This window comes from Odontesthes bonariensis, chromosome 14 (genome assembly GCF_027942865.1).
Source record: "Odontesthes bonariensis isolate fOdoBon6 chromosome 14, fOdoBon6.hap1, whole genome shotgun sequence".
Classification (NCBI taxonomy): domain Eukaryota; kingdom Metazoa; phylum Chordata; class Actinopteri; order Atheriniformes; family Atherinopsidae; genus Odontesthes; species Odontesthes bonariensis.
In genome coordinates this window covers 5176936-5312266 of record NC_134519.1, presented here as the reverse complement: position 1 = coordinate 5312266, position 135331 = coordinate 5176936, and the positions used below count along the sequence as shown (strand labels likewise).

Genomic DNA, 135331 nt, shown 5'->3' with positions numbered 1-135331 from the left:
GTTTAGTTAAATTTAATTGTTTTTATCAAGTGTTTGCGATTTGTTTCTTAGAAAACTTTGATGGAAATGCATTTTGAGGGCAAAAGAATGAGCTGAAACATACAATAAAGTACTTTTAAACTGCAGGGCCAGCAAGACGATGACGACGTCTATGCACGACACCGAAGCTTGTAGAGTGTTAATCCAACATGGCAGCGGACACAACGTTACCATTCGATGCAGCCTTAGAAAGTGTTTTAAGTAGCTAAGAACGCAAGTTTACTTTTAAAAAAGAGCAACGTTTGGCGTTGAAAGATTTTATTGCCAAGAAGGATGTATTTGCTCGTCGCATTTCTGTCGCTCTACATACGTCATCTGGTATAAGTGATACAATTGGCTATGAATCGCGCGCAAAGCAGCATGGGAAGAACCAGACGCCATTTGATAGACATTCGTAGCACCCAATAAACGGCTCTAGGCATTCGTAAACCACGCCTCAAATATGAGAAAATGCACACCTAGTTCCCAGACCACCATCTCATCGAGATGTGGACGCGTCAGCCAGGCTAGCTGTATGCCTAAACCTAACCCCAACCATAAAGCTAACCATAGCCTAATCCTAACCTTAAAACCGAGTCTTAACCCTCAGAAATGGGACAAAAGTGCCGTCCCCGTATTTTCAGGAACTACCCACAAGTTGGTGTCCAGTCAGATTATTGTCAGCATCAAATTGGAAAAACAACCACACACACACACACACACACACACACACACACACAGGTTTTTGTGTTCCTGCAAACAAAATATACATAGTTGTGCATGTCTGCTCTTACATCCAGTCACACATAAAAACATGCAAACACACCCTCAGATGTGTTGTCTTGCACATGCACACTCATGCACCTTTAACAGAGCACTGTAGATTGTCTTTGTGTGTGTGTGTGTGTGTGTGTGTGTGTGTGTGTGTGTGTGTGTGTGTGTGTGTGTGTGTGTGTGTGTGTGTGTGTGTGTGTGTGTGTGTGCATCAGCCACTAATTGGACTGAATTTCACTGAGCAACAAAAGATGTGACTCGAAAATTCCAGCTCTGGTTTGTACAGGCTCTGCTTTGTTGTCCTTCTGCCACTGTTTGCTGTGTTAACAGTTATCTCTTCGTCTCTCCCCCTCTCTGTCTTTCTCTCAGAGTCTCTCTCGCTTTCCCTCTCAATTTTTCGTGCGGCCCATGAAAGGTTTTTTTCTTTTGCCCCCAAACGAAGTCAGTCACCCCAACTGCTCGGAGGCGAGCTAACCACAGAGGCCAGAACCTGAGCTGGAGCTGAACCTCTCTTTCTCACACACAGAGTGCAGGAGCCTCATGGTCAGATACAATGAACTGTACGCCGTCGGTTAAGTGGACCTTTGTTGCCGTCCCTGTCTGTGAGCGGCTTGCTGTGCCTCCCTGCGCCGACTCCGGATCTTAGATCTCGGTTGGAAGTACCCGCTGATCTCCACAGAGGATAAACCTCGATGACAGGATGATGCTTGAGCTGCAAAGCACTGAGGATGGCAGTGGCGGCTGCGGCTACCTGGATATCCTGAGTACCGAAGAGCTGGAGTGTAAGATCTGCTACTCTGCTTACAACCTGGGGACTCGCAGGCCAAAGGTGCTCGAGTGCTGCCACCGCCTGTGCTCCAAGTGCCTGACCAAGATCCTTGACCTGGGTGAGTCCCCTCCAAACGCCTTGGTGTGTCCATTCTGTCGCTATGTAACCAGACTATCGGGGGAGGCTGTCAGCAGCCTGCCGGATGACTGTAACGTTGTCGCGACGCTGGCCCTCCAGAGCAGGAATCAGAGGAACCTCCACCTCTACCAGGACACAACCACAGAGCTACTCCTCAGCCCGAGGCGACTGAGCTCCTTGATGGGCAGCAGCCCATCGCTGATGCCCCCTTCTTCCATATCCACCAACCCCTCCTCTACCACCTACTCCACCATCAGAAGCTCCCCCAACTTTGTAGTCATCACCATCATGGAGCCTCCGCCAGCATCCGCGTCCACCCAAGACCTCCATCACCCTCCGCCCGGGTCTCACACGTCGAACCAGGTCTACCGCTCGTCCAGTCCAGACTCTATGGTTTCCATAACGCAGAGGTGGACTGTGTGGAACTGTGCGGCCCTCCTGTGCCAGACCTCGGCCCGGGCGCTGGTGTGGGTGCTGGGGCTCCTGTACTTTAGCTCGCTGCCGATGGGGGTCTACCTGCTCATCATGCAGAAGACAACAGTCGGGGTGCTGTTGGTGAGTTTGGTTCCCGCCAGCCTCGTCGTGATCATGGTCTACGGGTTCTGCCAGTGTATCTGCCATGAGTTGTGGGACTGCATACCACCATAATGGGACCAAACGATTGGGCAACGGTTTGCTTTGGACATGCTTGACAATAGATCTCCAGAATTCACTGAGGCCCAGCCAGCATGTCCATGTGTGACCCATTAGGTTTAAATTCAGGCTGCAGATAAGGGTCCCATGTGGGTTTGTCCGCAGTTTCCATGGTGGCCCCACCTGTGTTTGCCCATATGGGTTTCAAGCTGCTGTGTGGCTTTAGTTGGACTTTGCATTTAGCCAATTTGAATGTGAACATTCTTTTACTTTGTGTGATGTGTTTATCTGTATTGCCTTTGGAATAATTTAAGGCTTAGGGTAACCCTAACCCTTCAAGTTGCACTTTGAAACCCATAAGGGCAAACACAGGTGAGGCCACCGTGGAAATTGCAGACAAACCCACTTGGGACCCTTATCTGCAGCCCACATTTAAACCTTATGTAACCAACCATGTGGAGGATTACTTGAACAGCGGACAAAAATCTCCTTTTCTTTATTTGTAAAGAGAAGAAAGAGCATTTCAAACGAAGCTCACAGTTTGGAGCTTTTCCTTATTATCCACGTTGATCTGTACATTTTATTTTAGGTTTATAACCAACATATTACCCCGTTGTGTTCTAAATGTTCGATCACTCACGCGATGACGTCGTGAGAAACCCGGATGAAATCAAGGAGTAAATGATGACTATTTTGACAGCAGTGGTTTTGTTATCTGACAGTTGTGGAATCAACTGTGGAAGATCGTGTCACGAATGCATCAGCTGTAACGTTTGCACCGTTTGTAAGATGTTGAATCCTGTAACAGAAGGATGCTGCTAAATCAGAGAGAAAACATGTTTTCTATGATTAAAAGAATCAAAGGGAAGCATCGCATTATGAACAGGACATCGATCGTCTGAACAAGAAATAAAATGGTAAGCTGTTCCAGTGAGTGCCTTATGGGTGATTTTTGTTTGGTTTATGATGATAATAGAATTCACAGATATGTGCACGTGCACATCTGGAAGTCTGAGGGCGGGAAGCCAGTGAGGTATCTCCCATTATTGCTTTGGCAGTGCTCCTTCTGAATGTTCCTGTTGCCTGTGGAAAAAACTAAATTAGATTATTTAAAAAAAACAACTCCAGTAATGTAATGTGATTTATTTCTATCCAGTTCAGTTCAGTTTATTTGTTCAGTGTCAGGGCACAAGACAGCAGTAATGGCAAAGACAAACACTGAAAGTATCGAGGGTAAAAAAAAATTTTAAAAATCCTTTAAAGGGATAGTTCGCCTCTTTTGAAATGAAGCTGTGTGACATCCCATATTAGCAATATCGTTTATGAAATTTGACTTACATTACGGTCATTTTATTTTTTTCCAGATGCTTTTAACCAAAGCGACTTACAGTAACTGTGTTCCACATCGGTAGGCAAAAAAACTTCAGGTCACAAGAAATCATAAGTGCATTTCCTTCCAAAACCAAACAGGTAAGAGCATAACTAGTGCCAGAGTAAGTGCGGTAAGTTAGGTATCGAGACAAATTGTCTTCCCATTTGCATGCTTGTGGTCTTACGGCCCTGCTGCGTCCTGTGAGCAGAGTTCCAGCCTCGTTTTGGTGTTGATGAAGGTAGTCCGGCTAGTTGGCTGGGGTTTAAAAAATAAAGCGTTTTGCTTCTCAAAACAATATGCGTTCAAAAGAGTAATACATTTGCATCACAAAATCGTTCTGCAGGAAAAAGTCAGACCTCACAATCGCTTGGCCCTATTTTCTCTCCCTTCGTATCACTGCCTGCTGTGCAGACCGTGCAGACCGAGCAGCAAACACCGTAACAGGCGCGGCTGTCGGCAACCAAGATTTAAATTACTGGCAACAAGTCAGCCACATGCCCATTTTTCTCATAAAGAAAAGTAAAAGAAGAAGAATTAAAAGAGAAAAGTTCAAAGAAAAATGTTCTGTTTGCATTTCCCCACTGTGCAAGCCACTTGTGGACTTTTTTTTCTTGAAAAGTATGCCCTTACCTCCTTATTTTAAGAACAAAGAAGAGAAAATGTTAAGTCAATGCTCTGTTTGCACTTTTTAGTTGTTTTCTGAGTTGACTTTTTTACTTGAATTGTAGGCCTTTGATTCCTCAGGTTGGGAGAAAAATGAGTTATTCCACTCGGTTTGCACTTTTTTATTTCTTTTTATTTCTTTTTTCTTTAATCTGAAATAAAGGCCTTGAATTTATATGATTGGGACCACTTTCATTTATGGTAAAAGATAGTTGTGCACTCGGTTCATTTCCTGCATTGGAATTAACCATAGATATTGTTGAAACCATATGAAAATGTGGACATAGGGGAAGGCTATAAGACACAAGCTGGACTTTGGTTCGGACCTTCTACTTGGACAAAATTTAATAACTGGACCTCAGTGACTTTTAATTGAAAACCCCTGCTTTAATGCATGCTTGTGGTCTATTCAACTGATTAGTTTCATCAGGATTCATGGATAAGTGTAGCTGAGTGACGCCACACTTTCTAAAAAATATGACATAAAGCATATTTAGTTCAGTTCAGTGCTGTTCTGTTCATATTCTGTTCTGTGTGATCACTTCTGCCACTCAGTGTTGAGTAGTACAATCCTAAGCCACTAGATGGGGCTGTGACCTTCTCCCCAACTTTCCCGTGACTGTTTATACACCTGTTTATATATCCACTGTAACCCCTCCTGTTTGGTAAAAGAAGGCAGGATATTTTCAGATGAGCCTGGTGATTGGTGTCTGTTCACTCTCAGGCTTTCCAGCTGATGGATTTTACTATTTGGACAATCCCTTCTGCTTCATTCTGCTGCATCAGCTCAGATTGTGGGGTTAGATGATGATAAAAAGCCTGCAGGACTGTTTACACAGTGAATTTGAGCTGTCAGACTTACTATGTGGAGTCTTCGTCTGGACTGAATACCCCACTGTGAGCCCTGAGTCCAGAATGAATTGTGAACCCCCTTAAATTAGCCCCCTTATATGAGCATCATGAGCTGATTTAATGCATCATCTGCAGCACAAAGTACGACCGTATAAGATTTAACTGAAACTACATGCTGTTCCTTTAAAAAAAAACTTAGAAAGCTGGTGTCTATTGAAGGTGAAACAGGTTTCAACAGAGAAAACTAACTTGTTTGATTCTATCTCTTTACACACTGATTTATGTGTTATTTAAGCTAACCTACCAGATGGTTTTCCTGTGACATCCTCTGTGGAAACTGTTTAACTTTAAAGAAATAGGTTGTAAGTAGGGCTGGGCGAGTTAACTCGTTATTATTGCGTTAACTCGTTAGTTATTTAACGCCGATAAATATTTTATCGCGCTTTTTTTAATTTATTTTTTTTCTAAAAATGTTTTTTGGAGGGGCTTATGTGCCTTTGATTGATAGGAAAGTTCAGAGAGACAGGAAGCAGGGGGCAGAGAGAGGGGGAACAACATGCAGCACAGGGCCGTTCGATGCGGGACTCGAAACGGGGCCAGCTGCAGCGAGGACTATAGCCTCTGTACATGGGGCGCCTGCTCACCACGGACCATCCCTGTTTTATCATTTATTTTATTATTGTAAAAGTCTGTTGCCCACAGGCTTTTATTTTGTAAAAGTCTGCTGCTGTCTGCTGTGGAACAGGAAAAGAAAGTAATCGGCGGATCCACCAAACATGGAGAAGGGTACGGAACTTTTACTCGGCTATTTTCATTTTAAAGTTCTTCCAGACGGCGGAGTCGACAGAACCAAAGTCATCTGTAAACACTGCCAAGTTGAATTGTCTTCTCAGCGTAGTAGTTCCAGTCTAAAATATCACTTAAAGGCAAAACACACAACTGATAGCAGCAAGTCATTCAAGGAAACAGACAGTGGAGCGAGGCTTCTACATAAAAACTACAGAAAGATGCTGATGTTAAAAGTGTGTTTGCACAACTAATGTTATGGCACTTTCATTCATATGGCAGCACATTTAAAATAAAACTAAATGCTAAAGGCTATACACTACTTTTGGATTCATTTTGGGAGTCTGCGTACAAAATGAATTGTGATTAATCAGGGAAATCATGTGATTAATTAGATTAAACATTTTAATCGTTGCCCAGCCCTAGTCTTAAAGTAACCGAGTAAAAATGCCAGAAGAAGACGTTAGTTCTTTGTTCTCCTTTAACTGAAGTTATACTCTCCAGTTCACATGGAGCAGTTGCCACGACCATCTTAAAGAGCCGAGAACCGAGATGTAATGATCCAAGCTATGAGTGAGGCAGGATTCACGGTTCCAACAGTTTTTCTCCTCCTTCACTTCGAATGGGGCAACTTCGTGCATGAGAACATCAAATTCTGGGCCCATTGTTTCACTTTGCAGTGGAAAGTAAAGAAAAAGTTAAATATTTTCAACAGACTGCATCTGAGTAAATTTCTGCGACTATGTGTGAACACAGACATCAAACTAGACATGATGGGCCAATAGGTGTTCCATAAACGGCCATTTTTGTTCCCACAGCTATAAGGCTTTTTAACAGTGACTGCTGAGTTCTTCTCAAATTGATTGATTGATTTAAAAAAAAAATGTATTTAGTCATTTATTATTATTATTATTATTATTATTATTATTATTATTATTATTATTATTATTATTATTATTATTAGTTAGTAGTAGTATTTTTATTAGAATTGGTATTATTATTGTTTATTATTTATACAGCCCTTTACAGACAATCATTACGGTGTACCAAAGTGCTTTACAGCAGGTAATAAATAAAGAGAATTATAAGTAAAAACAAATAAAAACAATAGAAAAACAGTGAAAACAATAAAATAAGATAAAATAAGATAAAAGTGCCATCGTACTACTTTGACATCAGTGTTTTCCAAAGCAGAGCGAAGTTAAAGAAACAACAAACATAGCTTGACTATGTGCAGCTCAGATTGTTCCATTTAGTTATGAGACAAATGGCAGCAAATATGGCAAAACAGTTAAAGATGACAAAGCAGAGCGAAGCTAAAGGCACAACTCAACTCAACTTTATTTATAAAGCCCTTTAAAACAAAGTGCTGTACATGGATAACAACACGAAATATAAGGCATGAAACATAAGAACAATGTAAAAACTATAATAAACAATAACAGAAACAGAGTCTCATGCTGGGTTAAAAGCCAGAGAATAAAAATAGGTTTTGGGTAGTGACGGGGCTTGTCTGAAGTGAAATGGGAGGTCGTTCCACAGTTTAGGACGACAGCAGCATCAACACACCTGAGAAACTGCCTCCAACGTGCAGCAAAATGCACGTGCATGAGGGGGAGCTGTGACAGACACCTCCCTGAAGGTATAACTGGGACCTGATCCCGCATAACTGCCTCCCAGAAAGTTGTAACTGGTTAAGCTGCACCTTTACACCAACAGAAGCTCAGTATTTAGATTTTTTTCCTTTTAACCGAGCCGAATCAACATATGTCAGAAATCATTTAGACTGTCTTTCAAACAGGGCTGATAAGAAGGAGGAAATCTAGCCAACAGCAGCGTCACGGCTTGTGGGAAAAATGACGTTAACATCTTTTTTAATGGATTTTTCTACTGTCTTATACCAAAAAATGGGGCTCGATTATTTATTTACATGTTTATCTATTAATTTTGCATGATCTTCCAGCATTAGAACCGACCAATGCATCACGGACTAAAATAACTTTTTGAATCTTGTTTTCTTTTGTTTTTTATTGCTCTATATTTCGTAAATAAATCAAAAACAACTTTTACATGAAAGAGACAAGTTTTGTCGAGTTTCTGCACCCTGACAATGTGCCACATAGCGAGTTTTCTTTAGAAATAAACACTTTTTTCTACATTTTGATTACAAAACCTGGAAGAATAGATGAAATACGAGTAAAAGTCATACCAAAATGTCTGAAATGATCAGTTTACCAACACATTTTGCAGCTGCTATAAGTTCACTGTTTTATTTGTTCACAGTTAAGTTGTTTTGCACCATGGTTTGGCCTATATTATGATCATTTTTTCTTTTTTTTATAAAGGAGATTAAAAAAGAAAATCCTTCCAGAAGATAAAACAAAGTAGATTATAACATAATAACTGAGCAAACTTTCCAGCGCTGGTTTGAATCTCCTGAAGTACGATTGTGTGATTTTTCCAGATAAATATTTGTTTCCTCACAGATGCTGCTGAACGCTGTCGAACTCTTCCTCCACCAGTTGTCCAAGTGGAACACAAACACTGAGGAGTTGTTCCCAGAACAGGCCGTCCCGTTCTGCTTGGACAGCACACGTCTCGCTGATGATAAACAGTCCAGGCCTTTTCTACCGTTTGCATTTTCCAAGGGTCTCAGTCTGAATCTGAGCCAGTGCTTCCCTACAGGGAGTGTAGCATCGTCACAGATTCCTTTTCAGTGATGCAATGAGCATTCCCACATGCTGGTGTGAGGGACGCTCACAGGCCGCACGAGCTAAAGTGAGAAAAACAAACCATAAAACTCTCCTCGGGCCTGAACTTTACTTTGTAAATCCTGATCGGAGCTTTTGGAAACAAACACAAAGAAGACAGAAAAACGGTTTGAAGGACGACCGCTTCGGCGAATTCACCTTAAACTGGAATAATAAAAGAGATAAGTTTTTAACCTTTGCTTTGGCTGGACTTCTGGTGTCCATCAATATCACTGAAATGTTATCAACTAACAAGATCATCTCAGACTTCTGCCGCAGGGACTCGGACCCGCGAGTCCCCAGAAGATCTTCAGTTTTCACACATTTTCCTCTCGTTACGTTTCAGATTCTTAAATCTGATTCAAGTCATTCTAAAGATCTCATCCGTCCGCACAGCCTTCCATGACAACATTGAACGGTTTTGAAGTGCTTTGTGGAATAAGACAAATCAAAAACTGAAGTTAAATCACAGGTTAAAGCACCTTTGGTCCTTTGGGCCTTGAGTCTGGAAGAATTCTCCCATTCTTTACGGGAGACACATTCAAGATCAGCCAAACTGAATGTAAATGTACTTTATTTATACAGACAATCCTTACGGTTGTTGTTTCTGGACCAAATTTAGTTAATTTTATATATTGTTGAGCTGTGGGGGAAAGAAAGCTTAAGGACAGACAAGAGTTAGATATATTAAACCAAAACTATTCACATCACAACAAGATATCTGCTGGAAATAAATGAGAAATTGATTTTATTTGGTTTCTCTAAAAGTCAAGATGAGGCTATATATATAAATGTACTTTATTTATACAGCCCTCGGTGTACCAAAGTGCTTTACAGCAGGTAATAAATAAAGAGAAGAATAAGTAAAAACAATAAAAGAACAGTGAAAGCAATAAAATACAACAAAATCGATTAAGATAAAATAAGATAAAAGTGCCATCATACTGCTGGGTATTAAAGCCATCCTAAATAAGCAGGTTTTTAGCCCAGATGTGAAGAGGCCCAGGTCAGAAATAAGACGCAGCTGGACGGGGGGCTTATTCCAGAGCCTGGGGGCAGCTTTGGGAAAAGGCTCGCTCACCCCAGGGTTTGTATTCTGACCTGGGCACTTCCAGCAGAAACTGATCTGTTGACCTCAGAGCTCTACCAGGACTGTTAAAAGCTCAGATAAATACGACGGGGCGAGGCCGTTAAGAGCTTTAAAACAAACATTAAAAGTTTAAAATCAGTTCTACACTGAAAAAAACAGCTCATAAGATTTACGTAATATTTAATGCTTCAATATCAAGTAAATTTGACTTACCATAAAACACAACAGTTTAGAAGATATTAAGTAACATTTACTTAATTACATCATTTTACTCATATACTCAACATAATTTTAAGTAAATGTGTTTCAAACTTAATCACATTTTAACTACTGATTTGACCTGTTGTTCTTATTTCTTTCTTTTTTGTTTCAAATTTAAATCATACTTTTTATTTCTACTGTTTTAATGTCTCTGTAAAGCACTTTGAATCTCCCTGTAGTTGAATTGTGCCGTACAGATAAACTTGCCTTGCCTAAATTTTATATATCTGTAGTATTTGCTGTTATGAAGTAATTTAGTAGATTTTAACGAGACACTTTCAGAGTAAAGTTTATGTAGTATTTCTAGGTTTATGTACATACAACTATTAAACATTTAAATTGTATGAGGAAACCTAAGTAAAACTTACTCTTCCCCCATAATTCATGTATTACGTTAATAAAATGTTTAATTTTACTTAAAGGTAGGGTAGGGGATCTTTTTCTGGAGCATTTTTTTACATATTGCTTGAAATACTCTTCACACCCCCATTGCAACCAATTAATTAAAAGTTTTGACACAAATATGAAAAGTTTTAGTGGCCTCTAGAACGTACAATCTAGGAAAAACAGTATCCAATCATACTGAACGGACCGTTAACGATGATTGGATTCTGATGCGTCTATCAAACTGCAACCTGCTCCTCCCTCCCCCTCCTTCCCCCTGTGCACGTACCCTGCTCCGTGAACGAATTACTCGTCCAGAAGCTTGGCAGGAAGCTAAACTAGAGCCAGCTTGGCTAGCACCTAGCATTATTAAACGTATAGTTAGCATATACTAAATACTAAATACGGCAACGATCGATGCTTGCTGTCAGAACAGCGCTCGTGCACCTTCGTGCACCTTCGTGCACCTTCGTGCTCGTTCATGTACTCTAGAGGCGTGGCTTCAGGGGGAAAGTGGAGAAAAGGGTTGGGACTTTTTACCTGTGTATTTTCAGAATGCAGCTTCGCTGGACTCAAAATCCAGGATCTCCTACCCTACCTTTAAGAAGCATTAAAACAGTCTGACCTTGAACTTATTAGGGCGTGGATGGCTTTCTGAAGGTCATAACGACTTAAAAACATTTTAACTTTGGCCAGGAGACGTAACTGGAAAAAACTAGTTCTGACGACGTTGTTCATTTGCAGAGATGGGGACTCAAGTCGACTTGAGTCACTGTTTTGATGACTTGAGACTAGACTCGGACTTGGAAGTTAAAGACTCGGCACTTGACTTGAGACACGATGACTTGAATAACATGAGTGTTAAGCATCTAGCATAACTTCCAACTTTGTTCGTCATCTGAAGATCCATTCTGACCAGTAAGTGCTGTCAAATTAGCTAATATTATCCTGTTAGCCTAGTCGGTGGTTAGCTAACGTTAGCTTGATGTGATACGGGGTGGACAGGTTGGACACATTGGCCAATGATGTTTACTGACAGTTACTTATATCTTTGTGTTTTCACTTTATTAAGATCAGATTCTGCAGGTAAAATTGCAATAATAAGGTGACTTTACTTTGACTTGACCAAGAAAAAATTACTTGGGACATGAAAGCTAAGACTTGAGACTTACTTGAGACTTGCACATGTGTGACTTGGTCCCATCTCTGTTAATTTGTTTGAATGGGAAGCATCAATGCACAGCCATTTGCTCTGTGTTCAGGTCCTGAGTCTGGCTGAGTCACTCAAGGACTTTCCCAAACTCTCCTGATTCAGGTTGCTGTCTTTGTTTTTTTGTTTTTTATTAATGAAAACTTTTTGCCCTTATCTCAGATTCTGAGAGAGGTTTTTCAATGTTCGCTTTTCCCTTTATTCTGACAAGTTTCCAAGTCCCTGTTGCAGACTAACCTCCCCACAGATGGACACTTTTCCTTATTGTGCTTGGCTATAAGGGTGGTATTATAAAGAGGGGATGTTCGGTGTCAAACTGTTACCAAATACTACTAAATGTATTGTATAAGATCAGATCTTATTGGGAATTATTCAGGTGCCTTCTGGAAAACTCCCTGTGGGATCTCATGTGTCCTTTAATGAGGAACTGCTTCTCATACGGGCCTGATTGACAGAATGTCACTTCTTCTGTGAGGTTCTCCACATGGGGAATTCAATCTCATTCCAAATGAACATTGGCCCGTTGGTTATGTGTCTGATTGGAGCCCAGCATTCTCAACCAATCAGATCGTCAGGGCTGTCAGATCCAGGAAGTCGTTTTTTTTTTAATGAAAGCAGATTTGCAGATTGTTTTCGTTGAATTCTTCTGTACCATAACTCATCATTTCTAGCAGCTTTTACAGACGTTTGTCTCGACCTGATTGCCTAGTTTCCCCTCTGACGTACAACCCTGAGACCTTAAAAAGAAAAGATAATTAAATTCAGTGTGTTTGGTTTCGCAAAAGTGAATTTAGTTTAGGTTGTAGGAGCTTCTGATAGAATTAGGAAAGGTTTACTTATGACTGACATAACAAATTGTTATAGAATTATGTAAATTGGTGTCAGGTTGGGTTTATGATCTTATTTGATAAGGAGAGGGTCTGACGGCACTTGAGTCACAACGAATTACATAAATCCCCACTACGGTTTTTACTTAACTTTAAAGGGACAGTTCGCCTCTTTTGACTTGAAGCTGTATGACATCCCATATCAGCAACATCATTTCTGAACATCTTCTTACCCCCTGCTGCGTCCTGTGAGCAGAGTTCCAGCCTCGTTTTGGTGTTGATGAAGGTAGTCCGGCTAGTTGGCTGGGGTTTAAAAAATAAAGCGTTTTGCTTCTCAAAACAATATACGTTCAAACAGAGTAATAAATTTGCAACACAAAATCGTTCTCCAGGAAAAAGTCAGAGCTCACAATCTCTTGGCCCTATTTTCTCTCCCTTCGTATCACTGCCTGCTGTGCAGACCGAGCAGCAAACACCGTAACAGGCAAGCGGCAGGCAGTGATACGAAGGGAGAGAAAATTGTTTTAAATTGTTTTTTAAATTCTTAGATTGTTTTTAAAGTGTTTATAATTGTATAAACATTTTTACTGCTTTATTACGTCTTGCTACTGGATGCTTGAATTTCCTTCGGGATCAATAAAGTATCTATCTAAAATAGGGCCAAGCGATTGTGAGGTCTGACCTTTTCCTGGAGAACGATTTTGTGATGCAAATGTATTACTCTGTTGAACGTATATTGTTTTGAGAAGCAAAACGCTTTATTTTTTAAACCCCAGCCAACTAGCCGGACTACCTTCATCAACACCAAAACGAGGCATGAACTCTGCTCACAGGACGCAGCAGGGGGTAAGAAGATGTTCAGAAATGATGTTGCTGATATGGGATGTCATACAGCTTCATGTCAAAAGAGGCGAACTGTCCCTTTAAGTAAATGCTGCAGTGTTATGCCCACCATCCACATCGGTAATCTGCATGGTTAGCCTGCAGTGGACTGCAGTGGACAGGAAAACACAGTGTAGTAATAACACTCTTATTACTCTCTTATTAATCTGTTATGAGCACTGTGCAAATATCTAGCTGACTTTCTTGTAAGGCCGCACAAAATGTATAACAATTATATTCCATCAGTTTGCTTTGACAGTTTCAACTCAGGCAGGTTTTGCATTTTGTGGGAAACGTTCTTTTTTTCGTGCAATATGCTTGTACCTGTACCAGACACCAGGATTCACATAAGCAGCAAGCAGCTCCTTGCTTAATATCCAACAGTGTCTTTGTTTTTTTACAATTTTCACCCTTTTTTCAGTGATATTGAGAACTTTATTTGTAATGGCGACAGTGTTTTTTTCCTTGTCTTTTTTAAAACTTTATTTAACAGGGGTTGTAGAGCAGTTTCAGGCCTGGGAATGTGGATAAAAAAGGTTGATGTGGTTCAAAAGGAGTCAGAAGCACACAGCTTTAAGATGAACAGATTAAAACATGGCCCATTGTTGAGACTTTTGGCATAAGCTAAGAAAGCTGCAGTATATAGTCTGCTGCGAGTGCATTTAACAACAGTTTTACTCAGTTAACGACATCAGGATTTGCACACAATGCAGGTAAACTTGAGGGAAGCAGAGAGGCCTCACAACTCAACGTTGCCCCGATCTTCTTTTATCGTTGTCAGCTCTGCATCATTGTTCTCCTAATTGTATCTAACTGAGAACAGTTTTCAGGGGAACACCTTCCAGTCCATTTAAAGCTGCGGAAAACACATTTTGTTCTTTAGCCATAACTATCCGTCTGTTTCTGGACCAAATTTAGTTTATTTCTATATTGTTGAGCTGTGGGGGAAAGAAAACTCAAGGACAGACAAGAGCTAGATATATATATATATATATATATATATATATATATATATGTAAATATAAATGTAAATGTACTTTATTTCTACAGCCCTTTACAGACAATCCTTACGATGTACCAAAGTGTTTTACAGCAGGTAATAAATAAAGAGAAGAAGAAGTAAAAACACATAAAAACATTCAAAGAACAGTGAAAACAATAAAATACAACAAAATCGAATAAGATAAAAATAAAATAAAAGTGCCATCATACTACTGGCTATTAAAAGCCATCCTAAGTAAGTAGAATTTTAGCCTAGATTTGAAAAAAAATAATAATTTAATATATATATAACGAGTTTACTTGCCCAGCCCTAATATATATATGTGTGTGTGTGTGTGTGTGTGTGAGGACCTGTTACAAACCAGATGAAATATTTATTTAAAAAAAGAGTAAGAAGTGCTTTACAATTCAGATAGATAGATAGATAGATAGATAGATAGATAGATAGATAGATAGATAGATAGATAGATAGATAGATAGATAGATAGATAGATAGATAGGTAGATAAAAAGATAGATAGATAGATAGATAGATAGATAGATAGATAGATAGATAGATAGATAGATAGATAGATAGATAGATAGATAGATAGATAGATAGATAGGTAGGTAGGTAGGTAGGTAGATAGATAGATAGATAGATAGATAGATAGATAGATAGATAGATAGATAGATAGATAGATAGATAGATAGGTAGGTAGGTAGGTAGGTAGATAGATAGATAGATAGATAGATAGAAAGATAGATAGATAGATAGATAGATAGATAGATAGATAGATAGATAGATAGATAGATAGATAGATAGATAGATAGATAGATAGATAGGTAGATAGATAGATAGATAGATAGATAGATAGATAGATAGATAGATAGATAGATAGATAGATAGATAGATAGATAGATAGATAGATAGATAGATAGATAGATAGATAGATAGATAGATAGGTAGATAGATAAAAAGATAGATAGATAGATAGATAGATAGATAGATAGATAGATAGATAGATAGATAGATAGATAGATAGATAGATAGATAGATAGATAGATAGGTAGATAGATAAAAAGATAGATAGATAGATAGATAGATAGATAGATAGATAGATAGATAGATAGATAGATAGATAGATAGATAGATAGATAGATAGATAGATAGATAGATAGATACTTTATTGATCCCGAAGGAAATTCAAGTATCCAGTAGCAGACATAATAAAGCAATAAAAATGTTTATACAATTATAAACACTTTAAAAACAATCTAAGAATTGAAAAAACAATAAAAAAAACAGTTTAAAAATATAAAGTGACCAGTGAAGTTAGACAAAAGTGAAATATAAAGTGATCAATGAAATACAGAAGTGCCATCACTGAGAGCTGTTGTACAGTCTGATGGCCAGAGGAACAAAAGACTTCAAGTCAAGCTGTATTGATGTTAACAAAGATACAATTAATTATCATAAAAGGCTATACGTAACTGTAGAAAAACATCAAACTAACTCCCAATGAAAGCCTCAGTGATGCAATTTATAATCAAGCACTTATACATTGAGTTATATCTCCAAGTCACATACTGCTGGTTCTGATTGTAAATGCTGAAAAAAATCTTTTTATTGGAAATTAAAACTGAATTAAGCACACATTAATAAAATGGACACAGTGGGTAAACTATGTTGGGAAGTGAGGAGGTTGCGAACGGATAAAGAAAAGTGTTTAAAGACAAGTGGAGAACACAGAACGACAATGATTACTCACTGTCTCTAACTTGTTAAACTACAGATATAAACACCTCATCATACATTCACAGCTCAGTCCATTGACTTCACGTTCCCATAGGAAGTGAGTGGAGCGGCTCTCAGCCAATCAGATTCACGGATAACGCTCCGACAACAAACAAAAGATCGAGGCTAGCCGAGCTTATTATACTTTGTCGATCCGTCTAGCCCAACGCTAGCAGTTACTTTGCTCCTAGCGCGGAGCGTATCCTCTGTGTTTGAACTACTTTCGGGTTGTCCGTGGCAGATCGTATCCTTTTTAGGTTCTCTATTTGTGGCTTTTTTGTCAGCTAATGTCAGCTTGAGCCGTCGCAGCGATTGCTTTGCCTTTGCTGGCCAAGCTAAAAGCCAGGTTAGCTACTGTGCTAACCAGCTCTGGCTGCTTCTCTGAGACCAGCGAAGCCAGTTAGCTTAGCCTGCTAGCTAGCTAGCTTTGCTAAACCCCCTTCAAAACTTGACACTGACGGACACCAGTAGGTTCTGGCTTGTTACTGACAAGCCATTTTTTACTAAGACCCGTGTCGTAGCAATGTCTGGACAGTCGACTGTCGGCTGTGGGTTTCTGATGTCGGTAGTTGTCCACGGAGACTCGACTCTGAACGAGCAGGAAAAGGAGCTCAACCAGCGGCTCCGGCGGCTCTATCCGGCCGTCAATGAAAACGAGACCCCTCTTCCCCGGTCATGGAGCCCGAAGGACAAGTTTAGCTACATCGGACTCTCTCAGAACAATCTCCGTGTACACTACAAAGGTATGACACAAAACACATATTCAAGTTTAAAAGCACTTTTATTGACGAATGCTAGCACCAAAGTTTGCTAGCTTAGCTTAGCTTAGCTAACGCGGTTAGCGGATCAAAGCCAGCTGCCGTTGTGGCTAAAAACAAAGTAGGCTAGGCTAGCCTAGGCTAGGCTAGTAGCCTCATCAACAACAAGACAGAGGACATCTTGCAACCCGACCAGCTGGCGAGGTGTAGTCACAGCCAAAAAATTGATCTACTAGCTCGTTTAGCCTTTGCTGCTAACCTCGTTAACCAGTTGGTCAGCTCCACGAAGCTTTCACAACCGACTATGACGAGCTATTTTTTAAAAATTTGACACATAACAACCAATATCTGCACCACCCTTTTAACCCTCTATGGCAGGGGTCTTCAACGTTTTTCAGGTCAGGGACCCCCAAACTGATGGAGAGTTGGAGCAGGGACCCCCCCTACTATTTATATGGCATACAATTGTGTTTTATATTTAACGGGGCCTAGTGCCGTGTATAAACGTAGCTACTCTGTTATTGTACATTCAATACTAAGCTATTCAAATAATACACAGGTTAATATATTCATGTTTTTATTTTAAACATGTGCAAGGTACAGGGTGGCTGCCACTGCCATTTATAAACAAACATCTTGCATACAACACTGAGCTATTCAAATAATCCACAGATTTGAACTTTAAACATGCATGTAGATGGGACAATGAATCCTTAAACCATCTGTGGATGGCACACGTTTGCACACAATTTGTGAGAAAAAAAGAAATGTTAAAAATCGTCTAATCAACCAAAGATTTTGCGACACCCCCCCCCCCCCCCCTCCCTGCAGTACCTCTGCGGACCCCCTGTTGAAGACCTCTGCTCTATGGCATGAACATGCTTGCATCCATCTCCTGTATCATCAATAGATGATTGTGTTAAAAACATGATTCTGATCATTATTTTGCAACTAAGGACATATCCACACCGTATAATGATATTGCCTGAACAAAAGTGGCCTAACTGCACAGTGTTGCCCTGAGGCAACTAACAAAAAACCCAGAGTTTTAGAACACAAATAAAGCTAAAATAAGTGTTAAAATGATCAAAAATACTCCTTTACATCTTCATACATATGAATATATATTTTTATTGTAAGATACTGGTAATTTAAACCTGTTAAAAAGTGATTTTCAATTTGCCAATTTGTGGCAAAGTGCAAGTCGTGGCTCTGCTTACTTAAATGACTGCCCCCCCCCCCCCTCCTCAGAGACAAGGTCACATGCACTTCTTCACATGCACTCATTAATGGACACAGACATATCTGGTGGTATTTACAAAATATTGTCCCTACATAACAATTAAAGGGACACTGAGGTCCAGTTAAGTGGTTCCATAGAGGGTTAACAAAGTATATTTGGGGTGATTTATTTATTTATTTTTTGCTTTAGTTGAGTTTCAGAATGAAATCGCTTGGAGTTGGCCAAAAATGTGCCTGATTTGGACCACCAACTGGTAGGGTAATGGTAGCATTATTAGGGAATTAAAATGTCAGGCTATACAGTGTCACATGTCGTCATAAGACGAAGTTTCTCTGAAGCATTGTTTGTCTTCCAGTGCAAATAAGCTGTTGATGACACGAGTAGTTCTCTGTTGCTGAGAGTTTAACATCAAGTGTCTTGTCTGACATTCAGGTTGAACTAGTTGCTTAGCAAAGCTATCATGGGGGGGGGGGGGGGTTTGGTGCAGGCCTACAAAAAAATAAAGGCTAGTGTTTAAAAGGGGAAAAAAAGGTGTAACTGCGCTTCCTGGGTGTGTTCTCCTGTTCTGGGTCTGACTGGCCTGCTGCACACACTCTTCATTGTTGCAGCTAGAATGTTCTGTCTCTGTACGACTTACTGAAATATCTTTCAGCATGTATGTAAGACGTGGAGTAACTTTTACATAAACCTTCAAAGAAAATTGCCACCGTAAAGAAAAGCTACACATTTCCACAGCATTGTTAAGCTTGGAAAACTAAGACTATTTATGATTAACCATATTTTAAAGTGTCCATTGTTTCAGTGGTTTTTATATAAGCTGAATCATGCTGACACACACATAAACGTCTGGCTTGAATTGGACCGTCTTTGAAAGGCCTTGAGGTGACATTTGTTGTGATTTGGCACTCTATAAATAAGACGGATTTAAATTAAATGGCTATAATAGGCTATTTTTCCTTTTAAACCCAATTTACAGTCTACACGTCACTGAATCATTTTAATTAAAGCAAGCATCAATTTTTCTCTCATATGGAAAGAGTTGAAATATGAAGATATGAAATCTCACTAACGGGGATCAGAGCTGAACATATTGATTGATTGGTGCCAGGAAGTAGTTCCACGTACTTAAATACAGTGTTTAAGAATATTGGCTGGACTAAAAAAGGCATTTGAATATACCAAGCAGTGCTTGGGATATTTCAGTCAATACGCAGCAACTGTAAATGTAGTTAAAACCCCACAAACTGAATCTATGCTGCATTTAAGTTGTTTTTTTTTTGTGGAAAATAACAGCTGCTTGTAGTGATGTCACACATCTGCTCGTTTAACTTGGTGAAATAATGAATTTATCAACATAACATCCGAAAACTCAAGCTTAACATCTCATTAATCACTTAATTTACCCAGAGTCCAACACTGTCTTCAGTGTAATTATTTGTAAACTAAATTAAGATTAGTTGACTCTGAAAATAACTATTTTCCCATCTTAGTTTTGGATAAAGCTTCTTTTTATTATCTTTTCTTCACTGTAATGGTGACCGTCTGAAAACCAGGTCCACAAGATCACGTGTAAAATGGAGGTTTTGTTGCTTTGCATGTTGTTCTAAGGATTCTAAAGGAATATGATCCAGGTAACTAATTAAATCTGCTCCTGAGACGGTGCGTCCTGTTCGTTACGTGTAACCAGATGTTATCTGAGCATGGACTTTATTGATTGACCTGTTCGGTAATTGAAATTAGCCGTTGGGTGATTTGTTGTAGATTAACTAGCTTGGTAAACCTTAAGATTCAAGCAGATATTCTGTTGTCATGACTCGGTATTTCCAAGTGTAATGAGATTTAGAACCTTTTATTAATAACAGCAGCCGACTTGTCCAGCTGTCACAAAGACTACAGACTGCTGCTAAATAATTTCCAAAGGTGTAAACACGTCTGATATGATGCCGCTGACGGCTCTGCACTGTAGCCGCTCGAGCTAATGCCAGTTTCTGATGCTAACGAGACGAGCAGCTTAGGAGCTCCACATTCAGGACCACCGACTCCTTACGCTCAAGTTTATCATTAAAATTAATCCTGTAGCTCCAGTGTTCCTGACATGCAAAGCTGCAGCTCTTTTTTCATTTCAGATGAAGTCTTAGAACACGTAGAACACCAATTATTCTGTTGTTTTTAAATTTTACCTGCTCAAATTTTGGGGAAAAACAATATTTGCCAACGACTTTAACATTATTTGCTCAATGAAGCAGCCTTTCAGTGTTGGATAATCACTGGCAGATACGACCAGAGTTCCCTTTTACAGCTGTGTACTTAGTTTGATCTGCATTTATCTTTGTCAATATGAGGGGTTTAGTTCTGCCAACTCTACATACGACCTGTAACTGTGCTTTAAATCAGGTTCAAGATGACGGTTTACTAGCTTAAGTAGCTAAGGATAGCTCTATATGTACTCCATGTATCTCTATGTACTCTATACCCCTATATGGAGTCCAAAAGGATCTACTCTATTCTGAAATGAGCATTCTTTTTGTGTTTTACATCAAGGTCACGGAAAAACCCCCAAGGATGCAGCGTCTGTACGAGCCACCCACCCCATCCCAGCTGCCTGTGGGGTCTACTACTTCGAGGTGAAGATTATCAGTAAAGGCCGAGATGGGTAAGAAGACGGAACAAAAGCATTTGGTTCCATTTCTAAACTGTATTACTGCCACCTGCATGTCAAATTTTCTTTAGTCCCAACACGAACGCTTTGCTTCTTAACAGTTTTAATCCTGAAATCCTGCCTTCATTAGTCAGCACTTTGCATCTGAACAGGCTTAATATTTCTGTATTAAATATTTTGTAACCCTTTGCATGACAGTTATAAGACTACATATCCTTTATTTGTCTTGAGAAATTTAAGATTTTGTGAACAAAATTAACTTATTTACATGAGAAACGTGGTCACGGGTGCATATCGGCTTGTTTAAGCCTGACTATAAGGTTGGATTTAACTCGGTTGTACCATCTGCGGTTCTACAGCCTTCAGAGGGTTCGGCACACCTTTGATGGGGTTTTTTGTCTGTTTTTATTGGTGCGTGATAAGATTTTATCCTCAAGGGGCCACTTTCAGGGTTACTGACTTTAAATCTTGATAATAGGGCCGGGCAACGATTAAAATATTTAATCTAATTAATCACATGATTTCCCTGATTAATCACGATTAATCGCATTTGTACGCAGAATCCAAAAATGAATCCAAAAGTAGCGTATAGCTTTTAGCATTTAGCTTTATTTTAAATGTGCTGCCATATGAATGAAAGTGCCATAACATTTGTTGTGCAAACACACTTTTAACATCAGCATCTTTGTGTAGTTTTTATGTAGAAGCCTCGCTCCACTGTCTGTTTCCTTGAATGACTTGCTGCTATCAGTTGTGTGTTTTGCCTTTAAGTGATATTTTAGACTGGAACTACTACGCTGAGAAGACAATTCAACTTGGCAGTGTTTACAGATGACTTTGGTTCTGTCGACTCCGCCGTCTGGAAGAACTTTAAAATGAAAATGGCCGAGTAAAAGTTCCGTACCCTTCTCCATGTTTGGTGGATCCGCCGATTACTTTCTTTTCCTGTTCCACAGCAGACAGCAACAGACTTTTACAAAATAAAAGCCTGTGAGCAGCAGACTTTTACAAAATAAAAGCCTGTGAGCAACAGACTTTTACAAAATAAAAGCATGTGAGCAACAGACTTTTACAATAATAAAACAGGGGTGGTCCGTGGCGTAGTGGGTTGAGCAGGCGCCCCATGTACAGAGGCTATAGTTCTCGCTGCAGCTGGCCCCGGTTCGAGTCCCGCATCGGACGGCCCTGTGCTGCGTGTCGTTCCCCCTCTCTCTGCCCCCTGCTTCCTGTCTCTCTGAACTTTCCTATCCATTAAAGGCACAAAAGCCCAAATTTTTTTCAAATTATTATTTTTTTTTTAGAATAAATAAATGAATCAAATCTGCGTTGATGCGTCCATTAAAGGCACAAAAGCCCCCCAATTTTTTAATTTATTTTAATTTATTTTAATTATAAATAAAACATGCATTAATGCGCGATAAAATATCTATCGGCGTTAAATAATTAACGAGTTAACGCCATAATAACGAGTTAACTCGCCCAGCCCTACTTGATAATTACATAAATAGTCTCCAAACTCAAGTTTGACAGCAAATGAGCAGCTCATCTGGAAGGATGCGCCTCAACCCAAAAGTGTGGAGCTGCGGAAAGCATGAAGTCCAAACGATTAACTGGTTTAATTTGGATTTGGATCCGGTGTAAGCCAGCAGCGTTCTGACTCTCCTTGTAGCTGCTTATTGGAGACAGAAACTCGCATCGGGGACTGACTTGATCGGTTTCGTGGAAAAGCTAAATCAGTTTAGCTTTTCTTGGCATTCACGGACTTATCTATTTATTTTTGTTAGGGTAGGTCAAAAATAATCTAAATCTACACGAGATTTCTGTGTTATTCTCCCTCTCATGCTGCAGATAAAACATGTGAATGAGCATCCTGTCCAGTAGCAGTGGCTCCACCTTTTAAGAATACAGGTGTAGCTGAAGCTAAACCATTATTAAATGCTGTTTTTGCTTTTTGTTAGGCTTATTTAACACGTTTATTGTTCACCAAATAAGGTTTGTTTGGATTAAAAATCAGGCAACTGGCTAACACGCCACTCTAAACTCGGAACACTAATGAACTGGAAGCATGAATAAAATCCCCAGTGGGCTCGACAGCAGTTTGTAACTCTAAACTGAGTCATTTACTGGTTCTGTGTTTTCAACACGAGTCACATGGCTGCAACTAATTCACAGTCCTCGCACCAACAGATCAATGTGTGTGGTTGGAAAGCCCACGCTTTGAAATGCTTTTAACACATCAGAGACTTTCAGGAGGCCGTGCACACGGTTTGGTCGGATCAGTGTGATCAGGGAGCATCAGAGTAGAGATGCTAAATGTCGGTGGCCGTTGCAAATTAGCACAGGCTATAAATGCTACGATGTGGGGCATTTGTCAATGCTAAACATGTGACCTCTTTAAAATCTCAGGACTCTGTGGGTTCGAACGACTTGCTTAGAAACTATCGTCTTTTAAATGTTTAAAAATGTTGTTTATTTTCAGTTTTATCAGCTCTGATAAAGGTTACGGAAGGCCAACACCTCCATGTTTCTCCGAGTAGAAATGCAATAAATTCTTATTTATATTTATGGTGAAGACGTCAAATTAAATGCATTTTATTTAAACAGCCCTTTACAGACAATCCTTACGGTGTACCAAAGTGCTTTACAGCAGGTAATAAATAAAGAGAAGAATAAGTAAAAACAAATAAAAGAACAGTGAAAGCAATAAAATACAACAAAATCAGATAAGATGAGTGTCATCATAGTACTGGGTATTTAAAAGCAATCCTAAATAAGTAGGTTTTTAGCCTAGATTTGAAGAAAAATTAAGTCAAGTAAACCTAAAAAAATAAAGGAGATGTTATCTCATGTATTGGAGAATGTGGCTAACGGTAATAAGGTGACTGAAAATGGTTTAAATGTTCCCAAATGTGGGAAAAATATCCAATTTCATAATAAAAAGGGAGATTTTTATTACTTTGGCTCATCACCTGACCTTAATTCTAGTCATTCAACATGAGTTTATTGTAAATAATTGAAATACCAGCTTACTGATATGATTAATTTTTTATGTATTTGGAGGTTAAAATGTTATTTATGCTAACAGAAGGAAACATGGTGCTTTCCCCAGTTTGTTCCCCTCATATGTCAACAAATCAATCACTTTTCTTCCGGGATCTTAACCATCTGCGCTAAAGAAACGTTCTGTCTGCACAGCTGTAGAAACGTTCTGACTTTTATTTTAATAATAAAAGATTTTAACCCAAGTTTCTGGGACATGGAGGACATAAAATAGAGTTAACTGCTGCTTATGCTGTCGATGATCTAAGCTCCAGTTGACACGTTTCTGGTGTATTTTCCCTGCTGAGCCTGAGCTCTTTGATAGTTTTTCCTTGTTTCTTCTTGCATTGCCTTGTTTTTAGGCTACAATACAAGAAGGTGTGTCGACGCCAGGAATTTAAAATTGCTGCTTTCTCCTCATCCTGTGCTGGTGGCCAACAGATGTGACTATCTACTTATTTTTCTCCAGTGATGTGGACAATTCTGTTAAATTCTGTCTGAAATTATTGTGCTTGAAGACCAACCAAAGTGGTTTTAACTCGGGCTGGGCAAAGATTAAAATGTTTAATCTAATTAATCACATGATTTCCCTGATTAATCACGATTAATCGCATTTATACGCAGAATCCAAAAATGAATCCAAAAGTAGTGCATAGCTTTTAGCATTTAGCTTTATTTTAAATGTGCTGCCATATGAATGAAAGTGCCATAACATTTGTTGTGCAAACACACTTTTAACATCAGCATCTTTCTGTAGTTTTTATGTAGAAGCCTCGCTCCACTGTCTGTTTCCTTGAATGACTTGCTGCTATCAGTTGTGTGTTTTGCCTTTAAGTGATATTTTAGACTGGAACTACTACGCTGAGAAGACAATTCAACTTGGCAGTGTTTACAGATGACTTTGGTTCTGTCGACTCCGCCGTCTGGAAGAACTTTAACATGAAAATGGCCGAGTAAATGTTCCGTACCCTTCTCCATGTTTGGTGGATCCAAAGATTACTTTCTTTTCCTGTTCCGCAGCAGACTTTTACAAAATAAAAGCCTGTGAGCAACAGACTTTTACAAAATAAAAGCCTGTGAGCAACAGACTTTTACAATAATAAAATAAATAATAAAACAGGATGGTCGGTGGCGTAGTGGGTTGAGCAGGCGCCCCATGTACAGAGGCTACAGTCCTCGCTGCAGCTGGCCCCGGTTCGAGTCCCGCATCGGACGGCCCTGTGCTGCGTGTCGTTCCCCCTCTCTCTGCCCCCTGCTTCCTGTCTCTCTGAACTTTCCTATCCATTAAAGGCACAAAAGCCCAAAATTTTTTAATTAAAAATGATTATTATTATTTTTTTAAATGAATAAAATCTGCGTTAATGCGCGATTAAAATATTAACAAGTTAACGCGATAATAACGAGTTAACTCGCCCAGCCCTAGTTTTAACTTAAATGTGAGCTGGATGTGTTCAGTAATCATCATGTAAAATCTATTTAAATGCTTCTGGTTGAATTCTATCTGTTTTGTGTTGAACAGGAGCTTCAGCAGTGTGGAAACTTTCTCGTTATTTCTTGTCAGTTATTAGATTTGCAAACCAAATAACAGGAAATGTGCACAGATTCTGTTTCTCCTCCGTAAATGTGCTCTCCTCTGTTTGTCTCACAGGTACATGGGCATCGGCCTCTCAGCTCAGGGTGTAAATATGAACAGACTTCCTGGTAAGATGACTTTGTGTTTTTGATTCTTTTTCATTTTGTGTTTAGTTTTGCCTGGAAAGCTGCTTGCATCACCATGAGGGGGGGGGAAGAAAAAGGTCTTTGGAAGGGGAAACATGGCAATTATCTGATTACATCGGCATGTTTTCTGTCAGGGAGGCTGGAACACAGTGTTTCTACAAGTGTGATAATGCTGCAGAGGACAGGGGAATGAATGTGGAAATGTCATTCGGTTCGGTTCTGCTCCCACTCCAACTGTGTGCGTACAGGTACACAAAACGGTCATTTTTAATTCAACGAGTTATGGCTAATACGAGGACACGAAACGCCACTAAAAGGAAAAATAAATGTTAGAAAAACACAGATAATTGTCTTTTTAAGGACAGCAGGATGATGACATATTGAAAATGTTTTCAGCTTTGTGAGGTTTTCTGTGATTTTAAAAACAATGTAAATAAACTACAAAGTCACACATAGAGGCATTTCCCAGCCTTACTACTAAGGTAGTTAATCTGAGTCAGGTTTTTTTTGAGGGGGGGTTCTTAATTGTGTTTGTTGAACTAGATAAAACACGTGATGCGTTATCTCGTGAGACGTTGTGACCTTTGTGTCACGCTGTACCTCCGCTCATCTCTTTGTTTGAACTGGTGTTGCTTAACATTTGAGTAAATTCAGAGACAGATGCTGCAGCTTCGATGGCATTAAAGGGACAGTTCGCCCCTTTTGACATGAAGCTGTATAACATCCCATATCAGCAACATCATTTCTGAACATCTTCTTACCCCCTGCTGCGTCCTGTGAGCAGAGTTCCAGCCTCGTTTTGGTGTTGATGAAGGTAGTCCGGCTAGTTGGCTGGGGTTTAAAAAATAAAGCCTTTTGCTTCTCAGAACAATATGCGTTCAACAGAGTAATACATTTGCATCACAAAATGGTTCTCCAGGAAAAAGTCAGACCTCACAATCGCTTGGCCCTATTTTCTCTCTTTATTTTACGGTGTTTGCTGCTCCGTCTGCACAGCAGGCAGTGATATGAAGGGAGAGAAAATAGGGCCAAGAGATTGTGAGGTCTGACTTTTTCCTGGAGAACCATTTTGTGATTCAAATGTATTACTCTGACAGTGTTTCCCAACCTTTTTTGGCCTGAGTACCCCCTCATACATACAACGCGTACGATGATTCTCCAAAAGTAGAGCAACACAGTGGTTATTACATGAAAATCATTTTATTTAATATCCTTAACTTGAACATAAATTTTTTTTTTTTAACCTCAGTTGAATTCAACATAAGAATAAAAAACATTTTCTTGAAATAGAAATAATTAACCAAAATAGTATAAATACTAAATCAAAACGTACTGTTATCCCTATTGATGAGCTCGACATAAGCCCATGCTCAGAAGATTTATATTCTTTAAAATTGTATTAAATAAATGGCATATTACTAAATTCCACAGCAGACATTATTTTGTCCACATATTACGAGCTTCGGACTCCCTGTGCTCCGCGTACCCCTAACACTGCTCTATGATAAATGTTCATAAATGATATTGCTAATATGGGATGTCATACAGCTTCATGTCAAAAGAGGCGAACTGTCCCTTTAAACGTTGTACATTACAAGCTTTTTTTTAAAATTCCTGTCATGGGACTCCCCCTGCAGATTAATAAATTGATTTAAGGGGGAAATTCTTTTGAAATCTTCTGACACAGAAGGATGAGATCTAATCACGGAAGGCCCTTTAGAGCTGGCGCTTGCACCTTGTTGAAGGTTCTGCCAGCTGCCTGTTCTGGCCATGATATGGTGCCATTGCCCGGTGATGATGTCATCATCCCAAGGTTATCAGCTCAAACAGCGGCCTTTACCAAGTCTGAGAGCAGGACCCACCCTGGTGCTCCACTCTCTTCATGCAGAGATAACGAGAGGCCAGAGCAAACTGGAAGAAATGCGAGTTTTGGGAGAACGGATGCCAGAGGGCTGCAGAGTTGAGCGCTGTCTGCCAGTGATGAATGTGGCAGCGTTGGGATTCATCCTGCAGCTCAGCAGCAACTCGCAGGATCCTGCCTTTTGGTTTTCTAACGTTAAAACGGTTTGTGCTGAAGGAAAAGCTGCATCCCCATCTCCTCAAAGAGGGGACGAATATACAGCCCGTTTACTCCGATGAAAGTTTGGTTTCTGGAGTATTTTTAAGGAAAACTGGTGCAACTGTTTATGAATTAAGCGCTGGACGCTCTTTATAGGTTCAGCAGTGAAAAATATTGACTTATTTTATATTCGGTGCTCGTCGAGTGTAATATTTGAGACGGGAGTCAAACTAAAGGTGTTTTCTGTCTGTGGAGACTACAGCTGAGGGCCAGAGAAAGAGGGTCAAAAAGGTTCAAGCAGCCACCGACTCGTTCTTTTCAGGAAAAAACGAACGAGCCGTGTTCCTCTGCTGTCTCACTAACCATAAAGTAGCTGCTTCCAGTGATTGAGAGGGCTCATTCAACGGGTTTATTTATAGTGGCGTGTCCGGAGGAGTCCTTGAGCAAGGCAGTAAGCCCCTGCAGGTTTCTTCTAGCTGGCCGAAGCTGAGGATTCTGTGGCTGCGGCTTGATTTAAAAAAATAAATAAATAAATAAAAATATATATATATTTAATTTGTTTATTTAGTCATTTATTATTATAATTTTTTTTACTAGAATTTGTATTATTATTGTTGTTGTTAATACAATCATTGTAGATATTTAAAAAAATGTTGAGACATTGTAGACATTTTTAAATCCAGGTTAAAAACATTTATTTTCTCGTGTCTATGCATGAAATCTGCACGATATCTTTGAACTTATCTGGACTGTTGCTTGTTTTTAAATTCATTTAAATTATTTTATGTTTCTCTTTATATTCTTTTATGTATTTTTAATGCTTCTTCCACTCCCTGCTGCAATGCTTTTATTTTATGTGAAGCACTTTGAATTGTTTTGTACATGAAATGTGCTATATAAATAAATTTGATTTGATTTGAGCTACTTGACTAATTTGAATTTCCCCCATTGGGGGATGAATAAAGTATTTTTCTATTCTATTCACCATTTGAGAGAGGAAAAAACGCATGACGCAGCGCTTCTATTTTTGCACTGGATTTGTTTCCATCATTTTCTGCATGGAGTGCGATTTCAGAAGGCACAAGAGGTTAAAATGCGTCGTGCAGACACGTTGCTGCTTCTCACTGGCCTACCTTTTTTCTGTTTTTTATCTAAATTTAGTCTGTATCATTTGCCACAGCTTTTGAAAATGTGAGTTTATTTTCTTTGGTGTCATTAACTCTTAGAGTTCCACTTGGGTCCTGTTAGCGAGCCGGCCTGTGGCTGCAGCGTTTTTCTGAGTCGGCTTTTTCTGGAGTGCAGTGTGAGATTTAACCCACACGCTTCTGTATCTGCTCCTCTCAGGTTGGGACAAGCACTCGTATGGTTATCACGGAGACGACGGCCACTCCTTTTGCTCGTCTGGCACCGGGCAGCCCTACGGACCCACGTTTACAACGGGCGACGTGATTGGCTGCTGCGTCAACCTCATCAACAACACCTGCTTCTACACAAAGAACGGCCACAGCCTAGGTGAGGAGCTGTGTGTTGACCTGGAGATGTAATTCAGTGCTCCTTTCTAATACTTAAAGGGATAGTTCGCCTCTTTAGACATGAAGCTGTGTAACATCCCATATCAGCAACATCATTTCTGAACATCTTCTTACCCCCTGCTGCGTCCTGTGAGCAGAGTTCCAGCCTCGTTTTGGTGTTGATGAAGGTAGTCCGGCTAGTTGGCTGGGGTTTAAAAAATAAAGCGTTTTGCTTCTCAAAACAATATGCGTTCAACAGAGTAATACATTTGCATCACAAAATGGTTCTGCAGGAAAAAGTCAGACCTCACAATCTCTTGGCCCTATTTTCTCTCCCTTCGTATCACTGCCTGCTGTGCAGACCGAGCAGTAGGGGTGGGACGATATGCTTTGGTCACGATTCTTGATAATTGCGATTCGATATAATCAGTAATTGCAATTTTCTTCCTCCTTAAAAAACAAACAAGTTGAATCATACACTTCTAGAATGAATGTCGTTCCCATAAACGACGCACATCAGTCTGTGTCAGTCAGCAGCTGGACTGACTGAGACAAAAAGAGGCATTTTTTTTTAAAGTTTACGGTTACAAAATGAATTGAAATGTCCACACAGCACAAATGTGGGCTAGTTTTAACTTAATGTAATGAATTGATGAAGTTTTTCTGGACACGGATATGACGTAATATAATCGATTCAGGGGAGAAAAATCGATTTTTAAAATCATCCCATAAAAAAAATCGCGATATGTACATGAATCGATTTATATATAAAAAAAAATAAATTTATTTATTTATTTTATTATTTATTTTTCGCACTCCCCTGCTTCCGAGCAGCAAACACGATAACAGGCGCGGCTGTCGGCAGGCGGCAATAAGCCCCCCGTCCAGCTGCGTCTTATTTCTGACCTGGGCCTCTTCAGATCTAGGCTAAAAACCTACTTATTTAGGATTGCTTTTAAATACCCAGTAGTATGATGACACTTATCTTATTCGATTTTGTTGTATTTTATTGCTTTCACTGTTCTATTATTGTTTTTATTTGTTTTTACTTATTCTTCTCTTTATTTATCACCTGCTGTAAAGCACTTTGGTTACACCGTAAGGATTGTCTGTAAAGGGCTGTAGAAATAAAGTACATTTACATAAATGATGTTGCTGATATGGGATGTCATACAGCTTCATGTCAAATAGAGGCGAACTATCCCTTTAAGACTATAAATCAGCATTTTCACACAGCTGAACACATGACTCATCAAATGGCACACAGAAGTATGAATTGATTCATTGTAGGAATGAAATGGATTTAGGATGTTATCTGTTTGTGGATGGAGGACCCGTTTCATGTCATGCAGTCGGTTATCTGTAATAATGGCAGAATGGGATCACAGTGCAGATGCAGTTTTCACTTTGTGGGTAACGCTGAGCTGTGCTGCAGATCTCTGCCAGCCATCGAGCTGCGCCGGCTTTATTTTTCCTCCCCACTATGCAGCAAAGTGAAGCTGCACACCTTGATGATGCGTTTGTTGTTTGCTGCCTGCACACCTTTACAGAGTCCTGTAACCTTTAGCTCTATTCAGGTCACTTGAGCTGTTTTTGTCCGTGCTGTTCCTCCCTGCAGCATTTAAACTGCTGACCAAACGGCTCAGAACACCGTCTGACCTGCTTCCGGTTGATTTGAGGAGTTTTTTAATTTATTTTTTATTATTTCACGCTGCATTTATCATCGCTTCTCGACAATAAAAGCACTCCGCTAGTTCATCAGAGGAGAGCTTTTAATGAAAAGCAGCAACAGCAGGAGCTTAATGCGACCGATCGGTTAAGAAACAAATTAGGATGACGTCTCAGAGCATCGACAGGAGAGCTGGAGTGAAGGTGATCTTAAGATTAAAGCTGCAACACGGAGACTGTGAGGCATCTATGAGTCATCAAAACTCACGATGGCAAAATGACTAAACAAACTACAAAGCAATCAAAAACCACTTAAAAGCATTTAAAGCCTGTTTCTGTGTGAATCTGCTGCCTGAATAGGCAAGTTTATCTGTAGGGCACAATTCCTACACAAGGCAATTCAAAGTGCTTCACAGCTGCATAAAATCACAAGAAGGGAATAAAATCATTCCAAAAAATAATCATTAATTAATTTAAAAGCAAAGCGTGCAGATAAAACACTTTCAGCTAATAAAACTGTTTTCAGCCTGGATTTAAACATTGTCAGAGTTGAGGCCTGTCTCACATCTTCTGGAAGGCTGTTCCAGATGTTAGGAGCATCAAGCTGAAACGCAGCCTCACCTTGTTTAGTCCTGACTCTGGGCCCCAGCAGGAGACCCCTCCCAGAGGTGGGAGACCCCTCCCTGGGGCAGGAGACCCCTCCCTGGGGTTCTCAGAGCCCCAGTGGGTTCATATGGCTCAACACAGTGATACTCATTGCGCGGCTCCTCAAGCTTTAATTGGCGGCTCACACTCGCATAGTAGCTTATAACAATATGGTAACAATAACAATACATTTTTTTCAATTAACACACAGTGAATACTGCACAGTATTAAGTATTTTTATTAAGTATTAATTAAGGCTTAATGGTGTTTCCTAAAGGGGGAACTGTTAAACCTGGCAACGCAGCCCGCTTAAACCACCTCACACCTGACCGCAGAGCAGCTAGCTCCTTTAGCCAGTGCGAGATGCAGGCACCATGGATCGGTTTTTAATTAAAAAAGGGCAAAAACCAACACAGAAACCAGCACAGAAACCATGCTCATACTGAATGTCTCACTATGATTACAACAACAAACTACAAATACAACATTAAGAAAGTCGAGCACATGCACGCCAGCCTCCACTCATCCCAGTATTAAGGTAAATGTGGTCTGAATTGAACATGTATTGGCTGTGTTGTTTCTTTTTCTGTGGGATGTTTTATATGTAGAAATGCATATTTGCAAAAGGGGACTTTAGTATGTTGTGGTAAAAGTGGCTCTAACCTTGATTTTGCTGCCAATGTGGCTCTGGTGAAATAAATAGTGAGTATCACTGATCTAACATGTCAGAGATGTACTTTGGTGCTTGACCATGAAGAGACTTGTACCCTAGCAGAGCTGTTTTAAAGTCTATTCTCTGAGCGACAGGAAGCCAGTGCAGAGACCTGAGCACTGGACTAATATGGTCCTATTTCCTGGTTCTAGTCAGGACTCGAGCAGCAGCGTTCTGGATGTACTGCAGCTGTCTTACAGCCCGTTTAGAGCCCAGTGAGCAGGCCGTTACAGCAGTCTAACCTGCTGGAGACAAAATAAGTCTAAGTCTGGTTTAGACACTATTCCTTTGATTCTGGTGATGTTTTCTAGATGGTAAAAAGCTGCTGATGTTACTGATTTAATGTGGCTGTTAAAGTTCAGGTCTGAGTCCAATATTACCCTGAGATTTCTAACTTGATAATTAGGTTTTAGAGAGAGAGTCTCAAGGTGAATACTCCTCCAGCTCTGCGGTGGAGTCCTTTAGCCGGCAGTGACACCTGCTGTTTGGGATGCAGGGAGTTCAGCTCACCTGACACGCAGGTAAAGGTCTCCAACGTCCAACGGTCTTTCATCCCGGCAGACTTTTCAACACATGCACCCACTGATCATGTTGTTGCCTTTCCATGACGATCTTTATCCGTATTTATTTATATTTTGTCATTTCAACTTCGTAATGTGCAATATTATTTATACTTGGTCACTTTACTTTTTAGCACTTGCTTTGGCTCGGGTGTGCACTTGTTTGTTGGTCATTTGTCTTGACTTTTCTTTTTTTTTTTTTTTTTTAAATCTCTTTTTTTAAATCTGTTGTTGCTGCTGTGGCAGGTGAATTTCCCCGTTGTGGGATGAATAAAGTATAATCTAATCGAATTGAGCATAAAGTCGGTCAGACAAGCAGTTTTTCTTCCAGTTACACGTGTGGACGGTGGTATTTGGGTTCGGGGTTGTTCCATTCTTAACTTATTTGTCTTTTTAATATAAAAAGTAGGGCTGGGCAACGATTAAAATGTTTAATCTAATTAATCACATGATTTCCCTGATTAATCACGATTAATCGCATTTGTACGCAGAATCCAAAAGTGAATCCAAAAGTAGCGTATAGCTTTTAGCATTTAGCTTTATTTTAAATGTGCTGCCATATGAATGAAAGTGCCATAACATTTGTTGTGCAAACACACTTTTAACATCAGCATCTTTCTGTAGTTTTTATGTAGAAGCCTCGCTCCACTGTCTGTTTCCTTGAATGACTTGCTGCTATCAGTTGTGTGTTTTGCCTTTAAGTGATATTTTAGACTGGAACTACTACGCTGAGAAGACAATTCAACTTGGCAGTGTTTACAGATGACTTTGGTTCTGTCGAATCCGCCGTCTGGAAGAACTTTAACATGAAAATGGCCGAGTAAAAGTTCCGTACCCTTCTCCATGTTTGGTGGATCCGCCGATTACTTTCTTTTCCTGTTCCACAGCAACAGACTTTTACAAAATAAAAGCCTGTGAGCGACAGACTTTTACAATAATAAATAATAAAACAGGTGGTCTGTGGCGTAGTGGGTTGAGCAGGCGCCCCATGTACAGAGGCTATAGTCCTCACTGCAGCTGGCCCCGGTTTGAGTCCCGCATCGGACGGCCCTGTGCTGCGTGTTGTTCCCCCTCTCTCTGCCCCCTGCTTCCTGTCTCTCTGAACTTTCCTACCCATTAAAAGCACAAAAGCCCCAAAATTTTTTTAATTATTATTATTTTTTAAATAAAATGTGCGTTAACGCGATGATAACGAGTTAACTCGCCCAGCCCTAGAAAGTGACAAAGTTTTGGTTGTAGCTGTAGAATTCCTACTTTGATCATGAGAGATTTTCACACTAACATCTTCTGGGATAAAGTCAGACATTTTATATTTAGTATGTCAGCTGTCGATATGATAATATTCTGCAAAGTGTCCGTTACTCAGCCCCGTAGCGTAGGAACAGCAGGAGAGATGAATGTACACAATTTGAACTGGATTTTTTTTAGGTACTAATGGAGGTTTTCTACACTAAAGCATCTTTTCAGATTGAACTCTGAACATATTCTAACTTGTAAGTTCTTTGTTCGCTGTTTTCAGGCTAATCGTTCTGCTTTAGGAATCACGGTTTGGTTGTTTAAAACCAGGCCGCATGAATCGGGGTTCCTCTCATCCTGATGAAGGAAGCGCTCTTGTTTACACGACTTTGATTAGATCGAGTCACTGCAGAAAGATGACGACGACGAGATCGTTTCATCGCATCTAAACACGACTGTGGCCTGGTGTTGTTTTGGAAAGAAAAACTGATCTTTTTCTCCTCTTTCTCTGTTCTTCTGCAGGTATTGCCTTCACAGACCTACCAGTAAGTACCTACTTTTGTCTGCTCTTTATCTTTTTAGTCTCCTTTATCTATCACCACTGTTGGGACACCATTTATAGATCCGTTGCTGCTTTTTCTTCAGACTGTCCACTGTAGTCAAAATGTTTACACTGTTCGGAAAATGGATTGCAGGCTGGAAAATCTGTGAGCTTCTTATGTTTATCAGTTGGATACTCTTTCAACCTGGTTCCTTCTTTTTTCACTACTCTACAGAAACATCTAGCTTCTCTCTGCACTCAGTCGGAAACAGGCGGTGGAGTGTTTCACTGTGTTTTGAAATTGCCCTTTAATAATGAAGTTTAAGGAGCCTGTTACTCACATTTGTCCATTCCCGACATGGCTCAACCTTTTTCTGATCCCATTTACAGTTCTGGGGATATATTTTCCACACAAATTGGGGGAAATAAAAAGTTTTCTCAGTTTCAAAAAAGTATGGTTTCTTTTTGACAATCCGGGTAATTTGCAGTGCTTGAAAATGGTCTAAGACCCCAAAAAAAAATGCTATCAAGTAATGAATAAATATCTTCACATGTCACATATTTAAAATTTGTTCCATGAGGGTTATTTTTGCTGCCTTTGAAAAGCTCTTTGAGATTGCCAAATTAGAGTAAAAGTGATGGAAGAAGCTGTCGTCATGCAAGTGAATTGGATTATTTTATAAATAATTATGATTACAATGAATTGAATTCCAATTGGCTTGAATTGGACTTAATTATTTAAGTGCCTTGAGATGAAATTTGTTGTATTTGGCGCTATATAAATAAAAATGAATTGAAGTTGTTAATGTGTCGGCATTTAACATTAAAATGGGCGACTGTTTCAAACCTTAAAGCTGAAAGGAAAGGCTGTACTGAATCAGTGAAGTTGTCACAAACATGAGCCCTGTTCACACTTCTGTTGAGCTTAAAAAGGAGGAGATGCATCCTTGTTACCTCTTTGGTGATTAACACAAGCCAAACAGAGGGGACTCGGCCCCACGTCGGTGTGTGCGCTGACACGCTTTAAGTCGACCTTACACACATCGTTACTCCATCTCATGCCGGCTCAGACGTATCGGTCATGGACTGACTGCGACCCTGCATCCAAAGCGCATCTGTTCCGGGTTAAAAGTTGGATGTGAACCGCCCCACGGAGCCCACAGCTGTACCAGGTTTCATCCAAAACTCCCAAAGGTCTGTTTGCACCTTGCTTTTTGGTGACTCTTGGCACGTGTTCATGCTTTCCAAACATCTGGACACGGTCACGCCTGATCGAACAACTTCTCAGACACACGTCGGGATAAATGCTCTGCTTTGATTCAGGTGGGCTCTGCATGTTGGAGAGACGTCTCGAGGAACTTTTGAAAGCAATAAGGGAGTAAAATGCAAGGAAATGCTGGTTTTGATGCCTCTACCAAATTGCAATGAGCAACACACTATGGCTAAAAGTTGAAGTGTGTTTGGTGCAGTTTGTTTGAAATGTGAACAGTTTGGTTGGAATCAGGCCAAAACCCTGATTTTGAGTTGGTCGGCTTGTTCGTTGGGCAGCAGTTTTGGGATGGAAACCCTCACATTTCTTTGAATGATCCACTCAGAGCAATCTCACCAGAGTTTGCTTCAACTCAAGTAAACCTGTCAGGTACGCACACCCCCTGGGAAGCCAAGATATACACCCCCCGGCCACTTTATCAGGTACACTTTGCTGGTGAAAGGTTGGACCCCCTTCTGACTTCAGAGCCGCCTTAATTCTTCGTGGCACACTTTCAACAAGGTGCTGGAAACATTCCTCAGAGGTTTTGCTCCATATTGACACGATAGCTGGTAACTGCTGCAGATGTGTCGGCTGCACATCTATGATGAAAACCTCCCGTTCCACCACATCCCAAAGCTGCTCTGTTGGAGATCTGGTGACTGTGGAGGCCGTTGGAGTGCAGGGAACTCATTGTTCATGTTCAAGAAACCAGTTTGAGATGATTTAAACTTTGTGAGATGGTGCGTTAGCCATCAGAAGATTGTGCGCTGCGTTTATTAGGGCTGAGCAATTTTATCGATACTGCGATATATATTCCGTTTCCCTATAAAGTATAGTTTTTTTTTTTTTTTGTTTTTTTTTAAAGCAAACTTTATTGAAAAGGCAGACGTTACAATTACTGAAAACACAGAACATTAATATAATACAATACAATGCCAGTGGGTCACATTATACAAAACAGTGATAAATTAGTTCATAAAGATGTTAAAGTGCACAGCTCTCACGTTTGTGACATGTTTGTCTGTTCGTTTCTGTTTGTCTGGCTGTGTTGTCCTCCCGGTTCAAAGGTCGGACCACCAGTCCAATCAGCAACGATTCATGTCAAATCACACTGTTCCCCCCCCCAGAAAATGATGTAAGTATCAAATCGTGGGCTGAATATCGTATCGTATTGTGAGATTAGTGTATCGCTACAGCCTTAGTGTTTATAAAGGGATGAACATGGTCTGCAGCAACACTCAGCTAGGCTGCTGCATTTAAACGGTGCTCAGTTGGTACTAAGGGGCCCAAAGTGTGCAGAGAACATATCCCCCACACCATTACACCACCAGCAGCCTGAACCGTTGGTACAGGGCAGGATGGACCCATGCTTTCATGTTGTTTACGCCAAATTCTGACCCGACCATCTGAACGTCTCAGCTGAAATCTAGACTCCTCAGACCAGGAAACGTTTTTCCAACCTTCTCTTGCCCTGTTCTGGTGAGCCGGTGTGAATTGTAGTCTCAGTTTCCTGCTGTCAGCTGACTGGAGCGGCACCCGGTGTGGTCTTCTTCTGCGTTCCTTGGTTGGAACGAGCGCTTATCGGCGCTACTGTTGGCTTGCCGTCATCTGGAATCAGTCTGCCCATTCTCCTCTGACCTCTCACACCAACTCACTGGATATTTTTCTATTTTTCGGACCATTCTCTGTAAACCCTGGAGATGCATGCCTCTACATGCCTAAATGCATAGAGTTTTTCTCTCCAACTATGGTTTGATGGGACGGCAGTGATGTCCAGTCTTACTCTGCCCTCAGGCCTTGTTTTGTGAACAACTCCCACACCGAATGGATGTTAATTCCCGTTGGATTCGTGCATGAATTAACTCAGCTGAGAATGGGAAGGTTTTTTTTTTTTTATTCTTTTCCCACCTCCTGCATTCTCGGTTGTAGAGGAAAACAGCGACTGGCTGTTTTTGTGGGAGAAGAGGAAGAAGAAAAAGAAGAAAATGTCTCGGTCACAACAATAATCTATTGAGCAGCAAAACGGACTCGGCTGTGGGCCCGACATTCATGTTTTTCCAGAGTTGTGCAGTGAAGTGCGTCACCTCTGCACAGCCGACCTTTGTGGTTATTGCACCATGACGGAGACGACACTGAGAGACACACTCGCAGCTTTGTACTCCTTTAGTGGACTTAAACCGACTGTATTTATCCCTCAACCTAATCTCTACTCATTTATTTAGAATGCCCTCTGTGCCCTTTTACATCTTTCACACTTGCTTATAATCAGTTGTACTTTGTTTGTATTTGATTCTTTTCATCGTCACTTGGTGAAACTTGTATTATTTTAGGGGTTTTTTAAGCAATCGTAGCACAACATGGAGAATTCCTGCTGTTCTTCTCTGATCAAACCTTCGCTGTTCATACATTAACTGGATTGTGGTCATGTTGTTATTTCACTTTGAAGCAAACGGTCTGACATCCTGATGGTTTTTAATAAGCTTCACACGTTTCTTTTTTTTCAGTTAAATGTATTTGGTCGTAAATTCCTCTTAATGTGTAACTTTACCCTTTTGAACTGCGAATTGTTGCCCAGAATGTTCATCCGTGTTGGTGTTTTTAGGCTTTTAAAGGTAAACAAAAGAGTCGGTTGATGATTTTTGGATGAGACTTGATGCCAGAACCAGTGATTAGACACATGATTGAGTCGAACTTGACTGCTGTTAGCTGGAGTTTGTCCGTCTCTAACCCCTCAGGGTCTGTTTTGTCTGCATTATTGTCCAAGACTGATTTAAAAACATTGGGCCTCATTTTCGTATTTTTATTCTAAATTTTCTCTCACTTTTTTTCGTACGATGATCTCGTATGAACACGCCACGTCAGATTCAACAAACGCTCTTAACTTGGTAAAAAGTGTGTAAACGACCTGCGTAAATGATGAATGCCACCCGTGCGTATTTAAGGGCACGAGGATAGTAGATTTGTATACTCCACGCCCAAAATGATACCATATAAGGCTGTGCTTCCTCGCTCCTGTGCCAGGAAGTGTTGAGTCATGAGAATGACATCAAGGCGCAAAAAGAACAACTTTAGGGGCCCTGAGATCAAATCAAATTTATTTGTATAGCACATTTCATGTACAAACAATTCAAAGTGCTTTACATAAAATAAAAGCATTGCAGCAGGGAGTGGAAGAAGCATTAAAAAAAAAATAATAATAATAAAAAAAATAAATTGAAGAGATTGAAGTTCTGCTTTCAGAGATCCAAAAAGGAAAATCTGTCATTTTTTAGCAGTGTCAGCAGTGGAATTACAGGACCTGCTAAAGCCAAGAAATGGGAAGTTATTACGAGTGCTGTTAACACCATGTCACCGAAATAAAAAAAAATAAATGGTTTGATATGAAAATGGCTTAAAAGAACGTCTCGCCATGGGCAGGCGATCGATGACTGCAACTAAAGCCGTGCAATCAGTTGTTGCCTCATCATGATGGCACTTTGATGGGGCGGTCCATGAGGGGGGTCTTCTGGCACCTTCTGTTCTGCCTGGGCTGGTTCAGGTGGAGACCCTCGTTCATGGCAATATTGTGCAAATCTGGCATGCCTTCTCTGGGCTATAGAGCAGTTTGCCCCCCGCTGTATGGAGACGCACCCACCTGGCCTTCAGCTCAGTGCTCTCCACGACAGCACGGGTGCTTTGATGCGTATATGTGTCTCGTGCTCCAATTATGATTGGCAGTCCAGCCACGGCATGAAAGTCCCTCTTAATTTGTACTTGTTGGACAGCGGTGTATGGGAATCTGATGCACCATGGGTGATAAACTGATGAGAGCTTTGATGACCAAGGGGAGCGCATGACTCACAGAGGACTGGGACACCCCCGATCTGTCTCCAATCTCGCTTTTGAAAGGTTCCCGTGGCCAAAAATCCAAGGGTGGTGAGGACCTGGACGTGTGGTGGAATTGGGTTTGATCGGCGTGTTTCTCTCTGGAGTTGTGGCTCCAGCAAGCTGCATATTTGCAGCAGCACAGTCCTTGGCAATCTTAATCGCGATGTCAGCCATACGTCTGTCTCCACACGGTCTCGGAACACACGCTCTCTTCCAAGAGTCTGACGCACTAAGGCGTCCAAAAGTAGAAAGCTAAGTAGCTTCCCATTGACATTGTTATAACCAGAGTCAAATTAACCTTCAATTAGGCAAGGCAATTTTATTTATAGAGCACAATTCGTACACAAGGTAATTCAAAGTGCTTTATAGCTACATAAAATCACAAGAAGGCAATAAAATCATTAAAAATAAAATTAAAAATAAAAAACCCATTAAAAATAATCATTAATTAATTCATTTAAAAGTGAAGAGTGCAGATAAAATACTTTCAGCTAAATAGAACTGTTTACAGCCTTGATTTAAACATTGTCAGAGTTGAGGCCTGTCTCATATCTTCTGGAAGGCTGTTCCAGATTTACAATTATTGCATAATTTAAGTCAAACAGGATACTGTCAGCATCATTATGGGGTATAATGTATATATTTATTTATGTTTGCTTCAAAGTAATTAAACATACATTAGTCAAGCAAACTTGATTGGAATAACAGACAAGAACAGATTTGTTCTTGAGGCCCATTGTTTTTATGTGAACACACTCCATCCTGGAGGCATAACTACATACTCCAGTATCGTGTGAATTAACCAGCAGGTGGAAGTTTGCTTCCTTTTAAATGCCCCACTCAGACCTGCCTGTGGTAATGTTTGCTGAAACCAGCGGCTGTTAAAGGACTGTGGAGCTTTTTAAAAGATGGTATTAAGCTGTTAAATCTGGTGTTTGCTGGCAGCATGAAAACTGCTCAGTGTCACTCGTGTTTAACAAACTGGAGTCCTCTGAATATTTGATCCCTGCAGATGACATTTGTGAAGCCACGTGACGGGAGTGTTGGATTAAAACAAATCTGGCCCCATCAGTCTGCTATCACAGTTTCTTTGTAAAAGCTTTTGTCAGCTGGTGAAATCACATTTTCAGGGGTAATAGAGAAAAAGCTTATTTCCTCAGATTTTCTGTTTTCCTGTTTTTCCTCTCATTGTTTCCTGTTTTGATTTATTGTCCAGATTACATTCCAGGCTCCGTTTCCTCTATTGTACTTATTCTCGACCTTCTATCTCTCTACTGCAGCCTAACCTGTACCCGACAGTGGGCCTTCAGACTCCAGGGGAGGTGGTGGACGCCAACTTCGGCCAGCACCCGTTCGTGTTTGACATCGAGGACTACATGCGTGAGTGGAGGACAAAGATTCAGGCCCAGATCGATCGCTTCCCGATCGGAGAGCGTGAGGGCGAGTGGCAGTCCATGATCCAGAAGTAAGAGGATTAGAAAAGTGAATTATTCCTGTTTTAAACCTGCAGGATACGTGTTCGCTGTGGATCTTTGAGTGGTGGAGTTTGGGTGGAGTTTTAGTTTTGGTCACATTTTAGGTGAATTAGATTGACGGGGATCTTTTGAGGTTTATCGCAGTCTTGTAATGGTGCAGTTAACATGATAACAGAGCTTTTTATAGCCCACTTTCCCCCCTCTGAGGTCAGTTACCCGTGAAATCTGATGTGGTTTTAACTGTTTACATTAGGGCCGGGCAACGATTAAAATGTTTAATCTAATTAATCACATGATTTCCCTGATTAATCGCATTTGTACGCAAAATCCAAAAATGAATCCAAAAGTAGTCTATAGCTTTTAGCATTTAGTTTTATTTTAAATGTGATTGGTAATTTTTTGATTGGTAATGTAATTTTATTTGGTCATTATAATACATGACAAAATATAAACATCAATTGATTTCTTTGACTATGTAAATGACCAAAAGGGTCTAGGGTGAAGTAAAAATAAACTTATTGTGCCTAGCCCTATTACATACGTTATTTATAATTCCAAGAAAACAAGACTAGCAAACACAACTGCAGCCGATATTTTACAACTTAACAGAAAACATCTGAACATGACAGAAGATTTAAAGCAGAACAATGTCCATCAATCATACTACAGTTTTATAATTTTCAATTAATAATGATTTATACCTTTTTTTTAAATTTTCTACTGTTTTAGAACTTTTTAAGTTCTCATTTAGCTTATTCCACACACTAACACCTTGAATAGAAATACAAAACCTTTTTTTATTCGTTCTAGTTTTAATCTTTCTGAATATACCTGTTCCTCTAAGTTTATACTGGCTCTCTCGCTGCTCGAAGAGCTCCTGGACTGGTGATGGGAGCATGTGATTATACGCCTTGTACATCACTACGGCAGTGTTCAATTTAACAAGACCAGGAAATTTGAGTGCGTTTTGGTTAATAAAAAGAGGATTTGTAGGTGTTATATAATTAACTTTATTAACAATTTGGATGGCCTTCTTTTGAAGTAAGTAGATATTATTTATATTTGTTTTATAAGTGTTTCCCCATATTTCTCCACAGTAGTTTAAGTATGGAAGGAATAAAGTGTTATAAAGAAGATAAAGTGATTTTTGATTTAATAAAGTTTTCATCTTGTTCATTATGGCTATAGTTTTAGCTAATTTGGTTTGAAACACACTAATTTGTTTTTTCCAATTTAATTTTTCATCAATATAAATACCCAGGAATTTGTAATCAGTTACTCTTTCAAGTTCTAAATTGTTTATTTTAATTTCAATTTGATTCTGAACTTTCCGGTTACCAAAGATAATATATTTTGTCTTGTTCAAATTAAGTGAAAGTTTGTTGCTATCAAACCATGACTTTATTTTTGTTAGCCCTTTTTCTACACTTGTTGTTGGTCTTTACCTGAACAATAGAGACTGGTATCATCAGCGAATAGAACACAGCCGAGTTCTTTCACTGTCTCACCAACATCATTAATGTACATAATAAATAATTTGGGCCCCAAGACAGAGCCTTGTGGAACACCATATGTGGAGACCTTACTCTCAGAGTTTACATTGTGCACCTGCACATACTGCTGTCTGTCCTCCAGGTAACTTTTCAACCACGCTAATGCCGTTCCTCTGACACCATATTTTTCCATTTTCTGCAAAAGCAGCCCATGGTCAATGGTGTCGAAGGCTTTACTGAGATCTAAAAACACACCAGCTGTACATTGTTTCTTATCTATTGCTGTAGATATGTTTTCTACAAATTCCATGATAGCCATCGAGGTAGACCTTTTTGACCTGAAGCCATATTGATGGTCGCTGAGCAGATTGTATTTATCAACAAAAGTATCTAGTCTGTTTACAAAAAGCTTTTCTACAATTTTGGATAATTGGGGCAGAAGAGATATGGGTCTATAATTTGTAAATTGATGCCTATCACCTCTTTTAAAAACTGGAATTACCTTTGCTATTTTCATCTTTCTTGGAGAAATACCTGTTAAAAAAGATTGATTACTGATATATGACAGCGGTGTTGCAATATAATTAATGATGTTCTTCAACAGTTGCATGTCAATGTGAAAACAGTCCTTTGATATTTTATTACTGAATTTATGCACAATTCCAATAATTTCACTCTCATCTGTTGCTCTCAGGAATAGAGAGTTTAGATTTGGTTGTAAATTTTTCCCCACAAATCCTTGTGAATCTTTTGTTACTATTTTGTTTGCTAGAGCTGGTCCAACATTAATAAAATAATCATTAAATTCATTGGCTATTTCCCTCATGTCATTTAAAGTGTGGTTTTCTTTTTCAAAATAACTTGGGAATTCATGTTTTTTCTTTCCATCATTTATTATGCGGTTTAATATTTTCCAAGTCCCTTGAATATTATTTTTTTGCTCTTCTAATAATCTATGATAATAATGCTTTTCAGCGTATCTCATGATATTTGTCAGTTTAATTTTATATTTTTTATATCTTTGTTCTGTTTCTATAGTTCTGTGCTTTAAATGTAATCGATATAATTTCTTTTTACAGGCTTTGACTATGCCATTTGTAAGCCATGGCCTATTTAATTTAGTTTTTGTTTTAGTTATACATTTGAAAGGACAGTGTTTGTCATAAAGTGTGATCAATGTAGACAAAAATGAATCAAAAGCCTGATCAGGATCAACAGAGGCATAAACCTCCTCCCACGTCTGGGAATTTAAGTCTTCATTTAAAGAGGCAATAGCTTCAGGTGTTCTAATTCTAATCCTTTGATATTGTTTTATTTTTTGCTTTCATTGGTTTGACAGTTTGAATAAGTTGATGGAAAATGCTAAACACGGGAAAATGGATCACTTATGTCATTTATAAGTAATCCTGATGTGATTTCACTTCCTAGTTGATTTGTGAATATATTGTCGATCAATGTTGCTGTGTCTGTTGTGATTCTTGTTGGTTTAAGTATCAGTGGAAATAGACTATTGCTAAACATGGCTGTGGTAAATTCTGTGGTCTTAACATTTTGTTGTGGGTTCAGAAGGTTGATATTGAAATCTCCACATACAATATCGACCTTTCTTGAACTTCTAAACAAGGTATCTATCAATTGGTTGAATTGATCCAGACCTGATCCCGGTAGTCTGTATACACAAGTAACTATTATGTGTTTTGATTTCTCTAAGTTTATTTCGACTGTCAGGCACTCAAGCACTCCATCGACAGCTATAGTTTTACTAGGCATCTCTTTACATTTGAATTTTGAGTCCACATACAGTGCAACTCCCCCACCTTTTTTTTTTTCCAGGCCTACTTAATGTAAACAGTGTATAGCCCTCTATTTCTACATCACTGCCCTTTACAGTATCAAGCCAGGTCTCCGATACAGCAATAACACTGAACTTTTTAAACTGTTTTTAATACTCTTTGATGTTATGTGCTGCCATATGAATGAAAGTGCCATAACATTTGTTGTGCAAACACACTTTTAACATCAGCATCTTTCTGTAGTTTTTATGTAGAAGCCTCGCTCCACTGTCTGTTTCCTTGAATGACTTGCTGCTATCAGTTGTGTGTTTTGCCTTTAAGTGATATTTTAGACTGGAACTACTACGCTGAGAAGACAATTCAACTTGGCAGTGTTTACAGATGACTTTGGTTCTGTCGACTCCGCCGTCTGGAAGAACTTTAACATGAAAATGGCCGAGTAAAAGTTCCGTACCCTTCTCCAAGTTTGGTGGATCCGCCGATTACTTTCTTTTCCAGTTCAGCAGCAGCAGACTTTTACAAAATAAAAGCCTGTGAGCAGCAGACTTTTACAAAATAAAAGCCTGTGAGCAGCAGACTTTTACAAAATAAAAGCCTGTGAGCAACAGACTTTTACAAAATAAAAGCCCAGATGGACCGACAAAGAACCAGAGCTGTGATCCAGAAGTAAAAGCTGTGGGACTTGGTTTTTCTCATGCCGTGCCCTGATGGGATTAGCTCTCTGTTGCTATGATTACTTCTCCTGAATGGATATGAGCTCCAGTTTTTTGCGGATTGCGATTGATGGAGGGCCGGCGTGGAGGGAGCTGTTGCCTTTATGCAGAAGTCTCCTCGCTGGCTGGGATGAAAACAGGAAGTTTTTAAGTTCTCACCAGTGCAGTAAATGGGAAGTGTTTTCGTCTTTGTAGAGAAAAAGTAAGGTGATGCACGGTCTTCTAATCACAGCGTTGGCAGCGTCATGAGAGATGAATCATGGAAAGAAGCAGCTGTGTGCAAAATGCAAATGATAAACGACCAAGAAGATGCGTCATTGTTGAGAAACACTGATGCGTTTGGAGATTTGTACTTTGTGTAGAAATGCAAACAGTCGGCTGAAAACATGGGGAGAAAGCCAGCGGTTCTGTCGGTCCTGAAAACATTTGGAAGAGAACACTAATATTAACAGACTTTCCATTGTGACCCAAAGAGGAACAGACTTCCTGCTCCGTCTGTGAGCCCGTTGTTATCCCGACTGCCTGATCAGCTGCACTCTGAAAATCTGTTTAAAGGGATAGTTCGCCTCTTTTGACGCCTCATTAACCAAAGCTGCGGCCTTTTAACCATGAAAATGGGTATTTTGACAGTTTTTTCCCCCTTTATTCCGCCCCAAAAAAGTCGCGTCCACACCGTTAAATACTCCATGTTCGTCATCTGAAATCTGTGAAGCTTCATATGCTGACAAGCAGCAATAGTTAATGCTGCTTTTTTTTCAGTCTGGACAGGAAATTGTGGTTGAATTAAAGACGATAATTATATCTCAGTAACAGATGAAGCAACACTCGGCTTCCAAAACAATTATTCAAATTGAGGTTAAATGGAAAATGAATGAGGACAGCGAGTATTATCAACCACCACACTTGTATTTGTGGCTTTTTCTTTCCTTATTGTTTTAGCTGGTAATGAAGTTTTGTGCTCACAGTGTCCACCTCAAGAACACGATAAGTATAAAATGTGCTTTTATTGGACTTCTCCTTAGGATAAATCGTAGTTTCCTGATGAAAAGCACACAACTGAGCCCGTTTCACTTCATTATGTTCGATCAGATGAAATCACTTGTCCATAGATGGAGGTTTGACGAGGAAACGGCTTCTGTTGCCTCTGCTCCTAACGGCTGTTTTTGTGTTTTCAGGATGGTGGCTTCATACCTGGTGCACCACAGCTATTGTGCCACAGCTGAAGCTTTCGCCAAATCCACTGACCAGGCTGTGCAGGAGGAGCTGGCTTCCATCAAAAACCGACAGAGTGAGTGCGTTCGTGGCTCTTAATGATCCCAATGGCTGTGTTCAAAACCGTATACTACATACTTCCACTCATCGATCAGGCAGTATGCAGAGCGTTTACCCACAATGCATTTCGCTCCTGCCCGAGCCGAAATCAGCCGGCCTGAAGCTGATTTCCCTTAAGCTCTAAACTCTGTAAACTTTAGCAACATTTGAAACATTTTCAGGTGAGAAAGTAGTCGTTTAGATCCCCAACGTGTTGAAAACCTGACAAAATACCGGCTATTTACAATTTTGTTCCCACGAATTCGGCGCTACTAAAGCTAGCCGCAGTGAGCAACGCACTTCCGGTTATTTTCACAAAATAAAATACCCGTTGCCTTTTATCATAGGGAAAGCCATTACCATACAATTGGTGCTTTTGTTTTGAAAACAGGAAGTGAACCTACCCCCGTTGTAGCTAGCTTGAAACTGCCGTTTTGACAGGAAATAACAATCGGCGACGTCACATTACATTGCATCTTGGGTAGTTTGAGTATGAGTAGTAACCTCATGATGCATACCCAACATTTCAGAGAATCTAGTATGCATCCGGGAACTTCTCGCTTACTCAAACTCGCATACTAACTCAAAAAGTTAGTAGGAGTAGTAGTAGTAGGAGAAGTATGCAGTATGACAGCCATAGGCTGTGTTCGAAACCGCATACTACATACAACATTTCTGCGAATCTAGTATGCTTTCGGGAAAAAAGTTAGTATGAGTAGTGGGAGAAGTATGCGGTTTCGAACACAGCCAATCTCTGGTGCTGACTTTCTTTTTGTGACTGTTGCCAATTGACCGTATGTAAACAAATTTTAAATCCTATTAAATGAAGCGTAGCGTGCTTGATTTAATTGGAACTTTACGTAACGTATCCCCCACTGAAGAGCTTGGTGTAAATGGTGCTCGTGAACGTGTTTGCAGAGATCCAGAAGCTGGTGTTGTCGGGCAGAATGGGTGAAGCCATTGAGACCACCCAGCAGCTGTACCCCAACCTCCTGGAAAGGAACCCAGACCTCCTCTTCATGCTCAAGTAAGACCGAGACGGTGTGTCGTAGTTTGTTGAACAAAATCGCTCATCGGAGAGACTACTGCTTGTAGGATTCGTGTCTTTTTCTTTCTTTATCATGAAAGGAGCTTCAGTCACAGCCTAGCTCGTGTTTCTGGTGAACTGCGTGTGAAATTTGTTTGTATGTGAAAGGCATTCAGGTTTTTATTTTAGGCGAAAGAAGCCCTTTTTATTGGACTTTTAAAGGAATGTGTTGACAGTTTCCTCAGCTGCTAATGCACTAAAAACTTTCCCCTTTTTCTCATGGCTGACCTACTTCTTTCTTCTTCTGTGTTTAATCATTTTATCTGTTTTTATCCGTCATCCTTTGTGCATTCTTCTTCTTCCTCCTCCTCAATTTGCACTTTTGACTAAGTTTTGATTCGCCCTGACCTCTTCTTGCCTCCCTCCTTCCCCTGTTCTGCACCCCCAGGGTGAGACAGTTCATAGAGATGGTGAATGGGACAGACAGTGAGGTGAGGTGTCTTGGCGGACGAAGCCCAAAGTCTCAGGACAGTTACCCCAGCTCACCCCGGCCCTTCAGCAGCCCCACCCACAAAGCAAGCAGCTCCCAGCCCTACCTCACAGGTACGTTCCAGCTGTGCTCCGTGTCCTCACATCTGGAGATTAGAACGGGCTTCTGGATCATCGTGAGAACAAATGCAGATCAGTTTCTCACACAGAGATGAAGGCTCTTTACTTCAGAGGCTGTGCTACAGAAACAGTGTGTTTTATAAGACTGAATAATGTTGAATAACAAATAAAATCGCCGTCCAGCATCGTTCTGAATGAGCTAAACCTGTGCTGAGACTGGTCACTTTTAAAGATGTCCATCTCTTTGTTTTTAGGGTTTGACAGCAACTGCTGTAATGGCGTGACGTCTAATAAGAGCCATAGCTCCTCCCCTCACAGTCACAAGCCCTGCCCCCCAGGCTCTGGCTCCACCCTCCCGGCCTCTGACATTAGCCTCAATGGGAGTCGCAGTCAACAAACCATCACCAGGTACGGAGTAACTCTGTGTCAGCCACACGCTTCCTCAGTAAACTTCTGCATTGATGGTTCAATTCAGTTTTATTTATATAGCGCCAAATACAACAAATGTCATCTCAAGGCACTTAAATAATAAAGTCCAATTGGAATTCAATTCATTGTAATCATAATTATTTACAAAATAATCCAGTTCATTCATATAGAGCCAATTCAAAAACAGTTTCCTAGCTAAGGAAACCAACAGATTGCACTGAAACTTGTCTTCAGTCCAATCTCCCGGCCTGAGCGTGCCTGAGGCGACTGTGGAGAGAAACGACTCCTTTTGAACAGGAAGAAACCTCTGGCAGAACCAGAACCAGGAAGGGTGGCCATCCGCCTCCACCAGCTGGGGTTTGAGAAGACAGAAAAGGGGGGGGGGGGGGGGGGCACTGTAACACCATTCAAAGGATATCTGTTGGAACAAGGAAAAACCAGTTAATGACCACAATAATGTCACATACACATAATATCATTTGAGAAATTAAAAAGGGGAAAAAGAGAGTAAAGTGAGGAAAGGTGTGACAGATGAGGCCCCCCAGCAGGCTGGGCCTATAGCAGCTTAACTATGGGATGTTTCACCTGAGCCATCCCTAACTATAAGCTTTATCAGAAAGGAAAGTTTTAAGCCTGGTCTTAGAAGTGGAAAGGGTGTCTGCTTCCTGGACATTTACTGGCAGCTTATTCCACAAGAGAGGGGCCTGATAACTGAAGGCTCTGCCTCCCAAACTGGCAGCTGGTTCCATCAGAGAGGGGCCTGATAACTGAAGGCTCTGCCTCCCAAACTGGCTGCTGGTTCCACAGAGAGGGGCCTGATAACTGAAGGCTCTGCCTCCCAAACTGGCAGCTGGTTCCACTGAGAGGGGCCTGATAACTGAAGGCTCTGCCTCCCAAACTGGCAGCTGGTTCCACAGAGAGTCTCCATTTTAACCGATGTGACGGAATACAACCAGCATTCTCCTGCATTAAGACAACTAGTTTTGAACTGTTTTTAATCCAAATGAGGCCAAAAACTCTGTTCCTTCGCTGCTTGTTGGTCAGTTTGGAGTTACAGGAAGCTGTTGTTAGTAGGAACTCCACTGTGAGCTGGTTGTGAGCTGCTGCAGCTTCTGACTCTGTGTTTCCCCCCCCCCACCCCCCCACTGTCTTCAGTAACGATGTGGACATGGAGGTTGACCACTTCACCAACGGAGTGACAGAATCGTCCTCCAATGGGTTCCTCAACGGCAGCTCCAAACACGCCACTGAGCCCGACGACTGCGATGCAGACATGGGTGGGTAGAGACGACGGCGGCTTAACTTGAGCATTTTTCAGCGCCGCAGCCCGGTTACGCTTAAGTACGTTTGTGCGCTGGTTGATGAGGCGGTTTATTTTAGCAGCCTCTTTGGCAGGAGTGATGCTCTTTCTCTTGATTCCCTGTAAGAATGGAGGATGAGCTACTCTGTGTTCGGTCCTAAGAAGGCAGAACTTTTTTACTTTCGGTATAAATTCTGCGATAGTCGTGTAATGTCCCTGCATACCGTGAAAGTACCAACGCATTCGACCTGTTGTGTGCTGAACAGAGGTGGAGTCGGCTCAGTCCAAGAGGCAGCTGTGCGGGGGGAGCCAGGCGGCCATCGAGAGAATGATTCATTTCGGCAGGGAGCTCCAGAGCATGAGCGAACACCTCCGCCGCGAGTGTGGCAAGAACTCCGCCAACAAGAAGATGCTCAAGGTAACTGACAAATCCAAAAGCTGAGATGTACCGAGCGGCGTTTAAGTCGAGGCTTTTCCTTCTTTAACTCGGTTACTTTAAGACTCGGGCTGGGCAACGATTGAATTGTTTAATCTAATTAATCGCAATTAGATCGCCTGATTAATCACGATTAATCCAAAAGTAGCATTTAGTTTTATTTTAAATGTGCTGCCATATGAATGAAAGTGCCATAACATTTGTTGTGCAAACACACTTTTAACATCAGCATCTTTCTGTAGTTTTTATGTAGAAGCCTCGCTCCACTGTCTGTTTCCTTGAATGACTTGCTGCTATCAGTTGTGTGTTTTGCCTTTAAGTGATATTTTAGACTGGAACTACTACGCTGAGAAGACAATTCAACTTGGCAGTGTTTACAGATGACTTTGGTTCTGTCGACTCCGCCGTCTGGAAGAACTTTAAAATGAAAATGGCCGAGTAAAAGTTCCGTACCCTTCTCCATGTTTGGTGGATCCGCCGATTACTTTCTTTTCCTGTTCCACAGCAGACAGCAACAGACTTTTACAAAATAAAAGCCTGTGAGCAACAGACTTTTACAATAATAAAATAAATAATAAAACCTGCGGTAATGCGCGATAAAATAATTGCTTGCGTTAAATAATTAATGCGTTAACGCGATAATAACGAGTTAACTCGCCCAGCCCTATTTAAGACTTTTGAAATCTTGGCCAAACATTACAGCTGAGCTGCTAAATCTTTGTTGTTTTGGGATGAAGAGAGAACATCACGAGGTGATGGGTGTGGAGCAGAGCTGAAATCTGCTTTGGAGTTTTTTCATTTCAGTCAGATTTTCTGAAAGCCAAGCAGGGTCGGGTCATATTTGTTGGACCGGGGCCTGTAAGTGTCATCTGGTAACATGTGAAGCCGTAAGATTAGCAGATTTTTCTGGAGCTTATGATTCAGTTTAATTTGTTTATTAAGTACCAATTGACAACGAAACTAATCTCAAAGTCCTTTTTTTAATGAGGAATAAACAAGTCCACTACAAATCAGATTAGATTACCGCCCATTTCAGTCCACTTAGGTCAAATTCATTAAAACGCCAGCTCGTAAAAAGTGGTTTAGCTGAGGAAACAAACGGTTTGCATCAAAATCTTGGCTTCTGTTACATCCGGCCCTGAGACTGCAGCGGATAACAATGGGGAGAAAGAACAGGAAGAAGATATCAGGCTCGGTGAGGGCAGCCATCTGCCTCCACCAGCTGGGTGGGTGAGAGGACGGAGAGGTCAAGAAATACCAGAACATCAAAAATTACTCTTTTGAACGCATATTGTTCTGAGAAGCAAAACGCTTTATTTTTTAAACCCCAGCCAACTAGCCGGACTACCTTCATCAACACCAAAACGAGGCTGGAACTCTGCTCACAGGACGCAGCAGGGGGTAAGAAGATGTTCAGAAATGATGTTGCTGATATGGGATGTCACACAGCTTCATGTCAAAAGAGGCGAACTATCCCTTTAAGACACGCTTGTAGCCGATTTGTTTCCTCAGGCTTCACGGATAAGTATCTATCGATAGCAGAGAAGATGTGCGCCATGCTGTTAATGATCATATAAAGTAAAGTAAAAGATCTCCATGATTAACCTAAAACTCCATCGTTTACAAGGCGAAACTGGAATCTCACCCAAATCTGGATTAAACTAGTTGTTTGAATGCAAATGGCATGTTCCCTCCTCTCCTCGGTCGCAGTGAGTCATGTGATGCGACCCGGCAGCTGCAGAAATATGCGGAGCTCAACACGGAGGAAGGTTTTTGGCCTAAAAACACACGAAGGACACTGTGATGTGAGCGGTATCTGTTTCTTGTCTCCGGCAGGATGCGTTCAGCCTGCTGGCCTACTCTGACCCCTGGAGCAGCCCAGTCGGTTACCAGCTGGACGCCATTCAGAGGGAGCCGGTCTGCTCCACTCTCAACAGTGCAATATTAGGTAGGTGGCCGTCCTCAAACACGGGTTTTAAAAGCATCCGGTGAAGGGTTTCAGGTGAATGTCCCTCAGAAAGACCATTTTCCTGCGGTGAGGTTGTATCCCTGCTGTTGGTTTCCGTGGGCGTGTCTCACTCTGCTGCTGTGAGCACCTCAAATAAGGCATCCGTTGTATTTGTGTTGCTGCAGAAATCTGAGACTAATGCCCTGAAATCAAATCTGCTGGTCTAGATGACGCTCGGGACACGAGTTGCGTGTTTTAGGTAACCGGTGCATGTGGCTGTGGTCACAGGCGTGTTATCTGAACTGGTGGCTTCTGAGGTCACAAGTCAAGGGTGAGCTTGAACTTTAAACATTTGTGAGCTCACAGAAGAGGGCGGCGCTATATTTAATGGCTCAGTCGGTATCAGCAAAAAGTTAGAATCCTCTTCTGTTTATGTGGAGGCTGCCACTGGAAATAAAGTGAAATTAAAGCTAAATATCCTCGCTAATCAAGAAATATATCCTCCACACTGAACGCCGCCTGCACTGCTTCTGATTTAAAATCTGATTTTAATTGGAAGGAAACAACCGTGTTCTTCGCTTGGCTTTTCTTTGGAAAGATGCGCGTGCATCAGTTTACCAGACGGGTGATAAAATGGAAACTTTGATGCATGCTAAAACCTTTGCATCCTGGTGGGTAGAGCAGCCAAAAATTGTACTCAAGTAAAAGTACTGTTACTTCAGAATAATATGACTCCAGTAAAAGTAAAGAGTAGTCATCCAAATAATTACTTGATTAAGAGTAAAAAAAAAAAAGTGCTTGGTGAAAAAGATTAACTGTTGAGTAACGTCTGATTTATTTGTTAACACAAGCATTCAATCAGACAGACAGAAATACTAAATAATCATCTGTAGGGAAATTAGAGTTCAGGAGGCAGGTGGGGTAACGGGGGTCTTGCCTAAGGATCCCTACTGGAGGTAGCACCTTTCATGCAGGGGATTTGAACCCAAGTCACCTACATGATAGGTGGCAATCTTACAACTACACTATCCAGTCTGGAGCTAGCTGGAGTTGGCTAGAGCTAGGGTTGCCAACCGTCCCTTGAAAAACGGAATCGTCCCGTATTTAGAAACAAAAGCATCCCTCCCGTATTGAACTGAAAAGGGACGCACTTTGTCCCGTATTACTGTGAGAATCCAAAAATAGGCAGTATCATGCCAATGGAAATGAATAACGGGGCTTTATATGAAAATATACGGTAAATTTTTCCCAGGCCCTGTCCTGCTCTGTGACCAATGAGCTGACAGCATATTCACACACGAGAATACGCTCATCCCATTGGTCGAGGAGTTACTGAGAAGATAGCGGAAGACAACAAAGCAGCATATATGGCAGTTACGCAGACGCCAACACTACTTTAAGCAGTGGGAGACAAAGTACTCAACTCCAATAATTGAGTCAAAGTATTGATACTCATGGTCAAATCTTACTCAACTACAAGTAAAAGTCGCTAAAAATTTTACTCAAGTTAAAGTACTGAAGAACTTACTTTTAAAAGTACAAACTACATTTTCTAATATCAGTACATTGCTGTATTGTTTTCTGAATGCTTTTACAGAACCATGTAACTCTGAAACCACTTAATGATGAACAGAGATGTAGACTTTTTGCACCACTCTGCTACAAAATAACAACAACACGGCAACTATGAGCTAACAGTGCAATAGTACTTTACTCAAACAGGGGGAAAAACATTTTTTCATTCATTCGTCTTAAAGTATTGGTGAAATAAAGACACAGGTAAAATAAAAACAAATAACTTCTCCTTTAAGAAAGATACTTATTTTATTCAGTTAATTTGTTATTTTATATTAAAGTGAATTGCTGGATAATAATTTGTTTTCCATGTGTTCATGTCACTCAAAAATATGCATCTAATTCAATTCAGGTTCGAGTCAAATAGTTAAAAAATTGTTTCCAGGCCAGGAAGGGTGAAGGCAATCGGTTTCGGCCTACCCTTCTAATGAGGTGTCCCTTATTTATTTTTCGGGGAGTTGGCAACCCTAGCTAGAGCTAGCTGGAGTTGGCTGGAGTTGGCTAGAGCTAGCTGGAGTTGGCTAGAGTTGGCTAGAGCTAGCTGGAGTTGGCTAGAGTTGGCTAGAGCTAGCTGGAGTTGGCTAGAGCTAGCTGGAGTTGGCTAGAGTTGGCTAGAGCTAGCTGGAGTTGGCTAGAGCTAGCTGGAGTTGGCTAGAGCTAGCTGGAGTTGGCTAGAGTTGGCTAGAGCTAGCTGGAGTTGGCTAGAGTTGGCTAGAGCTAGCTGGAGTTGGCTAGAGCTAGCTGGAGTTGGCTAGAGCTGGCTAGAGTTGGCTAGAGCTAGCTAGAGCTGGCTAGAGCTAGCTAGAGCTGGCTAGAGTTGGCTAGAGCTAGCTGGAGTTGGCTAGAGCTAGCTAGAGTTGGCTAGAGCTGGCTAGAGTTGGCTAGAGCTGGCTAGAGTTGGCTAGAGCTAGCTGGAGTTGGCTAGAGTTGGCTAGAGCTAGCTGGAGTTGGCTAGAGCTGGCTAGAGTTGGCTAGAGCTAGCTGGAGTTGGCTAGAGCTAGCTGGAGTTGGCTAGAGCTGGCTAGAGCTGGCTAGAGCTGGCTAGAGCTGGCTTGAGCTGGCTAGAGCTGGCTAGAGCTAGCTAGAGCTGGCTAGAGTTGGCTAGAGCTAGCTTGAGCTAGCTGGAGTTGACTAGAGTGCACACAGCTGAGTTTCAGTGACCGCACCACCAAGTATCCACCGAACATTTTGATCATGAATGCATTTGTTTCGCTGTCAATCCCAACATCGCAGCTGCCAGTGGAGTGTATTCCGATGCTGACACCTTCCTCTTTCTCCTCTTTCTCTCCAGAGACTCACAATCTGCCCAAGCAGCCCCCCCTGGCCCTGGCAGTGGGCCAGGCCGCCCAATGCCTCGCCATCATGGCACGAACTGGCAGCGGCTCCTGCGCCTTCGCCTCTGTGGACGATTACCTGCACTAACCACATGCACACACACACACACACACACACACACACACACACACACTCTCTCTCTGAGGGCTGGTCCAGAAATGTCTTCCTCCACCTCCTCCGTCAGTGTCGTTCTTTTAGCCGAGGAGACCTTCCTCTGCACGGCCTCGGAGAAGGTGAACCATCCCCCCCGCCTCTTGTTCTGCTTTTACCAGCTGACGCCGAGCGCCACCGAGGATCGGAAGTCATTTCTGGGCAAGTCTTCAGAGCGCCAACGACATACATTTAAACACACACACACAAACGCCGCCTCCCTTTCCATCGTAAATATGAAATAGCGCCTCCACCTGGGCCGCTCCCATCCTCGGGCCCCCGGAGGCGGCTGCATCTGCATCCTCTCCACTGATGACGGGGGAACGGCAACCAGCTTCAAAATACTTAGAGAGCCAAACGTATGTGGACTCGCCGCAAAGACACCCAGCGCCTGAACCGGGGCTGGACAGCCTGGCAGAAACAATAGAAACCCAGGTCGTGCATTAATGGAGGGAGGGGTCAAGTAACAGACCGTAAACCTGGCAAACATATGAACACAAAACACACAAACATGGAGGATTGAGACGTGTACACCGAGACTCGCTGAGCGCTCAAACCCCCGGCTCTCCACCCGCCCTGCACCGACTTCAGGACGTGGGCGGAGCCTAGAGCGACGCATGTGGACCTGGGACTTGGAAGAGGCCGGAGAGAGTCTTCAGTCTCGACTTGACGTTCCCCGTTTTTATTCTTTTGTTTAGCTTTTTGTTTTCCTTGGGCAAAGTGTCGGGAGGGGGCGGGGCCTGGTGTGAGGGGGCGGGGCCTGGGAGGAGTGGCTACCTGGCTCTTGTTTTATTTTTGGCTCTTGTTTCTCCAGGTTTACAAAGCATGGTGCAGACAATGAGGATTATCATCATCTTTATTATTATTATTCTAATTATCATTATATTAATTATTGTTACAGTATGTTTGTTGAGCGCCAGCGAGAGCAAGTTCCACCATCTTATTATAATAAAGGTCCCAATTCCACCGATTACCAGTGAAGAGCGTGTACATGTTAACGTTTATATATGAATTTAACTAAATGGAATTATATCAATAGAGCGACATATTTAGTTATGAAATGAAAGGAAATCATTGAAAGAAAAAAAAAATCAATCCTTTAATGCTTTGTACTGACACCAGCAACCCCTGACGTGTGCTGGTCGGTCCTTTTTATGTTCCCGTTTGACTCCGGGGCTCCTGCGCAGGCAGAAAGTCGTCCGGTTTGACCACATGTGGGTTCTGCTAGCTGCTAACGAAGCGCTAGCTGCTAACGTTCGCTAGCTGCGGCGGAGCTGAATTATCGGAGAGTCCTCAAACATTTCTGTAAAGGAAACCCTGTGTAGGAACCCCGTGATGATCTCACTGCAATTTACTTGTTACACCCCCCCCCCCCCCCCCCCCCAAAAAAAAAAACCCCAGCTGCACAACAGGTTTGATGCAAACATTGTTGATGTGTATTTTCATATTGATGTCTATGCTAATCTTTAGCCCACGAAAGAACTCAGGAGCCAAAATGTCCCCTTGTTTCTCGTCCTCGGTGCAGAGCAGTGATGCGGGGGCTTTAGTTTGGACCCCCCGAGTACCCGAGCGGGCCTGCTGTTTGTATTTAAAGTCGAAGCTCTGGACGGCGCACAAACCGGAGAAAGAAAAAAAAAAAAGAAGCAGCTCAAACTCCTTTTTATTTCAGTCCGACTTTAACGTCGAGTAGCAAACGTTTCCTCCTTTTACCTTTTAAATTGGGTGCCCCCCCCTCCCTTAAACTGGCTCAGAAGCTGCAGTCGGCTTTTATTCTGTTTACCCATTCCTAAAGTCAATCCACCTGGGAGCTCCCTCAGAGGAGAGCGCCCCCTGCTGCCCGGCTTTCAGCTCCGGCCTCAAAGACGTGAGAGTAGAAAGATGCTGAACCAAGATGGCGGCGCAGCTGCGTGTTTCACCCGTTTGGCTCGTCGCTCACTGAGGAACAAGAATGCCGAGGCTTCACGTGACGGACCGTAGCCGCCCCCCCCCCCCGCCCCCTCTGGGTTTGGAGTTTTCTCCCCAAGGTGGGATCGAGCTTTTCCGTACCTTGGTTTGTTTTATCCTTTTTTTTCTCCTTTCTTTTCAGTTTTGCGGATCACAAGCAGTCACGGCATCGTTTAGAAAACTTCTTAGACAAAAGTGTCTGTTGTCTCTTTCTGAGTAAGGTCTGAAACCTATGCATGCCATAGTAAAAGTGGTGGTAAGATCAAGTTAGATGTCTCTTATTTTATTCTTTTTCTTTCTCCTCCTTTTAGCCAGTTCACGCTGTTTAAGGAAGATGTCAACCAGTAAGTTGTCCACTGCTGTGTGTGCGTTTGGAGAAAAAACAAAAAAAATGTGCAATTTGTGTGAGGGTGAAAAGATTTCTATTAAAATCAACAAACGATGGAACTTGTGTGGATGCTGCCTGAAGTCGCTGCCCTGCCCTGCGGGCGGTTTAATCCCAGATGATGTCGGCCAAAGATAATCCTGCTAAATGTTTTGCCTCCGTTCTGAACCCGGGACAAAATCCACCTTAAATCCTCCCACTTGATGCTTATGATGTACATTCTGGGCCTTTTAAAATGTTCTTCCTGCACTTTTTTTTTGGAAATAACCAAACATTTTGATGATCATAGTGTTCTACAAGGAAAACTGATGCTGCTGGTGCATACGTTTAATGAAATGCGTCCCAAAATGAGCTTTTCCTCGTCAGGAAGACGTTTTAAAGGAGAAAGGATGAGCTCAGTGATCGTATCGGATCGTTTTTGGCTTCACTTCAAGAGTACAATCGGGAAAATAGGATTTAATTAACAAATAAAAAGCAACGATTTCTAATTAAACTCTGAGCGTGTTGGAGAAAATGATTATTAAAGTGTTTTGGTGGTCAGTTCAGGGGAAACTTTCTTCCTCCTCACTTACGAACGAGATAATCTCAGAAATAAAGCTCTCATCAACCCATCCTACATGTAAAACTGTTGCCAAAACCAGGTGGAAAACTGTTTTTTCTTTTATTTCATACAGCTGAATAAATGATTAAGGGGAGACATAAACATGAAACCTCCTGTAGTTCAAAAAGAGGTTTAATGGTTTCAGAGGAATCTCTAAAAATGTTGATCTGTGGCAAGCCAGAGAGGATTTAATAGAAAATACGTTTAATAGAATTCAATTACCGCCAAGTTCTTGATAAACTTCCATTAAAAAAAAATGGTAAATTCATCCAATGAGCACCTTAAACATGCAAAACTTTACAGCGAATATCTGCTCTGAGCTGCTTTCTCCTCCAGCACAGCCTGAACCCTCTCAGACGAGCTTTCTGTCCTTTCTTTAAGGAGTCTTCAGGAATAGTTCTCCAGGCTTCTTGAAGGACATCCCAAAGCTCTTCTTTGGATGTGGGCTGCCTTTTGTTGCGTTCTCTGCCAACATGATCCCACACTGCTTCAGTAATGTTGAGCTCCGGGCTCTGGGGAGGATTCATCCCTCCATCAGACCTGCTGCCACTGATTTTCAGCCCACTTCTTGTGTCCTTTGGCCCAGCTCAGCCTTTTCTCCCTGTTTCCCTTCCTTAAGAACGGCTTCCTGACAGCCACCCTTCCATGGAGCCCATTTCTGATGAGGCTTGGGCCAACAGCAGATGGATCAGCTGAAGGTCCAGATGCATCTCTCAGCTCCTGTGTCAGGTCTTTGCTGGATGTTTTCCTCTTTCTTAAGGACATCACTTTCAGATCCTGTTCATCTGCTGGAGATAGTTCTTTAGGCCTGACACTTCTTCTTTTGTCCTCCACTTGTCCAGTTTCCTCAAATGTTTTAAGGACACACTGCACACCATGCTGAGATATGCCAAGTTTTCAGCTAACAGCTCTTTGGGAATCACCTTGTTGCTGCAGAAATCCTGTTTTCTGTCTGTCACACTGTGTTATCTTTGCTGTTTTTCACACATGCAGCTAAAGAAATGGGAACACATCTTAATTCCAGTCTAAAACCCACAAAGAGCTTCTAGATTATTCATTTCTGGTGGCATAAAGCAGTTTAATCATTTCATTTATATTAATTGTTCCATAATTAGTCATGAGATTATATCTTATATTCCTTTTTTAAGCTTTAAATTGAATCTTATTTAATTTTTCTTGATGTTGAATAACATATAATTCTTATTGTCTGGTTTTTTTTTCTACTTTTAGACATGATAACATACATTTTTTTGGGATTAGGATTTTTTTTTAAACTGAATTTCATATATTAATTTGACTCTTTTGGTAACTGAAAGCAGTTTTAACGTAAATGTACAAAAAAGTTGAAACTATGAAGCTGTTTTTCACAGATGCAGCTAAAGAAATGGGAACATATGATGTGTCTCTGTGACAGGCTGCTGGGAACAAAGTGCCTAAAGATCCAGTTTAAAACGGCTTCTTTGCTAAGTTGGACACAACACTGGTTCATCCCTTGAGTTAGGAGCCTTTTTCCTGCCTGAATGGTTCATAGCTCAGAGTTAAGTGGCTTAAACGAAGAAATAATGGACTGAAAATGAGTGAAAAAGCAGAAAATGTCCAAAGAAAGTCATTGAAAGACTCTCAGAAACCTTGAGAACTGTTGCTCATCACCAGAAATGTAAAGAGGCTTCAGAGGAAACCCTTTCATTTTTTTCCTTTGATACGCAGGACTCTTCCTAAACTAGTTTCCACTGATTTAAAATATTTAATAAAACCGCTGGAAGGAAATCGACTTTAAGAGCCGCACATCCTTATAAATCATCCCGATACAAGAAAGTGTGATGCCAATGAAAATATCCAGTCGTCATTTTTTTAATCTGCAGATTATAGTTGGATTAACAACATGAAACCCATGCAGCACAACCAAAAAAAAGTGTCCGATCCAAGCAACAAACGGTCTGAGACCGCCATAACGCAGCAGCAAAACACGGATTCAGTTCAGTTGGCTTTAAAGCTGCAGTCTGCAACTCTTTTTCAAGCATAATGCCTGGAACTGTCTGGGGATTCTGAAAGTAGTACATTAAATACCCCAATACAGAAAAAAAGAGTTCTTCAGGTCCCCTATATGTCCCGCTAGGTCCCTCCAAAGCCAGCAGGTTTGTTTACAAAATTGCAGACCGGACCGGTAAAAGGTAACCAATCAGGTTACGCGCTGGGCTCTGCTGCCTGTCAATCACCGATTGTGCACGCGCGATACAAGGTAGGCTCGTCCCCACGCTTATTTATCTGGACTATTGAACTTCATTACGGGCTAGTCTACTTACTGTGTCTTCCATGACCGCAAATGACAGGTGAGTTGATGAATGAGGAGTCGTGTACGCGCATCTGGCGTGCACGTCTACGTGCACGAGTTCTCATGTGTTTTGATGGGGCGGGACAGGAAGTTGAATAACTTTTTATTTTTCGGTTAAAAAAATAAGCATTTCTTGCATTTTGCGACTACGGAGGTCACCGTTTTCAACTTCAAGCGTTCTGATAGATCATGTAAACTCTTAAAATGCCAAAAAGTAGGACTTTACTATGACAACAACAAATCCTGCAGGCTGCAGCTTTAAAACTTCTGGAGCTCATCAGGTGTTCACCAATAATTACCGTCTGGATTTAAATCTTTTCTGACCGCAGAGAGAGGAAACGGAAACTACTTCAATAAAGTCCAGATGATGCTGTAAAATCTGAGAGATTTAATTACAGAACCAGTCCTTTTCACAGGCCTCCTCAAACATTCGGGAACCTTTACAGGAGACAAAGTTTCTAACATTTATTCAAAGGTGGAAACGTGAGGAATTCTTATTTTGGTGAAATTGTCCTTTACTGGAGTCCAGTCTTTAAGCCCCGGCAGCGTCTTTCTCCTGGTGTCGGAGTGTGAAACGACCCGGGCTCCCGGGCCGGAGTGGCGCTGATCCGCCGGCCCGTCAGCTGGAGCTGACCTGCTCGTGGATCCACCTCTTCTTCAGCCTCTCTGCTTTGGCCTTCTCCTCAGAGCCTGGGCCGTCGGACAGAGAAGCAAGTTAAACATGTGACGCTTACAGTTTACCGCAACCGGACTTCTTCGTTCTTAAAGGGACAGTTCGCCTCTTTTGACATGAAGCTGTGTAACATCCCATATCAGCAGCATCATTTCTGAACATCTTCTTACCCCCTGCTGCGTCCTGTGAGCAGAGTTCCAGCCTCGTTTTGGTGCTGATGAAGGTAGTCCGGCTAGTTGGCTGGGGTTTAAAAAATAAAGCGTTTTGCTTCTCAGAACAATATGCGTTCAACAGAGTAATACATTTGCATCACAAAATGGTTCTCCAGGAAAAAGTCAGACCTCACAATGGCTCATCGGCTCCTAAAACATCTTTATTTTGGGATCTTTTTACCTTGTTCCTCGCACTCTTTAGACCATAAGCGTTAGTACAGGAGTACATTCTGTACTTACAAAAAGCATCAAAGCTGCCAGTGTAAACTCAAACTGGGTTAGATTGTTGTTTTTTCCTGATGTGTTAGAATAATAGTCAGAAACTGGCTTCCATCGGGTCAGATTCTTTAGGCTGAAATGAAGTGATTTGATAAAATGATCCACACAGTAACTCAACTCATCCTTAATAAAGAAGATGGAGACTGATCACTGGCTTTGGAGCACAACACAACCAGAACACTTCCTGGTTCGCACCCCCATGTGACAGAGCTGGCCAATCAGAAGCTACAAGGAGTCAGACCAAGGAAAAAAACTCATGAGCAGACTCATAAGATAGTGTCAGAGTGATAAACATGTAAATATGTTCATTATTAGAGATAAATAAGTAGATAGTTCTCATGTTGCATGCACACAGAAGTAAAACAATCTCTTGGCCCTATTTTCTCTCCCTTCGTATCACTGCCTGCTGCCGCCTGCCGACAGCAGCGCCTGTTACGGTGTTTGCTGCTCGGTCTGCACAGCAGACATTAGCCCCTTTCACACTGAGGAAGAACCCGCGTTTCATTCGTGAATTTAGCGTGTCCGCTGTTCCTTTCACACTGATGATCCGGGCTGCCGTGTCAACTCGACTTTCGACCCGCGTCGGACCCTAGTCTTTTTGCCGAGCCAAATTTGATGTGAAAGCAATTGACGCGGGTCGGACGTGGGCGTGACGTGAGGAGTTTAAAAGAGGTTTTAAAGGAGGTCCCTCAGCCTCCGAGCAGAGGACGTTATTTACCGCCACATGTCGGGGACGGATGGACCTCTGCTGGAAGGGCTGGCGAGAGGCTTCCCACGCAGCAAGACGCAGGTGACCAACAAACTGAAGGCCATGAGAAAGAAGTTCCACGCATGGCTTGTGCCTTCGTCATTGTACACGCCCAGCATTTTATGTGTTTCGTGTGACGCTCTGCCACTAGGCAACGCCCCCTGAACTCGGCTTCAGGCGACACGGGTCACCAACACGCCAAGCGTTCACATTGCTCGACGCGGGACGAAGGTGCAATTTGGACCCGCTAAGGTAGCGGGTCGCAGTATGAAAACAGCTATTGATACGAAGGGAGAGAAAATAGGGCCAAGCGATTTTAAGGTCTGACTTTTTCCTGGAGAACGATTCTGTGATGCAAATGTATTACTCTGTTGAACGCATATTGTTCTGAGAAGCAAAACGCTTTATTTTTTAAACCCCAGCCAACTAGCCGGACTACCTTCATCAACACCAAAACGAGGCTGGAACTCTGCTCACAGGACGCAGCAGGGGGTAAGAAGATGTTCAGAAATGATGTTGCTGATATGGGATGTCATACAGCTTCATGTCAAAAGAGGCGAACTGTCCCTTTAATGCAGTGAGATCTGATCAGAGGCCCCCAGTTTCTCCTTTTCAGAGTTACGGAGCTTTGATGTTAAAAGAAAGAACTGAACTAAGGATCCGAAATGCTTATTTTTCAGGATTTTAAATGAATTGTGACCGAGTTGAACTTACCCCAGTCTTTCACAACGAACTGCACGGCTGCACTTCTGTTCTTCCCCGTCTTGTTCTGGAGGGACAGCAGCTCGTTACCTGGAAGAAGGAAAAAGTCGGTTAAACACGTGGAGCGCGGCAACGGGCTGAAAGCTGCGAATGTCGCCGTCGCGTCCGCAGCGGGACGCCCAGGAGAGAGGACGCCTCGGCGGGACAAGACGGGGCGTTGCTGTGGCAAAGCTCAAATTGAGACAGATCAGCGTCCATACGGACTACTGCCACAGAGTGAAGCCTGCACCAAAGGTCACATCTGAACTCCCAAATCTGCTCAGACTGGTTCTAAAGGGACAGTTCGCCTCTTTTGACATGAAGCTGTGTAACATCCCATATCAGCAACATCATTTCTGAACATCTTCTTCCCCCCTGCTGCGTCCTGTGAGCAGAGTTCCAGCCTCGCTTTGGCGTTGATGAAGGTAGTCCGGCTAGTTGGCTGGGGTTTAAAAAATAAAGCGTCTTGCTTCTCAAAACAATATGTGTTCAACAGAGTAATACATTTGCATCACAAAATCATTCTCCAGGAAAAAGTCAGACCTCACAATCTCTTGGCCCTATTTTCTCTCCCTTCGTATCACTGCCTGCTGTGCAGACCGAGCAGCTAACACCGTAACAGGCGCGGCTGTCGACAGGCGGCAGCAGACAGTGATACGAAGGGAGAGAAAATAGGGCCAAGCGATTGTGAGGTCTGACTTTTTCCTGGAGAAGGATTTTGTGATGCAAATGTATTACTCTGTTGAACGCATATTGAGAAGCAAAACGCTTTATTTTTTAAACCCCAGCCAACTAACCGGACTACCTTCATCAGCACCAAAACGAGGCTGGAACTCTGCTCACAGGACGCAGCAGGGGGTAAGAAGATGTTCAGAAATGATGTTGCTAATATGGGATGTCATACAGCTTCATGTCTAAAGAGGCGAACTATCCCTTTAAACGTGGGAGCCTTCAGTTTAAAGACCCCGTTTGGCGGGCTCGTCCTTACTGGTGGTCCTGCAGCTTCCCGGGCCGTACAGCCTGGAATGGAGGAACGCCTCGGCCGCCTGCCGCTGGAAGCACGCCGGCCCTCGCTCCTTCAGCGTCGTCACTTCGTAGTTCCCCGTCAGGCTGACGGAACACAAGGAGAAGAACTCAAAGTATTAAAAACGGGCTTTTAGTCATGAACCTTTGTGTGATTTTCAGGTTTCTGTACCGGCGTCACGGATAACAAACCCGTTTGTTTGCTTCCTCTTTTCCACAAAAAGTCGCTCGATCTTTCGTAATTAATCAAAACAACAATGAAAAGTTTATTTACATACTTTTTGGCATGTGTGATTTTCCCACTCTTCTTCTTCTCCTCCTCCTCCTCCTCAGCGCCGTCTTCTTCTTCCCGCTTCTCCTCCTCAGCTGCGTGACGACAGGTTGAATCCGTCACTCACTGAACGAGTGTCGGCTAAAGATTCATCATCTAACAAAACGAGAAGCTGCTTTACCTTCGTCGCTGGACTGTTTCCGCTTCCTGAAATAAATCAAATCAAGCAGATGTGTTTGCTGAGCAGAGTCTGAGGAGAAGTTACGAGGCTACAGAACAAGTGAACTCACTTTGAAGACGTCGAGTCGATCTCCTCCAACACGTCGGCTGACAGGAGTTTTCTTTTCTGCGGGGAGACAAACGCCAGAGTTTTACGTCTATCTTCTCACCGAATAAACAAATAAATCGAGGCTCCGATAATCTGACGGCTGCTGAGTCTCAGAGAAAAAGACTTGTTTTGTCTTATATATATTATATTATATATTAAACTGGAACTATTTTCTGTTTTCTCGTAAACAACGTGACCGTTTACACTGAAAACTGATCGTTAAATCGAGCCTTAAACCAAAGACGCGCAGTCAAAGTTCTTTAAAGTTTTTTTAACGGACGCAGAGATGTTTCACAGCAAAAGAAAACTTATCTGGGCTCAAAAAAAGAGCTTCAGGTGTAGAAATCAGCCACCTGCACTGCACGACGGTGGAGAATAGAACGACTGTGAGAAGGCGACCGCACGTCTTCGAGACAGTTTACTAAATGCAAACAGAGTTAGGTTTCACACCGCCACGATGTCCCGCCGGGCTTGTTGTGAGAGGACCGCGTCGTTTTATTATACAGCTTATAGCTTATGACCAACTTAAAGACGAGTTAAATGCCACAAAACTTAACTGAGATCACCTGAGGAAATAAAACCATCTGTAAATCCACACAGTCGCATAGTAAACATGCTGATTCGTTCACTAGTTCTGCACGCAACAGTCGAACACTAAAGGCTGAGGGCTTTAAGGTAAATAGATGGCGTCCGGAGGGGATGAAAATGGTGGAAAATGCATTTAAATGACATCAGAGCAAAACTTAATTATGTCAGTCTGACTAAAACTAGAATTTTAAGACGTGCATGAATGCATCAGAACGAGTTAAAGTGGATCAGGTGCTTCGATGCACCAGAACGAGCCGGTAAAAACAGAATAACTACATGTTATAATGTGCATCTGAATTAAAAGTGAATTGTGTAAAGTTTTCACATTTCAGATTTCTTACTTTGATTCTGTCGTTTTTAGAAAAGGGAGAAGAAGAAATCCAAGTTCTTTAAATGATCTTATTCGGCTCAATTGACCACAAACAGCAACTGTTTCCAAATGTTTGAATGTAATGATCATCTCGGAGAGATTAACTCACAAACTGAGAACCCAACAGACCTTCTGTAGCTGGAACAGCTCCTGCCGCTTCCTCCTCTTCTCTTTGATTAGCTCCCGCTCTCTGCAAACATCAACATTTATTTTTACTGATTTCCAACCAGATTCAACAGAACCTGAACATTAAAAACGTCACACAGAACAAACTGAAGGCAGGACAGCTGCACTGAATTGTATCAGATTATACACTCGTACAACTGAACTCATAAAGCAGCCAGCAGCCTTCAAGCTCAATAGGCTTGAAGTCTCTCCTAAAAAACAATAACAAAGAAAAAAAATAAAAATACTGTAGATTTGAATATAGCGAATGTTTATACACTATTTTTATTCGCTTGTTTTTACTTTAATTGTTTTCATATCTTTACTGTATGCTGCTGCAACATAACAATTTCCCGAATTGGGATGAATAAACTATTTATCTATCTATAAAGGGTGCACAGTAGCGAGTATCCTGGTTTAATAAGAAAATCACACTCATAAGGATATCAGTTTTGACGCCATTTTAATTTTCCATTTACTCAAATGGGGCAAACTAAAATAGGATATTTTAGACAAACATCCTACCGCTTTATTTTTTTCTTTACCAAATGCTAAGGAGTTCATTAGCACACTGCCACGTTACGGACACATTTATAGTTAAATTAAAAGTCGCCGAACTGAGCATTAGCATCAAATTAATATCGAATGTGCAATGAAATACGACTGATATTACATTTATCTTGTTCGTTGCCCGAAAAAACCCTTAAATGAGGGTCGTTGTGAATGGAGTTCAGCATTAGCTGTTAGCTGCGTTAGCTGCGTTAGCCACCTTCTGGCTGTGTCCAGCGCATGTTTCATGCTCCGCAGGGCCTGAACCTTGGAGTCTTCAAAGGTCACCTCCTCGGGAGCCTCGTCGTCACTTGATTCGAGGGCCAGAATAAATCTTTCTGTCGGTTTTTCGCTGTCGGTTGCCTTCATTGAAGAAGTTGTTTTTCCACGTTGTTTCTTCGCCATGTTGAACCGGAAACAGACGTCATCACTTCGCGACACACAAGGTGACGCGCGTAAAAAGACTGGTGCCAACGTCTGACCTCTGGTGGCGGATAGGTGAATTACAACAAAGAAAACCCGGTAAACAAGTGTTTACCTCGTAACTTTTTAAGTTTTTCATGAACACCATGAGGTTATTTATTAGAAGTAACATGACTCTATAAAAATAATCTGTTAGATTATATTTGTTTTTATTTTTGTTGCGTGTTAAAGAAGAAATGTCTGAACAACAGAGCTCCCAGAATAATAACTGATCATCTGAAGCATGTGGATCAGATCTTTCTGAGTGAGAGACGGAGGAAAGAAAAATCTCTGTTGGACACATTCAAAGAAAACTGGACTCGTTTATCTTTGATGAAGCTGTTTTCTTGAAGAAAGTCAAAAGCACAAATTTCTGACAGTTTCTGAACACCTCAGAACAGACTTCCTCATCTGTTGGTCAGCTCAGAAAACAGCAACAACATTTGATCTCTGGAACAAATCAAAGTCAGCGTAACTCCAGGATTATTTTCCCATTTCCAAAGTGATGAGATGTGAAAAGAGTCTGTGATAAAGGAAGGTCTGCTGATTCCTCTGCTGGGCTCCATGAAGTGGAAGAGAAACAACAACATACAGACACATCAACACCAGGATCCCACTGATGTTTAGAGCTCAGAGAAGTTTAGAGTTTCATGTGGAGAAATATTTCTGTGAGTCAAACTCCTCATCAGCAGTGATATCCTCCATGGCTGCACAGACACAGGAAACAGCAGCAAATAAACAGCAGAACAGCAGAGACATCCCAGCAACCAGCTGTCAGCAACAAGCTGACTAAACACATTTATTTCACTTTACACAAACTCTGCTGAGGATCCAGAGCCCCAAAGCCAAACTCCAGCATAGAGCGGCTGAGTGAATGTGGTCTGGACTCTGTGGAGGAGAGTCATGGTTCCAGAGACGCTGTAGAAGGACAGAATACCTGCTCTGTGATCCAGGTACACTCCCACTCTGGAGGCCCGAGGACCTGAGATGGAGGTTTCTATGTTGTTGTACCTAAATCTATAACTGTTTGGGTCACAATATAATGACCAAGATTTGTCATTATATCCAAATGCATATTCATCCCTACTTCCTGTTCTGCTGATGTTCTTGTATGCGACTGCTACATTAACTCCTCCCCCTCTCATCTCCACCTCCCAGTAACAACGTCCAGTCAGACTCTCTCTGCTCAGGACCTGAAAACTGTCAGTGAATCTGTCTGGATGATCAGAATAAGACCGAGGTTGATCCATTAATCTCACTTTTCTGTTCCCCTCTGACAGTAACAGATGTGTGTACGCTGTGTTTGGATCCAGTGTGATTTCACATGAATATTTTAAGAATCCAGCTCTGCTCTTTGGTTCTGGCTGTGACAGTAAAACATCCACTTCAGCGACTCTCAGTGAGATGTTGGCCCATTCCTCTCTCAGGATGTCCTGTAGTTTATCTCTGAGCTCTGACACAGCTGCTGTCACATCCTCAAAGTGCCTCAGAGGACGGATCTGGATGCTGGATGAGTGTGTAGCCCCCCTGAGTGCTGCCACTGAGGGCCAGCTGTGCAGAAACTGGCTGTGATCCTCTGTGTGTGAGAGCTGCTTCAGCTCAGCATCTTTTCTCTTCAGCTCAGTGATCTCCTGCTCCAGCTTCTCCTGAAGCTCTTTGACTCGACTCCCTTCGGCTTCCTGCTGGGATCTGATCTGCTGCTTCACATCAGAGCTTCTTTTCTGGAGGAGACGGATCAGCTGGCTGAAGATCTTCTGGCTGTGCTCCTCTGTTTTATCAGCAGACTGATGGATGGCCTCCAGCTGCTGCTGAAGCAGCTTCACATCTTTCTCTGCGTCCTGGATTCTCTGCTGGATCTGCTGCCGACTCCCCTCCAGCTCTCTCTGCCTCTCAGTCCTTTCTGCTGCAGCTGACACTGTGTCGTGGCCTTTATGTTCCTCCACAGAGCAGAGATAACAGATGCACTTCTGATCCGTACGGCAGAACATCTTCATCACCTCATCGTGAACAGAGCAGATGTTCTCCTGGAGCTTCTTGGAGGGCTCCACCAGCTTGTGTTTCCTTAATGGAGCCACATCATAATGAGGCTGAAGGTGATTCTCACAGTAAGAGGCCAGACAGGATAAACAGGACTTGATGGCTTTCAGTTTTCTCCCAGAGCAGAAATCACAGGCCACATCTTCAGCTCCAGCATAGCAGTGATCAGCAGGAGCAGCTTGGAGTCCAGTCTTCTTCAGCTGCTCCACTAAATCAGCTAACATGGTGTTTTTCTCCAGGACAGGCCTCGCTGTGAAAGTTTTCCTGCACTGAGGGCAGCTGTGGATTCCCTTCTGATCCTCTCCATCCCAGAAGCCTTTAACACAGCTCATGCAGTAGCTGTGTCCACAGGGAATAGTCACCGGATCCTTCAGCAGATCCAGGCAGATCGAACAGCAGAAGCTTTCTCGGTCCAGCTGAACTCCTTTCTGAGCCATTTCTCCTCTCAGATCAGCGACTGACTGAGTTTCACTTCCTGAAAGCTGAAACTGCTCTGAGCTCTGAGCTATAAATGACGTGTCGGTGCAGAGAACAGAGCCTATCAGCTCCCCTCCTGTTGGTTACACCCATCATCAACCTGCAGATCTGAAGGGGAGGGAACAAGGAGACGTGGGCAGAGCGGAGCCGCTGTGGCTGAGAGCAGGAAGTGTGTTGAAGTTGGTTTTTTTTACACTAATTTCAGGTTTAGATTCTTCTTTTAATCCCTTTGTACAGAAATTAGCTTGAGTTTCATTTTAAAAGTTTCTTTCTTTACAGAACTTAAAATAAAACAAATGAGCTTCTCCTGAGATCATGAAATTAGTTCATAGATCAGAGTTCAGTGGCTTAACAAAGAAAAACACTTCCCTCTGAAGTCCAGACTAAACATGGAGAAGCAGCATTTAGCTGTTATGCTGCAAACAAGTGGAACAAACTGCCAGTGGAGATTAAACTTTCACCAAATGTAGACATTTTTAAATCCAGGTTAAAAACATTTCTGTTCTCATGTGTCTATGCATGAAATCTGCACGATATCTTTGAACTTATCTGGACTGTTGCTGGTTTTTAAATTCATTTAAATGATTTTATTTGTTTCTCTTTATTTTCTTTTATGTATTTTTAATGCTTCTTCCACTCCCTGCTGCAATGCTTTTATTTTATGTGAAGCACTTTGAACTGTTCTGTACATGAAATGTGCTACAAATAAATTTGATTTGATTAAGAAGGATAGATAGATAGATAGATAGATAGATAGATAGATAGATAGATAGATAGATAGATAGATAGATAGATAGATAGATAGATAGATAGATAGATAGATAGATAGATAGATAGATATGACACGAGTTGCGGATTTATCATGTCCAGTCACAACTGTATTAATGTATGTTGACAACATTAAACTTTTTTTTCAGTTGAATACAGTTGAAATATATGGAAGCCCGTTTCTACGGTGGCCGACATGTGCAAACACGCTGCAAACTCCGAAACACATGCAAGAGAGAAACGCTGCAAACTCCAAACTTTTAAACACTTCACTGTAATCATTTACCTTATTATAGCGACATAACTCCGCTGCTCTTCTATAATTAGGTAAAAGATTACGGCCAAGTGTTTAAAAAAGACATGAGGACATCGTACCTTTTGACTTTCTTCTCTTTCATTAATATGGTAGATCTCCCATAGTCGATCCCCTATCCCACAGGTCGAGACCCCCTAGTGGCCTGGCGAACTTCCGTTGTGTTTTGAAGTTTGCAGCGTTTCTCTCTTGCATGTGTTTTGAAGTTTGCAGCGTTTCTCTCTTGCCCATGTTTTGGAGTTTGCAGCGTTTCTCTCTTGCATGTGTTTTGGGGTTTGCAGCGTTTCTCTCTTGCATGTGTTTTGGGGTTTGCAGCGTTTCTCTCTTGCATGTGTTTTGGGGTTTGCAGCGTTTCTCTCTTGCATGTGTTTTGAAGTTTGCAGCGTTTCTCTCTTGCATGTGTTTTGGGGTTTGCAGCGCGTTTGCTCCGGTCGTTTTTGTTATTGCCGCATTTTTCTCTTGCAGCATTTTACTGTTGGATTTGTTTCGGCGTTTGCAGCGTGTTGGCACATGTCGGCCACCGTACGTTTCCGCCACTTAATAAAAATAAATTTGGAAATACTATCTCATAATGATGAGATATTAAGTCGAAATTATGAGATAATATCTCATAATTATGGGATATTAAGTAAAAATTTTGAGATAGTATCTCATAATTTAGACCTATCTCATAATTTCGACTTAATATCTCATAATTATGAGATATTATCTCATGATTTCGACTTAGTATCTCATAATTTCGATTTAGTATCTCATAATTATGATATAGTATTTCTAAATTTATTTTTATTAAGTGGCGGAAACGGGCTTCCATAGCTCACGCCTGTTTGCCTGTTAACACTCATTTTGATTCGCTATCAAACAGGAAAAGATTAAATTCAGCTTCTTCCGGCGCATGCTTTTATTTTGAAAGTCTCAACCGGAAGGCTATCTCCACCTTTTTAAGGCTAACTTGGAGGCAGCAGGTGCAGTTCGCTCCCTGCAGAACACGGGACAGGTTAACGGGACAGTCCTCTCTCACACAATGCACCGACTCCTGCTCGCGTTTCTGTCCGCCACCGGGGCCTCTGTGCTCGGCCTCCCGCGGCCCGATGGCTCCCCCGCGGCCGCGCCGTGCCTCGCCCCGCTGCAATGGGAGGGCAAGTGGGTGGTGTACGACCACAGCACCGGCAGAAACAGCCGGGCCGCGGTCTCCTACGACAGCCCGAATCAGAGGATCCGAGTCCTGCAGCAGCACAAGAAACACACTCCGTGTCAGAAGTAAGAACTAAACAACTGCATGCAAAGATGCAAAGATGCAAAGATGCATGTTGTGTTTTCATCACGCGACACTCCGCTGTAAAAATGAGCTAAAATAAGGCTTACTGACAGTCTTAACCCAGCTATTATTATTATTATAATACTTATTATTATTATTATTATTATTATTATTATTATTATTATTATTATTATGTTGTTGTTGTTCTGAATATCTGCATTTCCACTTTACTTTGATGTTGTTGTGAAATGTTAGAATAACCAGTGAGCCCTTTATTCTGAAGTTCCTTCATAAAATGTTAAATTACGTGCAGGTTAAATGATCATAAATAAGGATGAGCATGTAATCAGGATTTATACATCAGTTTTAAACACGAAGACGTCCAACAGGCTGGATGGTATCATTTCTGTTTGGTAGTAACTCCGTTATAAATGTGTTTTTAAATGTGTTATAACTGTGTTATAAATGTGTTTTTAAATGTGTTATAACTGCGTTATAAATGTGTTTTTAAATGTGTTATAACTCTGTTTTAAACTCTGTTATAACTCTGTTTTAAATGCGTTTTTAACTGTGTAAAAACTGAGCGCTGATAAACTCTTAAATTAATTCACGTTTTGTCTCATAAGGAAACCATTTTCCTTTCGTTGGTGTAACTCACGTCAGGATGATGTCATCCTGTTTTATAGAACAGTTTATATTTCTGTTCTCAGCCAACAGACTGAATAATAACCTTATTCTGTTATATAATCTGATACTTTTAGTCTCTCCGGTCAGAATAAAGTCACGTGATGTGATATTGGAGCACTTCTGGTTGTGATGACGACTCGTTTCTTCGTTAAGATGATTCGTTTAATCTCTGTCCACAGTTGCTTTGATTTTTCACTCAGATCTCGTATTGACGACGTCTCCTCCGGCAGGATAAAGATCAAACGTCTCCTTCACAATCTGAGCCCAATCAATCCCGTTGAGAGAGATATTTATTGATGAGCAAACTTTAAAACGTCAGCTGATCTCATCCGCACACGCTGCAGCTAAACGGGGACACAAAGCATGATGGGTGTCGGGATAAATGCGGACTCATCGCACCACATGACCGTCTCCCTTTATGCTCCCTTTGCAAACTGAAGCCCTCTGAAGCAGAGCAGCATCTTTTACCTGGTGTCTTCCAGCGTGTTGGGAAAGGATTGAGAAGCTGAGTCAGAAAGGATTAAAAACCTTTAATAAGATGCTAATCGCTGCAGAAATGGTGTTAAACTCAAACTGGTAACTCTTTGTGGGGGCAGACCGTCTGTTCAAGCAGCTTTTTCTTTCTTTGAGTCGGTTATTTTGTATTTTTCGGACCTTCATAGCTGGTGACCCTGCTGTAAACCGCCGTTAGATTCATTTCTGCAGCACACACCGAGTCGTGTTGTTACAGCGTAATCTGGAGTTGTGAAACATTCTGGCTGATAAACAAGGACTCGGCCTTTTAATCGACTTTGGTTTGTTTAGTGTTTGGGCGGGAGCCTTCAGTCTCCCAAAAGTCCAATAAAGTTGGATACATTTATTTATTTTAGGTTTTTTTTGTTTATAGTTGCCATTGCAATTTAGTCTTTTGATTTACTGTAATTGATTTCTTGATTCATTGCTTGATTTTTCATTTTTGTGATGTTGTTTTCTATTCTTTATTGTTTTTTTTTCCTCTCTCATTAATTTATTTTGTTGTTTTATCCTGATAAGATGCATTTAATAGTTTTACACAGAACAGAAACCTTCAGTCTCCCAAACGTCCAATAAAGTTGGATAAATTTATTTTTTATTTATTTTTATTTATTTATTTATTTATTTATTTATTTATTTATTTATTTATTTATAAATTAATTAATTAATACATTTATTTATTTTGTTTATAGTTGCCATTGTAATTTATTTCTTGATTCATTGCTTGATTATTCATTTTTGTGATGTTGTTTTCTATTCTTTATTGTTTTTTCCCTCTCTCATTAATCCATTTGTTGTTTTATCCTGATAAGATACATTTAATTTAGTTTATTTATCTTAATAGTGAGGTTCTGGATAAGCCCCCCCCCCCCCCCCCAGGGTTTCTAACCTCTCCAGCACTGATTCATGATATCATTTATTATCTATTGTATATATATTTATTTATTCATTTGATCCTATTTCTTTCTTTTATGTGATATACTCTTGTTTGTAATGTTTTATTTAAAAAAAGGGTAGGAACTTGTGGTATACAATCCGCAGGTAAAATAAACGATGCTTATTTCAGGGTGGCGCTTTGCGGGTGTTGAGTTTTCACCCGTTTTTCTCATCCATGCTCCCCCCTCTCTGCTCCTGTTGCAGGTTTTTTGAGTACATCTTCTTGTACCAGAGCATGGTGATGTTCCAGATCGACCAGAAGACGAAGGACTGCTCAAAGCTGGCTCTGACGGAGGCCTGGGATCCCTTTGACATTCCAGCCAACTCCACCTTCGAGGAGCAGTACTTCATCGGCGGCCCCGGAGATAACGTGGAGGTTCAGGAGTGGTCAGACAGGAAGCCGGCGCGCCAGCGTGAGTCTGACTGTTAAAGAAGAAACATGCTGAATATTGATTAGATTGTAACCGACCTTCACAAATCGGATCTGTTTTGATCGGTATTTCGTTGCATAATTCCTCATAACTGTTGAAAACTGAGCCGTGAAGTTTCCCATGAAGGTTGTGGCTGCAGAGCAGTTCCGTTAAAGTTCGTTTGTGTTCTGAAGCAGCTGGTTCCAGCTGTTTGTTTTGTTTAATATTTGTATTGAGAGGTAAGGCACATTGGGCATGGATCACCGCTGTCAGTTTGAGCAAACAGCCAAAATAATGTGCATCCTGATGAGTTTAAAAAAAAAAGCAACAGTCCTCTAGTGTTTTTAGGTTGTTTGTTTCACAACAATTCCAGAACAATACACAATTTTGGGTGGGGGCTACTTAACTAACAGTTAAGGACATCTATATATAGCAATTAAATAAGTATAATAAGTGTAATATGTACACGTGTCTGCTCAGTGTAAATAAAAAGGAGGACAAAAGACAGAAAAGGAAAAAGAGAGGAAAGAGAAGGAGAGAGAGAGAGAGAGAGTGAGTGGGGGTCCATCAATCAGGCAAAAATCGAAGAGAATGGAAAAAAAGTTAAAAAAGGAAGCCACTTGTTGTAGAAGTTGTAGAGTTACCTTTCACTGAATATCTGATCTTCTCTAGCTTTAGAAAAGACACAGTTTCATTAAGCAACTGAGAGCTGGAGGGAGCTTTAGCTGAATTCCAGAGAAGAAGAAGATGGCGTCTAGCTATTAAAGGCTGTGTTCGAAACCGCATACTACATACTGCATACTGCATACTGCATACTGCATTAGTGCATACTACATACTGCATACTGCATACTACATGCTACATGCTACATACTACATACTGCATACTGCATACTGCATACTACATACTACATACTACATGCTACATGCTACATACTACATACTGCATACTGCATACTACATGCTACATGCTACATACTACATACTACATACTGCATACTGCATACTACATGCTACATGCTACATACTACATACTGCATACTACATACTGCATACTGCATACTACATACTGCATACTGCATACTGCATACTACATACTGCATACTGCATACTGCATACTGCATACTACATACTACATGCTACATGCTACATACTGCATACTGCATACTACATGCTACATGCTACATACTACATACTGCATACTGCATACTACATACTGCATACTGCATACTACATACTGCATACTGCATACTACATACTGCATACTGCATACTGCATACTACATACTGCATACTGCATACTACATACTGCATACTGCATACTACATACTGCATACTGCATACTGCATACTGCATACTGCATACTGCATACTACATACTACATGCTACATACTGCATACTGCATACTACATACTACATGCTACATACTGCATACTGCATACTACATACTGCATACTGCATACTACATACTGCATACTGCATACTACATACTACATGCTACATACTGCATACTGCATACTACATACTGCATACTGCATACTGCATACTACATACTACATGCTACATGCTACATACTGCATACTGCATACTACATACTGCATACTACATACTGCATACTGCATACTGCATACTACATACTACATGCTACATACTACATACTGCATACTACATACTACATGCTACATACTGCATACTGCATACTGCATACTGCATACTGCATACTACATACTGCATACTGCATACTACATACTACATGCTACATACTGCATACTACATACTGCATACTGCATACTGCATACTACATACTACATGCTACATACTGCATACTACATACTGCATACTACATACTGCATACTACATACTACATGCTACATACTACATACTGCATACTGCATACTACATACTACATGCTACATACTGCATACTGCATACTGCATACTACATACTACATACTGCATACTACATACTACATGCTACATACTGCATACTGCATACTACATACTACATGCTACATACTGCATACTGCATACTACATACTGCATACTGCATACTACATACTGCATACTGCATACTGCATACTACATACTGCATACTGCATACTACATACTACATGCTGCATACTGCATACTGCATACTACATACTACATGCTACATACTGCATACTGCATACTACATACTGCATACTGCATACTACATACTGCATACTGCATACTGCATACTACATACTACATGCTACATACTGCATACTGCATACTACATACTGCATACTGCATACTGCATACTGCATACTACATACTACATGCTACATGCTACATACTGCATACTGCATACTACATACTGCATACTACATACTGCATACTGCATACTGCATACTACATACTACATGCTACATACTACATACTGCATACTACATACTACATGCTACATACTGCATACTGCATACTGCATACTGCATACTGCATACTGCATACTACATACTGCATACTGCATACTACATACTACATGCTACATACTGCATACTACATACTGCATACTGCATACTGCATACTGCATACTACATGCTACATGCTACATGCTACATACTGCATACTGCATACTGCATACTACATACTACATACTGCATACTGCATACTGCATACTACATACTACATGCTACATACTACATACTGCATACTACATACTGCATACTACATACTGCATACTACATACTGCATACTACATACTACATACTACATACTGCAGTATACGTACCACGTCCGCTCTGGGCTTCCGTATGTATGAATGAATTGGATTATTTTGTAAATAATTATGATTACAATGAATTGAATTCCAATTGGCTTGAATTGGACTTTATTATTTAAGTGCCTTGAGATGACATTGCCGACAACTGTGACAAACGTCAAGCTTCACCCGGCTATCGAACACACGTTTGCAGGGTGAAGCTTGACGTTTGTCACAGTTGTCGGCGATATGTGACAGTCGAGTTTTGGTAAGATGAACTCTGAATAGTGTTTCCAGCTGTTTTAACCTTGTTATTTTTATAATAAACCCCAACGAAACAACACAGAAAATCGTTGTTGTTGTGACGGAGGTGGAGCGGGCGTTTGTTTCCACCTCCTGCATTCAATTCAATTCAATTCAATTCAATTCATTTTTATTTATATAGCACCAAATACAACAAATGTCATCTCAAGGCACTTAAATAATAAAGTCCAATTCAAGACAATTGGAATTAAATTCATTGTAATCATAATTATTTACCTCCTCTCTCCACCAGATGAGACCTGGGTGGGCGTTTACACCCTGAAAGACTGCTACCCGGTTCAGGAGACCTACGTCAGGAACAACAGCGTCACCACCTCCACCCGCTTCCTCGGCCTGCAGCTGGGCATCAGCGACCCCAACGTCTTCACCCCGCCGCCCACCTGCCAGTCGCCTCGGCTGGAGAGGATGCTCGACTCCGACTGCTGAGGACTCAGCCGGTCTCACCTTTGATCTTCAGCAGCTTTTTTTTTTAGCCTTGAATAGTTCCTTCTTCTTCTTCTTCTACCACGTTCACCGCTAGAGATGCACAAAGAAAAAGATTTAAGCTGCCGTGCAAGAAGCGCTTTAGTAAAAATACTCGTTCTGTAGTCAAACGTATCAGCAAAGTGTTCCCAGAGCGTCCATGTATGTCATCATCCTTCAGGACGTTCTTCTGTTGTGACTTTCACTCCTTTTTTCTGGCTTCACTCTTTGATTTTGTTGTGAAAACTTAGATTAAAACACGAGAACCTTAAGTTTAGCTGAGAAATCCATCATCCTGGAAGCGAAATGACCCAACGATCCGCTTTGTCTTGTAACTTGTCTGAACGAATGAAAACCACTAATCTACAGCAGTGCTTTGTACTTTATTAGCTTTTCATATAAACTTTGATGTAAAATCTTAAATCAGAAATGTAACTCGCAGCTGAAACTGACAAATAAAAGTGACGTGAAAAGGACAAAAGCCTGGAGTGTTTTACTGTTAAAGTACAAAGCAGAATGCACAGAACATTTAGACATTCATGTCTAAACTGGACATGGATACAAAACCAAAGTGGCTAGAAGGCAGAATGCAGACACGAGATTTCAGGTTCAGCTGCAAGTGGCTCAGTGACAGACCCAAACAGCTCCAAAGGTAACGGCTTATTTCTCCTAAATGCTGCTGGACCGATTCTAAAATCTGGCAGCATGTGGAAGCAGAAGAACGGCATAAGAAGCTGCACTGACGGGGCGTGGCCTGCAGGTGGAGCCAGCTGCCCACACACAGCTCTGCATCTGCAGAAAAAAAGCAGAGAGAAACAGCGAGAGGATGGTTCCACAGTGCAGGGCTTTAAAATCTGGCAAATGATTGTCATTTTGCATCAATAAAACCAGCAAACTGGGCCAAACTGCAGGATTGATGCACGTGGACTTTGCTTTTGTCACTTTACTGTGTTAAAGTGGTGAAAGTGTGGCAACAAATCTGCCCCCTCAAACAAAATGGAGGATAAATTTAGCGCTCAAGTAAAACGACGGTTTATAGAATAGGGTTGTGTTCGAAACCGCATACTAAATACTGCATACTACATACTGCATACTGCATACTACATACTACATACTGCCTACTACATACCACATACTGCATACTACATACTACATACTGCCTACTACATACCACATACTGCATACTACATACTGCCTACTACATACCACATACTGCATACTACATACTGCCTACTACATACCACATACTGCATACTACATACTGCCTACTACATACCACATACTGCATACTACATACTGCCTACTACATACCACATACTGCATACTACATACTGCCTACTACATACCACATACTGCATACTACATACTGCCTACTACATACCACATACTGCATACTACATACTACATACTGCATACTGCATACTACATACTCATCGATCAGACAGTATGCAGAGCGTTTACCCACAATGCATTTCGCTCCTGCCCGAGCCGAAATCAGCCGGCCTGAAGCTGATTTCCCTTAAGCTCTAAACTCTGTAAACTTTAGCAACATTTGAAACATTTTCAGGCGAGAAAGTAGTCGTTTAGATCCCCAACGTGTTGAAAACCTGACAAAATACCGGCTGTTTACTATTTTGTTATCACGAATTCGGCGCTACTAAAGCTAGCCGCAGTGAGCAACGCACTTCCGGTTATTTTCACAAAATAAAATACCCGTTGCCTTTTATCATAGGGAAAGCCATTACCATACAATTGGTGCTTTTGTTTTGAAAACAGGAAGTGAACCTACCCTCGTTGTAGCTAGCTTGAAACTGCCGTTTTGACAGGAAATGACGATCGGCGACGTCACGTTACGTTGCATCTTGGGTAGTTTGAGTATGAGTAGTAACCTCATGATGCATACCCAACATTTCGGAGAATCTAGTATGCATTTGGGGTAAAAGTCAGTATGAGTAGTAGGAGTAGTATGCGGTTTCAAACACAGCCTCAAAATGGAAAAAAACATCGCTGAACCGAGGAGGCGGTGTCAGGTTTCAGCTTCCCAGCAGCTACGGAGCAGCGTTGTCTCTCCTCACAATCATTCACACCCTGGATTCTGTGACCAAAACACACCCTTTCATCAGTGGCGTCAATTCAGCCAAAGCTAAGGTACGGCATGGTCACTATAGTCACATGACTACAGTATCAATCAATAAATATACATTCCCAGCAAATAATCACCACAAAAGTCTGCTATGTAGCTTATCTGTGTGCAAATGCAGTCTCACTCACACCCCAGTTACAGTTGAGGCTCCTCCAAAATGACAACATGCAAAGCAATGCACTGCATCTTCTTGCATACAATATTTAACCCAGTCATTTTCCTGATAAACACTGATATTAAAGTGTCTTCCATTTCTGGGAGATACCACATTTCAAAAGGGAATACAAGTGTTGGGGAAGATTATACTTAAATAAATAAAATTGATAAATAAATCGATTGTGTTGCTCAGAATGTCATTTGTAGTTAATTTATATGTATTATATAACAGAATAATCAGTACAAATCGACACAGAGTAATTGCATAAATTAAAAAAAGAAAGAAAGAAAAACGAGCCAAGGTGTGGCATCTGCCATACCCAATTGACGCATTCCTATCAGCCAAGTAGACAATTCAGAGGTGATAAAGACTCTACGACACGCACATTGGTCAGGGTTCAGTGACACATGTGCCTGTAACGACCCTTTATGTATATAAACTGATACTCCCCACCATCTCGTTCAGACTAAACAAGCCTTTACTGCAGCACCGAGGTGAAACTTGCACTGTTCCTTTAAAAGAGAGAAACTTCCTTGTTCCCTCCCCAAACTGATCGGAATGTGGGAGGATGGGTGAAACCATTGTGTGACAGTAGAGCAGCCGTTGAGCCCCACACAGTGAAGATCAGCTGCAACAAAACCAGGTGGAGTCAGTTTCCTCACAGCACAGACGCTGTTTCTGCTCGGAGAGTCGCACACTGCTCTGCCAAAAGGAGGAAATGGCTGGGAAAGGAGTTCAGCTGGATCAGAAAAGCTTCTCCTGTTCGATCTGCCTGGATCTGCTGAAGGATCCGGTGGCTATTCCCTGTGGACACAGCTACTGCATGAGCTGTATTAAAGGCTTCTGGGATGGAGAGGATCAGAAGGGAATCCACAGCTGCCCTCAGTGCAGGAAAACTTTCACAGCGAGGCCTGTCCTGGGGAAAAACACCATGTTAGCTGATTTAGTGGAGCAGCTGAAGACGACTGGACTCCAAGCTGCTCCGGCTGATCACTGCTATGCTGGAGCTGAAGATGTGGCCTGTGATTTCTGCTCTGGGAGAAAACTGAAAGCCATCAAGTCCTGTTTATCCTGTCCGGCCTCTTACTGTGAGAATCACCTTCAGCCTCATTATGATGTGGCTCCATTAAGGAAACACAAGCTGGTGGAGCCCTCCAAGAAGCTCCAGGAGAACATCTGCTCTGTTCACGATGAGGTGATGAAGATGTTCTGCAGTACCGATCAGAAGTCCATCTGTTATCTCTGCTCTGTGGAGGAACATAAAGGCCACAACACAGTGTCAGCTGCAGCAGAAAGGACTGAGAGGCAGAGAGAGCTGGAGGGGAGTCGGCAGCAGATCCAGCAGAGAATCCAGGACGCAGAGAAAGATGTGAAGCTGCTTCAGCAGCAGCTGGAGGCCATCCATCAGTCTGCTGATAAAACAGAGGAGCACAGCCAGAAGATCTTCAGCCAGCTGATCCGTCTCCTCCAGAAAAGAAGCTCTGATGTGAAGCAGCAGATCAGGGGGGCTACACACTCATCCAGCATCCAGATCCGTCCTCTGAGGCACTTTGAGGATGTGACAGCAGCTGTGTCAGAGCTCAGAGATAAACTACAGGACATCCTGAGAGAGGAATGGGCCAACATCTCACTGAGAGTCGCTGAAGTGGATGTTTTACTGTCACAGCCAGAACCTGAGAGCAGAGCTGGATTCTTAAAATATTCATGTGAAATCACACTGAATCCAAACACAGCAAACAAGTGGCTATTACTGTCAGAGGGGAACAGAAAAGTGACATTAATGAATCAATCTCAGTCTTATTCTGATCATCCAGACATATTCACTGAGTGGCCTCAGGTCCTGAGCAGAGAGAGTCTGACTGGACGTTGTTACTGGGAGGTGAAGATGAGAGGGAGAGGAATTTTTGTAGCAGTCGCATACAAGAACATCAGCAGAGCAGGAGGTGGGAATGAATGTGCATTTGGATCTAATGACAAATCTTGGGCATTAGATTGTGACCCAGGCGATTATACATTTTGGCACAACGACATAGAAACCTCCATCTCAGGTCCTCGGTCCTCCAGAGTGGGAGTGTACCTGGATCACAGAGCAGGTATTCTGTCCTTCTACAGCGTCTCTGGAACCATGACTCTCCTCCACAGAGTCCAGACCACATTCACTCAGCCGCTCTGTGCTGGGATCGGGCTTTATTTTGATTCTTATGGATCCACAGCAGAGTTTTGTAAAGTGAAATAAATGTGTTTAGTCAGCTTGTTGCTGACAGCTGGTTGCTGGGATGTCTCTGCTGTTCTGCTGTTTATTTGCTGCTGTTTCCTGTGTCTGTGCAGCCATGGAGGATATCACTGCTGATGAGGAGTTTGACTCACAGAAATATTTCTCCACATGAAAATCTAAACTTCTCTGAGCTCTAAACATCAGTGGGATCCTGGTGTTGATGTGTCTGTATGTTGTTGTTTCTCTTCCACTTCATGGAGCCCAGCAGAGGAGTCAGCAGACCTTCCTTTATCACAGACTCTTTTCACATCTCATCACTTTGGAAATGGGAAAATAATCCTGGAGTTACGCTGACTTTGATTTGTTCCAGAGATCAAATGTTGTTGCTGTTTTTGAAAACTCTCAGTAATGATCTACTTGGTAACCCAGAAACTAAATGTTGTGATTCTGGATGTTTTTCTGTAAATAATAAATTGTGGATTCATCCTGATCATGAATTGTGTTTCTGTGAAAATGGGAGTGAGGCTGTCACCCCACCAGCATCCCTCATGGTGGCAACACACGGCTGCAACAAGTAACTGCTTTGATTCAGAGATGTTTGTTTAAAGCCATCTGTGGCTGGAAGAGTTGCTTTGCTTCAGGATCATATTCTGGTTTCACCTGTTTGCTCACAAACGCTTCAAACTGGTTTCTGAATGTGTTCTGAGATGTTGGAAGAAACTTAGAAAACAAAGAGAACGACGTGAAACCTCAAAGAGATTCAAATCAAACCTAAATGCAGGGTTTTTCCTGCATAGAGAATATAGTGGCGGCAGCAACCGCCACCAGCTCACGGCTAATTTCCCATCGGTAATTTCACCGACCGTTGTCATTTCATTCATATGTAACTGCAGTTACACATAACCACCAGCTGTGGCGCTGTGTCCAAATTAGCACCGGCCGACATGTCGAACAAAGCGTCGATTACCGCCACACCCGGAGAGACGAAGAAGAGGAAGTTTTATTAAAATCATGTAATTATAACCTTACATTTGATATGAAAAACACATTTTGACTTAAAAGATATTTTTAATGGTAAAATATGCAGGTTTATTTCATATTACTTTGATCCTTTTCCCTTTTAATTGTGGGCTTTGTGTATTTACTATCTTACTTTTAATGATAAAAAATATAACGGGTCACTACTATCGTTTGGGCATAGAAAGTGGTTACATTGGAACTAATGCTGGTTCACACCCTCATCACTACTGGCTCTGCTTCTGACACTAAATTACTTTTTTTTTAAATTCAAATATTTATTAGTGTTTTAGTTTTAGACAAATACAGTATCACAGACCACATGTTTTACATTCTGAAGATGAAAAGAAAAAGTCAGTTGGAACCGGGGCTGCCAAATGAAAAACCAAGTGTATGCAAAAAAAACATACATCATTAAATACACCTCTCAGGTACCAGTAACAATATTTTAAACACATATTTAACATTTTGTAGGGCTTATTTTCCAATCAAATAACTATTTATTGTGATATATGACCAGAAATGATCCCACACTGATATTATAGTTTTGTCCCTATTTTTAAGCTTGTTGAGCATGCATTCATAAGAAGCCATTTTTGTCATTTTATTAGCCCATGTTGACAGAAGAGCTCTGATTGAGAGCAGGTACTGGCTTGATTAATTCATTCTGGACTCTCTATCCGACCACATGAAGACCTCGGGACACTAAGGTTTGGCTTTAGGGACCCTCTACTCACCACCACGTAAGTGTTATGTTGTTTGGAGCTGTAGAAGAGGTATAAAAATAGCGTTTTGTAGCGGCGATACTCGATGCCCTCATCACTTCCAAGCTAACAACTTTTGGCTAAAAACGGTCAAATCGAAATTCTCAAAACACATCCGAATGACATGATTTTGATGTCAACTCAACGTACGTACTCCCAACATCCCGTAAATTGATCTAAAGTGTATTTTACTCCGGATTATCCCTTTAACAAATGTATTGCAGCTCTGTCTTTAGGTAATGATGAGCCAAAAAAGGTGCTTTTATCGAGATACGGGTCCCAGACTTGATTACAGAATGTAGTTCGGACAAACTGTAAGGAAGGAGCAATCATTTAAATTTGTCTGGAGCTTTATGTATGAAGTGTATGAAGATCCCAACAGTAAAGAAAGGACGAGTTTTACAGAAGCTTTATCGTGCCAATGTCAGTTTGGGCAGCAGTTTTTTATTTGATTATTATTTGATTAAAATGTTTATTAGTTTTAGAGACATTTATTTCTTCATTCTACTTCAGTATTGATCAGGTTTTATTCAGCAATCTTTCTGTTTGTGGAAGAATACAACTGTGGTGAAACCTTTTTGTTCTGTTTTATGTTAAGATATCTTTAAGAAATTCAATTTAACTGTTTGAAACAACTGATAGTCAATTAATCATTAAATGATATATTATATTTAACAGTTTTGTTTTATTACATGTAATATATATTAAATTGGTTTTTGAATCAGGGAAGTTATCTTTATAATTATATGTCATTGTTATATATACGTGTAAATATTCTAATGTTCTTCTTCAAACCTATCTGAAGTGTTCTTTAGACATGAAGAAAAGTGCTTTACAGTAATGTAACTATTTCAGTACAGATTAGCTGACTTTGAGAGAGAATTACTGAAACATGGAGCCAGCAACTAGGATACAATAAAATAAGTTAATGTTTAACTGAGTCTTCAGTATTAATGAGGGGACAAAGTTTACATTCACAGAGCTGCTCTTCATGCTGAAAACACAAAATCAAACTTTGTTACAATAATTAAAGTTTACATGATCAATTATTTCCACTTTTGGAAACAAGAAGCAAACATTAAAAGTAAAGACGGGATAAAATCTGCTTTACATGTCAGGTTCAGTCCTGAAATGATCAAATGATTCAAACGTTTAACCTTAAATCTCACATCTACCAGTTCTACTTCCAGCCTGAGAGCAGAAATGTTCCCGTTCTAACCCTGCACCGATAACACAGCTGAGGCACTACATGTTGTTCCTGTTTAACAGCTAAACTGCTGCTGCTTTATGTTGTGCTGATTTGTCTTTCACCATGTCTGGGGAGTGTTGTAAATCATCGGTAACACACCCTGCCTCTCTGTAAAAACCAGCTCTTCGGCCTCCCTGTTAGATATTTCCTTGTTCCCGCCCACAGATCTCTTTGCATAAGGATGGGCGTGAGCGACATGGTGCAACACGCAGCTGCTGTTAAGTCTCATTTCCTGGTTTGTGTGAGTATCAGCAGAGATCTGTTACCCTTCAGAGCGCACAGATCGTTTCTGTTCAGGTGAAACTATTTGACAGTTACTGTGAAGAGGAGAAATGGCTCAGAAAGGAGTTCAGCTGGACCCAGAAACCCTCTGCTGTTCCATCTGCCTGGATCTGCTGAAGGATCCGGTGACTATTCCCTGTGGACACAGCTACTGCAGGAGCTGTATTAAAGGCTTCTGGGATGAAGAGGATCAGAAGGGAATCCACAGCTGCCCTCAGTGCAGGAAAACTTTCACAGCGAGGCCTGTCCTGGAGAAAAACACCATGTTAGCTGATTTAGTGGAGCAGCTGAAGAAGACTGGACTCCAAGCTGCTCCTGCTGATCACTGCTATGCTGGAGCTGAAGATGTGGCCTGTGATTTCTGCTCTGGGAGAAAACTGAAAGCCATCAAGTCCTGTTTATCCTGTCTGGCCTCTTACTGTGAGAATCACCTTCAGCCTCATTATGATGTGGCTCCATTCAGGAAACACAAGCTGGTGGAGCCCTCCAAGAAGCTCCAGGAGAACATCTGCTCTGTTCACGATGAGGTGATGAAGATGTTCTGCCGTACCGATCAGAAGTCCATCTGTTATCTCTGCTCTGTGGAGGAACATAAAGGCCACGACACAGTGTCAGCAGCAGCAGAAAGGACTGAGAGGCAGAGAGAGCTGGAGGGGAGTCGGCAGCAGATCCAGCAGAGAATCCAGGACGCAGAGAAAGATGTGAAGCTGCTTCAGCAGGAGCTGGAGGCCATCCATCAGTCTGCTGATAAAACAGAGGAGCACAGCCAGAAGATCTTCAGCCAGCTGATCCGTCTCCTCCAGAAAAGAAGCTCTGATGTGAAGCAGCAGATCAGATCCCAGCAGGAAGCCGAAGGGAGTCGAGTCAAAGAGCTTCAGGAGAAGCTGGAGCAGGAGATCACTGAGCTGAAGAGGAAAGATGCTGAGCTGCAGCAGCTCTCACACACAGAGGATCACAGCCAGTTTCTGCACAGCTGCCCCTCAGTGGCAGCACTCAGGGGGGCTACACACTCATCCAGCATCCAGATCCGTCCTCTGAGGCACTTTGAGGATGTGGCAGCAGCTGTGTCAGAGCTCAGAGATAAACTACAGGACATCCTGAGAGAGGAATGGGCCAACATCTCACTGAGAGTCGCTGAAGTGGATGTTTTACTGTCACAGCCAGAACCAGAACCAGAACCAGAACCAGAACCAACAAGCAGAGCTGACTTCTTAAAATATTCAGGTGAAATCACACTGGATCCAAACACAGCACACAGAGAGCTGTTACTGTCAGAGGGGAACAGAAAAGTGACATTTATGGATCAACAGTCTTATTCTGATCATCCAGACAGATTCACTAACTGGCCTCAGGTCCTGAGCAGAGAGAGTCTGACTGGACGTTGTTACTGGGAGGTGGAGATGAGAGGAGGGGGAGAAATTATTGTAGCAGTCGCATACAAAAACATCAGCAGAGCAGGAGATGGGACTGAATGTGCATTTGGATATAATGACAAATCTTGGGCATTATATTGTGACCAAAACAGGTATTCATTTTGGTACAACAGCAGCTCAACCTCCATCTCAGGTCCTTGGTCCTCCAGAGTGGGAGTGTACCTGGATCACAGAGCAGGTATTCTGTCCTTCTACAGCGTCTCTGGAACCATGACTCTCCTCCACAGAGTCCAGACCACATTCACTCAGCCGCTCTGTGCTGGGATCAGGATTTGGGACTCTGGAGACTCAGCAGAGTTTGTGTAAAGTGAAATAAATGTGTTTAGTCAGCTTGTTGCTGACAGCTGGTTGCTGGGATGTCTCTGCTGTTCTGCTGTTTATTTGCTGCTGTTTCCTGTGTCTGTGCAGCCATGGAGGATATCACTGCTGATCAGGAGTTTGACTCACAGAAATATTTCTCCACATGAAAATCTAAACTTCTCTGAGCTCTAAACATCAGTGGGATCCTGGTGCTGATGTGTCTGTATGTTGTTGTTTCTCTTCCACTTCATGGAGCCCAGCAGAGGAATCAGCAGACCTTCCTTTATCACAGACTCTTTTCAGATCTCATCACTTTGGAAATGGGAAAATAATCCTGGAGTTACGCTGACTTTGGTTTGTTCCAGAGATCAAATGATGTTGCTGTTTTTGAAAACTGTTCTATGATTACATTTTATGCATTTTATACAATTACATTTTATGATAGTCATCCCATATATACTCTGTTTTTCATGTTGATTAAGTGTTTTGAGTTGAGTTGTACCTCTCTTATCTGTGCGAAGCTTGTACCAATCACTGTTTGAAATATGGTCCGGTGCGGCTCAAAACTGCAACCCCCCTTCCCTTCAGGCAGTTGAGAGCTTTGTAAGCAGGGCACGCCCAATTTCTAATAAAGTGAATGAGGCGTGAGGAGATGCTTCAGAGCGGTTTGGGAGATGTAACTGAGCATCTCTCCTGCTCACCTCATGAGTAAAATTTAAACTGACGTGTCTCTCTCTTCTTTTTGTGTTGTTTTATAATTGTTTAGGTGTTTGAACCTGACAAAAACTCTCAGTAATGATCTACTTGGTAACCCAGAAACTAAATGTTGTGATTCTGGATGTTTTTCTGTAAATGATAAATTGTGGATTCTTCCTGATCATGAATTGTGTTTCTGTGAAAATGGGAGTGAGGCTGTCACCACACCTAAATGCAGGGTTTTTCCTGCAAAGAGAATTTAGCTCACGGCTAATTTTCCATCGGTAATTTCACCAAGCGTTGTCCTTTCATTCATATGTATCTGCAGTTACACATAACCACCAGTCGTGGCGGTGGCGCTGTGTCAAAATTAGCACCAGTCGACATGTCAAACAAAGCGTCGTTTACCGCCACATCCAGAGAAGAAGAAGAAGTTTGAACATCAACAAACCAAAACACGGATGATGATATGTCGACAAAAAAGTGTCGGTATTGTTTCCTTTGTACCCAAACACGTCCAGTTCCTTTGAAAAAGTCAATGTTACATGATACATAAATTCATTAATAAATTCTTAAACAAATAAATAAATAAGAAATTCATTATTATTAATTAAGGATATCAGTTATGGCGAAACGTAAGCGATTCTTTTTTTTACAAAACGAGTGCGAGAGACAAGACTGCTGAAGGAGTGCAGACACCTCAGGCAGGCAGCTAAAACACAATAATTTGTGTTATAGATGAGATGTGGTAAATTTGTCAGATACAAAAGTAATACAGCTCAGCCAGAAGCCGAAGATAATGACTGAGAACACATCACAGTTCATGTCTACACCAGAATAATGCAAAGTTTTGTCAGCCCGATTCTTTCATTGGAAGCCCAAGAACAAGCTGGAGAAATCTCAAGTTAAATAAAGTATTTATTGGTGGTCACATGTGAAGTATGGCAGTGCTGGACTCTGAGAGACAGAGCCCCGATATCCGGAAACATTTCATATTTATGTCCACCTTTATCTCACAGAGGTTGGACTTACACTCGACAAAGTATAATTAGACATTTGCTTGTGATATGAGCAGGCCATCCACCATCTTCACATGTTCTTTGGATGTGATAAACAATGTGTGTGTGTGAGTGTTGTTTCAGGCGTGCATCTACTGTTCCAGACTTATCTGTCCTCATAGAGAGGCTCTATCTGACCCAGTTATTTTATCCCGCTACGTCATCTTTAAGTCTTGGACATACATTGCGTTTGTATGAGCAGAGTGTAAACGTACAAATTAGGAACGTAGATTATTTAGTGAACTACAGAATATGAATACATAAAGCCTAAGAATAAAGCCAATTTATAACATTTTATAATGCATGAACTTTGTTTTTTAAAGATAAAAACACCCCTACGCAACAGACTTAAGGAGAGGCCCCTGGATGTAATGCTGTAAGGGGGCCATTGGTGGTCCAAACCAGGAGGTCTGAGTATGAAGACGGCATCAGGAGGTTCTCCAGGATGAACCCAAGGAGGGCCAAATGTTCTGCCTCTGGCCTGGTGCAGGTGAATGGTGGTTAAGCTGAACTGAATGTTAAACAAAGCACATAATAAAAGAATAAATATGCTTTGAAATAATACTTGTCATTTTTTTTATATATATAATTCATGTAATTAAAACTCCTAAAATAGAAGCTAGTAAAACACTTGCTTGAGCCAGTTGAAGGCAGGATACATCTGCACCTGTGAGCCCACGATCAGGTACCACCACCTCATTTTAAGCCAGGAAAAACCCTGCTAAATGTTACAGTATTATATGATGCCAGGCATCACAGGAGATGTCATTTGTACATCTCATTTATCTGATGACACTCCTTCACTGTCCCTGTTGAGAATGAGATTAAAATCCCTCAAATTATTTATAGTTTAGATTGTTATAAATGGTTGTTTTTAACGTTCCTCGTCAGGATTTTGAGTCATTGTGGTGGTGAAGGAGTTTGTCCAAGTTTGGGGTTAAGTTGATGTGTGAAATCATGGGGGATGGATGGTAACATCACCGTCCTTTTGTCTTTCAAATCGATCTATTCAGGTCTTTGGCTGCATGGATGTGATTATCATGCAGGAGTCTTTAGGTCAGTCTGTGATCGTCTGAAGCCTCAGTTGAAAGAAACAGAGTCGTTATCTTCTATCACCATGTGGAACCTCCACTGTTTGTCTTCTACACCTTTGTCTGTCCCCACAGAAGTTACATTTCAAACCTCAACCATCTGAGCTGTGAAACATCTTCTGCTTCAGACACTCATCACAGATAGAAGTTCTAACAGGATCTCCCACTCCTCCATCATAAATACACGGAAATCCCTGCAGTGGTTTAGAGTTCAGGGTTTAAATTCTTAGATTTACAGAAATAAATGATGGATTCTTTTTTGGAAAACCTTCCACGGGGCAGCATTTAAAAACTGCCCCAGTGAGCTTTCACAGAAACTTCTTAAATGGGTACTACGGCACCGGATGGGCCATCCTCCCATCTGCTTGGGTGTTTGGCTTCTTTATTGTAGTTTCGATGTGGGTTCCTTCTGGGAAGTGATTAGCCTGGAAATTCCCATGCTGCTTTGCATGCGATTTCATTCTCACTGCAAAGGCAGCCTGGAAACCACCGCCCTTATTTTTGCCTGAGTTAGGGAACCAATCACAGAACAGCAAGACGATGACGACGTCTATGCACGACACCGAAGCTTGTAGAGTGTTAATCCAACATGGCAGCGGACACAACGTTACCGTTCGATGCAGCCTTAGAAAGTGTTTTAAGTAGCTTAGAACGCAAGTTTACTTTTAAAAAAGAGCAACGTTTGGCGTTGAAAGATTTCATTGCCAAGAAGGATGTATTTCCTCGTCGAATTTCTGTCGCTCTACATACGTCATCTGGTATAAGTGATACAATTGGCTATGAATCGCGTGCAAAGCAGCATGGGAAGAACCAGACGCCATTTGATAGACATTCGTAGCGCCCAATAAACGGCTCTAGGCATTCGTAAACCACGCCTCAAATACGAGAAAATGCACACCGAGTTCCCAGACCACCATCTCATCGAGATGTGGACGTGTCAGCCAGGCTAGGTAGTGATGGCAAAATGAGGCTTTTTGAAGCATTGAATCATTTTGAAGCATTGTGTCATAAAGTGGTTCACTAACCGAAGCTTCATTCAATTCCCTTGGGTGACATCTACTGGCAGTAGCGATTGTTACACCATATGAAGCCCTACGAATGTGATGCATATAATTAGTCTAGAAATCTAGACGCCCCTAGCGACCGCAAATTGAATTTGCTCCCGGGCTAGTCTAGTCACTTGTGGTCGTTTTCCGAGGTTGCAAATCGGGCCAATCAAATCGTGAGGAGCGGGGTCGGAGGCCGGGCTACCTAGTGACGACAGAGGTGCGACGTTTCAGTGTGTAGTTCCAGAGAGAGGTAAACAATGGCTGCGCCCAGCCAACAGTCTTTCGATTTGGCTTTGGCAGCGACTCTAGAAGATTTAAAAATACATTTTTCTTTGCGAGACGAACAGATAACTGCACTTAAGTTTTTCTTGAAAAAAAAAGGACGTTTTTGGAGTTTTGCCCACCGGGTACGGTAAAAGTTTCATTTACCAGCTTGCTCCGTTGGTGGGCGACGCATGGGTCTCCACATGGGTCGCGCTGACTACGTAATACTTCTTCATCGCTCTGATTGGTTGTTGCGCCATCCTATTGCGTGGCGTTGAGTGCAGAGGCAACTTGACAGACAATCGTTTATCCCGCCCACACTGCTATCCAGCGTCACTAGACCCCTGTACAGCTTTTTGCTGTAGGGGTCTGGCTTGCTAGGCTAGCATATAATAACACTATAATGACACTTATGTATGTATGTGTGTTGTACATATGGGTTTGTAGTAACTCATTTAAGATTGTGTAATTTACCCATGAAATAATAATTTGCCCTCTCCGGGTCGGGAATGAGATCCTTCCCCAAGTAAAAAGTCAGACCTCACAATCGCTTGGCCCTATTTTCTCTCCCTTCGTATCACTGCCTGCTGTGTAGACCGAAGTGCAGACCGAGCAGCAAACACCGTAACAGGTGCGGCTGTCGGCAGGCGGCAGCAGGCAGTGATACGAAGGGAGAGAAAATAGGGCCAAAAGATTGTGAGGTCTGACTTTTCCTGGAGAACAATTTTGTGATGCAAATGTATTACTCTGTTGAACGCATATTGTTTTGAGAAGCAAAACGCTTTATTTTTTAAACCCCAGCCAACTAGCCGGACTACCTTCATCAACACCAAAACGAGGCTGGAACTCTGCTCACAGGACGCAGCAGGGGGAAGAAGATGTTCAGAAATGATATTGCTGATATGGGATGTCACACAGCTTCATGTCAAAAGAGGCGAACTATCCTTTAAGACGATAGCAGCCAGATTTCATCCTCAGAGACTTCACACTGAAGACCAAACAGTGTTGATCGGCCGGGTAAAACCAGACTGATGACAGATAATTATTACTATTCTGAGCAAAGTGCTCGCTGCAGGATTCAACAGTGAAAAATCCAACTTTTCCCGACACAGATATGAAGTTTTTTGTGTGAGTTTAGGTCCAATGTGTTCATACAGAGTTTAAAATCACACGTGAGGTTTTTAATTTAATAAAGCTTTTAAGGTGAAATATAAGAAGCAGTCCAACACCACCAACTACACCCTGGACCCCAGAGGGTTCAAGGAATTGGGAAACCAACCTGGACAGATCCTTGAACACTAAGGAAATGGAAAACCTCGATAAAACACACAAATCTGAACACATTTTGAAACGCCATCCTATCTGAATCTCATGAGTTGGATGTGTTTTCATCACGTTCCTGTTCACTGTGTAACTGCTCCCATCAGCTCCAGAGTTGGGCTGACAGCATCCACGTCGGGTCAGGTGGTTCAGCGGCTACGTGACTGTGCTGAAGATGTTCAGCAGTTTGCTGCTTTCGGCCTTTTGATTCACATGATGTGCGAAAACAAATAGAAATCACGTGGTTTGTCTCTCAAATTTTCAAAATTCATTCCTTCCTGAATCAAAGTCAGATAACCTCCTTCTTCTTCCTGCTCTCACCCACAGCGGCTCTGCTCGGCCCACATGTCTCCTTGTTCCCTCCCCTTCAGATCTGCAGCTCATGATGGGCGTAACCAACAGGAGGGGAGCTGATAGGCTCTGTTCTCTGCACCGACACATGATTTGTAGATCAGAGCTCAGAGCAGTTTCAGCTTTCAGGAAGTGAAACTCAGTCAGTCGCTGATCTGAGAGGAGAAATGGCGCAGAAAGGAGTTCAGCTGGATCAGGAAAGCTTCTCCTGTTCGATCTGCCTGGATCTGCTGAAGGATCCGGTGACTATTCCCTGTGGACACAGCTACTGCATGAGCTGTATTAAAGCCCACTGGGATGGAGAGGATCAGAAGGGAATCCACAGCTGCCCTCAGTGCAGGAAAACTTTCACAGCGAGGCCTGTCCTGGAGAAAAACACCATGTTAGCTGATTTAGTGGAGCAGCTGAAGAAGACTGGACTCCAAGCTGCTCCTGCTGATCACTGCTATGCTGGAGCTGAAGATGTGGCCTGTGATTTCTGCTCTGGGAGAAAACTGAAAGCCATCAAGTCCTGTTTATCCTGTCTGGCCTCTTACTGTGAGAATCACCTTCAGCCTCATTATGATGTGGCTCCATTAAGGAAACACAAGCTGGTGGAGCCCTCCAAGAAGCTCCAGGAGAACATCTGCTCTGTTCACGATGAGGTGATGAAGATGTTCTGCCGTACCGATCAGAAGTGCATCTGTTATCTCTGCTCTGTGGAGGAACATAAAGGCCACGACACAGTGTCAGCTGCAGCAGAAAGGACTGAGAGGCAGAGAGAGCTGGAGGGGAGTCGGCAGCAGATCCAGCAGAGAATCCAGGACGCAGAGAAAGATGTGAAGCTGCTTCAGCAGGAGCTGGAGGCCATCCATCGGTCTGCTGATAAAACAGTGGAGCACAGCCAGAAGATCTTCAGCCAGCTGATCCGTCTCCTCCAGAAAAGAAGCTCTGATGTGAAGCAGCAGATCAGATCCCAGCAGGAAGCCGAAGGGAGTCGAGTCAAAGAGCTTCAGGAGAAGCTGGAGCAGGAGATCACTGAGCTGAAGAGGAAAGATGCTGAGCTGCAGCAGCTCTCACACACAGAGGATCACAGCCAGTTTCTGCACAGCTGCCCCTCAGTGGCAGCACTCAGGGGGGCTACACACTCATCCAGCATCCAGATCCGTCCTCTGAGGCACTTTGAGGATGTGACAGCAGCTGTGTCAGAGCTCAGAGATAAACTACAGGACATCCTGAGAGAGGAATGGACCAACATCTCACTGAGAGTCGCTGAAGTGGATGTTTTACTGTCACAGCCAGAACCAGAACCAACGAGCAGAGCTGGATTCTTAAAATATTCATGTGAAATCACACTGGATCCAAACACAGCACACAGAGAGCTGTTACTGTCAGAGGGGAACAGAAAAGTGACATTTATGAGACAACCTCAGTCTTATTCTCGTCATCCAGACAGATTCACTGAGTATTGGCAGGTCCTGAGCAGAGAGAGTCTGACCGGACGTTGTTACTGGGAGGTGGAGACAAGAGCAGAGGCTTTTTATGTAGCAGTCGCATACAAGAACATCAGCAGAGCAGGAAGTTGGAGGGATTGTGGATTTGGAGGAAGTGACAAATCTTGGGCATTATACTACAACTTTGGTAGTTTAGAATTTCTGCACAACAACATAAAAACCTCCATTTCAGATCCTCAGGCCTCCAGAGTGGGAGTGTACCTGGATCACAGAGCAGGTATTCTGTCCTTCTACAGCATCTCTGGAACCATGACTCTCCTCCACAGAGTCCAGACCACATTCACTCAGCCGCTCTGTGCTGGAGTTTGCGTTTACATGATTCCAGGAGACTCCGTTGAGTTCTGTAAAGTCAAATAAACATAATAAAGGGTCATCAAACAGCCGCTGTGGGTGGGACCTACTTAACGGTCTTATTAAATCTTGTTCCATTGGTAATCATGTTGCTTCTGTACTTTACCTGTGTCTGGATAATGTGCATTGTTGTTTTTGTATCACATTTCTTCTCAAAATTCTTGTGACATGACAGAAAAATGAGCGGACCTGCCTTTATTCTTCTAAAACGTGTTAATGAACCTATAAAAACACTTAGCAGAACCCGTAGCATTGGTCAAAATGAAGACTGATGACATTTTGTGGTACTTTTCTCATCTATGGCGCTTCCATGAGGGTAAAAGTGTGATGAACATCTTTTCCTTTTATTTACAAAAAATAGATATAGATGTATGATATATGTGTTTGGGGACGCGGTGATATTCATCCTGGGCGCAAACCAAAGTGAATAATCGTTGACCACCAACCATAGTTGGTCAATTCAATAGATATTGATCAAGTTAACTGTATGTTTTTTTTTACTTTATTCAGAATTTTACTAAAATTTGAAGCATGTTTTATAAATAAAAAAATTATCTTTTAAAAGCATTCTCACTTTGTGTGTCTGTAAAGGTGCTTTGAATTGTCATTCGTGAGAAAAACAATGCCGAAAAGGCCCTCAAAACTGCAAATCTCCAACATAACCATCAGGTGGTGCCACGACGTCAACTGACAGCTTTACGTTCGGTTGCAGACTTCATATCCCAGAATCCTTAGCGTGAATTCGCCGCTTGCTACGTCCATCATACCAGAACAGACGAAGGGGAAACGGATAACTCAAAGCTATAGAGTAATACATAATACTAATACATAATACTTTTTACACCACTCTGGGATAACTTTTGAAAGGATTTAGTTTATTTTTTATTTAGTGAATTGTTTATTTATTTATTTATTTATTTTTATTTGGTCACTCCTTCGTCGACGCTCCACACCCGCAGTTACATAATTGTACCGTTGTTGGCGGTAATGCAACATTACGGATGGTAACCGCCAATAAATTACAAGAAGAATAAGACGACGTCAACTGACAGCTTTACGTCCGGCTGCAGACTTCATATCCCAGAATCCTTAACGTGAATTCGGTGCTAGCTACTTCCATCAAACCAGAACAGACGAAGGGGAAACGGATGACTCGTCTGCTGCCCCGAGTATGATATCTGCCCGCAGAAATACTCCTGGTGTAGGTTTAGAAAACTAAAACGTTTAACGGAGCAATATTGACAGGTAAGAACCAAATTCGTTTCTAAAAACGTTTTGTTTTTATGTTTGACGTTGAGCTAGCTAGCAGGCTAAGTTGTTGTCAAATGAACTTAGCGATGCGGTGACGTCACACCTGCTTCGTGATTATTTGTGTCGATACATTTCAACATTTTTGTGAGCATACTTGACTAAGCTGCGCAGGTTCAGACTGGAGGATCTTTTCGAAGCGTTATTCTGGTTGTTGTTGGCCTCCTCTGCCTGCCAGCCGGTGTTTTTTTGTTACACTTTCTGTCATTTAAAGCTGCTAAACCGATGCAGGGGCCAAATCCACAGTGTCAGAGCTGCATTTCTGTATTCTGCTGATGTGAATAGTTGGTTTCAGGTTAGCCTTGAGCATCCAGATTAATATGTCAGTGTCATCTTTGGAACGAAATGTTAAATCAAGTCTATAATCCATGATGAAATTAGCAAAAAAAACAAGACTCTAAAGGTATGTTTACATGTACATTAGAGTCCCAGCTGTGAGCCTTGACCCATTTTTATCAAAGCCTCCCTCTTAGGGCTCTGATATTAACCAGGTTTGTAGATCAGGTGCAGGTGTGTCCACACTGGGACATTCTGGCACAATTTCAAGTTCCCTTTGCAGCCGAGAACGCCACCAATCTGTGTTTACCTGCCGACTACAGCGGGCTGCTCCATCCCATCTGGCCCGTGTATCCCGTCCCCAGTTTGTTCATCCTTAATTCCTATCCCCGACTCCTGTGCCTCAGCGAGGATGTGAATGGAGGACAGAGGAGCCATGGTGGCAGGCATTTATAGAGTTTAGAAACATCATAATATGTCACACCGCCTTAGGATGTGACAAATACCAAACCCCCTTTTCCAAATGATGCTGTGAGCCGAGTTCCAGCCTCGTTTTGGCGTTGATGAAGGTAGTCCGGCTAGTGATGTTGCTGATATGGGATGTCATACAGCTTCATGTCAAAAGAGGCGAACTATCCCTTTAACTCCAGTATACCTTCTTTAGTCTTGAACTGTACACCAGCGGATCAGAACTGATCTGCAGTTACAGGGAGGGATGGTGGGGCGTTTATTAGTTAAAAGAGAGATTTAGACTCAAGAGTTGAGCGTAAACTCATTTAAAGTTTTAGTGTTTTTTAAGAAGATGTTTTTACCTCATCGGTTATCTAAGCCTTTATTATGCTAGTGCTGGCTTTTTCCCAACAACATGGATTCATTTATGGGGTGAGTAAACAATAGCCACAGCCTTAGTTAGGCTGACTGTGTGACTGCACCCACCACCATCTTAGATCTTTTATATTCTTCCTCGTCTGTCTGAATGTGAGCAGAGTTTCATTGACTCGCCAGTTTTATTCATTAGACACTCAAGCAGCTGTTCCATCCAACCAGTCAGACCTGACTGCGGTTAAACCTCAGGCTCCATGTTAAACTGGCTCTGTCACCTGGTGAGGAATGAGGTTGGTGTTGGCTCCAAGACAGAGTTTGCATTTGCCTAAAGCACATTTACAATACAGCTGAAAATGGGCTCATTTCAAATGATCGAGTATGTGTGGAATCATTTCACTGCTGGACCTACATATGGTGTCATTCACGGTGGGACCACAGCAGTACAAATAAGGATTTTATTTAATGTCTATTTATTATAATAATAATACATTTTATTTATAACGCACTTTACATTTACAACAAAATCTCAAAGTGCTACGGTGGGATAAAAGACAAATATTAAGATCAAAAGCAGGGACAGTAAAATGCAAATAAAATACACAAATAAAAGTGTTGAGTCCTTTAAATGCAAAAACTAAATAACAACCGGACAGAGCATTTTTTATTTTTTTTATTTGATTAAATTTTAAATAAAAGCATTTTTATTTGACCTTTTTGAGTTCACCATGTTCACTTATTTAAATAAAAAGCCTGTAAGAGGTTTAGAGGGGATGCAGTTGGTTTCTTCTTAAGATGAAGATCCCCCAACTGGTTTCAATTTTATTCATTAACAGGACCGTGCATGTTAATAACAGCACATCTGTGACATGCCAGAGTTAGCCAAAGGCTAGTTTTCATCTGTAGTCCTGGTGGCCAGTTGTACAATGGCACCCTAAAAAAAAAAGCATGGGATGTTAAACAATAAAATCATCAACAATTAAGAACGACATATTAAAACAGTGTTAGTTCATAACAGAGAGAGCAGCAATGATGGTAGGAAACGGTAAGATCCAAGCAGAAGTTGTTCTGAGGATCAGCTGTACATGTAGCAGCAGCAAAGCGTTAAATAAAAGCAGAAAATCATCCCACTGAGTATCAAGCACTGATAAAACCGATTAAAACATTTGGTAGATGCATGATAATTTAACAAGCAGTGCTGATAAAATCATAAAAATAAGAGGTTTACACTGGGGTCAAAGTGAAACACGTTATTAATGTTGACCACTCTGACTCCTGATCAGCCATTGGTTGAAGTGAGCGCCAAATCATTTATACGTGTTGATGTCTCTAATTGTTGTGGGAACGGTTAGGGCTGCACGATAATGGCCAAAATGATTATAACGATTATTTTGAGCAATATTGATATCACGATTATTTGTTGATTTTAACCAATACAAATTTTATTGTCACATAGGCTTATTATTAGTTATTTCACGGTGTCTTTGGGAGGTGGTTGGGTAAGGTGATGCGCTAAAGAGACTCGCTTCGATGGATGCCTGAGTTGATGTTGTGGGATGATTAGTCTTTGCAACGCATTTCTTGGTCCTCATACATTCATCGTATTGAACTTTATGGTGTGTTTTCAAGTGGCTAAAGAGGTTCGTTGTGTTGCTTTGTGGCGCCAACACAACCGTACGGCACTCTTTGCATATCACCTTTTCTTGTGTTGCGTCACTCGCCTTGAACCCAAAATGCTTCCGCACAATGGATGACGATCCGGTTCTCGGGACGAGCTCCTCGCCCTCGGCCACGTTAGACATTTTTTGTTTTCTCTGTCAAGGCAAGACATGGCAGGCAAAAACGGTGATTGATTTATTTATTTTATTTATTTTTCATGCAGTGGTCAATTTTTAGATTTTGGGCCAGTCTACTCCTTCAATATGTGTTATCTCAAAACATAAATTAAAATATTTATTTCATCACATTTTGTTTAATCGCGGCATTATGTTTCGCCCAAATAGACCTAAATGAATTCCCCTATTTAAATCTTTAAATGCCGTTTTTGTCAAAATCAGTTTTTTATATTTTTCCAGTATCAATATCTCAGCCTATGGAGCACCAAACTTTCCAGTTATACACTTAGCAGTATTCTGAAGATATTTACAGAAGGATTTGTTGATAAATCATTCCTGGCCTGATTTATGTGACATTATAATAAAAAAAAAATATGGTGAAAATCAATGTTTTTTTTAGACTATGGGCAGCATATTTTGATTTCCTAGGAAATGAAAGCAGATATCCTGAAATCTCTCTGTAATTATCTTTTCATTTTGTGTGTAAACAAAATGAAAAAAGAATTTTGCACCTGGCTTTATCACATGTTCAGCTCTATCTTCCGGAAATATATGCAAATTTGCTCATATTTAATGAGATAATATTGTGCAGCCCAAGGAATGGTGTCGTGAGAAGCTTTAACAGAACAAGCTGACTGACTAAAGGCACCCTTTCTTAATGGAATAACACAGTCACACTGGTTGCTGTTTTTTATCGGAAACGGCAGAACTGGAAACCACTGGTCTGATGTTGAACAGCGCATTGTACTTTAAGCTTCTGTTAAGATTCTAATATCACAACAACAGTGTTTGATAATGATTTAAAGTTCACGCTTCCCTTTGTGGACTTTTTGCGTGGTTATTTTTGCTCAGTGTTTGTTACTTTGGTGTGTAGTTTATAACTGTGTGTACGAGTAAAATGCTCCCGGGTCCGAGACGCGATAACGGCAGATTCTCAATCTTAAAGTGATACTCCGGAGTAGATTCAACCTGGGGTCATTTGAACCGTGATATCCAGCCAAGTAGCCCACCCGCAGTTTTTTCGATATTAGCTGAACATCAGCTGAGTTACTGAGTTATCCCGAATAGCTTCGTACAAGGGTTAATGGAACCTGGCAGTATCTCCAAAATTACCACACTAAAATCACATGCTATGATACCAAACTTCTACAGTAGTACAAATATGGTCTGTACTCACCAAACGATGCATTTGGAAGTTTGAAAATAGTCCAGGAGTTTATTATTATCAACACAAGCCTGATAGCTTCTCTGCTGCTAAAGCTGCGTCGACGTCACTTCCTTGATCTGGGAGCTTCAAAGTAAGATGAGGGTTGATCTACTACTGTAGACAACAAAGTATATGCTATATTCTACATGATTTTTTATGAATTTTTATGTTGTAGAGTTGTGAAATTATTTTATTAATGGAGAAATTGAGCAGCCTTGCTTTGTTGCCTACAGTAGTAGATCAACCCTCATCTTACTTTGAAGCTCCCAGATCAAGGAAGTGACGTCGACGCAGCTTTAGCAGCAGAGAAGCTATCAGGCTTGTGTTTATAATAATAAACTCCTGGACTATTTTCAAACTTCCAAATGCATCGTTTGGTGAGTACAGACCATATTTGTACTACTGTAGAAGTTTGGTGTCATGGCATGTGATTTTAGTGTGGTAATTTTGGAGATACTGCCAGGGTCCGTCAGCGCTTGTACGAAGCTATTCGGGATAACTCAGTAACTCAGCTGATGTTCAGCCAAGATCGGAAAAACTGCGGGTGGGCTACTTGGCTGGATGTCACGGTTCAAATGACCCCAGGTTGAATCTACTCCGGAGTATCGCTTTAAATGACTCGGATCGGCATTGTTGATAAGAATCTTGGAAAAAGTTCAATGTTTTTCCTTTTGAAGAGATGAGGAATTGAAGCAGAAAGTGTGCAACAACCTTAAAAATACATTATATGACATCACTGCTTAAATATAGTTGGTATGGTCAATACTAAGAGCTGTTTGTGGGTGTTCAACAACAAACATACATTTTGACCCTATTAAAAGCAAATCCAGTTACCTGAAAGTAAATTACAAGCTCACAGAAACAATGAATTCTTTAAATTGGTTCCCCTTTAAAACTGTTGGGCATTTCAGGGTTAAACAGTTTAAACTTTTAACTCTGGTGTGAAGAAGAAGCTGCAAGTGTGGAACGGTTTTGGTTTCAGGGTCAATTACAACACGTACGTTTGCTTTTAGGCTCTATTTTTGTGTTAAATCTCTTTCTATTTCCCTGTCTGTGCATTACATCACACTTACACTATGTTCACGTGCAAGTTTTTATACTCTCTGCCTTAAAGCTGCTTTTTCTTTAGTTATTAACCCTTTATTAACGGATTTTTATGTCATTAAAGTCATTTACAGCTGGAAATCGCTGTGTTTTTGTAAATTCAAAGGGAAATCATTAAGATAAAGTGGATGTATTTACTTACTTGGCACCAATTCACCACAACAGTCTCAAGGCACTTTAAAGATACAGTCTGGTATATTCCAGGTTGTTATAATCTAAATAAATCAGATTAATTAAAAAACAAATTAGTCTGGATTGCATCACATTGACACTTGAAATATGTAAATTATGAGCCTGAGGAGAATTATATAAGCTGAATTGTTGCTGTGTTGTTCTCTGTCAGCGTGACTGACTGTTGATGCAAAAGTTAGTTAGTTTCACTTCCCTAAAACACGGATATTCTGAAAATCAAGGTCGAGGTCGAGACCACAAGTCACTCAAACAATCACCGGACTCATTTCTGGTTAATTTTAACAAAGTTTTATGAGACGGCACAATCAGAAGCTGAGTGAAAAGGAGGTTTGAGGTTGCAAACATCAGCTGTTGCACAACTCGTCCTTTTTGTTGCTTTATTCTCTCTTTTTGCACGTCGACTCACAAGATGTGCGATCTGAGAAGACTTTGTGCTTTCCCTCAGAAATAAACTCAAACTCTCTGCCTGAAGCCTCTCAGATGAGGATACTTTCTGTTGTAACAATAATCGAAGTGTCTTCAGATATGTTGGTCACGCTGAACCACGTGCGGGCTCTGGGATTGGTCTAACCCGAACACTAAAAATGGGAAAAAAAAGGCTTTGGCTGTGTTCGATACTACATACTGCATACTGCATACTACACACTGCATACTGCATACTACACACTGCATACTGCATACTACACACTGCATACTACATACTGCATACTACACACTGCATACTACATATTACATATTACATACTGCATACTACAACTGCATACTACATACTGCATACTGCATACTACATACTGCATACTGCATACTACATACTGCATACTACATACTGCATACTGCATCCTACATACTGCATCCTACATACTGCATCCTACATACTGCATACTGCATACTACATACTGCATCCTACATACTGCATACTGCATACTACAACTGCATACTGCATACTACATACTACATACTACATACTGCATACTACATACTGCATACATACTTTCATACTACATACTGCATACTACATACTGCATACTACATACTACATACTACATACTGCATACTACATACTGCATACATACTTTCATACTACATACTGCATACTACATACTGCATACTACATACTGCATACATACTTTCATACTACATACTGCATACTACATACTGCATACTGCATACTACATACTACAACTGCATACTACATACTACATACTGCATACTACATACTGCATACTGCATACTGCATACTGCATCCTACATACTGCATCCTACATACTGCATACTACATACTACAACTGCATACTACATACTACATACTGCATACTGCATACTACATACTGCATACTGCATCCTACATACTGCATCCTACATACTGCATACTGCATACTACAACTGCATACTGCATACTGCATACTACATACTGCATCCTACATACTGCATCCTACATACTACATACTGCATACTACATACTGCATACTACATACTGCATCCTACATACTGCATACTACATACTACATACTACAACTGCATACTGCATACTGCATTCTCATCGATCAGACAGTATGCAGAGTGTTTACCCACAATGCATCTCGCTCCTGCCCGAGCCGAAATCAGCCGGCCTGAAGCTGATTTCCCTTAAGCTCTAAACTCTGTAAACTTTAGCAACATTTGAAACATTTTCAGGCGAGAAAGTAGTCGTTTAGATCCCCAACGTGTTGAAAACCTGACAAAATACCGGCTATTTACAATTTTGTTCCCACGAATTCGGTGCTACTAAAGCTAGCCGCAGTGAGCAACGCACTTCCGGTTATTTTCACAAAATAAAATACCCGTTGCCTTTTGGGAAAGCCATTACGATATAATTGGTGCTTTTGTTTTGAAAACAGGAAGTGAACCTACCCTCGTTGTAGCTAGCTTGAAACTGCCGTTTTGACAGGAAATGACGATCGGCGACGTCATGTTACGTTAGAGCTGGGCGATATATCGATATTTAAGATATATCGATAGATTTTTAAATAAGATATGGAATTAGACCATATCGCATATATCGATATTGTTCAAATTTGCGCTGTAATACTTGCTTCAGGCAAGCCGTTGATCAGAGCTCTCTGCACTGCTTCCCTCGCTCCGGCTCCGCCCCTCCTCTCTCATGCACAGAGGGGGGAGGGGGAGGGACACTCCGGCACTCTTAAACAAACATGGAGAAGGCAACAACACCTGCGGAGCGTACGGAGGAGAGCCCCTTGGTTGGTAAAAGAAAAAGCAGTGGCTCAATCATTTGGAGATGGTTCGGATGCAAATTGTCAGACGAGCAACAAAACCAAACTATATGTAGGGAGTGCCATAAGCACATTGCAGCCAGTGGTGGAAGCACTACGAATCTTTTTTTATCACTTAAAAACGTGGCACAAAGTGCAATATGAAGAGTGTGTGAAACTGCGCGCTGCAGCAGCCACAGGCACAAGCCGTCCCCAACCTGACAAAGCTCCAGCCCCAAAACAAAGCTCACTGCAAGCTTCATTTTCCCGCTGTGTGCCGTATGAGAAGAAAAGCGACAAGTGTCCTTTCACATTGCCAAAGACATGGTCCCTGTTGCAACAGTGGAACAGGTCGGGTTCAAAGAGCTAATTAAAAAGCTGGACCCGAGATACGAGCTTCCCAGTCACAACTATTTTGCACGAGAAGCACTGCCGCAAATGTATAGTGAAGCCGGCTCGCTAACGTCACCCATTTTGCGTTGGCCAGCGACATGTGGTCTAGCAGAACCTGTGCCAACCTTATATGAGCGTGACAGTTCACTTCATGCAAGACTGGGAGCTGAAAACAGCTTGGCAACTGGTTGAGACTGTTCAGATAAGCTATTAAATTAACAAAAATAAACAGGTAATCTCAAGCTGATGTTTAAAAACGTTTTTCTTAAACTGAACACTTTATTTTGTTACCTCTTTATATATAAATGCTGCCCTCAGAAAAAGATTTACCTATTTTATTTTATAGGCTAATTTTATTTAAGATATTTTTTTTATTTAAATGTGCACCTTAGCCTACGGAGCTTTGTTATACAGTGTTTATGTTTACATTTTATAGTGAGTTTTCAATAAAACTACTCGTATTTGGCTTTGACTTTGACTGAGCATTTCGTATCACAGCTCTCACTTTGCGGAAAAAAATATCGGGATATATATCGTATATCGATATTCAACCTAAATATATCGAGATATGACTTTTGGTCCATATCGCCCAGCCCTACGTTACGTTGCATCTTGGGTAGTTTGAGTATGAGTAGTAACCTCATGATGCATACCCAACATTTCAGAGAATCTAGTATGCATCCGGGAACTTCTCGCTTACTCAAACTCGCATACTAACTCACAAAGTTAGTATGAGAAGTAGGAGAAGTATGTGGTTTCATACACAGCCTTTGACTCATACCTCTGGTTGCTTCTGAGATATTTCTCATGCCTTTGCATGTTCACTTTTTATGTCGACAAAAGAAAACCGGGATGAGAAAGCTGGCTGAAGTTTTGTTGAACGGCAGCGGAGGATGATGCATTCGACTCTTTTCCTTCCTGCAGATGCAGTGATGCAGTCTACCACGACAGACTGAGTCCTCATTAAAGCGTCCTGGCTTCCTGCTGCAACAGTCCGCTTTCCCAACACTGAGAGGTGGGCGGGGCCTGTTCTGCAGGCCGGGATGGACAGCAGGTGCAGCAGCGTCGACTCGCGGCTGACCGGCAGGGGCATGGGCTCCGTCAGCACCACGCCCGTGTCTGCGAGGGTGGAGTCGTACGAAGCCACGGAGAAGAAGTGCATCTCCGACGTGAGGAGGACCTTCTGCCTGTTCGTCACCTTTGACCTCTTGTTCATCACCTTGCTCTGGATCATAGAGCTCAACGTAAGGCAACGCTGTTTCTGCATCTCACAGGGAGATGCTCACATGTTAAAAGTTGCATTACAAAGTACAGCCTAGTTTCTCTGCAGGCAGCAAATGCTACACATCAGGGATTAGCTTATGTACGAACCACCTTTCTTTGTCTCCTTCCTACATCTTCCATCCTGTGCAGCAACTGTTTTCAAAATGCATCGTATCCGTTCAAGTCTTCTGGAGCGGTTAAACATTAGAGTTTTCTTACATTAACCAGGCGCGTCATTTCCGCCGGGGACGGTGGGGACGCGTCCCCGGCACTTTGTCTGACGAGCAGATTTGTCCCCACCACTTTAAAAAAGTAGAGAAAGATGTAACATTCTACTCTGCTTTCCTAAAAACTATAATTTTACATCATGGCATTCTCCTAACCAAAGACATTTGATCCGCTCTGCTTTCACTCTCCTTGTATGAATGCGCTTGCGATCAGCCCCCATTGCTGAATAGCAACTCTGTTGAATCCGCTCCGCTCCCACACACTGCGCTGGCGGTCTGCAGTCTGTTACAGTGTAACTAACGGCTGATGAAAGACGTCGCTGGTGTTGCAGGTGAAGATTCGTCAGTGTTTATGATGCATATCAGAAGAGATAGACAATGAATGAAAACTTATTTCACAGAGGGGTTGCTGCTCGTTCACTCTTGCCCGTCGTTTCATAGCCTGGCAATGTTTGAAAACTTTGTCAGGGCGAGGGCTGTTTGTAGCCAGGTTACGTCTCCTGATGCGCTCTTGCTTGGTCGAGGTTTGTCTGAGATTTGTTGGCGTGTCAAGGGCTGTGCAATAACCGAAATTGTGTCTTGTACTAAAATGCGTATTTTGAAATACGAATAGGGCCTACTCTTAAAGGGATATGCCACCCCCAGGCCAAATTAAGTGTATCCCCGCATTCCCGAGACATAAATAAGTGTGTGGGAGCGTTTTCCTGGCGACCCAGGCATTGTCCGAATCTCACAGCACTGACCACTGCTTGGTTGCGCGTAATACCTCCATGCTAGCGTCGCCAATCGAAATATTTCGCCCAACGTGAATTAATTTACTTGATTTACCTTCTAATTACTGTGTGAGTGGTGTACTGCCAGTAGTCATTTGCACTCGATGTGAAAGTACACCACTCACACAGTAATTAGAAGGTAAATCAAGTAAATTAATTCACGTTGGGCGAAATATTTCGATGTGCTGTGAGATTCGGACAATGCCTGCTTCGCCAGGAAAACGCTCCCACACACTTATTTATGTCTCGGGAATGCAGGGATACACTTAATTTGGCCTGGGGGTGGCATATCCCTTTAAGTTTGTCCCAACCCAGGATGTTTCCGACGGCCTAAATAAGACCGCGCAGATGGCTTTTAACTTTTAATATGAGGACAATATCGCGTCAATACGCATCATCGAATGCAATGCCTATTATTTATCATGAAACCTCAATTCGGAAGTAATGTGCCTAGCTTGTACCCAGCACTTTTCAAACCTTACTCAGGTTTATGGTAATTGTCCCCAGCACTTCTGAAATCAAACTGACTCCCATGACATAACCTTTGTGTGGTCTTAACATTGTGTTTACTCCCCTTTGTCCTATGGGTAAAAAACGACCTACCCGCCCTACCAAAGCCCCAAAATAAAGCAACTTAATTGAATTTTAAATCCAAAATCTATTTTTTATGATGAAACCACCTGTTATTTATCTATTCAACTCAATTCAATACATTTTTTATCATGTATTTTTTGTTACACAATACAAAAAGACAATCACCAGTTTTCAGGATTACACTTTTTTTTTTACCACAAACCAACTGTCAGTTGGACCAACAGTTTTCTTATTTTCTCAGTTTTCTTTTACATAATAAAGGTTTATTATTGCTATTATATAAATGTGAAGTAATTACTTCTGAATTAATTATATTGAAAGGGGGAAAAAAAACAGTGAACTTTTTTCTGGTGTTTAAATATTTTTATAATTCACGGGTCAAAAATGACCCATAAGACAATCTTTGTACCCTAGTGGTGTACAGCCCACATGGAAACATAAACAAAAATAAAGTCTGACTTTTTCTAATGATGGGGTCCCTTTAGGAAAAGTCATAACCTTTCAAGTTGGAAAAAAATAGTTTAAGGTATTTTTTCTACAGCTAAACATGGTAGTGGGTCACTTTGGACCCACAAGACAACAGGAGGGTTAAGGCAATGCAGTAGTTATTTAATATTCCTGAGTCCTGATCCTCCTTTCTTTATGTTTGACTTCCAAGCAGCCAGACTGTATTCTAATCTTTTAAAATGTTGAGCAACAGTTCTCCAGCTTTTCTTTGGACATTTTCTGCTTTTTCACTCATTTTCAGTCCATTATTTCTTTGTTTAAGCCACTTAACTCTGAGCTATGAACCATTCAGGCAGGAAAAAGGCTCCTAACTCAAGGGATGAACCAGTGTTGTGTCCAACTTAGCAAAGAAGCCGTTTTAAACTGGATCTTTAGGCACTTTGTTCCCAGCAGCCTGTCACAGAGACACATCATTTGTTCCCATTTCTTTAGCTGCATCTGTGAAAAACAGCTTCATAGTTTCAACTTTTTTGTACATTTACGTTAAAACTGCTTTCAGTTACAAAAAAGTCAAATTATTAAAAGAAATTCAGTTTAAAAAAAATCGTAATCCCAAAATAATGAATGTTATCACGTCTAAAAGTAGAAAAAAAACAGACAATAATAAGAATTATATGTTATTCAACATCAAGAAAAAGTAAATAAGATTCAATTTAAAGCTTAAAAAAGGAATATAAGATATAATCTAATGACTAATTATGGAACAATTAATATAAATGAAATGATTAAACTGTTTTATGCCACCAGAAATGAATAATCTAGAAGCTCTTTGTGGGTTTTAGACTGGAATTAAGATTTGTTCCCATTTCTTTAGCTGCATGTGTGAAAAACAGCAAAGATAACACAGTGTGACAGACAGAAAACAGGATTTCTGCAGCAACAAGGTGATTCCCAAAGAGCTGTTAGCTGAAAACTTGGCATATCTCAGCATGGTGTGCAGTGTGTCCTTAAAACATTTGAGGAAACTGGACAAGTGGAGGACAGAAGAAGAAGTGTCAGGCCTAAAGAACTATCTCCAGCAGATGAACAGGAGGAAATCTGACCCAAAGCCACCAAATAAAACCGAAAAAACAGAAAAGAAAACAAAAAACACAAAAGAAAACAGAAAAAAACATAAAAGAAGACAAAAGAAACACAAAAGAAAACAGAAAACACAAAATAAAACCGAAAAAACAGAAAAGAAAACAAAAAACACAAAAGAAAACAGAAATCACAAAAGAAACAAAATAAAACACAAAATAAAACAAAAAAACCCACAAAAAACACAAGACGTGTTAGGCCTAAAGAACTATCTACAGCAGATGAACAGGATCTGAAAGTGATGTCCTTAAGAAAGAGGAAAACATCCAGCAAAGACCTGACACAGGAGCTGAGAGATGCATCTGGACCTTCAGCTGATCCATCTGCTGTTGGCCCAAGCCTCATCAGAAATGGGCTCCATGGAAGGGTGGCTGTCAGGAAGCCGTTCTTAAGGAAGGGAAACAGGGAGAAAAGGCTGAGCTGTGCCAAAGGACACAAGAAGTGGGCTGAAAATCAGTGGCAGCAGGTCTGATGGAGGGATGAATCCTCCCCAGAGCCCGGAGCTCAACATTACTGAAGCAGTGTGGGGTCATGTTGGCAGAGAACGCAACAAAAGGCAGCCCACATCCAAAGAAGAGCTTTGGGATGTCCTTCAAGAAGCCTGGAGAACTATTCCTGAAGACTCCTTAAAGAAAGGACAGAAAGCTGTCTGAGAGGGTTCAGGCTGTGCTGGAGGAGAAAGGAGCTCAGAGCAGATATTCGCTGTAAAGTTTTGAGTTTTGCATGTTTGAGTTGGATGAATTTACCATTTTTATGGAAGTTTATCAAGAACTTGGCGGTAATTGAATTCTATTAAACGTATTTTCTGTTAAATCCTCTCTGGCTCGCCACAGATCAACATTTTTAGAGATTTCTCTGAAACCTTTAAACCTCTTTTTGAACTACAGGAGGTTTCATGTTTGTAACGTCTCCCCTTAATCATTTATTCAGCTGTATGAAATGAAAGAAAAAACAGTTTTCCACCTGGCAACAGTTTTACATGTAGGATGGGAAGAAAGTTTCCCCTGAACTGAGAGATGCATCTGGACCTTCACTAACAGAACGACAGAGGACAAACTTTATCGTTTCATCTCCAGCTCCAACCCCTTAAATGCTTTTATGATTTTATTTTATTTGACTTTCCTTACACCTGTTACACATTAACTTTCACCACACCAGACATCGGCTGATGACCTAAATGTGACCTGATGTTTCATGAGTTACAGGATTTAAGTTTGTCACATGTAATGAGCTGCCTGGAGCTGTAAAACAGTTACTCATCTGCAGTAAACCTGCTCAAAACATCCTTTGTTTTGGACTTGCACCACAGTCTTTGACTCAGAAACTCCTTCCTTCCTCTCAAACACCACATGTGAACAGTTTGGCAGTTAGATCAGGGTTAACCTCAGAGAAACGACCCACGTTTGACTCTTTCTTGTCCATATCTCCTTAACACAGGGGTGTTGTAGTTGGGCTTTACACTGATTAACCCTTTTAACCCTCATACCTGATTTAAAACACAACTTAATTTCTGAAAAGGGACATTTTTGATAAATACAGCAGTTTTTGTGTGTGTTTCTTTTAACAGAAATTGGTGTTTACCTCATATACACTAGTATTTAAAGGGTTAATTTTTTTTTAAATAATTGAAAACTTGGTGGTTATGATCAGAACTGAAGTGGAAGAACAGATTTATGAAAAAAATATTAACATATTTGGGGATCATTTTAGAAGGGGACAAAAATGTCCCTTTACCAAATTAAGGAGTTTTGTTTTTAAATCAGGCATAACAAAAAAAATAAAAATCAATGTTGTTGCTAATCATTGACATATCCCAGACCATAATAATCCCTACTCAATAATTCCACTTTGCATTCCATATTTTGAAAATACTGGCACCTAAAGGCTTAAAATTTGGGCTAAAAAGTTCAATTTGGCATCTAAAGGGTTCATTTTTTTTTAAATAATTGAAAATTTGGTGGTTATGATCAGAACTGAAGTGGAAGAAAAGATTTATTGAAAAAAATATGAATATATGATGTTTTTAGGTAGTTTTAAAAGGGGACAAAAATGTCCCTTTTCATAAATTAAGGAGTTTTTTTTCTACACAATGAAAAATTGCATTGTATGTTTGTGTTTGAAATTCGAAAAAATAGTCAAAAATGCACAACTGGACCAAATATGATGAGCATCACTATTTCCAGTGTGAAATTAGAGGAGAAAGTACAGCCCAAGTAGAGAAAAATTAGTTTGTTTTCATGCCACTTTCATACTTTAAGCCTTGTAATAAATAACAGCCAGAAATGTGAATGTTTTGCCTTTAAGCTCGTGTTGCACATGGCAGATATGACACAAACTTTGTAATAAGCCACAGTTCAGCATAAAGGATTAAAGTGCTGAAAAAGAATGCCACGAACGCCTGACTGATCGTTACTGCAGATTTAAGCTAAGCTAACAAATGTATTACTGAATCATTCCACCCAAACTGATCACTTTTGCTGATAATGCAACTTTTAAGTCCAATAGAAGTGATTTTAACCTCTATTTGTGCGGCAACGTAAAATCTCTTTGGTGGATTCATAGTTTCTGAGCCTGAGTTATGCAGAATTAGCCTGTTTGCTCATGAATTACATGTCCAGAGAGGCGGAGAAACCAGTTAGAAGTCAGCTATTTCTCTCTTTTTTACTTATTTATTTAATTAAATCTAATCCACACTGTTCAGGAGGTGGCGACGTATCGCCGAGGTGTCGACAGAAAAGCCCGTCCTGGCCTCTCGGCATGCAGAGTGAAAGAGAAAACGGAGCGGTTAAGTTGGGCTTCAGGGCTGTAAATGACCCGCCGTAGTTCGAGGCAGCAGCAACGCTCCACCTCTCTGGTCGGGTTTCATGAAGTGGAAGTTTCCGTCTCCAGATCCCATCACTGAGTAAAACTGAGTTGTGTTTGACAGGTGAACGGTGGCATTCAGAAGCAGCTGGAAAAAGAGGTCCTGCAGTATGACTTCCACGCCTCCTTCTTTGACATCTTTGTAAGAGTTTTTCCACTAATTAATGCACAGAAATATCTTTTTCCTGCTCCTGTTCCTAAATGCCTCCCTCTCGGTCCCTCAGCTGCTGGCTGTTTTCAGGTTTGCAGCTCTCATCCTGGCGTACGCCGTCTGTAAGCTCCGGCACTGGTGGGCCATCGCAGTGAGTCCACTTTTCCTTTAAACATGACAGTAGTTCTCTGTTGCTACCAGCAGAGGGCGACAAACCCTCTTTTGCTTTGCTTTGTTGTTGTTTTTCTCCCTCTGCCTGTAAATGCTGGACAGTGAAGTCCCCCTTTATATCTCTTTATATCCTCCCAAGCAGCCAGAGTTTATTCTAATCTTTTAAAGTGGTCTTTATCAGTAGTTCTCCAGGCTTCCTGAAGGTGATAACACCCCCTCTCCTCTTCCTCTCCGTGCAGATCACCACCGCAGCCAGCTGCGCTTTCCTGATCGCCAAAGTCATTTTATCAAAGGTAAGAATGACTCAGCATGAATTACTATTGTTTTATCCGTGGGACACTGAATCGTTTCCCCAGACTTTCATAAGAATTCCTCATGAAATGTGCTCCAGAGAGTTTCTGTGAGTTGTTTGTTTCCTTTTTCTGGATCTTATTATCCTGCTTTTATTCTTTCAATCATATTTTTACTAGGGCTGGGCGAGTTAACGCGATAATAACGAGTTAACTTGTTAATTATTTAACACCGATAAATATTTTATTGCACATTAACGCAGGTTTTATTATTGTAAACGTCTGTTGAATGCATCACATTCACACAGTTACAGCAAACACCACGAAGCATGGAGTAATAAAATAAAGATAAACTAGCAGGTAACATCACAGCTACAGGTGTGAAGCTAACGGAGCTAACCGGCGCTACTTCCTGTTTTACTTGTTTCAACATAAAAGCACGTATTTCAAAATAAATAAAAATAAAAAACTCCTGTATTTACAGCCAAGTTGAATTGTCTTCTCAGCGTAGTAGTTCCAGTCTAAAATATCACTTAAAGGCAAAACACACAACTGATAGCAGCAAGTCATTCAAGGAAACAGACAGTGGAGCGAGGCTTCTACATAAAAACTACAGAAAGATGCTGATGTTAAAAGTGTGTTTGCACAACAAATGTTATGGCACTTTCATTCATATGGCAGCACATTTAAAATAAAGCTAAATGCTAAAAGCTATACACTACTTTTGGATTCATTAATTCAAATCGTGATTAATCAGATTAAACATTTTAATAGTTGCCCAGCCCTAGTTTTTATCTTTTTTTGTCACAATAACATGAGATGAATCAAATCCATGCGCTTTCTGCATGAAATCGTTGATGGAATTAGTTTCTCTCTCTGTGAAAGACTTTGTAACATGAGTGAGAAACCTGAAGTTTGTACATAATCTTTATAAACCGACGGTTCAGCCCCTGTTACAGTACGCGCTTCTTACATTTGGTGTGTTTTTAGCTGTTGTCTCAGGGGGCGTTTGGGTACCTGCTGCCCATCATCTCCTTCGTGCTGGCCTGGATAGAAACATGGCTGCTGGACTTCAAGGTCCTGCCTCAGGAGGCCGAAGACGAAAACAGTGAGTCTCTGCGATGCTTCTTTCAACCGGCCGCTAAATAACCGCTGCAGTAATGATGTCGCTTATTGAAGAATGGAACTAATGATTTACATAGAAATGCTCAATTCCAGGTGCTGCCAACAGAAAGCTTCTTTATCAAAGCTGCAGGAGTGTTAGCGATGGATGAAATGTACTTAATATGAACTAGATCAGTGAATAGTTTTCACTACTATATCAAAACAGTTCATCTGGACAACTCGTGCTTTTCTATGTAACTGAAAAGTAACGAGCAGTTTTTAGCTTTATTCCACCACAGATTGAATATGTGAGGTGCACCTAAAGCTTCGCTGGGATGGAACTATTTAACAGAACTTACAAGTACACAAAAATACTTTGAGTTCAATCATTTCAGCTTCTTGTGAGACCAGTTTAGACCAGAATAGTTTTTGTTGAAGTGGCTCATTAGTCTTGATAATGTGTGCATGTGGTGGGGTCGAAGTATTCTCCAGTATTGGCTGATATTAGAATATCTTATCTTGTACCCCTGTGAACTCTTTGATTACACTTATGCTAGTATCGATGTCACGATGCCTCCCAAACTGGCAGCTGGTTCCACAGAGAGGGGCCTGATAACTGAAGGCTCTGCCTCCCAAACTGGCAGCTGGTTCCACAGAGAGGGGCCTGATAACTGAAGGCTCTGCCTCCCAAACTGGCAGCTGGTCCCACAGAGAGGGGCCTGATAACTGAAGGCTCTGCCTCCCAAACTGGCAGCTGGTTCCACAGAGAGGGGCCTGATAACTGAAGGCTCTGCCTCCCAAACTGGCAGCTGGTCCCACAGAGAGGGGCCTGATAACTGAAGGCTCTGCCTCCCAAACTGGCAGCTGGTTCCACAGAGAGGGGCCTGATAACTGAAGGCTCTGCCTCCCAAACTGGCAGCTGGTTCCACAGAGAGGGGCCTGATAACTGAAGGCTCTGCCTCCCAAACTGGCAGCTGGTTTCACAGAGAGGGGCCTGATAACTGAAGGCTCTGCCTCCCAAACTGGCAGCTGGTTCCACAGAGAGGGGCCTGATAACTGAAGGCTCTGCCTCCCAAACTGGCAGCTGGTTCTACAGAGAGGGGCCTGATAACTGAAGGCTCTGCCTCCCAAACTGGCAGCTGGTTCCACAGAGAGGGGCCTGATAACTGAAGGCTCTGCCTCCCAAACTGGCAGCTGGTTCCACAGAGAGGAGCCTGATAACTGAAGGCTCTGCCTCCCAAACTGGCAGCTGGTTCCACAGAGAGGAGCCTGATAACTGAAGGCTCTGCCTCCCAAACTGGCAGCTGGTTCCACCAGAGAGGGGCCTGATAACTGAAGGCTCTGCCTCCCAAACTGGCAGCTGGTTCCACAGAGAGGGGCCTGATAACTGAAGGCTCTGCCTCCCAAACTGGCAGCTGGTTCCACAGAGAGGGGCCTGATAACTGAAGTCACAGATGTGGTGTTTGTGTTTTCAGGATACAACTGCATCATGGATGCCCGAGAGCGAGCGCCCCTCATTGGACCGGGCCCTTTATCTGACGGGCAGTTCTACTCTCCACCGGAGTCTCTGGCAGGTCTGTTCACTCACAGAACATCAGAAATATCTCATGCTCGCCTCAGTTAGATTGATGTTGGTTCGCATTTAAAGCACAAATTACGAACCAATCGGTGCTTTCTGCGAGTTTTAGCCTCTTAAATGTCAGACAGTGGCTGTGTTCGAAACCGCATACTACATACTACGTACTGCATACTGCGTACTGCGTAGTACATACTGCATACTACGTACTACGTACTGCATACTACATACTACATACTACATACTACATACTGCGTACTGCGTACTACATACTACATACTGCGTACTACATACTGCATACTACGTACTGCGTACTACATGCTGCATACTACGTACTGCATACTACATACTGCATACTGCATACTACATACTGCGTACTACATACTACGTACTGCATACTACATACTACATACTACGTACTGCGTACTGCATACTACATACTGCGTACTGCATACTGCATACTACGTACTACGTACTGCATACTACATACTACATACTACGTACTGCGTACTGCATACTACATACTGCGTACTGCATACTGCATACTACGTACTGCGTACTACATGCTGCATACTACGTACTGCATACTACATACTGCGTACTGCATACTACATACTGCGTACTGCATACTACATACTGCGTACTACATACTACATACTGCGTACTGTATACTACATACTGCGTACTACATACTACGTACTGCGTACTACATACTACATACTATGTACTGCATACTACATACCACGTACTGCGTACTACATACTACATACTATGTACTGCATACTGCATACTACATACCACGTACTGCGTACTACATACTACGCACTACATACTGCGTACTACATACTACGCACTACGTACTACACACTGCGTACTACACACTGTGTACTACATACTGCGTACTATGTACTGCATACTACATACCACGTACTGCGTACTACATACTACGCACTACATACTGCGTACTACATACTACGCACTACGTACTACACACTGCGTACTACACACTGTGTACTACATACTGCGTACTATGTACTGCATACTACGTGTCACGTTACGTTGCATCTTGGGTAGTTTGAGTATGAGTAGTAACCTCATGATGCATACCCAACATTTCGGAGAATCTAGTATGCATCCGGGAACTTAAAAAAAGTTAAAGTTAGTAGGAGTAGTAGGAGAAGTATGCAGTTTGGAACACAGCTAGTCTGTTTGTTTGTGTTTTCAGGCTGAAACTGTGTTAAATGTGCTGCTGTGTGTTCTGTCTTGTGTTCAGACTCTGACGAGGAGCTGGATGATAAACATGACCCTGAGAAAGGGCTCATTCAGCAGCTGACTTAACAGGTAACAGTATGGCTCTTTATCTGAAGGCAACACGCCATCATGCTGTGGTTATTAACCTCTGCCAATCCGACACGTTCAACAGTCTGTTCTGCTGTTTATCACAATGGAAGCTGCTTCCAGCACCACAGAACTCCACAAGGCCTCCTTCTGCACTTAAAGGGACAGTTCGCCTCTTTTGACATTAAGCTAGCATCACCACAGCAGCTGTTAGCATCACCACAGCAGCCGTTAGCATCACCACAGCTGCTGTTGGCATCACCACAGCAGCCGTTAGCATCACCACAGCTGCTGTTGGCATCACCACAGCTGCTGTTGGCATCACCACAGCAGCTGTTGGCATCACCACAGCTGCCGTTAGCATCACCACAGCTGCCGTTAGCATCACCACAGCAGCCGTTAGCATCACCACAGCAGCCGTTAGCATCACCACAGCAGCCGTTAGCATCACCACAGCTGCCGTTAGCATCACCACTGCAGCCGTTAGCATCACCACTGCAGCCGTTAGCATCACCACTGCTGCCGTTAGCATCACCACTGCTGCCGTTAGCATCACCACAGCAGCCGTTAGCATCACCACAGCTGCTGTTACCGTTAGCATGACCACAGCAGCCGTTAGCATCACCACTGCTGCCGTTACCGTTAGCATCACCACAGCAGCCGTTAGCATCACCACAGCTGCTGTTAGCGTCACCACAGCAGCCGTTAGCATCACCACTGCTGCCGTTAGCATCACCACAGCTGCTGTTAGCATCACCACAGCTGCTGTTAGCGTCACCACAGCAGCCGTTAGCATCACCACAGCAGCCGTTAGCATCACCACAGCAGCCGTTAGCATCACCACAGCTGCTGTTAGCATCACCACAGCAGCCGTTAGCATCACCACAGCAGCTCCCGACTGAATTGAGGGATTTGTTCATGCTGCCGCGACACATTTCCATCTCAAACTGTTTTGTAAAAAGCTCTGCAACATTCAGTTGCCGTGCAGCTAAAAATGTCATCTGTTTTTCTTTGCTCTCCTCAGGGTCTCCTCCTCTGAGGATGGAGGTCTTCTCCTGCTCCGGTTGTGCTACTGAGGGAACGCTCTGCCTTTCAGAATCTGCCATTTTTAGTTTTTATTCGTCCCGTCGTTCCCATGAATGCAGCTCACCTTCTACACAAACGCCACAACTGATAAACGTGCTGCTTTGAAAGCAACTTCACCGCCATGACGGGCGCGTGCTTGTGCGTCCACATGAATGGACCCTCCGAGGGAATTAACTTCTATACAAAAAATGCACTTAGTTTGTTTGTTTTGTTCGGCCATGATTCAAACTGTTGTGCTTTGCTTCCTCTTTTCTGATTCATCTTTTTTTGTATTTCCATCATGTTTACTTTATATTTCCTGATTTATTTTTCACAAACTTGATTTTGAACTCACTGTAAAGGAAAAAGCAGCTTCACAGACTCGTGTGGCCAGAACTGAGCCGGTTTGTAGCAAACAACGCTTTCAGAAACGTCTTCGACTGCGTTTCGTTCTTAAAAAAAAACAAAACATGGCAGCAACTTGCATGGAAACGTCGAAGAGGTTTTAACGGTCGAAGCATCGTATTTATGACTAAATGAGCCATAAATCTGCTGCATTTGCATACGAGGGTTCCTGCACTGCGCTCTCTAAAGCTGCTCTGATAGGAGAAGAAGGTTGAAATAAATGGAAGTGTACATATCTTCATGCATGCCTTGTAAGCCGCCTTGTTTTCACAAGAAGCTTGTCTGTATAATGGAATGATTAAAATGTGAAACCTGGTTTTCTTTGGACTGTTTATTACACTGGAATGAGTAGACTTTTCATTAGTCTAAACAAAAAGAGCCCTTTGAGAGGATTTTTCTTTTCTAAAGGAAACAGATGGAGGGCAAAGATATTTAAATACATCAACGGTGTTAAAACCTCTGAAGAAAAAAATGATCTAAATGTTAGTAACCAACAGAGAAAGTTTTGTTGCGCTGTTAAAAAAAATCCCTGCTTTGCCCTTTAAAGGGACAGTTCGCCTTTTTTGACATGAAGCTGTGTAACATCCCCTATCAGCAACATTTCTGAACATCTTCTTACCCCCTGCTGCGTCCTGTGAGCAGAGTTCCAGCCTCGTTTTGGTGTTGATGAAGGTAGTCTATCCCAGCAAACCCCCAAAATATGGCATCAAAGTGTGGGTTGCCTGTGACATGGACAGCTCATAGCCTTCCAAAGACATCTAAGATATGAATGTTTCAGTTTCTAGCTGCAATAGAAATTCAGTCGTACATCGGCCGTTTTACCGATGAAGGGTTTGGGAGTGGCAGGCTTTAGACGCTGTGTTAAAATTTATCGGCCTACGTTGTGGGCTAATAAGCTAAATAATAATATATAAATAATAAGCTAAATTGCTATCTTCAAGTATTGGAATGAAGGTCTGCTCAAATGAAAACTCGCCATGGTTGGGACCATTAGAAGGAATAAGCCTGAGCTTCCCCCAGTCCATCTGCAGGCGAGCCACAGACCTGTGCGCTCCTCAACATTTGCCTTTGACACTGCAGTGTCATATGTGCCGAAGAGGGGGAACATGTTCTCCTCCTCAGCACAGCACACAGGGAGCCAGCGGTCAGCGAGGATGAGCACCGAAAACCCCAAATAATCCTGAACTGTGTGTGTGTGTGTGCCATAGTCTAATGCTGTATTCATTATAATGGATGTCTATGGGAGCCGTTTCTGTAATCTGCCACTGCAGAAAAACTAAAAAGCTGTAAAAACTGATGTTGTAGCTCATCAATGACATATCCCAGACCTAATAATCCCCCATAGAATATTTCACTTTGCATTGCATATATTGAAAATACAGCAGTTTTTGTGTGTGTTTTTTAACAGAAATTGGTGTTTACCTCATATACACTAGTATTTAAAGGGTTATTTTTTTGAAAATAATTGAAAACTTGGTGGTTATGATCAGAACTGAAGTAGAAGAAAAGATTTCTGAAAAAAAAAGTGGAAGAAAATATTAACATATGGTATTTTGGGGATCATTTTAGAAGGGGACACAAATGGCACTTTTCAGAAATTAAGGAGTTTTTTTTCTACACAATGAAAAATTGCATTGTATGACGTGTGTTTGAAATTTGAAAAAATAGTAAAAAATGCACAACTGGACCAAATATGATGAGTATCACTATCTACAGTGTGAAATTAGAGGAGAAAGTACACCCCAAGTGGAGAAAAATGTCCCCTATCAGGGATTAGGGTTAATGTAAATGTGGTCTGAATTGAAAATGTATTGGCTGTGTTGTTTCTTTTTTTGTGGGATGTTTTATATGTAGAAATGCGTATTTGCAAAAAGGCACCACAGATGCAGCCTTTAAACATCAAAATAAAGTAAAAGAGGCGATAAAAATACTCGTGAATCAACTCCAGTCACAAACGGCATTCAGAAGCAGAATCAAACCCACAAACGAGCACTTTCTGTAACACTGTTTTATTTTCACATTTTCATCGACAGAAGTCAGTTTCCAAGGCAACCGTAAACAGTGAGTCCACAGATCTACACGTTGCCTCTCATCAGTGCGGCCTGTCAGTCAAAAACACCATTTTAAAATAAATACAATACCGATAAAAAAAGAAAGAGAAGAAGGAAAGCTGCTAACCTGTTTCTGCATGAACGAGCTCGTGCAGCTTCAGTCTGGAGGTGAAACGACTCGCGGCGGCCTGATTTTAAAACCACGCGACTGCGCTTTTTCTTGGTGTTTGATGGGGAACTAAAGGAAATATTCTGTCCACGGGGCGTCCCAACAGTTAGCAACACGACACACCTGTGATGTGCTGCTCCACGCTGTGCGTTTCTGCTGAGTCATGAAACCATGCGACGAGTTTTTCTTCTTCGCTGCTTTTAGAGCAATGACATCATCTCTGGCTTGATTCCTTTTTATTTTCTTTATTTTATATTGATGTAAAGTTTAGGCTGTGTTCGAAACTGCATACTTCCATACTACATACTACATACTCATCGATCAGACAGTATGCAGAGCGTTTACCCACAATGCATTTCGCTCCTGCCCGAGCTGAAATCAGCCGGCCTGAAGCTGATTTCCCTTAAGCTCTAAACTCTGTAAACTTTAGCAACATTTGAAACATTTTCAGGTGAGAAAGTAGTCGTTTAGATCCCCAACGTGTTGAAAACCTGACAAAATACCGGCTGTTTACAATTTTGTTCCCACGAATTCGGCGCTACTAAAGCTAGCCGCAGTGAGCTAACGCACTTCCGGTTATTTTCACAAAATAAAACACCCGTTGCCTTTTATCATAGGGAAAGCCATTACCATACAATTGGTGCTTTTGTTTTGAAAACAGGAAGTGAACCTACCCTCGTTGTAGCTAGCTTGAAACTGCCGTTTTGACAGGAAATGACGATCGGCGACGTCACGTTACGTTGCATCTTGGGTAGTTTGAGTATGAGTAGTGACCTCATGATGCATACCCAACATTTCGGAGAATCTAGTATGCATCCGGGAACTTCTCGCTTACTCAAACTCGCATACTAACTCAAAAAGTTAGTAGGAGTAGTAGGAGTAGTAGGAGTAGTATGCGGTTTGGAACACAGCCTTAGTGTCGCTCAGATTTTTACCCCCACATTCATCATCACGTGCTCCGATCCGCACCAACCTTCAGCTTCCTTTAACTTTATTTAAAACTGCAGTTTTACAAAATCACCAAATGTATTAACTGCAGTTTGCACCTTTTTAGTAGTTTTTTTTTTTTTTGCAAACAGATATGAGCTTCAGTTTTTCTGGAGGTTTTTTTAACCCATTTGACAAAAAATGCACGAGACAATAAACGTGTAAACAGTGATTGTAGGCGAACAGAAACATGGTGTAGAAGGAAATGAATCCCTTGTGCTGCTTCACACTTTGACCTGGTGGCTGGGTCATTAGCACGTAAAAAAAAAAAAACACTTTCCTGCAGCTATGAAACATTTCAATCTAAATCAGATCTAATCAGATTTCCTCTCGGTTGATTCAACAGTTTTTTTCTAACTAAATCAGGGAATTAGAAATCTAATCTAAGTTTAAACTTGTCACACAGACGTGTAGAAGAGCTGAAACGCACAGTTCATTGTGCACTTAGTGGATAACTAACCTGAAACTAGTCCACACTAATATATACTTTACTGAGCCGGGGAAATAACCCAAAACCTTATTCTGAGAAGGTTTCGGCTTCTTTAGTTTGGCCCGGAGTCACAGAGGCAGTTTGCATTATTTGCTTTGACTGTGAATCATCCGTGCACATCAAAATGCTTTGAACCGGTACCGACCGGATCTACAACGCTCTGGTATACAGTTCAGGGTGAATTTAAGCATTTAAAACTCACTTTAATGCAGTTGTGAGCGACTGCAGACGTTTTTTTTAAGAACGGATGAAAACATTTGTCAACTACTAAAAGTCCTCCTGTGGAATAAATATATTTTACAACATGGTGAAACACACTTGTAAGAATAGAAAAGCAAGTCTTCACACCATAAGCTGTAATTGTTGACAGATATTTTACATTTAAAGCCACTTAAAAATCCTCTTTGCCTGAGCTTACCATGACACCGCAGTGTTTAGAGAACTGTTGTGGTAATTAAGCAGTTTGAGCGCGTTAAAACTCGTCTTATTCACCGTTGATCTTCTTAATTCAGTCATTTTCGACACGTCTGCTGCTCTTTATACACGAGAAAAGTAACATAATCGGATATCTGTCCCTGTCTCGTTGGTCTCTGCGTGCAGTTCCCCGTCCACCCAGCAGGTGTCCTCAGAGGACAGCGGCTGCTAACAAACGCCTCATCTACGCATTCACAAGGTCATTTACGCCGACCTTAGACAGGAAGCCCAGCTGCCCCGTACTCACACCAAACGTGCAGAACTACCCGTTAATCTCTCTGTAACAGCAACATCCTTTTCTACAGTGTTCCCCATGTAGTGACCTAAAAATGAGTCTTTACATCCACCACAAAAGGCCAATTCAAACAGAAATGATCCCAATCTGCACCAACATGTCAGCTCCAACTCTTTAACAAGTCTAATTCTGGGCAGTTCAGGTGTAATCCTGCTAAAAAGAGAGTTTTTTTTGTTTTTTTATACTAACGGATGGGAGTAAAATACTGGTTTGCTCTCACTGTTTCAGCAGCCGTTTCATTTTAGAGATTTAAATATTGAGGAACTGTTACTGATTTAAAGACGTTCTCTTCCCTGTTTCTAAATAAAAGTATTTGATAATGGATGTTTAGTCTGGTTTAGGTCAAATAAAAGAACAACTCTGCCCGTCTGCTGGAGTTTTTTTTAAAATTTATTTTGAAATACGTGCTTTTATGTTGAAACAAGTAAAACAGGAAGTAGCGCCTGCGTTAAACCTGCGTTAAACCTGCGTTAATGCGCGATCAAATATTTATCGGCGTTAAATAATTAACGAGTTAACTGGCCCAGCCCTGGTTATTATGTGTGGAAACAGTTTAAGATGAGTCGACTAAACCTAAACGGCTTTTATTTGATCCACTGAGTGCAAAAACAACGAACAGCTGCTGCTTTCACCTTCATATGCAAACTTTAAAGGCTGTGATTTTGGGCTTCAGATTTCTCTTTAGCTGCAGTTTGACACTGATCAGACCCGCTTCCTCACCTTCAGCTCGCAGGGATGTAAGCTGTGAGCAGGGAGTAAGCCTGCTGCTCAGCCTCCAGCTCTAACTTTAGACACCTATGATGATGATGAGCAGCCAGCAGCTTTCCCATGTGATCTGTACAAATGTCCGGGCGTATTCTCCCCCCATTGTTCCAAGGATCCCGGGCAGCTCGTCTGGCCAGGAATGTGGTCAGGAAGAAACTGCTGATCCTGTTCGGTTCAGGTTAAACCACTTATCGGGCGGGTGGGCGGGGGGGCGCAGCTCGGATGTAAGGGGGCATTGTATGGAACTGGCATAAGCGAAACAATCCCACTTCCAGCGGCGGTACTACATGTCATTGTGTCAGGAGGGCAACAAAAGGCTTTAAACGGGGCAGGAATGCATTCTGCGCAGCCCAGTGACCTGTTGCCCAGCTGGGTTCTGTTCAAGGGTTTCACCCCCCGAGAGCAAGAGAAAGAGAACAAGAATAACAGACGCTAAACATCGTTTTTCACATAGCACCATGCCATCGGTTTCCAGGTCTTAAAGGGACAGTTCGCCTCTTTTGACATGAAGCTGTGTGACATCCCATATCAGCAACATCATTTCTGAACATCTTCTTACCCCCTGCTGCGTCCTGTGAGCAGAGTTCCAGCCTCGTTTTGGTGTTGATGAAGGTAGTCCGACTAGTTGGCTGGGGTTTAAAAAATAAAGCGTCTTGCTTCTCAAAACAATATGCGTTCAACAGAGTAATACATTTGCATCACAAAATTGTTCTCCAGGAAAAAGTCAGACCTCACAATCTCTTGGCCCTATTTTCTCTCCCTTCGTATCACTGCCTGCTGTGCAGACCGAGCAGCAAACACCATAACAGGCGCGGCTGTCGGCAGGCGGCAGCAGGCTGTGATACGAAGGGAGAGAAAATAGGGCCAAGAGATTGTTTTACTTCTGTGTGCATGCAACATGAGAACTATGTACATGGGGGTACGAACCAGGAAGTGTTCTGGTTGTGTTGTGCTCCAAAGCCAGGGATCAGTCTCCATCTTCTTCATTAAGAAGGAGTTGAGTTACTGTGTGGATCATTTTATCAAATCACTTCATTTCAGCCTAAAGAATCTGACCCGATGGAAGCCAGTTTCTGACTATTATTCTAACATATCAGGAAAAAACAACAATCTAACCCAGTTTGAGTTTACACTGGCAGCTTTGATGCTTTCTGTAAGTACAGAATGTACTCCTGTACTAACGCTTATTATGGTCTAAAGAGTGCGAGGAACAAGGTAAAAAGATCCCAAAATAAAGATGTTTTAGGAGCCGATGAGCGATTGTGAGGTCTGACTTTTTCCTGGAGAACCATTTTCTGATGCAAATGTATTACTCTGTTGAACGCATATTGTTCTGAGAAGCAAAACGCTTTATTTTTTAAACCCCAGCCAACTAGCCGGACTACCTTCATCAACACCAAAACGAGGCTGGAACTCTGCTCACAGGACGCAGCAGGGGGTAAGAAGATGTTCAGAAATGATGCTGCTGATATGGGATGTCATACAGCTTCATGTCAAAAGAGGCGAACTATCCCTTTAAACACTTAATTGTGTGTCACATTTCCAAGGGTTTTGCTAAAACACTCGCAGGACGGCGGGGAAATAAAAACACAGACGAGCCAGAAGCACGCTGGCGTGAGGGGGGGGGGGGGTTGGCGAAGCTGAGGTATCCGTTCAGACGTTCTGTACATGTGAGGTGGCAGAAGGCACGTTGCCGGGGTGATGTGGGGGGGGTCGGTGGGGGGGTTTGCAGGCGGGGCTTATGGGTGGTGAACTGTCCTCCATCCAAAGCAGGGAAACCGAGCCTCTGTCCGTCTGACGGATCCCAAACAAAACGCCGTTCAGCAGATTTTTTCTGTTTTTCAGGGTCTCCAGGCTGTTGCCCCCCCAAAATCAGCCTTAAATCTGGGGTTTGAGCTCCTTCCTGCCTCTCAGACTCGGACTGAAACGTGCTCCAGCGAGCGGGCCGGCGTGGGGGCGGGCGCCGCCGCAGGAGGGGGAGGAGTTATTGCTTTGAGCTCGTTGCCGGGGCAACTCTGGGTGCTGACGCCGCGGTTGAGAGCGCCGGCGCGCGGCGGCGCGTTGGCGGGCAGGGCGCTGGGGTCGCTGCGGGGGATGTTGACGGGGCAGGAGCGGGTGCGGGCGTGGCCCTTGTGGCCCCCCGGGTGGCACACCAGGCTGCCCACGGTGTCGGCGGGCGACAGGTGGCGCTTCAGCCAGCGCTCCACCCGCTCCTCCTTGTACTTCAGCGAGTACCAGGTGAGGAAGATGAAGAAGAAGCCCAGGAACTTGAGGCTGGCGGCCAGGCCGAAGTAGACGAAGCGCAGGGAGGTGACGTCGTACTCCCAGCAGGAGCCGTGCACGCCGCAGTCCTGCTGCCACAGCATGCAGGTGGTGTCGATGACGGCGCCGAAGTAGATGGGCGTCGGGATGTAGGCTGAGTGGAGAGAATGTGGAAGAAAAGAAGAGTTATTTGAAAAAATGTATCGTTATTGTTACCATATCGTTATAAGCTACTATGGGAGAGCGAGCCGCCAATTAGAGCTCGAGGAGCCGCATGTGAGTATCTCTGTGCTAAAGTAACACGTCGCTGTCGCAGACGGTTGCGTCACATCAGTCCCCATCAGGGTCCGACTCATGTGGGAATGCTAAATGAAAACGTTCCCCTGGGGAAGGGCAGTTATTAGTTCTTAGAACTGCTCTGTCTGAATGCGGCTAATGCCTCTGCGTAACCACGGAGACGCATACCGAGGCCTTTAGAAGGAAATGAACCAGGGCAGGTCTGCTTTGACTCACCGAGAGTCCTGAGGAGAACAAACTGCATTCCCAGAGCAAACGGCCGCTCCTGCTCCGCCACCGACCTGCAACACATAGAAACAGAGGCTTCTTTAAATGGGAACCCAGCGGAGAAAGAAAGCTTTACTGCACCGGCAGCCAGTTTCAGACCCATGTTTACCTCCATCCACAGAGTTAAAGGTTTCCTCTCCCAAACAGACCAGGAGAAACTCCTCCATGCATTCATCTCCAGCAGACTCCATCACTGTAACGCTCTTTTAACTGGACTTCCCACAAAGAGCATTAAACATCTGCAGCTCATCCAGAACGCTGCTGCTGGAGTTTTAACCCGGACTAAGAGATCTGAACACATCACAGCAGCTTTAAAATCTTTACTCTGGCTTCCAGTCAGTCACAGAATAGATTTTAAAAGCCTGCTGATGGTTTACATCTGTGATCTGTTCAGAGAATATAAAGCCAGCAGAGCTCTTAGATCCAAGGACTCAGGTCAGCTGGTCCAGTCCAGAGTCCAGACTAAACATGGAGAAGCAGCATTTAGCTGTTATGCTGCAAACAAGTGGAACAAACTGCCAGTGGAGATTAAACTTTCACCAAATGGAGACATTTTTAAATCCAGGTTAAAGACACTTCTGTTCTCATGTGTCTATGCATGAAATCTGCACGATATCTTTGAACTTATCTGGACTGTTGCTGGTTTTTATTCATTTAAATTCTTTCATTTGTTTCTCTTTATGTTCTTTTATGCATTTTTAATTTTTCTTCCACTCCCTGCTGCAATGCTTTTATTTTATTTTATTTTATCAAATTTATTTGTAGCACATTTAATGTACAAACAGTTCAAAGTGCTTCACATAAACTAAAAGCATTGCAGCAGGGAATGGAAGAAGCATTAAAAATACATTAAAGAACATAAAGAGAAACAAATTAATTTAAAAACCAGCAACAGTCCAGATAAGTTCAAAGATAGCGTGCAGATTTCATGCATAGACACATGAGAACAGAAATGTCTTTAACCTGGATTTAAAAATGTCTCCATTTGGTGAAAGTTTAATCTCCACTGGCAGTTTGTTCCACTTTATGTGAAGCACTTTGAACTGTTCTGTACATAAAATGTGCTACAAATAAATCTGATTTGATTTGCTGTTGGTCTCTGCTGGCGAACCAGTATAAAACCTACGAGGATTCCCTGTTAACGCGGTGCAGAACTCACCTGAGGGTGACGATGATGGCGGAGGGCTGGGCGCAGGCGGTGATGAGCGTGACGATGAAGAGGAAGATGAGGAAGGGGATGAGGGTGTTGCAGGTGCGGTCGCACTTCCCCGACACGGCGTAGCCGTTCTCGTTCAGGTAGGTTTTCACGATGACGAGCTGGAGCTGGTTGCCGCCCTGACCGCTGGACGGCGGCGTGATGACCTGCCGGCTCTGCACGCAGGCGCAGTCCGAGTAGTTACGGATCTGGGCCGTGAAGATTGAAACAAAGGGTAAAGTAAAGTCACCAAATGGAGACATTTTTAAATCCAGGTTAAAAACATTTCTGTTCTCATGTGTCTATGCATGAAATCTGCACGATATCTTTGAACTTATCTGGACTGTTGCTGGTTTTTAAATTCATTTAAATGATTTTATTTGTTTCTCTTTATGTTCTTTTATGTATTTTTAATGCTTCTTCCACTCCCTGCTGCAATGCTTTTATTTCATGTGAAGCACTTTGAATTGTTTTGTACATGAAATGTGCTGGAAACATCAGCTGACCGTCCGTTTCTTTACTTTTAAGAACGTAATGTTTCAGGGACAAACAATGAAATCATTCACACAACTTCAAACAGAAGTTAACTTACCAGCTCATGACTTTTACAAATTCTTACAGTTAAGAGATTACCCACAGAAACATCAGGAATGGGAGAACATATGTAAGGCACCATCCAAATTAGAGGAAGTGTTATGGTCGTTCTCAGAGGACAAGTAAAAAAAAAAGGATGATATCAAAAATCTATAAAGCTCTACAACACGAATGCAATGATAACAACTTGGATATCAAAGAAAAATGGGAACTGGAAGCGAATATCATAATGTCATAAACATTTAAAGAGGGGGATATACTAACTAATAGTCCAACATGGAGGGAATTCGATTGGAAAGTGAAAATGCGTTACTTTTATTACATGGAAATACAGCAGTACAGCTGATTTATGTTGGAGGGAGTGTGGAGCAGTGGGCGACTCCGCTCATATATTCTGGGATTGCCCCCAAATATCCAGGATTTTTGGAAGAATATTCAAAAGGAAATTAGACAGATTATGGGCCTTAACCTTCATCTGGAAGCAGCACTTTACATTTTGGGTATAATTCCTGACGGTGTGACAGATAAGAGCTCTAAATGTTTGCTGAGAATCCTGCTGCTGATAGCAAAGAAGGCTGTAACAGCTTCCTGGCTGAAACCACAGCCTCCGAGCATCATGCAATGGAGAGACGGGGTAAAAAATGTGTTTATCATGGAAAAAATCACAGCAAGACTACAGCTGAAAACAGACATGTTTGATAAAAGATGGTCATTATTAGTACAGGCAACGCTGGGACTCTAGTTACCTCTCTATTCTTGTTATAAGTTTTTTTTATTTTATTAATTACAGGAGAGTAGGTTCTTTCTTTTTCTTTTTGTATTGTTGTTGCTCTCACCTGTAAATGACTCGTACTCTGTATTAGCTGTGCATATGACACCTGAAAGTATTTTATCTGCAGTCTTCACTTTTAAATTAATTAATGATTATTTTTAATGTTTTTTTTATTTTTATTTTATTTTAATTTAATTTTTTAATTTATTTTTTAATGATTTTATTGCTTTCTTGTGATTTTATGTAGCTGTAAAGCACTTTGAATTACCTTGTGTATGAATTGTGCTCTATAAATAAAATTGCCTTGCCTTGTATGGTTGTTTTTCTCACCTGTAAAGTACTCATATTAACACAGAATGCTCGTTAGGGCACATAGAGCGAAGAAGAGGATTGGATTAGTGGAAAAATATGACGTAAAGGTGCAAAACAGTGACTGAAATTTACAAAGATCTAGTCAGTGGAAGAAAAAAAAAGAGAGAGAGAGAAAGGACTTTTAAAGAACTTTAAGCAAGTATAACTGCATATAATATACACCCCGCTGTGTTTGTTGAGTTTGTGTCTGTATGTAAATGTAAAATAAAAAATCAGTTCTAAAAAAGTCTCCCCGGCCGCTCACCCCCGTGCTGTCATTGGCCACGCTGCTGCAGCCGGCCAGGCAGGGGTTAAAGTACGTGATGCCGTCCGAGCCGCACACGGGAGCGTACTCGTGGATTTTACAGCCGCAGTTCACGTTACAGCCTCCGGTCAGGTTCCTCTGGGTCATGGTGAGCGTGGGTCTGCAGACAGAAAAACACACAGTCAGCCTCAGCTTTGAAAACACTCGATCATGTTGCTACTGTGGCTAAACTTTGATGGCCACCAGACACAAACCAGACCGCCTGCGTCCACAGAGACACCGGCCCTTATCACTGCTTTATTACTGCTTTATTACAGCTTTATTACTGCTTTGTTACTGCTTTATTACTGTTTTATTACAGCTTTATTACAGCTTTATTACAGCTTTATTACTGCTTTGTTACTGCTTTATTACAGCTTTATTACTGTTTTATTACAGCTTTATTACAGCTTTATTACGTTTTATTACAGCTTTATTACTGTTTTATTACAGCTTTATTACTGCTTTATTACTGTTTTATTACAGCTTTATTACAGTTTTATTACAGCTTTATTACCGCTTTATTACAGCTTTATTACTGCTTTATTACAGGGATAATCATGGATCATCATTGCCCCTGACCCCTCACTTGCATTTAACTCCTCACAAAAGGATGTTAAAGCATTCACTTCCTTACTAGCAAGACGTGTATTATTGTTGCATTGGAAGTCTGTTAAATATCCTTCTGTTTCCCGTTGGCTTAAAGATGTTTTTTCTTCTTTAAACTTGAGAAAACTAAATATACGCTGAGAGGATGTACAGTCACATTTTTTCACAAATGGCAACCCTTTATTTCCTATTTCACTAATTTAGAGGTACCACCTGATTGAATGTGTGCCTTACTGTTATACATTTTGTATAAATATGATCTTATTTTATCTTTTTACTTATTCTTCTCTTTATTTATTACCTGCTGTAAAGCACTTTGGTACACCGTAAGGATTGTCTGTAAAGGGCTGTATAAATAAAATAAATTTAATTTTTTGAAAATAATTGAAAACTTGGTAGTTATGATCAGAACTGAAGTGGAAGAAAAGATTTATTAAAAAAAATGGAAAAAAATATTAACATATGGTATTTTGGGGAGCATTTTAGAAGGGGACAAAAATGTCCCTTTTCAGGGATTAGGGTTAAATAACTGAGGAACACGGTGACCATAGCAAAGAGATGCAAATGGACCAAGAGGACAAAGCATTCAGCAAAAAAACAAAGAAATTACGACTCAAACTGTGAGTTACAAACAGCAAACACTTCCAGCTGCTGCTCTCTGAGGCTGCAAAATATATCAAACATGCATCATCACGGTGGCATCAACATGCACCATATCCATACTGCAGAAGGCTGATCGGACAGCAATGAATGGAAGGTGAATATCTGCAGAAGCAGTGCAGACGTATGGATGCAGGCTGCATTTGACTTAATTACAGAAGGAGCAGAAAAGCAGAGCTGGCTCTGAGCAGCAGGCACCGGGGCAGAAGTGATGCTAATGTACCCGGGGGAGGAGGCTAAAGGAGGAGGTGGACTGAAGACGGGCCAGAAAGAAAGGATAAAGCATTAAGAAAGGATGGGAGGACCAGAGGGAGAAAAACAGGGCGGGCAGCCACAGATTCTCTCTTCCAAGCCGTCCTTGGACACTCTCCACGGCTGCCATGTAATCACTCTTAAGGACGCTGCGTCCAACAGAAAACGCCCCCGTTTGCTGGCCCGTCACCCGTTACCCGTTACCCCGCACGCTCACGCTTCTGCGTGCTTTTAGAGACGGGCTGGTAAAAGCTACCGCTGACTCGGCCATGCCGGGTTGTGAAAGAGCTTTAAAAAGAAAACATTTACTGGAGCTACAAAGTGATGCGAAGGGGGGAAACGCCCCCGGAGGAGAGTTAAAAGTGTCTGCTTTAACCTTGTAGCACCCACAGTTGCAGATATGCAACTGCCAATAAATCAAAAATATTGGTTTATTCCCTCCCATTTTTACATAAAATGTAATGTAAGAAAATATTACACATGAATGTAAATAATGTATGTACATTTAAAAAAATCAAATAATGTAATGTAAATAAAGTAAAAAATATATATATAATGTAAATAAATAAATAAAAAAGCTTGTTGCATATCTGCAACTGTGGGTGCTACAAGGTTAAATACTGAGGCTGCTCTGAAAATAGCCGTTTAAAAGAGTCTGTGAGGATATTCCACATATGCCACAGATTAAACTGTGAAAGAGATGAAAAGCACCAGTCAGCCCACCCTGATAGGGTCTGCAGGGAGCACATGGGCAGCAGAATCTTTAAACCGCGTGGACGGCGTGATCAGCGGCTAAGCCAGAGAGCTCAGAAGCTTTGGACAAAGTTCTTCCAGGAAACTAATATATTCCCCAGGTTTTGTCACCACCACCAAACCTTTTGCCCTGATAAACTATCGTCTGAAGCTTTTCTGATATTTCCCATTTGGGTGGAGCAGTTTGTAACCAAGGCGAACTGAGCACGCTGCATCCGCACCATCACATCCTCCAACTCTGCCCGCGAGAGCAAACACCAGACAGACACGATGAATAATTAATGACCCCATTAGGATTGAACTCATCTATAAACCTGCAATCCAAGGAACAGTTTCCATAAATGATTTTAACATCTTATAAACTGCTTGTTTAAGCCCGGCTTCAGACTCCAACACTAATGCACCGTGGTATCAGAGCATGATTACAGGCCTCGAATAAGTTAGAAATGATTTTATTGTATTATGGAATAAGTTACTATCGGTGCACTTTCATTGGATCAATAAAATAAATCTAGAACAGAGTGAGAAGGACAGGCAGACTCTTTCAGAACTCTTTTTTGCTTCTTTCTCATCCGTCTCCTTTACCTTTCTCCTCCATCCTTTCATCATTTCTCTCCTTTCATAGTTTATTTTTTCAAATAACACACAGCGAATACTGCACAGTATTATGTATTTTTATTATTAAGTTTGCATTTTTGTAGTATTAAGTATTTTTATTAAGTATTAATTAAGGCTTAATGGTGTTTCCTAAAGGGGGGTCTGTTAAACCTGGCAACGCAGCCCGCTTAAACCACCTCACACCTGACCGCAGAGCATGCTAGCTCCTTTAGCCAGCGCGAGATGCAGGCACAATGGATCGATTTTTAATTAAAAAAGGGCAAAAACCAGCACAGAAACCAGCACAGAAACCAGCACAGAAACCAGCACAGAAACCAGCACAGAAACCAGCACAGAAACCAGTACAGAAACCAGCACAGTAACCAGCACAGAAACCATGCTCATCCTGAATGTCTCACTATGATTACAACAACAAACTACAAATACAACATGAAGAAAGTCGAGCACATGCACGCCAGCTTCTGCTCATCCCAGTATTAAGGTAAATATGGTCTGAATTGAAAATGTATTAGCTGTGTTGTTCCTTTTTTATATGTTGAAATGCATATTTGCAAAAGGGGACTTTAATATGTTGTGGTAAAAGTGGCTCTGCCCTTGATTTTGCTCTTGTGAAATAAATAGTGAGTATCACTGGTTTAAAGGATGGAGGAGAAATGCCCGTCTCTGCGTCACCGTGGAAACGCCGCAGCGACCCAGAGTAAATTTTAAATTCAGATTAGATGTAAAACGGGCAGCCGCTGCCCTCCTCGGCGGAGACGAGGCGTGACATCCCACGACTCCCCCCCCCCCACAGCTCCTCACCCGGTGGTGTAGGGGATGTTGATTCCTCCGAGGTTGATGCTCTCGCAGCCCACGATGAAGAGCGTGGAGAAGCAGAGCAGCGACACGCCGCTGCAGATCATCGCCAGCTTGGCCGACTCGCGAGCTCCCAGCTTCAGCTTCTTAATGATGTAGCCGCCGAGAACGATGCCCACGCCGGCGCTGGGCACGATGATCACACCTGGGGGGGGGGGGGGAGAAAAGCTTCGTTAGATTTCACTAAATCACAATAACCGAGTGAGACGACAGTTTCTTAAAAACGATTTACAGAAAGTAAAGCTTAAAAACTGCCGTCATCGTGCTCATCAGTCCAACATCTTTCTAAGGTTTCTGCACAAACTGCAGCTTCATCACTGAGGCAACAGTCAGAAAGCAGGATGTGCAAAGGCAGGCAGGAGAAATCATGGAGGAAAAGGGGATATCACACCAGATAGATGCACATCTTCTCAGAGAGCACCAAAAGTACCAGCTCAAACTATTCTAGGGCCTATTTCAGGGGCTAATTACTGCCTGGTGCACTCAATGTAACTATCCTTATGGCTGTAATAGTTTTAAACAGTTTTAAACAGTTTTAACACACAGGTCAGGAGATTCCTCAGGCAGTAATTCATCTTATCACTTGTCTTTGTGGTAAAATCCTTCGTGGGAAAGACGAGACAAGTCTGCTGATCATAGAAGTGCTATTAGAGGTCAAAATATCATTCATCCAGTTGCAGCATATCGTGTTGAATTTAACCACCATTTCCTCTCTAAATAAGTTGAATGCTTTACTTTCTAGGAGGAAACATTTTTGGATTAATCATCTGAAATACAGACAGTAACATAGACTTGTTACTAAGTTACTTATGATGCTCATTTAGGCCTCATATTGGAGCTATTTCTGTTGTTCCATTAGAAAATATTCAATTGTGTACATAGGTTTTGGCGTATTGAATGTGTTTTGTATCATATATAACCCTGTTTATGTTGAAATTAACCGAAAAAAAATCAGTTTTTTTCTAATTTGTGGCGTTATAATAAAATCTCTATGGCTGTGTTCGAAACCGCATACTTCTCCTACTACTCATACTGACTTTTTTCCCGGATGCATCCTAGATTCTCCTAAATGTTGGGTATGCATCATGAGGTTACTCATACTCAAACTACCCAAGATGCAACGTAACGTGACGTCGCCGATCGTCATTTCCTGTCAAAACGGCAGTTTCAAGCTAGCTACAACGAGGGTAGGTTCACTTCCTGTTTTCAAAACAAAAGCACCAATTGTATGGTAATGGCTTTCCCTATGATAAAAGGCAACGGGTATTTTATTTTGTGAAAATAACAGGAAGTGCGTTGCTCACTGCGGCTAGCTTTAGTAGCGCCGAATTCGTGGGAACAAAATTGTAAATAGCCGGTATTTTGTCAGGTTTTCAACACGTTGGGGATCTAAACGACTACTTTCTCACCTGAAAATGTTTCAAATGTTGCTAAAGTTTACAGAGTTTAGAGCTTCAGAGAAATCAGCTTCAGGCCGGCTGATTTCAGCTCGGGCAGGAGCGAAATGCATTGTGGGTAAACGCTCTGCATACTGTCTGATCGATCAGTATGCAGAATGTAGTATGTAGTATGCAGTATGTAGTATGTAGTATGCGGTTTCGAACACAGCCCCAGTATTTTTTCTAATTTCTGGCGTTATTATACAATCTCTATGGCTTCGGGAGGGCTCGCCCCAACGTGCTTTCGTCATACGTAACGTGAAGACAGCTAGCGTAGCCACCGCATGCTAGTCCTGTTTAAGGTCAGCATGGCCACTGTAAACTACTCTGTAAATAGTTTAATTACTGTAAATGAATGTAAACAGTCTGGTGGTGTCTTTGATTAACAGAAATTGTAACTATTTGTAAAGGAAAGTTAATGCTAATGCTTAATGCTAATTAATACTAATGTTTTCAGCTTGTATCTGGTCCCTTTTAAATAAAGGTGAAGCAGAAATCTCTCTCCATGTTCAAAGGTATCTGAAGGTAATCTGATTACCTACTAAAGGGGAAATCTTTATCTAGTGCTTTAAATGTGAGTTGACCAGAGAAATAAACTAATAGTGACAGCTAACTTATTAATTTACCTGTTGAACGGGTCACTTTAGTCATCATGGCTGCTGTTTTCCCCCTGAGAAGTTTGTCAGGAGCTCCTGCTGGTTTTTAAAGAACCGATTGTTTTCTTTACGTAATCCCCATCAGCTGTGTGACAACAGCGTGGCCTGCATAACAAATAAGTGGCTTTGTCTTATTAGTACTGAGGTCTGGTCAAAGAATTCTTTAAAAAAAACTCCTATCGTCTTTTCTTAAGCTCTTTACTCGACCTCGACTGAAAAGCTGCGATGAAAATCCAACCACGCTTCCACAAAGCTGCTGGTCTGTAGCTCTGAAACTACTCGAATGTGCATCATTATTACAGAGATGTTGGAGATAATGTCGAATATTATCTGATCATCACGGTTCGGAACAGAAAAAAAGGAAAA

At 41.7% G+C, this 135331-nt stretch overlaps 9 protein-coding genes across 11 annotated transcripts in view; 6 read left to right on the top strand and 3 right to left on the bottom strand.

Annotated features, from left to right (window-relative positions):
- Positions 1–1492: 1492 nt before the first annotated feature.
- Positions 1493–2347, top strand: rnf182 (ring finger protein 182). Its single transcript, XM_075483025.1, has one exon. It carries the CDS (start codon positions 1493–1495, stop codon positions 2345–2347), a length of 855 nt encoding a protein of 284 aa, XP_075339140.1.
- Positions 2348–16273: 13926 nt separating this feature from the next.
- On the top strand, positions 16274–57641 carry ranbp9 (RAN binding protein 9). 2 transcript variants are annotated; one of them, XM_075482684.1, is made up of 14 exons: positions 16274–16930; positions 20730–20841; positions 25535–25587; positions 29009–29176; positions 34519–34541; positions 40937–41121; positions 46306–46418; positions 47360–47468; positions 47917–48071; positions 48332–48485; positions 49662–49783; positions 50073–50224; positions 52079–52190; positions 55057–57641. In XM_075482684.1, the coding sequence occupies exons 1-14, from the start codon at positions 16711–16713 to the stop codon at positions 55185–55187; spliced, it is 1809 nt and encodes a 602-aa protein (XP_075338799.1). In that variant the 5' UTR covers positions 16274–16710; the 3' UTR covers positions 55188–57641. The 2 variants fall into 2 exon arrangements, with proteins under 2 accessions (XP_075338799.1, XP_075338798.1); XM_075482683.1 differs by having other exon boundaries at positions 40934–41121.
- Positions 57642–60007: 2366 nt separating this feature from the next.
- Positions 60008–66894, bottom strand: nol7 (nucleolar protein 7). Its single transcript, XM_075482681.1, has 8 exons — positions 66680–66894; positions 65875–65935; positions 64750–64805; positions 64641–64666; positions 64467–64554; positions 64154–64275; positions 63139–63216; positions 60008–61202 (listed from the first exon to the last, which is right to left on the bottom strand). Exons 1-8 carry the CDS (start codon positions 66862–66864, stop codon positions 61132–61134), a joined length of 687 nt encoding a protein of 228 aa, XP_075338796.1. The 5' UTR covers positions 66865–66894; the 3' UTR covers positions 60008–61131.
- A 439-nt stretch (positions 66895–67333) lies between these two features.
- On the bottom strand, positions 67334–69395 carry LOC142398191 (tripartite motif-containing protein 16-like). The gene has a single exon (XM_075482151.1). It carries the CDS (start codon positions 69393–69395, stop codon positions 67731–67733), a length of 1665 nt encoding a protein of 554 aa, XP_075338266.1. The 3' UTR covers positions 67334–67730.
- Positions 69396–71431: 2036 nt separating this feature from the next.
- epdr1 (ependymin related 1) lies at positions 71432–78300 on the top strand. The gene is made up of 3 exons (XM_075482150.1): positions 71432–71776; positions 74115–74323; positions 77596–78300. Exons 1-3 carry the CDS (start codon positions 71541–71543, stop codon positions 77787–77789), a joined length of 639 nt encoding a protein of 212 aa, XP_075338265.1. The 5' UTR covers positions 71432–71540; the 3' UTR covers positions 77790–78300.
- A 7279-nt stretch (positions 78301–85579) lies between these two features.
- LOC142398608 (tripartite motif-containing protein 16-like) lies at positions 85580–88271 on the top strand. The gene has a single exon (XM_075482679.1). It carries the CDS (start codon positions 85703–85705, stop codon positions 87389–87391), a length of 1689 nt encoding a protein of 562 aa, XP_075338794.1. The 5' UTR covers positions 85580–85702; the 3' UTR covers positions 87392–88271.
- Positions 88272–93361: 5090 nt separating this feature from the next.
- On the top strand, positions 93362–95622 carry LOC142398609 (tripartite motif-containing protein 16-like). The gene has a single exon (XM_075482680.1). It carries the CDS (start codon positions 93382–93384, stop codon positions 95062–95064), a length of 1683 nt encoding a protein of 560 aa, XP_075338795.1. The 5' UTR covers positions 93362–93381; the 3' UTR covers positions 95065–95622.
- A 316-nt stretch (positions 95623–95938) lies between these two features.
- stard3nl (STARD3 N-terminal like) lies at positions 95939–118165 on the top strand. Its single transcript, XM_075482678.1, has 9 exons — positions 95939–96303; positions 105369–105688; positions 111815–111892; positions 111975–112052; positions 112312–112365; positions 113353–113470; positions 114942–115040; positions 116316–116383; positions 117405–118165. Exons 2-8 carry the CDS (start codon positions 105488–105490, stop codon positions 116378–116380), a joined length of 693 nt encoding a protein of 230 aa, XP_075338793.1. The 5' UTR covers positions 95939–96303; positions 105369–105487; the 3' UTR covers positions 116381–116383; positions 117405–118165.
- A 5828-nt stretch (positions 118166–123993) lies between these two features.
- The window catches only part of LOC142398603 (solute carrier organic anion transporter family member 5A1-like), a 52840-nt gene continuing 41502 nt past the window's right edge, over positions 123994–135331 (bottom strand). For both annotated transcript variants that reach the window (XM_075482666.1, XM_075482665.1), the window contains 5 exons: positions 132817–133015; positions 129085–129244; positions 127067–127311; positions 125857–125921; positions 123994–125497 (listed from right to left, as the gene is read on the bottom strand). In XM_075482666.1, coding sequence (XP_075338781.1) covers positions 124992–125497; positions 125857–125921; positions 127067–127311; positions 129085–129244; positions 132817–133015 — 1175 coding nt within the window. In that variant the 3' untranslated portion in view covers positions 123994–124991. The remainder of the gene's footprint in view (positions 125498–125856; positions 125922–127066; positions 127312–129084; positions 129245–132816; positions 133016–135331) is intronic.

Coding starts and splice junctions, on each gene's coding strand:
- LOC142398609 (XM_075482680.1), top strand. CDS start 93,382: ATGGCGCAGAAAGGAGTTCAGCTGGATCAGGAAAGCTTCTCCTGTTCG.
- nol7 (XM_075482681.1), bottom strand. CDS start 66,864: ATGGCGAAGAAACAACGTGGAAAAACAACTTCTTCAATGAAGGCAACC. Junction 64,276..64,466: donor AAAATCACACATGCCAAAAA/GTATGTAAATAA, acceptor GTGTTCCGTCAG/CCTGACGGGGAACTACGAAG. Junction 63,217..64,153: donor GGGAAGCTGCAGGACCACCA/GTAAGGACGAGC, acceptor TCCTTCTTCCAG/GTAACGAGCTGCTGTCCCTC.
- epdr1 (XM_075482150.1), top strand. CDS start 71,541: ATGCACCGACTCCTGCTCGCGTTTCTGTCCGCCACCGGGGCCTCTGTG. Junction 71,777..74,114: donor AAACACACTCCGTGTCAGAA/GTAAGAACTAAA, acceptor CTCCTGTTGCAG/GTTTTTTGAGTACATCTTCT. Junction 74,324..77,595: donor CAGGAAGCCGGCGCGCCAGC/GTGAGTCTGACT, acceptor TCTCTCCACCAG/ATGAGACCTGGGTGGGCGTT.
- ranbp9 (XM_075482683.1), top strand. CDS start 16,711: ATGTCTGGACAGTCGACTGTCGGCTGTGGGTTTCTGATGTCGGTAGTT. Junction 20,842..25,534: donor ATCAGTAAAGGCCGAGATGG/GTAAGAAGACGG, acceptor TTTGTCTCACAG/GTACATGGGCATCGGCCTCT. Junction 50,225..52,078: donor CCAACAAGAAGATGCTCAAG/GTAACTGACAAA, acceptor TGTCTCCGGCAG/GATGCGTTCAGCCTGCTGGC.
- rnf182 (XM_075483025.1), top strand. CDS start 1,493: ATGATGCTTGAGCTGCAAAGCACTGAGGATGGCAGTGGCGGCTGCGGC.
- LOC142398608 (XM_075482679.1), top strand. CDS start 85,703: ATGGCTCAGAAAGGAGTTCAGCTGGACCCAGAAACCCTCTGCTGTTCC.
- LOC142398191 (XM_075482151.1), bottom strand. CDS start 69,395: ATGGCTCAGAAAGGAGTTCAGCTGGACCGAGAAAGCTTCTGCTGTTCG.
- stard3nl (XM_075482678.1), top strand. CDS start 105,488: ATGGACAGCAGGTGCAGCAGCGTCGACTCGCGGCTGACCGGCAGGGGC. Junction 111,893..111,974: donor CCTCCTTCTTTGACATCTTT/GTAAGAGTTTTT, acceptor TCGGTCCCTCAG/CTGCTGGCTGTTTTCAGGTT. Junction 112,366..113,352: donor CCAAAGTCATTTTATCAAAG/GTAAGAATGACT, acceptor GTGTGTTTTTAG/CTGTTGTCTCAGGGGGCGTT.